This window comes from Neopsephotus bourkii, unplaced genomic scaffold (genome assembly GCF_033783945.1).
Source record: "Neopsephotus bourkii isolate Nb327-2 ecotype Australia unplaced genomic scaffold, CSIRO-AGI_Nbou_v1 NB_673, whole genome shotgun sequence".
Lineage (NCBI taxonomy): Eukaryota > Metazoa > Chordata > Aves > Psittaciformes > Psittacidae > Neopsephotus > Neopsephotus bourkii.
The window spans coordinates 1-113774 of NW_026901172.1; the positions used below are offsets into that span (position 1 = coordinate 1).

General features: G+C 43.8%; 2 long non-coding RNA genes across 3 annotated transcripts; one reads left to right on the plus strand and one right to left on the minus strand.

Annotated features, from left to right (window-relative positions):
- The first annotated feature begins 8606 nt into the window (after positions 1 to 8606).
- Positions 8607 to 64697, plus strand: LOC133212219 (uncharacterized). The gene is made up of 3 exons (XR_009725428.1): positions 8607 to 8674; positions 58635 to 58796; positions 64437 to 64697. It is a non-coding gene; the product is annotated as an uncharacterized LOC133212219 (long non-coding RNA).
- Positions 53111 to 62661, minus strand: LOC133212218 (uncharacterized). 2 transcript variants are annotated; one of them, XR_009725426.1, is made up of 4 exons: positions 62544 to 62661; positions 58009 to 58114; positions 54412 to 54882; positions 53111 to 53225 (listed from the first exon to the last, which is right to left on the minus strand). It is a non-coding gene; the product is annotated as an uncharacterized LOC133212218 (long non-coding RNA). The 2 variants fall into 2 exon arrangements; XR_009725427.1 differs by lacking the exon at positions 58009 to 58114 and having other exon boundaries at positions 62544 to 62639.
- Positions 64698 to 113774: the final 49077 nt, after the last annotated feature.

Below are 113774 nucleotides of genomic sequence, written 5' to 3' on the forward strand. Positions count from 1 at the left end.
TCCATTCTGTGGCATGAGATTCTTGTTACTCTTTGGTTGGAGTTGTTGGAGCTTCTATTGGAAATCTAAGGGCAACGAGGCACAGGCTCAGTGCTGCACAGGCTTTCACAAACATTTCTGTGCCTCCTGCATGGGAGAGCATGTCTCTAGGTATACTCTTACTCTCTTATATTTTACCAGATGGAAGGAAATCATAAGATGATCGTTCCCACTTCTATTCCATCTATATGGTATGCTGGGAGCTTCCCCCACTTTTTCTTGTTTCAAAGTTTATTTGAAGATAAGGATGGGCAAATGGGATATATGGGATGGTGCTGAGCCCACACTGGGATACTGAACTGCCAAAGTTCTTGGGCAGAGAGATAGGTAAGGAAATATGTTAGAACATTAATAAAAGAAAGATATATCTTTCTCTGTTGTTTTTCTTCTCCAAGTAAAATTCTAACAGATACTCATTTTCAGCTTGGATATATGCCGTGAAATGTTGGACATACGGTTAACTTCATGCTGTTAATTATTTGAGGCTTTCTGGAAGTCTTATGTGGGATTTGGTGCAGAGCTGTGTGGCTCAGCAGATCCCATGCAGGAGGGATGGTATCTTTTCCTCTCACTTCTTTGTTGTGATGGTCGCTCACAGGCTGGGTCATATCAGCTGGGACGTCAGTGTCTGCTTGGATAATTCATTCCCATTCATAATTTAGCCATGTGCAGTAGGCACAGGATGTGCATGTTTTGGAAGAGAGATTGCATCAGGGAGAAAGGTCAGCAGAAGGGGCAGTGCTGAGTGGATCCGCAGGTGGTTTAACTCACTGCTTGTGAGAACTAGCGTGCAGCAGCTATTTGCCTTTCCCATGAGCAGGAGATGCTCTTCTCAGCACTCAAGCTTTGCTCCTTCTGATACCCCAATATTGAATCCATCAGCATGGTCCAGTGCTTTTGGAGAGCCTTATTTTACAAACCAGGCTCGGCTTTGGGCAAGCCAGAGCCTTTTTGGCCTGTACACAAAAGCAGGAGCTCAGGCTAAGCAGCCATCTAGGCAGAGCCAGTGGGAGCAGTGAAGCTTAAACCTTCAAGCTCTACTTTGTTCCATGTGAAGCCAGGGAACGTTAGATTCTCCTGCTTGCTGGGGAGGCAGGAAAGGCAGGAATGTCAAAACTTCATTCCTTCAATTCGCTTTTCCCTCAAAAATGCTGCTCTTCCATCAACTTCTTCTCTGGTCTCCAGCCTAAGCCAAGCTTTCATAACTCCTTTCCCCCCCACCCTCTGGTTTGAATTATAGCAGTGTCTATCACTTTTAGCTGACATCGTGAATAAACTCTTATGAGGCAGGGAACATCTTGCTTTCTAAATCACTTAAGTAGTAATCAAATTTAGCAGGAAGATTTAGAGCCCAGCAAGTTCAGAGGGTGTGTTTATTTTACTAGCGTTTCTTGCACTCAGAAGTGACCATCCTGCTGGCTATCGGTATGAAGAAGCCCTCATGGGAAACCCAGTGAGTTTTGCTTCACTACCCAGTTTCCACTGTTACAGTAATCCAGTGCTTTGGAGGGTGCCAGTATCACAGCTTTTGCTGCCGGAGATGGGCTAATGCTGACAACTCCCCAGGGAGAAATGAGTTTTCGTCCAAGTAGAGGCCAGACAGCCAGTTATTTTCCCTTAATAAGAGCAACAACTGCTTGATGCTGCATCATACTTGAGACTAATAATGAGTTAAATAATAACAACAGCAGCTGGTGGAAAGTGAAAGAATACCAGGAAATAGCTCCTCCGGCATCCTATAGTTAGCTTGTGGACTTCATTGCCACAGGAGATCGGTGTGATGATTGCTCTTGTACAAACACCATGGCTCTTACTCAAGAAATAGTGCTGCTTATCTCCATCAGAAATCTCCAAGGCAGGTTTCTGGAACAGCTTGTTGTAGTGGTAAGGTGGGACATGAATAGCTCCATCCTTTGCTGTGCAGGCAAGGTGGCTAGTCATCATGGCTAGGAAACTCTCTCAGGGCTTCCTGGGAAGCCCAGCTAGCCTAAAATAGGTAACCTTGGGAACAGTTGATCTTGGAATCATCATGCTTAATCTGCCATACTTCCTCATTTCTCCTTGTCGTGGTTTAACCCACAGCCAGACAGCTTGTTACCCACTCCCCCCCTTCTTGCCCTCCCCCTACTCCTGGGGGAACGGAGAGGAGAATCAGAAAGAAATGCAACTCCCACGGGTTGAGATAAGAACAGTTTAGTACCTAAGGTATAACACAAATCACTAATGCTAACACCAATAATAGTAATGATAAAGGAAATAACAAGGGAAGAGAATACAACACCCCATCACCAGGCAACCGATAACTTGTTCCCCCCAGCACGACCAAGCACCAACTGATACCTCCTCCAACCCTGCAGTCCACCTAGTCCTTCCGGCTAACTCCCAGTTACATCCTGGGCATGACGTGCTGTGGTATGGAATACCTCTTTGGTCAGTTTGGGTCAGGTGTCCTGTCTCTGCTTCCTGCCGGCTTCCCTCCTCCCTGGCAGAGCATGAGGCCCACAAAGTCCTTGGCCAAACCAAAACATCATTGTTTTTTCAGCTCTGTTCTCAGCTGAAAGTCAAAACACAGCACTGCACCAGCTACCAAGAAAGAGAAAAATGACTGCCACTGCTAAACCCAGGACACTCCTAAGCTCCCTCTAGTCCCCCAGAAGAGTGGTCAAGTGAATAGAGGAGGCTTTCTGTGTGCACCAGCTGTCAGGTTTCCATTGTCAAATCACTCGTCAGCTCTACTTGCTTCCAATCTGATTGTGAAGAATTATTTTCCCACCTTATTTTGCATCTTAATTGGTGCCTGTGAAGTAAATACTGTAGTGCCATGGAAAAGCAGTCCATGAGCTCACAAGCAGTGTGAGGGTCAGCTGCCTGTCTCCTCAAGAGCCTGAGATTTCCGTACCTGCATTAACAGATTCTGCTTCAGGCAGCTCTAGATGTAAGACTGCGTGAAGATCTGAGCAAATTTATTCAGTTATTCTGCATATCTGGACGCCAGCAAGGTTCTCTCCAGGGTCTGCACATTCATTTTGACATTAAATTTCTTTTATAGGCTTATAAGTTTATGCTCCTAACAAACTTGGCTTACACGTTATCCACTGATGCCCATAATATGCTTTATTTTATGACCAACTGGACAAGCTAGGGGTTTCTAGATGTTTTAGTTCCAGAATATGGGCTGGAAATTACACAGGGAGTTTAAACATACATGAACCTCTTATCATCATAATCAGATATCTATCACAGTGTTACAGAGGAATGGCTGTCTGTACAACAACTGGGAAAAGGTGTGAGTCATCATTTCTTACTCCATGCACAGAAGTGGAACATCACACCACAGCTCGTAAGATGTGATTACATGTGAAAGAGAAGATTTGAATGATCAAGGGTTATCGCTGAGATTTTGCAATAGAAATGACCTGTGATTCACTTGTAATTTCTAAGGGTTTTGCAAGGGTTTTTTTGGAGCTAAGAAAAAGCAATGTGGAATGCTTCCTGTAACATCCAGAGCCCTTTGCTGTACAAAGGCATTGACACGCTGGTTTGGACACATAAAGGGCAAAGGGCTTGCCAAACAATTGTGGCCTGACACTTCACTATTGGCTGAAAATTGACATCCACACATTACTTCATATCAGCTCAGCTGTGTCTTGTACTCATTATATTGGCTCAGGAGATGCTTTTTTGCAGCCATGAATACATACGTAACTTGTGTGCCATTCAAGCTGTCTTGCTGGAGATCTGCCATCAGGCAGGGAAGTCATGTGTGACCGATGGCTGGGACAAATGAGTCTGAGAAAGGAATAAGAAGTCTATGGAGCAACCCAGGAATGAAGAGGATCTGCTGGAAACCCTACCTTTTCAAGAATTTGGTGCTATCTATCATAGAAAGCTCAGCTCCAGTGAAAACAATTGGTCTACTAAGTAAATAAAAATATTCTTTTGTATTTTTCCTGTGTTCTGAAAGCAAAATCCATTCAAGACAATATCAGATTCATCAGAAAACCTGTTGCCTCTGTTCTCTGTTTCCTTCTGACTGGACAAACTTCCACCCAAATGAAGTCTCATTTTCAAGATGTGAATAGCCAGGCTACAGCCAGCGTGTGTCATGGGAACATGACCAGGAAGAGGCACTTAGAAGAACCTAGGGCTGCACAGTATCTTAATAACTAACTTGATTAGAACAAATAATACTAACAACCCAGAACAAAATGCAAAGTTTTATAAGCTTTTGGGTGAAAGCAAACATTGCCTTTTCCCATGAACTCCTTTGCTCCCTGACTGAGTTTTGCTCATATCCGAAATGTTCACATCACTTCCTCTTTTCAAGACCTGGATAGTCATGTTGACCAAATATTGGGTTTATAGTTATGATTAATTTTTTGTTCTTCTTGCCCAGGACAAATAAAGAGCAACAACAGAGGGGAAGTCTGGGTAAAGTCATGTAGGCCCTGGGAATCAGGGAGAGATGTTTGTCTAGAGGACACTGACTTGGACATGCACATTGGGATTACCTTTGGAAATACTACAGTCAGGGCTTTTGTGGGAGGGCAGATGAGTAGTTATAAAAGTGTTTTCTGGCTTTCAGATCCAAGACTCTCTGCATCCTCATACGTTTTCCTTGATATGGGGAAGGACTTTCATGTCCTTTCCAACCCTAACCATTATTATGGGCTCAAACTTAAACAGGGGAAGTTTAGGTTGGATATAAGGAGGAAGTTCTTTACTGCAAGGGTGGTGAGGCACTGGAATGGGTTGCCCAAAGAAGTGGTGAATGTTCCATCCCTGTCACTGTTCAAGGCCAGGTTGAACAGAGCCTTGGGTGACATGATTTAGTGTGAGGTGTTCCTGCTCATGGCAGAGGGTTGGAACTGGATGATCTTAAAGTCCTTTCCAATCCAAGCCATTCTATGATTCTATGAGTCTACATATTTTTAGAATTAAACCTAAACTGCTGTTTCCTAGGTGGAGTAACTGCCTTCAGCCATCATGAGCTATGACCTGACATCCTTACAGCTTTAATTCAAAGTCAACTAGGTTATTCAGCTCTTCACTGATTGTTGCTGGTCCTGGGCTGGTGTATTTGTACACAGAAAAAGCTGCCTTGAAGATTTTTTTGAGGCTTGGGTTTTGCTGCCACTTTACATATTGAACATGACTGAGGTTTCAGTAATTGTTCCAATGGTGAAAAGCAGAAGAAATTTAGCTCACCCGAACAATCGCTCTTGTCTGATGATCTGGGTTTGATTATGGCTCTTTGTAGATGTCTGAAAATCGGTTCATATCCTTCGCTTCAGAGGCAAAGCCTATAAAATGCATTTAGTGTCCCACTGAGTATTGCTCACATTTAATTCTGTGTTTATTTTTGGTCACAAACTCAGTGGGAAACTGCGTAAACAAAGCTGCTATAAGCATATACACGCGCACACAAGGAGGTTGCCAAGCAAACGGTGCCAATCTGGGTAAGTCTAATGTAAACACCGAGTCTAGACAAAGTGAGCTAGAGACAGAAGCCAGCTCTGATGTCAAAGGAGATCAAATGTTGATAAAATTGCTAGAATCAAGGAGCCAAAGGGGGTTTGTGTTAAACTTGGATAGTGGTTAACAGTGATGTTTTTACTCAGCTTGAGTTAATGGAGTTTTTTTGCCTAATATATTACTTCAGACTTCCTAACTCTGTGTCCAGCATCTGAGTTAACAGGTCTGAAAAGCCTTTGCTTTCATTAGTCCTTAGATGCCTTTCTGGACTGCAGGATACAATGCCTAAGTTCCAGCTCTGGGTGAAGTCTGAGCATGCTATACCCTAACACGTCCCTTTTGGTGCCTCCACAGTGCTGCCTGGTGTGGTCAGGTGTATGGGCCCAGTGACAGACCAACTCACCCGGTGCCCAAATCCCCTTTCCATGTCTGTTGCCTCCTCTGAACATACTGGGTCCATGCACTGCAGCAGCTCTGCACAGATAGGTGCCATCACCTCCTGTTCTGCAAATACTCTTCATGTGGAGTTGGCCATGGCAACCCAAATGAGGTGTTAGCTGCTAAGAAAGGCTTCAAGGTAGGGAATAGTTGAACCCTAGCAGTTGAGCAGCATTTACCACCTGGAAATATGCTCCCAGCAGAACTGCAGTGGTGAAATAAAGCACAAACTTTGTCTGGTCTGTGCCACACTTAGTTTTGCCATTAAAGCAGTGATACAGCTTGAGCCTTAATTAACATATCATATCATGCAAAGCAGCTGCTGCCCCTGCCCAGAGCATCCAAGAATACTTAACCATCCCCTGTTTGTTCTTATATTTTGCATGCCTTATCTGAGATCTGTATCCATATCCTACTTGCCAGTTGTGTTGATCAATCTGGTTGCAAGAGTGCTTGGTGAGATCCTAATGTGTCTTGCCAACATCTGTGCACACTCTGTTCTAGAAGGGAAACTCTCAGCCTGATTTCTGGAATACAGCAACAAAGTTCCCCCAAACCAAAGTAACTTTTAGAGAAGAAAACAAACTACCAAAAGAGTTATTCGTGGGAAATGATTTCGAGTGCAGAACAATATGTCATTTACTAAACAGGTTGGGGTCAGTGGCATAATAAACAGCATGAAAGAGAAAATCTGCTGTGTGGTTTCTGTGGTAGGAGAGAGCTCCCACAATCTCTGTCATCGGCTTCCTCTGTTCCCAAAGCATTGTCCTGCTCCAGTCAACTTCCAGGACTAGTTGCAAGCCTCTCCCAAAACATGATCTTATTTGCTTCCAATTAGGCAGATGTTTAACCTATTGGATGCTTCCCCTTTGACTTCTTGATCAATCATGTTTTAATGAACTACCTATAGCAGGGAGTTGGAACTAGATGATCATTAAGGTTCCTTCTAACCCAAACCGTTCTGTGATGCTATGAAGCATGGCATGGATGATCCTGGAGACCTACCCTGAGGAACCAACAGGGATGTCACAGTCCTTACATTATCAGTACAAGGGTCACCACCAGCTCTGGCCCCTCTGATGCCAGTGTTCCTCCAGGGTATGAGGTGTGTGAATGTGAGCTGTGCCTGCAGTGGCTGTGTCTGTCCCCCCCCTGCTTTCCCCAGCCCTCAGTAGGGAAAGCTCTAGGGAAGATGCTCTTTCATATTTCCTCCAGCTGCCCCAGAAGGCACAGAAAAGCTCTGAAATGAGGGAAGTCATATAATCTATGTTTGGATTTTGCTTAAAAGCATATTAACCCCCCTCCCTTTTTTCTTTCGGTGGGATTTCCTTTGTTTTACAGAGCAGCTGCAGGCTGCAGGGTCCCAGAATTGTAATTTTGGCCTGCAAAAGCACCATATACTGTCACAGTGTGTATTACATATCCAATAAAGCCTGACTATTGCGTCCTCTGGGCACACTTTAAAATAATTGCTTGTAAAAGCACATACTCATCTCAGCTGCACTCACTGGAGGGCCCAGTGACAGAAAAGGCTCCCCAGAGCACAAATTCTCCTTATCCTCCTTCCTTGCACTCACCCTTCTTCACTCCCAGTCCTCCAAATAAGCTTCTCAAGGGATTTCTTCTACTCCTTCAGCTTCACTCAGGAGTATGAAGGTGGCCCAACACATAGCAGAGGAAGTGCCTCAAAGGCAAGCTGGTGGCAGAGGAGAGGGAGTGGGATTGTCCTCTCTGTCCTGTAGATGATGGAAGGATGTCTTTTCCAGCTCTTTCTCCACAAATAACCCCTTCTCCATACACAGAGGAGAAGTAGGGCCAGACCATAATGGTATCTGTTAACCTGTGTATAAAGATACTCTGCCACTCTGATGGCTGCCATCACTCTCTGCCTTTGTGCATTGGGTACCGTTCAAACATTAAAACTCCTGCATAACACCAAAACCCCACAAGTTCTCCAATTAACATTGCCTACAAATCCCAGACACTTTTCCTTTCCTCCTTTACTTCTTACATCCTCTGTGCAAGCAAGGAGCCCATAGCCCTTTCTTGGCTGCTTCACCCTGTCTCAGAGTGACTGTTAGAAATCAGTGATGAGTGAACATCCAGTGCTTTGCAGTTTGGGGTCACTTCACTTTAAATAAGCATCCAAACGTTCACAGTTGAGCTAGCCAAAGCTCATTTGTCTTGACATTTTCTCACACGATTGCAGGCATAATTTCTTCTGGCCACAGCTGGGAGTATCAAGAGAGCAGTCCTCTTTGCTGTGTTCCGGCATGTTTGGCTCTAGTGCTAGCCAGAACTAGAAGTTAGAATAAGAAGGTCTCTATCTCTCTGTTTGCCTATCTATCTATCTATCTATCTGTCCGTCCGTCCATCCATCCATCCATCCATCTGTCCACCTACCTACCTACCTATCTAATCTACTTACCTACCTATATATCTAATGTACTTTATATAATGCATGTGTGTAAAAACTTTAAGCCCTCAGAACCCTAATGAACCAATTCAGAATTGGTTTCAGTTGGACATAGGTTTTGGAAATGGTCCTTAATTTCTAACCGGATGTGCACATGCCCATTACAAACCAGTGTGTCAGTCCCTTTTGAAGAAAAGAACTTGTGAGATCTGAGTGGGTGATTTTGTGTGTGTTTTTAAGGATATCCATTTACGGAAAGTAACAGGCAGAACTTTATCTGCTGGCAGCTCGTTGCGAGAATTCCAGGTAGGGGCTTGCAATATTTACACAAGGTGTTTCATTGTGAACTTTCTGAATGTGAAAGTATTAAAACTCCAGAAATACACCTAGCGAGCTGCAAAAAGCTAATTCTCTTCCTTTCATTTTTGTACTTGCAAGCAATCTTTGCCAGTCCTCTTTCTATTCCAGAGCACAATAACACCCATAAAAGACCAGAGAGTGTCTGCTCTGTGCAACAGTTCTGCTTGTTTATAACAGGAGGGGGGTAAAAGAAAGGTTGAATTTGTTACAGCTGGTGGGGGAAATCTGGTTTTGTCCATTTTACCTGATTGTTGCTGAAGCCATATGTACAATATAAGTGTAAAGACGCATGCCTATAAAGAATTTCTGCTGTAGAGCTTTCTGCAGGGTTTTCCTGAAGTCTGACCTTCAGCAATCATGGTTTTGCCTTGTTTTACAGAGATCTAATTGTTCCTAATTTCCTGTCGATAAATGGTACAAGGTGTGGAGTTGCGCTTCTAATGTTCAATTTCAATCATTTGTCTGACTTAATAGACATGAATAGCTCTTTCAAATCTAAGTGCTTTCAGTTCGTGTAGGACATATTTATATAGAAAATTTATTTTGAGTGGGTAAAGCCATTATTCAGCATGTAGGAAAATATTTCCTACCTATGGTGGTCAAACTGTAGGGGAGCTGTGGGCACGGGGCTTGGATTTTCTGATCTCAAGAAATAGACTCAATAGGGTGATTTTATTTCTTCTTCCAGTGAAAATCACAATGGGTTTCCGCTTGCCACAAGTAGGTCACATTCAGCTTGCAGATGTGGTACCGTTGGTATAATCCTGGTGCCTTAAGGATGATGCTTTCTCTTGGAAACGTTGGTCCTTTAGCATCTTTCTCCTTTTATGCATGATTTCTAGTAAAGACAAATGTTTTTAATGGCTGGATTTTAGTGTAAATCATAAATGTGTCCTGCACTAATCTACTTTTTGCAATCAGTTGCTCTTGCTGTCACTAATAAGGGTTTCCTTAGGCTGGGGTAGGCTGTAAAGAAATCGGTGCATGCAGTTTAGGGATTAATTCTTCAGTGATTAGTTCTTCTACATTCTTCTCCCCCTTGCCCACAGAGGCAGGTGGGGAAGCTCCCTACATCACTGCCATGCCTGTGGCACGTAGTACCTGCAATGTGGGGTCACCCTGAGTCACAGTGGCAGTAGCCAAGAACACATCTAGCTCCAGGAAAGGAGTGCTGGAACCTCCATCAGAGCCCCCATCTGAATGTCTTCATCTAAAATATATGGCAATATTTCGGCTGGACCTTGGTCTTGCTAGGTGTGATGCAGAGAGTAGTGTTTCTACCAGTTAATACTTCAAAGGGACAAGAAAATTGCTTTTGGCCCATGACGATGCAATTAAGGATTTGCAAAACTGTTTTAACAGGATGCAGGAGAGCATATAAGAGAACTATTAATGGTAGCTGATAAGCCACTTCAGGTAAAGCTATTTGTGTATAGACGGTAATCGCTTGACTACTGTAGACATGAGTAATGTTACAGTAAATTGCAATTTACTGAAATCTTTTAGTCAGCAGTCATTAATCCTGTAAGACTTTCATAGATGAACTCGTGCCTGTGCTGCTAAACACTGTTTAGGAGCAGGTTTAAAAAAACATAATGACTCACCACATAGTTTTCCCAGCCAGTATGGATCCTGAATCAGAGTAATTATTCAAATTACAACGTCCTTGTGTTTGATATATTTCATTCAGTTTACACACTATTTTGAAACCTCCTGACAGGATACTAAATGTTGTGTGAGCCTTTTCTACCTTTCTGAAGCACTCAATTGCACCAGAAAGTTCATTCATTTCTCAATATAAGATGTTATTCCTCTATTTGTTGTGCATACCCCTTTCTGAGCACTGAATCAATGAAAACTGACTGTATTTTCCTTCTAAAAGATGTGTATCAGAACCTTTCCTTAATATAGAGTCTGTTTTACTAGAATTCAACTCATAGTTAATCCCCTCCTGCACAGATAACATTTTATACTCAAATTTTGCTCTTTGAGCTTTTCAGCCTTTCAGTTCCAGCACTGGGTCCGTATCAGGTTTCCTCTTTTAAATAGCTCCCCTGTCTGTTTTGTATAACTTCCAATGGTCTGCAGGATATCTTTGTTTCCAGATCTGTTGGTCTGCTCTGCTGGGGCTACATATGTCTCTGTTGTGTTTAACTATCCCCTGCAACCTGTTAATAAAGCATAATGGGTTTGCAGAGATAAAAACCTTACCAACAAAATAATACTCCTTTCATTACAAAACGGACCCTGAAAAAAAAGAAAAGAAAAGAGGTAGAGGCATGAAATGAAAAATATTTCAAGAGAAGAAATATCTAGGTCACAGCTTTTCTCAATTTTTGTAATTTAAGGCAGCCTGGAATAATTGCTGCATGCATTCTTTTGAAATCAAGTCCTGTAATGTCCTTATTGCTCAATCTCTGTTTGCAAATGCTCCTGGTAATGTACATTGCTGTTTTCCAAATAACTGCATTGTAAAAATGCTAAAGAAGTAAGTTGGATCAGAGTTTATCCAGATATTGAAAAGAAACGTAGCCGTCCCCATCACCCTATTAGCTGTTGGGTTCTTCGTGGGAAATTAACTCCACTTCTGAAGGTCTCACTGCCAAAAATCCCCAAAGCCTGGAGAAAAAGATACTCTAGTGAAGGAGATGAGGGAAGTGAAAGACTTACAGCTCAAACCTCAGGTAATCTTAGGGAAATCTAAGGAAATCAAGTAGTGCATCAAAGATGCATAGGCTTTGTGCACCGTGTATGCAGCTCCCTGTGGAGAAAACAGCGGGATCATGCATGATTTCTTCTTCAGGATTGTCCCCTTTTCCTCTTCCGTGTGCTGCAGTGACATTTTAAGAGCATTCTAAAGCAATTTAAAGGCATCTAATAGAGGTAAAAAGGTTAAAGGCTTTGTGTGCAGTCCCTAGGAATTAACTGGCAGTCCCAGATTTACATTACAAAAAAGACTGGAAAACCAGTTTAGTGAGATTTTCCTTGCTGGTCATTTTAGGAGTGCAAGGGGGAGGCTCTGGACAAGGAATAGCAGAAAAGGAATTGCACCCTCACTTGTCAGCAAATGAAACGTGGGCACATAACGCCTTTGGTTTGACACCAAAGTGTTTTTCTTTCCCTTTAGCGTCACGTTTTTCTGCACACCACTTCATATGCCACCAGGTCAGGGGAAAGATACGGAAGATAAGTACTGAAGAAAAGTATCTACTTATCTGCTAAAAGAGAAAATACTGGCAGGTTTTCAGATTACTCATAAGTGTTTGAAAAGCTCATCTATTAAACTGAAGTATTATTTTCCACTCAGTGGCAAAAAAAAAAAATGAAGCACTTGAAAGATCTCCACATATTTCATGAATCCTTCAGGAAAAATAGCAGGCTGTAAGTATGAAGTGTAGCTCACAAGTTTGAGTTATGCGTTCTTGGTATGTCTTTGCACACATGCCCTTTGAAATTAATAGATTTAACCTCTCTTCAGGTTTGTTGTGTCTGAAGAGAATCAGTTTTTAAATAGGAAAAGGAGGAAAGCTTAAATTGCTTCAGTGAATACTTATCGTCCGTCTCAAACACTGCACTCTATCACCATCTCTTCACATACAATCAAGAAACATGCTATGTTTTAAGTGGAATTTGTTACTTTAGATCTGGACCATTTCTGTTGCTGAGCAAAGAGGAGTTCGATTCGTCTGAAGACAAGTCAGGAACACCCATCCCCCTGTTACTTATTGCTAGATTTCTTGTCCTACCATTGGAGACCAAACAATTTTTGCTATGGATGATTTCCATCTGCCCAGCTAAATTGCAATGACATTCTAAACTGCAGAAAGTCTTAGGCTCCCCCTCACTCCCAATTTCTGTCTTTGATTTAGTGCAGAGATCTGACTGGCCCTGCAAAAGAAAGCTTAAATTAGAAAACCTTTAACTGGGGTGTTTCCTATCAATACAAATAGGTGTCTCTCTTACTTACTACTCTTGCAGGAATAAAGGTTAATCAGTTGAGTTCAATAATTACTGATATTCTCCAACACCCAAGCTGGTTTAAGTGGTGTTTTTGCTAGGCTTTTAATGGTGCTGATTTTAAAATACTTTAACCCTGTTGAAATTTAATTATAGAGCCTGTTTTGGGTTTCTTTTGAGAAGTCATCCCTGTGTTCATATTAACAAAATTGCCTGGATTCCCCTTAAGAATATTTCTAAGGTGTTAAGTCTCCATTTTTATTCCTTATGATGATGATAGTAAGTGGATTGCACTGCTGGCTTTTTTGATTAGTTTAGTGGGATTTTTCCTTATTCATATGATTAGTCATAATCACCACAAATAGCCGTATTTCCAACTGAATAGGTAGAGACACCCTGGCTAATGCAGGAGTGCTTATAGAGCAGAAGCTGAGCTCTCCTTGTGTGTCTGATAGCAGTGTTGGATAACCAGCATTCACGGTGGTTTGAAGCTCCCATCACTTTGTATTTAGCACAGCTACACACTGTTGCCCATGTCTGCTTGCTTTAGCTGTGGTGGTGTCACAGAGGATGCACAATATACACTGCTCTTGCCTTCAGAAGTCTCTTCATCAGGTAGAAATAACACCAATCAGATTACTTAGTTATTGAATTTTACCTATCTTTTTCTTATCTGGAATAATCCAAGAGCATTATGAGGCCTCTTAATTCTTCACAAATAATTGATCATCTGTCATTTTTTCTTGCCAATATTCAAATACCATTTCTTTCTATTTATTAGCCATTAGCTTTACAGGAGAGCATTATACAACTTCATTCCATGATCAAAGGACTCACCATTCCGTGCCAGGTTTCCAACAGGAATAGTTGCATTCTAAATTTTCTTTCCATTAATTTGTTGCTTCTGTAATTGTTCTTGTCAGTAAGTGTGTTCATTACTGGAAAGAGAAGCTTAAAAAGAACGTAAGACCAGTTACAGCGCATTCAATAAGGCATTAAAATGAGTATTCCTGGGAAACCTTTTTGTAGTATTTTCCCAGCAGCACATCTTCCAATGGACAGCTCTACACAGAAAATTCAGGGAGAAAAGGAACCAAGGTCATTTTCCATGGAAATCCTTGTTCATTTAGCCCCGAGCCTGCAAGACTGGACACTGTTTGGCAAGACATAATTCAATAACAGCATCTTCCCTGCCTGGGAATATAACTCAGTTGCTTGGTTTATCTGAGAAACCTTGTCTGAGTTTTGAAGCATGGAAATAAGCAGCTGGTTGAGAGGAGGATTGGAAGCAATTTTGTTTGAAAATGTGGCCCTTTTCAAACAACAAAGCTCAGCTATCTGTGTTCTTTTGGAAATCTGAGATGGTTGCTTATTTGAGAGAGCTTAAGTAGATTTGAGAGAGCTTAGTTTGGTGCTAAGCCCTGTATTTTCATATCCATCCCTCTGATAAAAGAAACTTGAGACAAATTGAAAAGGACTCTTTCCTCTGTTTGCAGAGGAAAATGAAGGCAGGCAAAGAAAGCTCAAACTTTCTATTGGAGGGGTCACATCTTTGCTGCAAGACCCTGGTGTCCCTTCATGTTCCTGAGACATCAGTCCGTTCCCCTTCTCTCATCATCAAATGATGTCTGTGTGGCAGCTTCAGTATCTGTTCTGATGGGATATGCAATTTATCTTTATTTCATGCTAAAACAAGGGCATTAAAATTAAGAAATCATCGCTACTTGGGCCTCCCAAACCCAATTAAATAGAATCTTTAAAGTGTTTTAGGAAGCCCTGATTCCAGCTCAGATTTCCTTGGTTTAGACCTGTTTGGAGTGATAGGTATTGAAGTGCTGCAGTAGAACAAAGTGAAATGACACCTGAAACATCTCAGAGGCTCCATTCTACCTTGATGTCATGAATTTAAGCAGTGTTGCTACAGGTTCAGGCATTGAATCAGTTTAGCGATCTGAGACCAATACATCTTCTGTCACCTGTATAATCACACACACACGGTATAGTTGCACACAAAAAGAGCAAGAGTTAGTGGTTTATTACATTTTATTCCCACCAAAGCTCAGACTTCGTTCTTTTTTTGCCATATTCTGTGTTACTAGCTCAGTCATCATGGAGAGATGCCACTATGTCCTCGTATCATTTTCTGTGGTTTGGAAAAGGTCATAAGCTTTCTTCCAGCAAAATTTGGATTGGTCAGGCAGAAAACTTTCTCCATCACACAATCTGCCCTTTGAACTGAAAACAGCATGTTTCATCTCACCCACCATATGCTGATATCAAAATCTGTGTTGAGCATCCTTAGAGCGAGTAGACACAGGCATCTAAAGGACCTCAACCACTTCCCCTGCCATAGTCATCACACCTTAAATACCTTTCCATCTCCACTGATTTATGAGAGACCCCATGAATCTCTCCATGTGCAAGTCTTCCTCATGTGTGGCTAAAATGCAGGGAGGTGAATCCATTGACAAAGATCTGGCTCACTCTGGCATCACATCTGTCAGTTTTACCTGTGTTTTGTACACATATTCAACCTCCTGGCTACTAATGGGTTAAATGGAAAGCCACACACTGCTAAAGGTGCAGGTCAGTGCTCTGAGATTTGGAAGGATTTTTTCTTTCTTATTGTTTTATTCTGTAGAAATAACATCATTGTTTGCTGGGAAGAGAAAAAAAACCAACCCACACAACAAAATAAACCATCTGTTTTACTCTTCACATCAATAACTGCATTCATCAAACTCTGCTAAAGCTACTGAAGCAGAAGACCATCAAAATATGAGCAACACTGTAATGTCCGTGGGGAATTCACAACTGCCATACCTGGGAAGAACATGAGTCACAGTGTTTCTGGCAAGTGCAGGGACAGTGGGGAATACATCTTGCAAGAGGAAGCAAAGCGATGTCAAAGACAGCAGATGGATTGCATTGTGCTTTGCAGACTGGAAGACGTTCTGTTGTCTCCTGGAGTCAAGCAGTTGCTCTAAAGCGTGTTTCGTAGCACACTTACTGCTGATGTAGTGGTCACTGTGCTGGAAGCAGCTGAGCCCTTCCCAGCACTTCCAGCAGCCAAGCCTGAACATCCTGATGGCATCATCCTTGGAGACAGTGTGTCTGAGGACAGGAAATGACAAGGTTAAGGTGCTTGATAAGTGACCTCAAGTGCACACGAAAGTGTTAGATGAACAGTAACAATGAGGGGGCAATTAGGGGACATAGATCCTATGGAGGTCTAGAAGATACATCCATTTTTCTTAATTAGAGACTTAATTGCAACACATGGGGTAGAGGGGGGGGCAGGATCCTTTGATCCTTTGCAATGCAGATGCCAACTGCTCTGAGTGGAGTAGCAAAGCAGTCTGCATGTGCTTTAGTTAAACCTTGGATGCATTGACCCAGTAACTATTTGCCATTGACCCCAATGAAGGCAGATGGGCTCAGGTCTTCCCCAGCATGGTGCTGCTAGGACCAAAAGGTCATCACTCAGCTGTTTCTCACAAAGGTGTTTAGAAGATGTGCATGACCTGCTAGAAAGATTTCTCCTTGTCTCCTTGCTCAGGAGTGGGATGTCATGCCCTATATCAAGTGGGAAGATTAGAACCAGGCTTTCACTTTGTGTGTTCTGTTTACAGAGACTGAACTATACAACCAAATCACAACTCCTTATTAGAGGGGAAAGGCTGAGACAGTGAAATGCCATGTACTGTGTGGATGAGCTGCAAATGCTCTGCTAGGCCTCACCTAATTGGCACAGGACCCAGTAACATGGTTATCCAACCAGTCCTTTCACACATAAAAGCTTGAAATTGTGTATTTCTACTTACTCATAATTCGGCTGATGAACACGCACAGATGTGAGGGTAAAAGGTTGTGTGAGATTCAGGATGTTGCCAGCAACTTGTAAATAGCCTCCCTGGGCTGCTCAAATGTTATTTTAATAATAATAGTAGCAATATTAATTTATGGTAAATTGAAAAGGTGAATTAAAGCAAAACGAAGCTGTGCCAGGAAGACACAAGAAATCAGAGGAACCTCTTCTTCTTCCCAAAACTGGAAAGCCACCCTTGGGAGAGGTGAGGGCTGTGCACCCTGTCCTCTCCATTTGCACAGCCTGTGGCCAAAGCAGGGGTGGTACCAGCCACCTACAGACAGCCATGGGTACCCAGAGCACCTTACACCACCAGCATCACCCACTAGTCTCTGCTGCAGCCACTGCTGGCTGCTCCAGCCAGCTGGCATGGGAGCTGCTTGTCAGGTGCTCCATTGGACCCCCCTAGAATGGTACTGGGAGAAGTGCCAAGCTTGTCCTCAGGGAGACTTTCCTTGAGCAGCTGAGCTTGCTCTTCTCACACACCACACATTGCATGGGCATTTGAGCAACTACCCAACCATAAAATAAGCATAAATGTTTTCTCAGGGAGAAGACGAGGAATGTGTTTTCAATCTGCTCCAAGATCTCTCTGAAATAAAGACTCTGTGTCCATGGACAATAATTTTATTAGCACACCAGGAAGTTAAAAAAGGAGCTAAAAAGGGACTGTGTTGGTCACTCACTGCTGGGTTTGTCCCTTTCCGGACACACTTGATTAGACTTCTTTACTGGCTTGTAGGCACTCTAAATCTAACAGGGAAGGACTGAAGTACTGACATATGGCTAAGATAGTAAAACACCCAAAACCTTTCCAAGCATTAGCTGAATGTCATCCAAAATTCCATTAAAATGCATACTGAAATGATCTGGAAAAAGGGGAAGGTTTTTAGTTTTGTAGCCATTTATGTGGGTTTTGGTGTCTTAGTGTCATCGTGATGCTTAGCTCAAATTCCTCAAGTTCACACACCTCACGCAAAACACGGTGTTGACTCAGTGCCACAACTGAGATCCATTTGGAGAAGTTTAATCTCATGGACCCTTGAATCTAACACTTCCAAATTAACACCAATTGCGGTTAGTTTCTTCATATGCACTCTCTCTAGATATTCATTTCTGGCTGTGTGCAACTGCTGACAGGAAAAATGTGTTAGAAAGATTTAACTCTAACCTCACGCGAGCGAATGATGTTTCAGAACATCAGTACTTTGACAGGGCTCTGGACCCTGTCATGTGTATGGAGACAATTTGGATAGAAGTTGTTGGTATTTCCATTCCTCGAATGCAATTCCCTGATGACTGGGGTTGCAATGACTGGGCTTCATCAGAAACCTGCCACTCTTACCCAAATCCTATTCTAGCATCTTCAAAATGTCAAAAGGACTCACTCTTTCTCTTAAGTACCATGATGGGAAGGATGCAGAGCAGTCCACTGTGGGCTACGATGTCTCCAGAGAAAAGTAGGAGGCATCCGAGTCGTGACTTGTGTCTGGAACCTCCAAGAAAACCCTCTTTGGCAAGCTGGTAGCAGTTCAGTGCACGTCATTATTTGATTTCAAGAATGCTAGGAGGATTTATATGACTTTCCCTGTATTCCTCCCAAATGCACTGCTTGGACAACAGCTATGAGAGAGGCAGATGGCGGTAGGTGGTCATGCTGAGGCTCAGGTGTTGACCTTTCTTGCAGTCAAGGTGGACTATGAATATATGTTGCAGACCAAAAGGCAAAGAGACATTGCTGCATCTGCATCTGCATCTGATTTGTGTGTGCCCTGAAAAGGAAATTGTGTTGCAGGAGGGGTATGCACTCAGGCCATGATTTGATTTCAAGCTGGTGAGATTTTGATGGAGGTTCACGCCCCAGCCCTGAATGTTGTGTGGTTTCAATATTTTGACATCGCTAGATAAGGCAACACTGAAAACTTGTGTCCCATTATTTGATTAATTCTAAAACAGTGCATTCATTTGAGAAACAATAGCCCATCAATCTCCTCACATTGAGCAACTGGTGGAAATTTGCTTTGAAAAGAAAATTTGCTAAAATAACCTTTTGAAGTGATAAATTAGGCAACTTCTGGAGAGTTTCACCTGCAAAACGGGGAGAAAATGGAAAAACTTTAATATATCTTATTTGTCCTTTTTAAATATGCATTTTCCCCTGTTCAGTTTGGCGATGGGTTTTTTCCTGCTTGGAAAGACAACTCCAAGTCTTTTTTAAAGGCTAAGTAAACAACAATCCAAATGTGAAAATGAAACAGAATCCTTCACTTGTAGTCACACAAAGTAGATTAGTCAATCTGAAATTAACTTTTTTTTTCCTGATTTTTCTGGTTTGGAAGCCAAATTTTAAAAAAGGAAAAAAAAATCCATTATTTGCACAGCTCTAAATAATGTGATTCAAAAATAGTCCAAAGGGATACATTCACACAGAAACAGATTCGTTTTCATTTCTCAAGTCATCCAATTGAGGGGGGTGGGGGGAGGAAAGGACCAGAAGCTCCTCCAAGTTTCCTTCTGCTGCTACTCTTAAAACAGGGAAAACACATTTCTGACCACATTACATGTTTTAGTTGGACACCACTAAATACAAGGCTTCTGCTGAAATGCAGAACGCCACCAGACCGAAGTTCAAAGCTGGGCAACCAGCCATGATTATTTGTAAAATGAAATTAATCCGAAAGCTGTCATAAGCACGAATGCAATGGGAACTTGGAGCATCCTCCTGCTTGTAAACACCCTCCCATGGTGGTCCCTGACTCATTTATCCGAAGATGTGCCCTCCCTTTGTGACACAGCCAGAATTTAGGTGCGTGAGGACTTTGGCTTGGGTTATTGGGTTGTCCTGCCTTTCCTTCCTTCATCTTCCTTGCCGTGTTTTGGTTTGGGCAGCACTTGAAGGCAATGTCATGGTTTTCATGGAGGACTCCTTCTGCTCTGGGTAGAAGGAGGATGAATTAAACATATTGCTATTGGAACGGAACACTGCTTTCCTCTGAAAAGCTCTGTTGTAGTTCCTTCATCTCCTCCTTATTGGGAGGGTCTTGGTCCTTGGTTCCTTTGTTAAAACTTAAACAAGGGAAGTTTAGATTGGATATAAGGAAGAGGTTCTTTACTGTAAGGGTGATGAGGCACTGGAATGGGTTGCCTAGGGAAGTTTTGAATGCTCCATCCCTGAAAGTGTTCAAGGCCAGGTTGGACAGAGCCTTGGGTGACATGGTTTAGTGTGAGGTGTCCCTGCCTGTGGCAGGGGCGGTTAGAACTGGATGATCTCAAGGTCCTTTCCAACCCTAACTATTCTATGATTCTATGATTCTCTTCTGTGATGGCCTTTCCCAATATGGTGTGCGATGATAGCAAACCTGGCCTCCTTCTTCCATGCACCAAGTTAAAAATAAAACCTGGGAGGAAACATGTCCCTGGTATCTCTTAATGCAGGAATCTTTTACTAAATATTTTAATTCTTTAGTTTCTGTTTTTTAGGGTTGTGTGCCATTTCATTTGGATGTATGAATTCAGGATTTTATATATTCCTTACTCTTTACTCATGGGAGCATTTCTGCCAAGCCCACAGTAGATTCCCGTGCTGTGAAATAACTAATTGCATTCACACTCTCTGGTTAAAGCTTGTGGCTGTTAGTTAGCATGCCAGATTCCCATATCTATCAACAGTTTACTAGCAGAACACCTAGGTTTGTAACAAGCAGTGCAGGAGCAGAGATTTTCTGCTCCCCCCACCCCAGATCTCCATCCTCTATGAGACCTGTGGAGTGTGTCTGTGTCACTGAGTTGATCACCCCTGAACCTTTCCCCCAGGCTTGGTTTTGACAACAGAAAGCTTTTTGGGCCACCCAAAACTCCTTAAGTCACGATCTTCAGGCAAACCAACCTCTAAGGAAAGGCTCTAAGAGAGTGATGCTGCATCACACGCAGCTGCCCTGGGTATCTCAGTGCCAGCTGGTATGACTAAAACTGGCCACAGCTCCTGCCCAGGCGCTGGTTCCTGATGAGGTGTGCGAGCTGCTCCACCCCAATCCTTCTCACAACTGGTCCTACAAAAACCTCACGAGGTTTGAACTCGCCACGGTTCAAACAGTGGTTTTCACTGTAACCAGAGAGGCTTTCAACCTTGCTCTGGCTGAAGCAGCTCGCCAAAATTCTGTGCTCGTTTAGCATTTTTTCTTTTTCTTCCCCCCTCTTTTCTTCCCCTGCTTGGCTGGTGGAAAGAGGAATGCCTGGCTGGAGTTTGAGAGCTGGTGGTGATGTGGGCCGTTTCTTCCATGGGAAGCTATGAAGTCCCACTTCCCCCAGCACACCAGGAATCAAAGAGCCGGAAAGGCTCTTCTAGCTCATAGAGCCAAGTGCCATTCCCAAACAGCTCTTGGCCTCAGAAACTTCCCTTTGGAGTTTCTCAGTTCCTGTGCTTATTCTGGCCTCGTCTTCTGTTTCTTGCTGCCGTTCCTGGGATGTGGGCATGCTCCAGGCACATTTCCCACTGCCACATCCACCAGACACTTTACCATCACCTCCATGAAGAGGTGGAGTTGATGGTCCTACCAAAGGAGGTCATCTCAGACCAATCCTTCATCAGGGTGGAGAAAACCCTTGTCCAGAACAAAGAGATTTACCCATTGCCAACACATGTCAACAAGAAAAGACAACTGTGCAGCACTGCTTGTGGTCTGCAGGCTTTCAATGAAAGCGGGACTGCTGTGTCTCACTGCCTGGTGCCAGCCCAAGGGTAGAGCAAGCCATGGCACCATGCATTAGCAGCAAGGATGGGGAATTGGGATTTAAAGGTTGAACACAGCATGTAATACTCTGAATCAATCATAGCACTGGACTTTAAATAAGACCTGTTCTGTCATAATCAGTGAACCAAGTGCATTTCATGGGTGCCATGCTGCACATTTTTAAGTATAATAACAGTTGTACAGCTTGGAGCTTCCTCTCTGAAGAAAATAGACACATAATTCTATATATATATGGCTGCTTTAATAAATGTACTTATGTATGCTGTAAAAATAGAACATTTTCCTGGCCCTAAGGGTATGGATTTGTCTGCAAATGTTGCCATAACACGAAATTTCAGAATTCTATTCTGCCGTGGAAAACAAAAAGGTTTTTAGTAAGCACATGATTTGAAAACAATAATAATCACTGGAGTTGTCTGCAATGCAAAACTTTGCCACTGTTGTTATTCACATCATCAACAAACAGGCTAAAAGAAGTGGTGTGCAGGGGTGTGGGAAAAGAGCTTTGTGGTTTTCGGTTTCAGCTTTGCCTGTGAATCACTTTGCAGTCTTGGGCAAGTGGCTTAACCTCCTGGGGGCTCCATCTATTTAGCTCTGCAGTGGGCTGAACAGTATTTAGTGGACCTCATTTAAGGGGTTGTTTGAAATAGCCATGAGACATGAGAAGATGCAATGTCCCTGAAGAAAGATGGCATGTGTCATATAGTATTATCATGCTTGCTGGAGTATCATGGCTTTATACTTCCAGAAATCCAGATGTCTTACATGAAAAGGGTGTTACTGCTACATACGAATGGATTTTTCTTCCTTAGTGGCAAACAAAGCAATAGCTTCCAGACAGGGACCAAGATACTGACATCCTCATCAGGCAGACTCCCACCCAAGCCAAGGGAGTTTTTGCCTGAGCTAGGATTTGGCTCTTTGTGAATTATCCAACTGAATCCATTGACTTTTTAACCCATAAATTGTCAAACTGCATAATTTCCAGCTAAGCAGATGGCTGGAAAGAACCAACCTGTAAGATAAGGTACTCTGGCCCTAGTTTTAAGTAAAATCCGAGTTTGCTAAACATGAACGTTATAGTTACATAAATAACAAGAGGAAAAATCACCCCCAAAGCCAAAAATCAGGGGCTTTTTGCAAAAACATAGAGGATCAATTTCTCTAGTTTAGTATTACCCAACTTGGCAGTAATTCACATTTGAAGTATAATGATGTCATCTGGTTGGCCTTTTCCCATCGCAAACAGTAAATCTTAAAATCTGGAGAGATCTTTTATTTGGTTATTCATATTGTACTGCATCAAGGGGTTACAACACATGTGCCTGGGCTTATTAAAATCATCTGGAAGAGAAGAGCTTATTATTTAAAGGCGCAGTACTTGAGCTTGTGCTGTTTTTCTTGGAGGCTGCTTTTTTCTGATGTCAGCTGCACTTACAGTCGGACTCACAACACTGCTTGTGTCACATTGAGAGGGCCCTTTGTTTGGAGTGGCTTTTTGTAGTGTCTGGATATAGACACTATAACCCATGGACTTGCATCTGTCGTCCAAGGGATGAGGAGTGTACAATGCCTTTCTTCTTTGGGAAGGACTTGCACCATCATGGTCAATGTCTTCATTGGCTTTCAGATGGAAAGTTACTACTCTCTGGTGATGAAGTCCACACGATACCTCCTGTTTCAGGGAACAGGCATGTTGTTGTGCTCTAGCCAGCCAAATCTCTTGCTCCCAGGGACAGCTTCATCACATTTACTCTGGTGCAATGAACAAATAGCATAAATGGACTTCTTCAAATCCTGTGGTGCCTTCAGCTGGGCTGTCCCTTTCCCTTGCTTTCCCAGATTTCCGAAGGCTTCTTTCTCCTGCTCGTTTTTATTTACGTGCCTGAGGTCTATGTTGGTTGGGGTTTGGTTTGGGCTCCTGGCTGTTTTCCTTGGAAAAAGCCATGGTGTAGTGAGTGCAGGATGTCCTCACGACTCTGTTTCGTGGAAATTTCCTTTGCTGGAGATCGCAATGTGTTTCTCCAAGGCATCGAGCCAGCCCAGCAGTACCAAGCAACCTGGTTGGTGTTTGTAGTCACTGGATTCCTCGTCACAGATTCACGCAGGATCTAATTATATCTCTAAGTAGTTTTTTTTCCCTATTTACTTAATTTCTCTGCATGTGTGTTTGTGCCTGGACATTCTGCCCTGGCTCCCCCTTAAGTCCATCTGTGTTGCCTTCATCCTTCAACCTGTGTGGTTAGAAGTTTCACTGGTTTATTACATCTCCTCATAGCTATGGGAGAAAGGCTCTTTTTGTAACATAGCCAGGTAGGAAAGTTTTCTGTTAGAATACCTGAGTGAAACTTTGCTGAACTCCTCTTCTCCAAGAGCATGACTGAAATGCTTCCAGCCAATTGTGAACACTCAACAGCAACTTATTAGATAGCAAAGCAATGATTGCCAGGTACATAAAAATTGACCACATTTTTTTCTTATATTTGGAGAAGGGAACAGTGTCTAGCACCTGAAAAATGGAGATAAATCTGTTTGAGAACACCCTTTTACTTTTTTCCCCCAAGTATTTGGCAAGATGTGGCAGTAGGAAAAACCCAGCTGTAGCTTTGAACTTAGCAGATGATTCCCTACATTGAATGCCATCATGAAAACCACATTTCTGTGACAGGGATGGGAAACTTTAATGGACATGAACAGCTTGGGGCTGTGATTGTAAGCTTTGCCACCAAAAATCTTATTCTGGTCATTTTCTCACCTTCGTTATACCAACCTGATTTTCAGTGCAGCTGTTACTGCATTCAGTAATGCTTATTGAGTGGTTTTCTGAATCCATTTCCACCCATGGAAAAGATTCCTACATCATCCACATTCATGTATATAATTTCTATCCATTTATCTATACAAATAGAGGAGGGATAAAAGGCAGATCCCTCTGCTATCTGAAAAAAATCTAGATTGTTGATATAAATTTCAAGGCTGAGTGTTCTTTTAGCATCGTGCTGTTGTGGTTTTCTACACTTTGTGTGCCATCTCAAGGGTTATCCTTGTGCGTCACTTTCCTGACCATGAATGTCAATTATTCTTCTGAATAATGACTTTCACCACAGACCTGTTATATGTATTAAGAAATCCTGTCCCAAGAGATATAATAGCCTCCTTGTGTGTCTTTGCACACCACATTGCAATCTGTAGCCTCAACACTGTTCGCATGATTGTGCGGGATAATATAATGCAAATGATAGTGATGAAGAGCGTTGTCAGGCTTTCAGCTACTCTGGCTTTGTAACAGCAGCTGCCATAACCTCATTGCACCGCCATTTCTTCATCACTGTAAGGGATGCAGTACTTCCATTTCACATAGGTCTGGTTGGACCACAGCACAGCGAGTTAATGTAGATGCCACACAGTTGCCAGAGAGCATGGACAGAGCATGTATAAAAACCAGTCATAAATTTCCAGCCAGGCTCCTAACTGAAAACACCTATTTTTGACAAAAAAAAGCTTGCTTTCTGGGGGGGCAGAAATTGACATTTCCTGCAATCGCTAGAAGTTTTCATCTAGCTATGAAAAATTCACTAGCCCCAGTTGAAAGCTTTTCAGGTTTTTTTAATGAAAACATAAGGGTCCTAGAAAAGAAATCTCCTTGGCTGCTCCTGGTTGATTGCTGCTGTGCTCTGGATCATACCTGATCACTGCTGCATTGACTTTTTCTTAGCTTAGAAAAAGCGCTTTGATTAATATCATTGCAGAAGCCTGTTAAATGACAGTGAGGATTTTAGAGTTACCGTACCTGCTTCGTCAAACAGAACGTGCTTCCAATTAGTGTTGCTCTGCAGTGTTTCAGACTAAATGTGTAACTCATTATCAGCTGGTATCACAGGTTTTGAACCAAAATACATCTCAAAGGAAATGTATAACAAATATTTCATATCAGTTGCATAAATCATGAGAAAATGTGCCTTATATTTTCCTGTCTCCTTCTTGGGATGCTGTACCCCTTAAAACACTAACAACCATGTGTGGCTATTGCTGTCTAAATGCAGGGCTCAGTCACCTATACCCTTTTGCCTGGCAACCTGGAGAAAGCAATGGGCAAGTTACAGCTTCATAGTGAATTAGAATCAGATAGTATTAGTTGCAAAAGAAGGGGGGGTAAAAAAGAGCACTGTGCCAGGGGAGATGGCATGAAGGGTCACTCTTTTGGGGCATGGGTCTTCCCTGCATTCCTCTCTGTGCCCAGGAAATGTGTGGAACACTATCCTTTTGTATCAGACCCACTGTCCTCAGCAGAGCAAACCTCTCTTCTGGTCTGTGTTTCAGACTACATGAGGTGAGGAGCATCCTTATATTTGATCTTCTCCCATCAAACCACAAACAATGACAAAGAATTTGGGTTAGACCAGTATTAACCCTCAGTGGAGCAAGCATCCGACCTGCTTACAGATCACCTGAGGCTTGTCCAGGGGTTTCTGGGGTTTGAGTTGCTGTAATTTAGGCAGAACCAGTATCCTTTAAATTGGAAGATATATTCCACCACTGAGCACTTGACATCCTATAAGAGTATTGGTGCCCCTATGACTTACCTGAAGAGCCTGGTTATATGTCTCACTTGCAGAAAAAGTTTTCCCTCTTTGCTAACACATTGTTTATGAGCTTGCCCTGCTATCCACCTCTGCTTGGCTTGCTCCCCTGCCTTGCTCATCAGCTTCACTTCAGCCAAGACCTTCAGAAAAAGGACTCTCATGCACACACACACATACAAAAGAACAAGTTGGCTGTATAGAATAAACCAGACTGGCCTACATAAAAGGCACCATCCAATGTAATTAGTTGTTACTTAGCTACTACATGGTCTTGTTCTGCAGCAGCTTTCCCTCCCTGTTTCACCCATCACCTGGTATGCCTTCCTCAACCCATCCCCAGGGCTTGCCTGAGCCATCCTGAGGACAAGACATGTTTAGGTGTGTCTGCCCCTGGCAAAGCACAACCAGTCCTGGTGCAGGTGTGAAGTGTGCCTGTAGTGTGCACACACCTCTCTGTTTTGGACACGGTCAATCGTTCCTAAGGTCCTTTCTCTAAACACAGAATCATCTCCAGGTTTTTCCTCTCTATTGTGCTTAGGAATCTGATAGAAAGTCAAATCCTTTTTTTTTTCCTGTTTCTTTGGGCAAGGAAAATTCTTGCAGTGTTATTTTTAAATTCAGGAAATGCAAAAATATTTACTGCTGGCAAGATAAATGTGAGTAAATGTGTGAGCAAGTGCAAATGAGGCATTCATCAGGGATACCTTTCAGCTGAGGAAAAAAATCAGTGCAGGCTACAGAGGGCCAGCTTCTCTGCTGGTGTAACCTGACATCGTGCTGCTGGGCCATAACACATTGCATAGAAGACACGTGCTAATCACCATCTGCAGTGGGGACTCTGGGAGGCTGCAGGGCTGGAAGGTGCTGGATCTCCTATGGGAGGAGAGCGGTGGAGGATGTGAGGGATATAAAAAATGAATATGAAAGGAAGGAGAGGCTTTCAAGAAAAGAGCACTGTGTTTACATATTTTACGAGGCTACACAGGAACTGGTTGGAGGGATGCTGCACAGACATGTTGTCCAAACCAGAGGGTGTTAAATGCTTGGATGATATTCAAGTATGCGTATTCACCATGTCGCCTGTTGGCTTCTAGCAGCAGCCCAAATCCCAAGCGATTCCTATTATTAATTTCTCCTTGATTCTTAGATAGGCACAGACTATTTTGATAAAGGGAGGAGAGCTGTTGTGACTTTCCTTCCTTTATTGTTCCACCTAGATAAAGCAGACAGGATATTTTACAACATTGTAGAGTCAATATATCGTCTACCAGAAGGTGCTGGACCTCAGGGACCAGGTTCCCTTCTAGGCTAAGCTGTTTACTTCATATATAAAACCGGAGAAGTTTGATTTTTCAGGACTTTCAGCCCAAACTTTTTTGTTTCAGATTATGTGATAGAAGTGCCTTGTGAAGACACATGCTTGGTCTCTACTTATCTTTAGACATAACTCAAAGGATAAATCCCCTATTTGGATAAGCATTATGACAAATTTTTTTGGTGTTTCTTACTGTGCTGCCTTGAGTCCTGCTATTTTGCAGCAAGAGGCTTCTGGCTGAACCACTGATTCCGAGGCAGTAGTGAAGGAACTCAACACAACAATCTTCGGCTCAAATTCAGTCAAAATACAGCCTTATCCCTTCAAAGACTGCATTCCAGGAACTCTATTTAAGTGTTTTTATGACCCACACCTTTGGTAAGGCAGGCTTTTGGTCACTCTTACTTCTGTCTTATCACCGTTGTGTCTCTGTGCAAACCTTTGAGCTGCCTTTGCAAAACACCCTGTGAGTTGTGCACCACTTTTGCTGCCCACCACACCACCACCCTGCTTGGAAAGGTTGCAGACGGGTAGGAAGGAGAGTGTGCTTCTACCAGGGACGATTGCTGTTGGGAAAAGTCACAGTGTGCTCAGGAATTCTCCTTTATTATACATTTTCTTTCTGCAAGGGCAATTCTTTTGTCATCGTGGGTAGGGCATTTACCAACAAGGAAGGGAGAAAGGTCTCCGTAGACTGGAATTATGCTTAAACTGCCCTAAATGTAGGAAAGGCTTTGACTGATGATGTTATTTCAGGGTTCGGTCATGAAACATCACTCTTTGCACAGATGGGATGTGGGCTCGCAATGGGGCCAGGTCCAGTCGCCATTGCACTGCACAGCGGGGGTGTACATGCCTGGACCCTGGTAACATAAACCTGTCTTTTTCTTTTGGGTGACTTTTCAGTCAAACCCACATCAAAATATTGGGCCTCTTCTGGGAAAGAACCAATGCAGGGACGTGCATGGTGAAAGGGTTCCCGGGACAGTCGCTGTGCCTTTAGGAGCTGAGCCCAGAGACACACCATGGAAGTTGTGTGTTCCATGTCTTTTCCCGTAAGGACCTGATATCAGAGGGATACATGACTGGTACTGTGTTTACCCAGGCACCTTGAATAAATCCGCTTCTCCCGTCAATACAAACCGCTTAGCCGAAGTGGATTATTGCCTTAGAAAGGGGACACCTGCCCTGTTATCCTTTAAATGAAAAACAGCCTTAACAAATAAATGAATAAGCCATGTTGTTTTAATGAGACGTGGAAATTAGGTATCACTGCCAAAACACAGCTCCTTCTCTCAGGCTCCTGTTCTGATTATGAGAACAGTCATTTGCCAGCTCCCCACTTCCTGTTATTAAGCCAGTTGTTCAATTTGCAGAAAGATTTGAGATACTAATCTAAAACCCAGTGGCTGACATTCACCCAGCATGGATGATTACCACCTCTTTCTCCTCTTCCTCTTCTCCTGCAGCAGTGTGGAAAGCCATGATACAAGGGACACCTTAATGTCTTTGAGCCCTGGGGAAAGCCTTCTGCAAGGGACAATGAGGTGATGTCTATGTACAATGGGGAGCCACAGAAGACATGAGGCACCATGTCTTCTGGCACCAAAGGCAATCAGAAGAATGAATCAGACCCAAAATTTCCTAGAGGGTTTGTTGCTGCAGTGCAAGCCTTGTGTTTTTTCCTTAGAACAAAGCAGTCTTCCTCTGAAATAAGTCTTTTAGAGGGAAAGGCCTGTTTTCTTAGCAAAAACAAGATACGAAGCATAATAATATTACTGTATGTTATGAAATCTATTGAATATTTACAGTAAAAAAGGACTTTGCCTGCCTTGCTTCTCTTAGGGCAGGGAGCAAAGTCACCCTTGCCAAGAGAAATGCAGGTTTTCTTCTGGTAACACCATTTGTTCTTTAACACAAGAAGGATGCTAAGCATCTGAAGTTCAGGGCTATGTTTGCTGGTTGCAGTAGTCTCTATATGAATGACACAGCTAAATGTATCACCCGGCACCATGTCAGTGGCTTCTGGAGTATCCTGAAACACAGAGAAAGCTTGCTTGAGGGGTCACCAAACATTAAAGGGACTCCCCTGCAGCCCTGATCACGGGTAAGGTCAGTTTAATCAGTTGTTGGCCCCTGTGTGAACATTTAAGAGCTTTCTCTTCTTCAAATCACAGGATCAGCATTTAGATTGGAAAAGATCTTTAAGATCACCAAGTCCATTTGTTAACCCAGCGCTACCAAGTCCACCACTAAACCATGTCAGATGACAGACTTTGCTATCCTCGGACAGCATTAAATTAAACAGGTTTTACCTTTGCCTGTTTTGGGGTGTTTTTTAAACCCTGTCACCATTCTGTCTAAATATTACAGGAGAGCTTTTCAAAGACACAAATAGCAGCTCAGTTTCCAATTCCCACCAGCTTTCCAAGGGAGATGGCCATGAAATTGCCCTTTGTACAGTGAAAAATCATTCCTGCCTATACTGCGCTATTAGGTTACCCATAAGGGCTTCTTCTGTTGACCTCAAACCCCCCTGGAGCTCGTGTTCCCAGCTGCTGGCAGGGCTGGCACTTGGGTGAGAGATAATATCACCAACACCTTTGCACCCTGCATAGTTCACTGTTTCATTTGGGTGAAACACGTTTTTTTCCAGTGTTCAAAGTCTATATTTCTCTGGAGATGTGTATATATATATATATAAAAATATATATATAAAAATATATATGTGTGTGCAACATTCTTACAATAATGTTACATTGGAAATTTGTGGCAGGCAGGATCTATATTTTAAACTTCCTCTTTTGTGACTGATAGAAAGGTTAAGGTTGTCTAATGTATTTCATTATGTTAACCACATAAATCTCACTGACTCCTCCTTTGGTTCCTCTTCTATTTAATTTCCTACCAAAGTCTATATTCTATCTCTTCATCCCAAGGAAATATGGATTAGGTGAAACGTATTGTAGAAATGAAATCTTCCAACTATTTTCCTCCAAGTGAGGGAATTCCTTGTTGATTTGTTTCTGTGAGTGGGCCATACTCGGATACAGGCAGAGGCTTCTTGGTACACACAGGTCCTTTCACAGCTACAAAACGTGGTTGTTTACAGAGGTATATTTCCCCAGGTCTCTGCTGTATTAATCACTGGTCCTGCACAGAATGTTTATTCTGAAAAACAACCACCACCACATCCCCCTTCTGGGATGCAGTACTCAAGTATGAATGCAATGGAGAAGGCCAGAAATCCATCTCACAGAGCCTCTGCACCCTCCTTATGCTCTTATTGTCTTGTAAGTCACAGCGTAGGAGCTAGCTGTGATTGAAGTCCACGGATCACCTCCTTCACAAAAGCCTCGAGTCAGCTATAACCAACGTGGCAGGGCTGTTTGTTTGTTCTTCCCAACAGATGTTTGAACAGCCTCTCCAACCTCCAATAAAATATTGCAGACAACTGTGAAGTTTACTAACCCCTTGTTAAAGTGATCTCCTTGAAGTCTTTAGCTCACCACAAGATAAACTGCACCAACATGGCATGCTCCCACTCTGAAGTACAGAGAGACATTTCCACCAGCAAACAGAGATTAGGCCTGTAAACTTTTGCACTGGAAATCGTTGCGTCTCTGGTTTAGATCAATGACATTAAAACAAAGACAGACGGAATATCTTACTCTTATCTGAGGCTGTGGTTAATTGCCTTTCTGATTCCTCACTCTCTGTCTCTTCCCTTTCTGTTCTTGGCACTGGGCTCAATTGCACCAGTGGGCTGGCTGTTGCAGTGTGACCATAGAATCAACTAGGTTGGAAAAGACCTTTTAAATCATCAAATCCAACTGTTACACCAGCACTGTCAAGTCCACCACCAAACCGTGTCACTAAGAGTTTCATCTGCATGGTTTTTGAACACTTCCATTGACGGTGATTCCACCACTTCCCTGTGCAGACTGTTCCAGTGCCTGACCACCTTTTTGATGAAGTTTTTCCTAATATCCTGCCTAAACCTTGAGGCCATTTCCTCTTGTCCTATCACTTGCCACTTAGGAGAAAAGACCAGCCCCCTTCTTGCTCCATCCTCCTTTCAGGTAATTGTAGAGGGAAATGTGATGACACATGGTAAGAAGTCTTGCAGCTCTTCTCCTTGTGTCTACAGCCTGGGGTTAGCCCTGTGGATAGCAACACATTTACACTTCATAGCTGGCACTCAGATCACGACTTACAGAAATGGTTTTCCTTGAAACAGCAGCAAACTGATGCAGGAGCAATGATCCCATTCCCACTGTGCCATGTTTGCAAGCATTTCTGGTCCTTGCCCTCCACTTTCTGCCTACTGAAGGATGGTTATGCTCAGCCCATTCAACAGGAGAGGGCAGCGGCATGAAAGACAGATCTGAGACAAATAGTCACAGAGCTGGGACAAGACAGAGGACAACAAGCGGGAAAAAGAATGGTTGACCATCCATGGGGGTCAGCACATGGGACCTTAGGTGAGGATAGGGTGATGATGTTGGACATGCTGCTAACAGTGGCAGATTGGTGCTTTTTTTCACCAAGATACATTGCTTCTCTAAAGCTACATAGTGCAATATACAGCTTACATTTTATTTTTGATGCCATTCCCCCAGGTTTTCATCTCTCAGTCCTTTCTGCCTCCTGCTCCACCCTTCCAGGAATTCACATTGCACACATTTCTGCAAAGGGAATTCATGGCTTCTCTTTAAAGTTATGGGAGAGGAATGTCCTTTCCATTAATCCTTATCATCATGTACTGCTTCAATAAAGATCTCTTGTAAAGCAAAAAGAATGTCCTGAGCAGCAGCTGGGGGGCTGCTGAATTGCCTAAGATGTCCATATCTAGGGCCAGACCCCTGAACAGGCACAATTTTAAGCACAAAGAGAACACTAATTTACAGCTTAATTATTCAGTTGGCTCAGGGCAATGTGTTTTCTGTTCTGCCCATTGTACAGCATCATCTGTGGGTTTGTGATTTCTCTCTGTTTTCTCTCTAAATAAATCCTTACAATGGACTTTCCCTAGTCTGACTCCAATACAACTGTGGAAGCATAGATAACACTAATGATTCAGCATGGTGAAGTCCCTACTCCATGTCTGGAGCTTGTCTGCATCAAAGGATCTCATTAAATGTCCCATGGCCCCCTCTTTTCCTAAGGAAACGAGCATGTGTAGGAGAAAGACCACAGAGACCATGCTCAGGTCACTTCCAAGCAAGGATCCAGGACACAACCAGCTTGTGTATCCAGAGACCAGGAATGTGAACACGCATGTGGTGAGAGCCCTTCTCCTCCATCACAATCTTTTCAGAAAGCCATCACTTTTCCAAAGGTGTCACCAGGTCATCAAGCAGCATCCCAACAGTATATGGCATCAACAGCTTGAGGTCTACTGCTGTACATAACCAGGGTTGTGTCCTTGTTTATAATCAGCCATGGGATCTATATGACCAAAAGGTGCTATCTCTTCTCACTTGAGCTGGGGTAGCAGCTGCTCCATCTGGTATCAGTGATATCTCCATGTGCACGAGGCACTTGAGAGTGATAGAAAGTGGATTAAAAGCACAGTGTGGATGCATAACAGAGTGTCTGGGTTGACTGGTGGAAGGCTTTTCTCAGTTGCAAAGTCAGTCTTTCATGCTTTGGACCTAGTTAATAATATCTGATAATATACAGCATAGGAAAGATGGAGCTTCTCTATCCCAGACAACAGACTCCATAAATGCATTTCTAACATAATTCAGTGAGAGATCATCTGTTACACTTGTGCACGATGAGAGGGAAATAGTCCAAATTTTGTACTCTATGGGGAAAGAATAATCCTTGGAAGCAGAAAGAGGGAATCTGTTGGCTAAGGGACCCCAGAAAGCTTTGAGTGTTTCACAGGCTGTAACTGATACTGAGACTTTTGGGCAAATGGACAAAGGGATTCCTGAAGGCAGACCTCTCTCAAGCCCCAAAATGCACTTTTTTATATCTTTTTTGAAGAGACATCTTTAATGTTTTGCTGGAGAGGGGCTGTTGGCCTGTCAGTGCTTCAGGAGATTATTTAACTTCTTCCATTCACAGGCCTGGACTTTACGGTCTTCTGTCTTTATTTCTAATTAATTTCTGTCTCAGCTTTCAGTGTCTGGTTCCCATTCCAAAGATGTAATTTGACTTCTCCTGTAAGAGGTCTGACTACATCCATGGTTTCTCTGCAGCCAAAATTTCAGCTTCTATTCAAAGCAAATCAGGGGCTCAATAAACATGCTGGGGCTGAACTCTGTCAAAGCAAAGTGCCCTCAAGCTGTCATGATACCAGGTTCCCTGTAACACTGATACTAATAAATATAGAAAACGAAGCATTCTGCCTTTTAAAAAACAAGAGCAAAATGACAGAAAGCCCTTTCTGCTTCAGTACATCCTAAAACTGTGTATAAATGTAAGTGTGCTTGTGCTCTCAGAGGTTGAAACCACTGGGCTTGCTGGGCATAAAGAGTGTTAACGGATGCCCATCATCAGGATGGGTAGTCAGGTCCAGGGTTGGATTGCAACCTCCCCTTCTTAGGTGGCTTGGTGGTGTGCCAGACCTGAGAGGAATTGAAACATGGATATTAATGGTACCCAGGGCTGCCAGTGGTAGGAGAAATGCTGGTGTTTCACAAAGAAATGCTATTTCTATCCCTTCTTCCACTTATGATGCTGACTGGAGTGAGGAGAACCATTTTCTTGGATTCTTTACCCTAGAAAGCTTCTCCCACAGTAATGTTCTCTCCAGCACCCTTATATCCCAGTGTTACTTACGACTATGTCTCACTAATGAAATCATATGATAAATTCCCATCTCTAAATCTCTTTAGCCATAGAGTCACTCTTTCAAACAACCGCATCCCGCTGGATGAACCTCTGAACACTGCAAATCCTTATTTCCCTTGGTAGCCAGGGTTCATTCATGTCAGGAGATCTTGTTCAACGATCAAGCCTTATTAGACCAGAACTGTGTGATTCTTAACAAAAAAGGATAGGAAAACAGGGATAGATTCCTGAACTTAAGCAGCAGAGCTGGGCTGAGAGATAAACAAACTATTAAATCACAGTGCTGTGCTGTTGAAGAATGATATATCTCTCCTTTGAAAATAGTGTCTGCAAGGAAATGACAAATAATTTTCCACATGCAGGACTTACAGACACACTGAAGTGAGTAACTTGGAGGACATTAGTATTTTCAGTATTCCTGTCTTTCTGGAAAGCTGTGTCCAAATCCCCACTGAGCACAATGAGAGCCTCTCACTCCTGGAAACCGTACTGACAACTCAGAGATCACGGTCTAGTAAATGATGAGTAAAGACCCTGAAATGATGTGTAGGATTCCAGAGGTACGTGGGCTCACGTCTGGATCGGAGCCATGGGGAGGTCACAGAGGGAAATAAATCAGTGGCTAGCAAGCTGTGCTGGTGAATTTGGCTGTGATTTCTGCCCCGAGCTCATTGTAGTGACTCCAGGACCTGGGACTTCATTCGTCAGTACGACGGCGGAAATGCAAAATCCAGATCGCTATAATGGAGACCATTGAAAGAAGGCTCTCAGGAGAAAGTCTGCTTAGCAAAGGGAGTCATCAGCCCTTCCCAGCTGCAAATATGTTGTCTAGGACAAGAAAACAGAGGGAAAAATAAATAAATACAACCAAATCCTGCATTAAGGTCTCAGACCAAATGAAGTCACTTCCAGAAAAACATTGTCGAGTGCTTTGCTCATGGAACACATGGGTCTCTGTGTGTGTCTGCTGCAGTTACAGACTGGAGAGGACTCATCAGGAGTCAGGAGAGCCAGGAGAACCCTCCAGTATGGGGCATGTTGGGGTGCAGTGGGGTGGTGGATGTCCTACAAAGCAGTCCTTTCAGATACCCCAAGGCTGATCAGGACTTGTGCTTCTCACTGCTTATGCTGAGGGCAGGATCCTGCTACCTTTCTCTATCTGGGAAGCGTTTCTAACATAACAGGAGGTCTCCAGCTCTTGAAGGAGACTCCATGACGCTCATTACCTGTTGGACCAACTAGATCTTTAGTCAGGTTTTGTTCTCTCTGTGACTTCCCTAATCCCAGTTCTCCCACATTTATTGTACCCTCCTTTCACACCTTGGCTTTTGAAGGTAAATTTCACTTCTGCCATCACCCCAGTGGCTGTCATCTGTGAAGCACTGCATTTCTAAGGGCTCACTGGTGAAACAGTCTTCAAGGCAAATAAAGTTAGTACCAGCAGTGTCATAGAATCATAGAATAGTTGGGGTTGGAAAGGACCTTAAGATCATCCAGTTCCAACCCCCCTGCCATGGGCAGGGACACCTCACACTAAACCATGTCACCCAAGGCTCTGTCCAACCTGGCCTTGAATACTGCCAGGGATGGAGCATTCACAACTTCCCTGGGCAACCCATTCCAGTGCCTCACCACCCTTACAGGAAAGAATTTCCTCCTTATATCCAATCTAAACTTCCCCTGTTTAAATTTTAACCCATTACCCCTTGTCCTATCACTACAGTCCCTAATGAAGAGTTCCTCCCCAGCATCCCTATAGGCCCCCTTCAGATACTGGAAGGCTGCTGTGAGGTCTCCACGCAGCCTTCTCTTCTCCAGGCTGAACAGCCCCAACTTTCTCAGCCTATCTTCATATGGGAGGTGCTCCACTCCCCTGATCATCCTCGTGGCCCTCCTCTGGACTTGTTCCAACAGATCCATGTCTTTTTTATGTTGAGGACACCAGAACTGCACTGTGACATCTTCAAAAACTCCAACAGACATGGCAGTTTGGGAGGTTTTGTTGTCTAATTACTGCCGAACCCTAAACACAAGCTGTACTGCAGGGCTTCATGTTCATCCCAAGCAGTAAACCAGGGCCTGAGCTTGTACCTGTAGACCTAGCTGCCAATTTGGCTTTTAAGCTGCTATAAATAGAAGAACCCATGCTGCTTTCTTATTTATTAATGAGGCAGGAGAGCTAAGAACTGACGGTGCCAGCTCCCTGGTGCCCTGGACCCAAGGAGCCATTGAGAGCTGCCATTGCTCACAATGAGATGCAGCGTGGGAATGTGCTGTGCTCCCTGCACTGGCTCAGGCTGAGGAAAAATAACCCCAAACACTTTTGTGAGGAATATTTTACAGAAAGGAGAGATGTTGGCTCAAAATCGATTAGTCTTTTTTATGAGAACTGCTGTGAATTTCTGCAGAGAGCATCGATGTTGAGAATCCAATTTCCCTGAGATAAACCCATTTTGGCAGGGGGGTTTGTCTCTATTTTTAGTAGCATCAGCATTCATTGTTCAGATTTTTGAAGGCCTCTCTCTGACTGTTTTCATCCCTGCTTAAGCTTCAGTTTTGCAGCTAGATTAGACCTTCCTTTTCCTACACAGTGTAAAATTCCTGGGTGGGCTGAGAAGAGCCATGTAGTGTATCAAGTTATATCTTCTTTAAGCCCTGTTTTCTAAATCTTCAGTGAATCACAAGCAGGTACCAAGCACAGAGCTAAACACTATGTCTGCAGAAAGTAAATGAAAACCAGGGAGGAGAAGGGAGGTTATCTCTGGCTCTACCAGAGCCTTCTCTGGCTTGGCAAGGAGTACATCCTTATTAACACTGTAATAAAGGGAAATAAACCCTTAGAATCATAGAATCATAGAATAGTTAGGGTTGGAAAGGACCTTAAGATCATCCAGTTCCAACCCCCTGCCATGGGCAGGGGCACCTCACACTAAACCATATCACCCAAGGCTCTGTTCAACCTGGCCTTGAACACTGCCAGGGATGGAGCATTCACAACCTCCCTGGGCAACCCATTCCAGTGCCTCACCACCCTAAGAGGAAAGAATTTCCTCCTTATATCCAATCTAAACTTCCCCTGTTTAAGTTTTAACCCATTACCCCCCCTTGTCCTGTCACTACAGCCCCTAATCCTCCCCAGCATCCTTATAGGCCTCTTCAGACACTGGAAGGCTGCTATGTGGTTCAGCTGGTTCATGCCTTGCAGCAGGTGAATTCTGCTGGACAAAGCCTCTTTGCCTTGGAAAGCTTCCTCTGTTCTTTTAATTTGATTCCCATTTTCAGGAAGGATGCAAAGCCTGCCCTCCGTTGCGTGCTCTCCTTCAGTGTTTTTGCTTCCTTCCCATAACTTGCCTTGGGCTCCTGCTAGATAGCAAGATGTTAAGAATCATCATCAACAGAAAAACAGTGTGCTCTTTTATTTTATTTACACAGCTGCCACGAATTCTGTTATGCCTAAGTCCTCTGTCTCTTCCTCTCTCAGTGGGTCAGAGAGAGAAGAATGGGCTTTTTAGCATTTGTGTTTACTTTTATTGCTCTTTAAAATATTTTATGGCTTTTTAACAGAGTGGCACAATAATATTAAAATAACAGTGAAAAAAAAAGAAGGTACAGAAAATATATTAAAGCATCATTGAAATGGATTTAACACTTCAAATACCCCTTCAAAGTGGCACCATGTCCTTGCTTTGAAGTGAAGCAATAAATTCACTTTATAATTCTTTATTAGAGGCTTTATTGGAAATGAGGCTGCATGTTCTAAACAAAATGTCAGTTTATCTCTAAACAAATACTTGTCTGCAACTTGGATGTAAGACAGTGTATTATACATTACAATCGATTTATATTGTAGTAGACAGCAGAGATTCAGTCAGTGTCCACCCCCATGCTTAGCACTCTATTTATCTGTATTAAAAGTCAGCTTTACTCTCAAAAATAAGCAGGCAGATGGTGTCAGATGGAGAAATAATTGAGACTATTTTCTTCAGGTTGTACAGCAATGCCATGGCTGCTGAGCATCCCTTTGGTACATCCAGCACTGCCCCCCCGGTCTTGCATGCCTTTCACAAGAGCACGTAGCATATTTAAGCAAAAGCTGTGATACACTGATAGTCTTATCTTGCCAATGGCTGGAATTAAAACTATGCAGTGTACAGATACAGGAGATTATCACAGAAAGAGCAGACAAAACAAGAGGGAGAGAGGAACAAGGTGCAGGCAAGGGACTGGCACAGGGGAGGGATCCATCTCAGGGCAAGCACGCAGTACAGGAAGGTAGAAGTTGGATGCTTTGTTATAAAAGCAGCCACATATGCACCTTTTTGCTGCTTTTGTGCTAAATCATGTCCTGAGAAGCACTGAGAGCCAACAGCATCCTAAGGGACAAGGCCAGGAGGGTGCTTCCCTAGATACCCAGCAATACGATGGCATGCAGAGACTCTCCCTCTTCCTCAGTGAGGAGGATGAGGATGACCACATCTCAAACAAATCCCTTATTTTGATCAGTGCTGATCATTTCCCTTCCCATTCCCTTTGCCTTGTCAAAGCTCATCAAGAAACTGGTGAATTAGGAAGCGGGGAAAGATGATTATGCCAACATATGTTGTTTATATGACATAAATAACCACCAGCAGGGTTGTCACAAAGGAGACTGCCACTAGGGAGTCACGATGGGAGGAGACCAAATGGTAATTATGGCACTTGAAGCAGTGACAGGCTCCCAGTAGCCTTGAGAGATAAATCTTCTGCTGCCCGCTTCTACTTGAAGTTACGGCATCCTGGATTTCAGGAGCTTTCCACTCTTCTGCATGATCCAACAAACATCCTTTCAGGATCTCCGGTGAATAAATAACTCTTTGAAATATGCCTTCCCTGTTGTGGCACCCGTCCCAAGGAGCCCCTGCTCAACTCTTTGGCATTGCATAAACATGTACAGTGCAATCCGGAGCTACTTTTTTCTTGACCAGCAGCATAATTACTTCTTCAAAGGGCCAGCTCCTCATGCCTGAGTTCATCAAGCTGTCACTCAAGCAAGTCATATCTCTGGACAGGCACTGTAGCCCTCCCATGGGCTCTCCAGTTTCCCCCAGTCTATAGGCTTGAACAGAAGCTGTTTGACTCCGTTGGCCGCTGGGCTGGAGGAGGGCACCGGTTCGTGCTGGTAAACAAACCTCTTTGCAAGGTCAGCTCCTTTACAGCTGCCCCTCGCCCTCCTTTGAAGCCTGGTGTGTCAGAAAGCTCAGCATCGCTGTCACGGTGTGCAAGGGTGAAGGTTTTTATTGTGTTAAAGGACCGAAGCTGGGAGCGTTTCTCCTGGCACTTTTTCCTGTTCACTACAAGCCTCTGATCCCAGATCCTGGCTCCCAGGACAAAACAGGATTGTGTTTAACTGGAACCAGTGTGCACAGGGGTGGGTTTGCTTTGAAGGTGCCTTTTCCAATGCAGATCAGAGCCAGGTTCACCAGTGGTGTAAATCAATGGCACTTCTACAAAGTCATATGTTACCAGTCAAGCGATGTCTGATTTACCACTCCAAGCATCTGTCTCTCTGGCTAGAATCAGAAACACTGGGAATGCGCTGGCTTTGTCCTGCCACACCAATAATACCGTGATTAAGTTATAAATTTGCTACTAAAACCCCATTGTCATGTTCAAGTTATGCAGGGTGAACACAATATCACACTACAAGGTAGCAGGAGGAGATTAAATATTTGAGCCAAATCAGTTACAGATTTATTCCATAAACTTCTCACAATTTCATTGTATTTTTCCCTCCTTTGATGAATGGATTTTCCCGAGTATGACAGATTTATTTTTGTGGCAGGTAGTTTTTGCTGTTGCCACGCTTTATGCCAGTTTTCCATTAAATCCTAAGGAACCAGATGAGGTGAGAAGTAAGTTTGCTTGTAGCTGCAATTTGATTTAGGTACATGCAGTTCATATTTGAAAGCTTTTTTCAAACGACACAAGGACTCTGTTTTGAAAGCCTTTGTACGGCTGTTTGGAAACACTGATGTTTTCAGGAAAAGGAAGAAATCCAAGGGAAATGATAGGCTCTGTAAAATGGCATTTAAAAAATAAAATTTAAAAAAGAGCCTGTTTTAAGCATCACCTTTAAATTGGAGATTTTCTAAAAGATTGTGGAATATTTACATGTAGTTAAAGGGGTTTTCTGGTAAAGACCTGTGGAGTATTTATACATCACCAAAAGGAATTTCACTCAATATACTCAGACTGGCTTTAGGTTTCCTCAGGTTTCTTTGGAGATTTCCAAACCTATAAATGCTGTAAATATGATCAGACATTGCTCTGTCTGAATTCTGTTAAACTGACACTTCTTTTTTTTTCCCTTAAAAAAAATACGATCCATGGTTTATTTTGCTTGACCCATATTTGATATTTAAGGAAATTAAATAAATCTCACATTGAGTCTCCCAAAATAATACAGGGTGTCCATTAACACGTGTTAAAATTAATGAAAGCTTGGTGGGAACATAAAAATAGCACAGCTGCCAGGCTGTTTAGTAATAGTAGAGTTGAGCTCTCCCTGCTGTAAAGTGTGCAGAGCAGATTCACAGAGATAATATTGGTTGCTATTTGTAATCACTCTTTTGTTCTTTCTGCTTTATGGGCTCTTTGGTTGCACACTGGGTACTCAATGTGGTACTGCATCAATATCCTATAGTTCTGCTAAGAGGCTTGCAAGTGGTTCAGTATTTTCATGTTCAGCTCTATCAGGAAACAATGGGTCCTTGTGTCTGCACCCTTGCACAACAGTATCCTGGTATAACTGCACCATGTCGAGTGGGGAGACTTCCCGTGGATAGTCCCCCTTGACAAATGTAGACAGCGAGTGATGTACTGAGTTAAGGAAGGGGGGTGGAATTAATCTAGCACTTTTGAACATCCTAAACCAGGGATTTGGATCCAGTTTGGATCCAGGGAGTCCATCTCCCTTTCCTCTACTATTAGAGTTCCTAATTTATTTTTCCCTAAAATGGCAGCTCTCTTCCATTCCCATTTCCAGTGACTTTTAGGAGACCGACCATAATTACATGGCACAGCATCATGGTTCTTCAGGGGCAAGTTTATCACCCACTGACTTATGCCTGGCTTTACTAGCAAAAATGACATCAGAATCTGGCCCTCTGCTTTGGTTTTGGTGTGATGTTTAATAAAATGCATGGCAGCATTGACATGAGCTTAGCATGATGATTCTCCAAAAACCATCACAGGGTCACCTTACCCCGAATCTCCACTCACACTCTGGCTCCACACAAAGCCACCTTAAAGCAAAGCTGTAGTTAAATAAGTACTGCAATCATGATGTTGAAGAACATCTCAGTGTTCTCTCATCAACCAGTATACTCACACTGCAGCTCCAGGAGCTCCCAGCATGTCCCTTTGTGTCCCTTTGGACTGGTTTCCCCATCCCCCTGAGAAACCTCCCGTGGAGGCAGTGTGCATCTATTACTTAATACATCATGGCATCATCACCCCTCCTGGTGCTCGCAGACAGCCGTCCTTGTGGCAGTAGGGCAGTGTCAGGGGAGCAGAGGCCAATGTTTTAATTGAATAGACAGATAAAATGGAAATGGATCCTCCTTCCCATTAGGAAGCTGCTGAGAAGATTAAAACATTAAATGTGATCTCACATGAGGTCAGAAAGTTAATCCCCCTCCCCTAAAAGATATTACACCTTATAAAGAAATAGTCAAAAGCAGTGTGGGAGTTTTCTACAGAAAGTATCAATAGAACTCAAGCAAGCACATGCATCCCCTGCAAAGGTGGTGTCCATCTGAAAACATTTTCCTTACCACCTCCCCCCAAGTCCCAATTAAGCTTGAAGACATTTTTCCATCAGCCCTTACCAAAAAGCATCAAAAGCTTGTTCCAAAATCCACTGACATCATAGGGAGCCTTTCCAAAGGCTAATGGGCTTTGGGATCAGGCCCCTGGGTTTTATTCCAAGCATTCACAACAGTGATCTTAAATCGGCCTGTGAGCGCCCAGGAAGATTTTCCAACATTACGTCCATTTGGGACAAAGTTCCCCCCATGCGGTGGAACCCACGTAAATCACATCCATCACTTGAAAGGGGATGTGGGAAGGGCCAGGCTAGCTGAGCAGGAGGGGTTTTCATCTTACACCCGCTCTTAACGCACATGGATGAGGGGAAGGACACCCGTGCCAGGCAGCTGCCAAAGAAGGGGTGGTGGTGGCATCATGCTGAGGTGACAGCGGTGGTGAGGCTGCCCATAGAGAATTGAGAAGGTTGCAAGTGGGATGGTGGTTAAAGCCCATGGAAGAAAGCACACAGAGGGTCTCTGCTCTGCACAGCAGTTTTTGCCACTGTTCATGAAAGAAGTTGTGCAGAAAGGATGGATCTGAGTATTTCTGTGCCTTCCTCTTGGTGGTATTCATCCACCCAGTGTTAGACATTAATCTCTGCTTAATTGGCTAGACACACGGTATCTGAATATGATTCTAATTAGCTCACTTCAGGTTACACATTGATTTTCTGTGCACTGCCTTTTGGAGCTGTGAAGCAGCTTGTTTTTTGAGGACATAAAAGAGAGAGGGGCAAGGGGAGTGTTAGTTACAGCTATAAATTTTACAGTTCACTGGAAACCACATTAAATGGCAACATCAGTTTATAGATCAACTCTGCAACTGCTTGGTCGTTAAAGTGGTGGTGGTGGATTATTGTGTTGTAGCCTTGTAAAATATGGGCACCGTATTTGCTGGGAGAGAACTTAAAAAGAACAATAAAAGTCTGCAGTGTCTTTGATTTCTCATTTTCTCTTGCATTACAGTAGGCAATATGATACAATCTGTGTGTGAGTTTTTCTGGGGTGTGAGCATTTGCAAGGCTTTTCTTTTATGCTCCAGAGAGCAAAGCTAATGAATCTTTCAGATTTAAGGTTATACTGGCTTTGCATCACTCTTTGCCTGGACCAGGCATGGAGTATATAGCCGTCAGTGGTACCCGTGTTTGGCTGGCCCTTTAGAGAAGAAAGAGCATCATGTCCCTCTTTCAGCTCAGCATGACCCAAGGACAAAATTCACGTGCAGAAATCAAACTTGGAAGTGATAAAACCTGGAATCTCTTCCCAGACAGTGCCTAATCTCTGCCTGTCCTCTGCAATAGTAGACATTTATTTTGGACTATGAAGAGCGTCTTTTGAATGTTTGGCCCTGGCTAAAGGTGCTGAGCTTGTTGGAAAATTCCAGCCACAATATGCTGCCTGATGACCAATATAGTTTGCATTAATTTTTTCCTTCCTTATCAGGATGAGAGAGCAGTTGGTGCAATGTTCAGTGGAGGGATTAGGGTTAATAATCACGTTTTTGTCTGCACGTGGCACAAAGTCTCTTCCAACCAAGGAACAGTAGGCGCTGCTGATCAGAAAGCTTTCCTCTGAAAAAGGGGATATTTCCAACTTTAAAGTGCAATATTGTCAAGTGAAATTAATTAGCTTTATTGCACAGGAGACAAATGGGAATTCTCTCAGTAATGTACTTTTTCAGACTGAGAACCTAATTGTGTGAAATGAAACATTTTATGAAAAGCTACTGCTACCACTCACCACGCTTTAGGGAATTTCTCTGGATAAAATCCCACTCACTTTGTGGAGGATAATGCAAAGATGAGATGAAGCACATGGCTGTCATGAGCTGTTGTGGTGGGTCCAGGTGCAGATGGGAAACCAAATACATCCCTGCCTTGTTTGCTGTTGATGCAGGCTTTAAGATGGATGGGTGTGAGGCTTATGACTGTCTTTTTGGCCCTGTAAGGGCTGGACCACTGAAGCCACTGGTTAAATCTCTACTGCAGAAAGAACAAGTACTGGTCTGAATCACATCCAGTTTGGTGGTGGTGGTGGCAGTCATCACCACAAGGCTGCCAAACTGCTTGTTGAGTGAGTCAGTGGGATTGACCTTCCCACTCACTTTCTCAGGGACAGAAAAGGATCGATTCTGGGTGTGGTTTTGGCAATGTCAGCAGAACTCACATGGCCACATGTGAGACCTCACTGCACTTTTGGCTCAGAAGCCAGAAGAGCAGCAAACAGCTTTCAAGGATGTGTAAAGTACTTCTTCTGTCCCTTTCCTGTGAATAACAAGAGCTTTTGTTGCCTTCATTTCAAAGGTGATATAGTTTTGTGAATGCTAAAGCCACTTTAAAAATAAACAGAATTTGGTAAAAGTGATTGAGTACATGATGCTCCTGTCAAGTTTGTTTGGTTGCTTCCTAATGGAAAGGATTGTGAAGGGTGTTAGTAACTCAGCCTCTGAGTAATCCAGCAAATTACACAGTTACAATTTCCTTAAGAAAGAAAAAGGGAAAGCTGCTGTTTATCCAACACAAAGGGAAAGGGCAATGCATCTCTGCTTGAGATGTGTACTAACATTACATGACCTGACTGCTCCCAGTGAAGGACCAGGCTATTTTCCTGATTTTGTTGTTGTTTTCTTTAATGAGGGGGAGTTTTGCTTGCTTAAGGGGAGCATAAAGACTGAAGACCCCATCTTCCACCAGGCTGCATCCTATTCATGGCACTTCGGCATACGGAACTGCTCTAACCCAGCCACAGATCATCCGTGTTGATGCAAGAGCAACTGCTGGTTTCTATAAGATGTCATGACCAGATCATGGTCCTGGGGAACCTCATGGTGGGCGAATGAGTGTGGTATGTCATTAGTGCTTTGATATTTCAACAGCGGATCACCAGGGACCTTCTGTCAGTGGGACAGAGATGAAAGATCTGGCAGGAGCTTATCTCAGCCAGGGTAGCAGCATAGGCCAAAGCATGCTATGCTGTCCTGCTGCAAGGAAAGTCGTTCATGAATTGGCCTTTGGAGACAAGCAGCTCAGTGTCTCTTTGATGACAAATGCTTTAAAGTGCCTGTGCAGTTCAATCTTGTCATTATTTGGGTGTTGTTCTGTTTATTGCCCTGTTTTTAAAAATAAAGACCTTGTCAGGAAGAGGTTGCAACACACCCCATGGAAGGCATTATTTTCAGTTTAAAATTTCCTATGTCCCCAGCTAAAAATGTGAATCAGAGATAAAGTCTGACACGTTCTCACCATTTGTCTCTTTGGCAAAAGGAAAAGAGGGGTCAGTCAGTTCTGGGTCTGACGTACAGGATGCCACTTGAGCCGTCATACTTGATAACTTCAAATTGAACTTGTCCACTTATGTAAATGGGATGATTTATAACTGATGTATAACTTTGCAATACAGACAGAGAGCTTTGTGTGAGTTTCTGTGTGGTAATAAACTGCTCTGCTATAATGGCATTAAACACACAAGTTGTTGCTTGCCAGTTGTTTAGCACCAGGGACCAAGGTGTTAAGGTCTAAAAAGGCCCTGAGGGTGCACAGGTCATGATTCAGACATGGCAGCTCTGTGATAGTGGGAGTTTGGTGGGGTTTGGGAGTGATTTGTAGTAAAAGTTCTGATCCCTAGTATGGAAAAAATCCTTCCAAATCCCAAAAGAAAGCTGCAAAGTCAGGGTCTCAAGTTTCCTCTCCCTTTTAAGTCATCATAAAGAATTAGAAGAGAAAAATCAACTTTTGCTAGATACCACACAACTGCTACTAAAGTCTAAGGAAGTTCTGTCTAAACTCCAGTTTCTTGGGATTTTCATGTGGTTCCTCTGACAGATTCAGCTATAGTTAGACTATTTATGTCTCCTTGCAGCTCAGTAAGCCTGCAGCCGCCTCACAGCAACACAATCTCCTGTAATTCAAAGAGCACAAATCAGCATGGATAATCCAAATCACACTACCAAATGGCTGGTTGTGAGCCCATCCTAGATCTGGATTTCAGTTGCAAGGCTGGGCAATCCATTACTAGAACAGTGTTATCCTGGCCACGGACAATTGTACTGCAGTAAATCTCTGCGATCTTTCCCTCCGCACTGACACTGCCATAGCACAGAGGGGTTTACATCATCTGGTAGAGTTCTGAATTAAGGAGAAGTTAAATTTCCCCCAGACCTTCAGCCCACGTCTTACGGCATGGAAGATGATGCCCGAGGTCTGCCAGCTCATGGTCGTTTTAGAAATACATGGCAGCAGGATTTCAAAGGTTGAGGCCGTTTGTAGATGCTGGTTCTGGGAGTGCACTGACTATGCTTTTTGTATAAGTCAGAGAAGAAATGCATTATTCCTGCAAACCATCTCTGATTTTTTTTGTTTGTTTTTACCTTCATTTATTACATATAATTTCACATTACGTGACTGCAAAACAAAGCTCTTTCAACCTTTGTTTTACTAAAGATGTGTTTGGCTGGATTTGAGAGACTTTGGATGGCATGAGAGGAAACAGATGAGGTGACTGGAAAAAAACAGAAATTAGCTCTCATTCTTAAGATGATCTTGCTGTAAAATTCAACCAGCAAAAATAACACTTCCCTCTTCATCAGAGCTGTGCTTCATGTTTAAAGAGTTGGGGTCATTTTATGTCTTACCTTGCCATACAGAGACTATCCCGTAACTCCATTTCTACATGATAATAAGCCCCTCATTTGAGGCAGGCCAAGATTGACTGACAGGAACAGCAACATGAGCTGGACAGTGAACAGAAATCAGTGAGTAATACTGTAGGATGTGTCTTGATGATCTCTTCTGGCTGGGTGTGCCACGCACCGATCCATTATGTTTTCCAAAAACATAATGGAATGCCATGAAACATCCATTGAAATTATGAGCAACGACCAAACTTCCTGCCTTGCATGAGTTTCTTGACCATCTCAGCCTGGTGAGCTCTCCTACAGCTGCTAAGGATGAAAAATGCATGTGTTTATAATTGTTTGGGTTTCTTAAATGCGAGCAAGTGACTGGCTGCACCAGCTCATACACGCAGATGCCTCTGGGCAGCCTGACAGGTTGCACGTCTACTGCTGCAGTGCCAAGAGCTTGACGCTTACTCTTTGGGACCATGCTTGGTGGTTAATAGTAGATGATATTGTCCAGCACCCCATCTTTATGTCCCACTGTTGCACATGTAGCTGAGATACTGTGAGAGGTATACTTGGATATATCCTCCTGTTTGCTTTATAGAGAAAATATGTTCTGAATTGTATGAGTAAGGAGAGGAAAAAAAACCCTAACTCTGTGCTTTCCTGGCTGTATTCTGTGTCTTAGCTCCTTATTTTGACTCCATTGCCCCCATCTTTCACTTGCCCCTTTCAACCAAGAACGCATGCAGGGGTTATTTGGAATTGGGAAGTGCGTCTTATATCGGAATGATTAATTATTCAGAAATGTTCTGTTTATAATAAAACTCCCTCACAGTGCTTGGACTGTATCAAGACAGCTTAGAGCTGGCACAAATGAGAGCTGTTCCCAGTTCTAAGGTCTATTAGTATTGCCAAAGAAATGCAAAGGAGGCTCATAGCACCTATGTACTTATTCATCTTATACGTGCTTATTATATAGGCATGCATGAGATAAATAGATAGATTTGCACAGCACAATGTTTAAGCTGTGCCAAAGAAATAAAATTCTATCCCTGGAGAGCCGAACTGTGAAGGCAAATAGGGGCTAGCAATGAAATCACAGATTATGATCACAGCTAAATGGCTTCTTTGAGCAAGAAGATGAGTTGGCGTATTTTCCCTGGGAGGCTGCTTCTGATACGCATGACATTATAAGTAAAGAGGCGTGAACCAGATGCCAAGGATGTGAGCCAAAGCTGATAAAAGCCAGTGGGAGTCCTTCAGTGTCAATAAGCTTCAGAACAGGTCTGAGAGGAGCTTCTGCAGCCTGGGATCCCAAATCTCCCCTAGACACCACTGTGGCTTCCCCACCACAGGGTTTGGACACTTCATGCACTGCCCTTAGCAACGTTCATCATCCCCATAAGGAAGTATTGTCATTTCTGTGTTACCAACAGGTAGCACAGGTTTAGCAGGATGGCTTCTTACGATGCCTCAGATGAGAAAGCAGTTGGATTAGCAGGAACTGTGAATGCCTGATTTCAGGGTACTCTGGCCTGGGGGCTCTAGAAGGAACCGTTGTGTTAACATAATCTCCGTGCAACGTGGCTGGCAGAAAGTCATGCAGTGATTTCATGATATCCCTATTTGTGTTGTAACCCCTAATTGTACAACATCAATATCTGAGGATCAGGTCTCCTCCTAAGTGTAAACCAGACCACACCTAGTGAAGGCAAAAATAATCTTTAGCGTTCACCAGGTGGCAGTTTCTATTAACCAGATCCAGCTTGAAATCCCATTGCTTCCACATAGTCACTTCCCAGACAGTTGCTGAGGTATTAGATAAAGAGCTCATTTCAGAGCTATATTAATTTTCATTAGGGATTTTCTAATAAATTCCTTCCATGAGAAAGGTAAACGTGCTCTTTTTGTTAAAGACTGTAGCTCAAAAAGCCTCTTCACTTTTGGGAATAGGTGGCGTTCCTTTCCTTACTCATCCATGGAGGTTTCCAGCCAAGAACCAGGATACAAGAAGCCAAGGAAAGGAGTCCACCCAAATAAACTAATGTCATGTCATTGGAAAACAGTGGAAAATGTTCTGGAAGTGCTCTCATTGTGTATTGTCCAGAAGCAGGGCTTTTTCACAGAGGATGTTATCACTACTAAAGAGCCTATGAACAGGTCTTCTTTTCTGGTTCCTCCTTTTCCGTTTCTGCTGTGTTCCCTGGCCACCAAGGTTTGGGGTCCTGGAGTTAGAAAGATGAATAGCAATATATCTTCATTTCTGGAAAGAATATAAATAAAGTCATGGTCACTGCAAGAAGACTTTGCTACTTCCAGCATGTTGGGGTGAACCCATGGACCTTAAAGCCGTGCTGACCATTCTTTAGTCAGTGGAGCTCCTTGTATGTTTATGTGATTGTGGGCAGAAATTACACCCCATCCTTCTTGTGCCACATTTGCTCCTTAGAGCAATGTTCTCTTTCTTTCTGCTGCTCTTGTCCTTTATCTTAGATATTGTGCTCTTAGATTTCATTTTATTTTTCATTTATTCATTTATTCGTTAGATTTTAATTTTAGTAGGCTATCGGTACCATCGGTTTTAAGCTTCATCTTGTAAGAAAAGCTGTATATTCCCTGGTCTCTCTAGCTGCCCTTTTCCTGCTTTTCTTCTGGCTGGGATTTGCCTGGAAGGTGCACAGCAATGTACACCGGATGCCCAACGGGATCTTATCAATGCCTCTTGCAAAAGATTCCCTGCTCCCTTGCGCCTGCTCAGTCCCTCTTGCCAGGATCAGATCTGCTTTCTTTAAGATCACACTGGTGCTATTAAGTCATCCTGTGATTAATTAGCACAGCTGGGTCTTTCCCCCTTTGCCATTTCCCTCTGGTGACCCAACTTCGCCAGGCTGCCTGGCTTTGCTGTAGAAGGGCACAGCTCCAGTTTGGGCTCAATACTTGCCATTCCGGAACTTCTGGCAACCTGGTATCACCCCTTGGCTACTCCACATCCCTGTAAACAGGAAAATCTGGGATCCCTCAGGACTGATAGAAAACCAGGGGCTTCTCCTGCGTTTTCCCAAAGCTCCCTGAAACAGATGCGGTTCTGGAAACCAGTTGAGTCTGACAGATCTCCAGCCTTAGACAAAAAGCCATTTGGTCAGAGTATGATCATCCAGCTGCATTCAGGACACAGCTTGCTGATTTTATGGATACACATATATCTTTTAGGACTAGAAATCAGCATTGTTTTTGTCTTCATGTGTAATGTTTGACATATGATGTAAATTTACTTTTACAACACACAGACATAAAAGCTACTGTGGCTTGGACTTAGAATTTATTGATTGTAGAAAACTGACTACCAGGTTTGTTGGTTAACATTTTTCTATGCAATGGGAAAAAGGAAAGACAAAATCAAAGTACATGAGGGCAAACTCTGCACTAAATAGAAACAATTCAGTCTTTCGAAATCTCACTGCTGTAACTATATACTGAAATTGGTTTAGTGCAGTTCCCTCCTGTAATTTTTAAGGTCTCCTCAGTAACCATTGTAGGTAGGTTCAATTAATAAGATTTCTTAAATAGATTTATATATGCCTAAGTGGTAAGTTATGAATTTAACAATTACAAAGCAAGATTTGCCTCTTCTCTGGTACAAAAATGCCATGAATTTGTTCATAAAAGCCTACACAAACATGCAATGGCAAACTCTGAAGTCTATGGGAGAGCAGCCTGATTAGGAGATACAGCCTGAGGCTTTTAGCTGTGGACAGATGGATTTGTGCTCCTACAAACTGCATGTTTATTGTGTGCTCATCACTTGTGCAGTTAATGGCATTCATTTTGTTCACAGTAAAGACTGGGAGAATGCAAAATCCCTCTGCTTTCTGCTCTTTTGTGGTTTTGATGCTCATCTTTGGCTCAAACTTACTGATCTTTTCTAGCAAAACCTTGTAACTGTTGTTTACACATCAGTGTATAATGGACAGAACCTGGCCCCTTGTTGTTATCACGGCCTGGTTCATATAAAATTTTCTAGCCTGGCTTTATAATTCAAACCATTTTCATCCTGCATCCACACAAATAAGTGAGACAAAGCTACTGAGCAAGCTGTACATGCAGCTGAGAGAATGTGTTTGCCTTGAAAGTATCATTAAAGCAATTTCCCATAATGTCTGGCAGGGAGTAGGTTTCTTTTAATGATTTTATTAAAAAGTGAATTAAAGGGCAAAGGTTGCTTTCCTACAGCCCTTAATTTCCTGTTTCAGTGCCAAATGCTGTGCACAGAAATTGCTGGGAGCAGAAGACGAGGGAGCTCTCCCGCAGGATCAGCCCCCAGCGAGGCTGTTGGGGCTTCAGCTCTGTGACCACATACACATGCGAGCCTGTTCTTGCACCACAGTTTAACATCAGAAAGCACAGTTATCAGTTACAGATACAACCCTATGGAAGTTAGGGTGGTGAGGCACTGGAATGGGTTGCCCAGGGAGGTTGTGAATGCTCCATTCCTGCCAGTGTTCAAGGCCAGGTTGAACAGAGTCTTGGGTGACATGGTTTAGTGTGAGGTGTCCCTGCCCATGGCAGGGGGGTTGGAACTGGATGATCTTACGGTCCTTTCCAACCCTAACTATTCTAGGATTCTATGAAGTAACGTGATATTGACTCCAAATAAGGCCCAAATGTTTGTTTAATATCTGGGATGTGATTTTCCTTTACCTAATGTCAATTCGACATCAGCATAACCCCAGGGAGAGAAACACAGAAGAGAAGTGGGTCCTGAAGGCCTACATGTCCTTTGGCATGGCTGGATTAGTGGCATGAGCTTGCATTTTTGCTGCATCTTTATGCAGGCTGGATGTTGCCAATACTTTGTGATGTTCAGTTAGGCGAGCATGTGGAACATTTCAAGTTGAGGAGCTCCTGGTGGGCCAGCAGCTGTGGAGAAGCAGGGTCATTTACAAAGAAGCAAACAAACTAATGCACCAAGAATAAACAGAAGAACAGTGACAGGCTATGTCCTTCTTCTCCTGGGGTCTAACAACCCCTCAACGCATGCGAGAGAGAAAATACGACACCCCCAACATAGAGAATGGGTGTTAAACATCAGAGGTTTGGAGTCAGCTGGGATGTGCTTTCTGTGATATCCCTTTATTTGGGAAGCCAAACATCAATTCCCTCCTGGTGTGCAGAAGGACTCTGTGAGATGCAACTTGCAGCCTTGCAGCCTTCATGGGCCTGGCCAGCTATTGGCAATGAGTAACATGTCGGCAAAACTCCAGTCTTTAAAATACTTTAATAAAACAACCGTAATTTACCCCACTGCAAGAGCTATAAACTGTAATTTAATAATGTGTTTGTAAGGAGACAGCTTTTTTTTTTTTTAAATCATAAAAAAGAAGTTTTAGTATTATTAAAGAAATGTAGCATATAAAAATATCTAATTGCTGAGGAAACAGCATGATTATGATTTTCAGATATTTAGTATGAACAAATCATTCTAAGGAAGGGAGCTGTGTTTTTATGGTAGACTCTTGCAGTACGGGTCTCATTAAATTCTCTGGGAATACTGCTCCAAATCTTTACCATGCTTGCACATTACGTTAGACACGTAAGCTTTCATTCTGCTCCAATGGTGGGTTCTCAAGCATAGATGACATTTCTTTGTATGGGATATAAGCATCTTTCACGTAAAAGGAGGCTATTTCTCATAGGACAAAGCTTCATCCTTTGGGATCTCAGATTTTTAGGTTCAATTCCCATAAAGTACCCCCAAAACATCAGTTTCAATATTAGTACCTGGAGTGGCTGGAACTCTCCAAAAGCTCTGACTCAGGACAATTTAGCCAGGCAAAAACCATGTAATTTCTGCTGTGTCTTGGTTGCAGTCATCTGCTCTGACACAAAATAGAATCATATAACTGCTTCCAGCTAACAGATTTAGGCTGTGGTTCCAGGCTTATTAATACCAGATCTGTGCACTGCCAGCTCACCCAGGACTATAAATCTAATGTGGATCAGGCATGGACACATGATTGTGTTTTGTCAAATTAGCCAAGGGACATGATATGGAATTTATACCAGCTTTATACTCCCATGCTAGCTGCACCCCTGCTGCGGAAAGGCAGAAGATAGCTGGTCCAACATGAAGTTAAGACAATGTTGATATGCTAAAAAACCTGCTGTTATAAAGGGGGGGCTTTTTGGTTCTTGGTTGGGTTTTTTTTCTCTTTTACAAATGTGAACCATTAGTTGGAGTTTGCTCTAGCAGCATGTTGCTCATCTGGCACACGGCACTGGTGGTATGATACCACGCATCTTACAGTTGGGTGCAAACCACAGCATTAAGAATTAGCACTTGAGCTCCTGTCATGTAGTTGCCCTTGGAAATCACTTTTTAGGGCAGTAACCGTTGTTTCCTTATCACGTGTTATGGGATCAAGAGGTTTTATGCTACTTAGTTGTATGACAGGTCTTTCCTCTTGAAAAGGTAACATTATGGAGGACTCGCATACATGTTTGCTACAGAGAACGCTCAGTTTTCAATAGTTGGCTTTAAAATCTTAGAAGGAGGAGCCCATTCTTCCTCATTCTTCTGGAAATATGTTAAATATTAATTCTTGGTGTTGTTGAGGGGCTGGGATTGGAAACTTAACTTATCAAAAGCAAAAACTGGAGCTCTCCTTAGCTCTAAGGTTCTAGCAGTGTTGTCAAAGCAGCGGGTAGGAGACTGAATGAAACAGCATGGCTGGAACATATGCGTTCTTGGCTGAGAAGAGATAACACATCATGAACAAATAATCCTATGTTTTGCTTTTACATGAGTTTTTTTAGTGGTGGGAGATGAAGCTCTCACGTAACTAGGGTGTGGATAGGGTATCAGTCAAAGTCAGGAGGCTGGGGAGGCAAGGGTTGACCATGCAGCCTGTCTACATTGGACAAGCAGATGTAGGACCATGGCCTGTACAATATCAATGGGCAGTGGGGAAAGGGACAAAGAATCATTACACTTCAATTTCTGGGTAAAACTTTGCTTGTCAAAATGGATCTTGCTGAAGAGAGTAACTTATTCTGGGGGTTGAGTAGAGAAGATGGGAGGTCAGAATTGATGTGTTTGGAAGAGAAGCTGTCACAATAAATGAACATGTTCAGCCTGGGGTTTTCCTAAAGGAGAGAACACTCTACAAAGCAGTTTCTTCAGCACAAGATGCAAAGCAGGTGAAAATCTGCTCCAGGGAAGCCATAGCAATGTACTTGAGCACCTCTGTTCTTCCCAAGATATGCTGATGAGCCTTTCACACTAACTCAAGTCACTGTGATTCACTTGTGTGCACAGGCTCTCCTCCCACCTTCATGAAAGCAGTTGGTCCTGAGGACTTCTACATAGTCACATATGAAACACACCAGCAGCAATTCAAGCACTGATTTGGATATTTGGTCATGTTGGAAACCAGAAAAGGGTGAAATCTGGAGGGTCCTACATGCTGTATAAGGCCTGCAGGTCAGGATTGACACTGGGGTGTAACTGAAGTCAGGCTTTGACCCTTAACTTGGAAATACAAAGCTAAATTTCCCCCTCCTTTTCCCCCTCCTGAATCCTCCCTGGTACCCTACATGGCTGTTCTGTATTATGATCCCTTTAAATAAGCAGCCTGTCATTAGCTTTTATCCCAGTGCTTGCTCAGCCGGACTAAAGTCTACGTCTCTTTGTTTTTAAGACTTGCATGGTGTGTAAGTGCCAGATGTTTCCCATCTCTTGGCTCTTGGTGAAATAAACACAAACTGCCATAACCTTCACCTTTCAACTCTTACATTACCTATTCCTAAAGTACAAAAAATGGATGTGTGTTTATGCAGCAAGGCTTTGAACTACCTTCCAGGTTTATGTCAAAAGTCCTATTCTCTAGGCAAAGATAACATATGAGAGTGGACTTTGGTGTTGCTATAAAATTCACCTTCTGCATTAACGAAGCAGTAGTCTTCATTGACACAAGTAGTCTGAGGGGGATTAGAGGACACATAAAACTGATCCGGCTTTCAGACTGAGTCACTCAGCTCCAGATTCAGCACTCCTAGAAAGCAGAGCTGCTCTGTGGGGGACAGGCCAGTTACTTCACATAAAAGCAGCGTAAACATGAAGATAGTCCATAGGGATTCATCTGACGTGTCACAGCTTTCCACACAATCTGTGGAGTTTGCCCCTTTAATGTATTTCAGTTATCTTTAGAAGTTTCCCCTCCCTGCAGAGCAGGTTTGGAGGGGTTAATAAAGGAATTTTCAGCATTAATAACTGCTCATCTAAAATCATCCTGGAGTTATTTTTCTTCCTCCTTTTCCATTGCTTCTGATTTTGTAAAATCTTCCTTGGAGGAACCTTGGCTTTTGGTGGGGCATAGAAGGCTTCTTCCAGTTAATACTCATGTGTCCTAAGGAAGAACACAGCCTCAGGAGGCTGGGACCAGCTGCCTGATGACACATGCTCCAATCTTCCCTTGAACAGCTACCCAGGCTTAGGTGTCTCATAAGAAAGTCATACAGCAGCTTTTCCTTTTTAACTCAATTCCGTAGTGTTATGCAATTAAATGAGGAACAAATGGTGTCATTAAGATTGCAAAAGCCTTTCAAGTAGAATTCCAAGTGAATTATGCAAATAGAACTTTAATTTGTACTAATTCATGTCTTCCTAGAAAAATTAAGTTTTCCTTACGGAATGGCATTTCTTTTTTGTCATAGTCTCAGCTGAAAGGTGCATTAGCCAGAGCAGAGCAGTGAAATACTTCAGCCACTATTCATTCATGAGTACTGAAAAGAACGTATTTTCCCCACCGTAAACAGACCAGTAACTACATCTTTTCCCATCAAAAAAGTTAAAAACCAGCTTCCCAGCAGACCTGGGGAATTCTTGCAAAGAGCAATCATCACCAAACTGTCCTTTGTGGTTTGAAATAACCAGAATATTCCCCCTGAGTTTTGTTTCAGTCCTCAAGCCAAACATTTGGAGGCCATCTCTTTCAAGGAGTGCCCATTTTGCAGGGTGACTCTGCTATCCCTGGAGGTAAGAAAGAAACTGTAGGAAGCCAGAGCCTGAAGGATGCCTGTCTCCAGGCACTGATGAGTCTCTGCAGAGTTATAGAGGGCCTAGCCTCTTTTATGACCTCTCAGTGCATATTTCCTTAACCAAGTTGACTCAGGATGCTGGGGTCACTGAGATTCAAGATATTTCAAAGGCTGGACCAAAGTTTATGTGTTGTGATCTTTAAATTCATTCTGAACTACAGCCCTCAGTTACTGTTGTGTCTGAGGGGGAGTAAGAATGGCACACAGTGAGACTAATGGATTTTGGGGTGTTTCCATAACTTTTGCAGCACTGTCTAAGCTGAAATTTGTGCACACACTAACTCCCATTGCATATGCTAAGGCCATTCATTCATTCAAGCAGTTATTGAAGATGCACTGAAGTAAACTCAGAAGTTTCAGCTATGGCACACACCCAGATGCCTTCATCATTTCCTTATCCTTCATAAGTGCCTGGTGTCTTCCTATCTGTGTTCCAATCTAGCAACCTATATGTAGGATTAGAAATGCTCATGCACTTCCTGTCACCTTCCTTGTCACACCATTTTGTCCCACTACATCATCATTTAGCTGGAGCCCTTTGCCTGGGAGTCACAAAATCCAGTATGTTAGTGAAACCAACAGTAATTTTGCTCATGTAAAATGATATTTAATTTCCCTCTTGGCATCTTCCTAGCATACTGCAAGAGCAATGTATGTTAAAACACATTCTGGTGTGTTTTTTCTGTTACCTGAAGGAAGTAAATCACCACATTACAAATGTTACCTCAGCCAGAAATAAAGCCATCACCTTTAGCACTGGTTTCAGTAAAAACACAAACACTTCTGCAGTCAAATGACAGAGTTTTACTGCTGGGGCTCTTTGAAACAACTAACAAATATTTGTTTGCCATTTCTCTCTGGGGCAACTGTCCACTTGCTAATTTACACATCACCAAGAGGCCTGTTAACTCTTGCTTGTAGGTATTAAACCCTATCCATTACTGTGTCAAACTGCCTGGAGGCTGAGAGATGTTTGGAAAGGAGTAAGAGCAGCTCAGTGCACGACAGGTCATCCTGAAGCAGAGCTCAGGATCCCTCAAAAGCCTTACAGCTTCTGATGTGACTAAATTGCAGTGTTTCAGCCCTAAAGATTGTGTATCCATCACTGTCCTTTAGGGAGTGTGAAGCTGCCTAATGCTTGGCCTCCACATTTGTAGGTATTCTTCAGCTTTTCTTTCCCCTCCTCTTCTGCTGTCACATCCAGGCCAGCAGCAGTCACTGTCACTGATAGTACCTGTCTTATCCAAGATTTGCACATACCCAAATTACCTCCCCAGCCAGATTTTAACAGTGGGGATCAAGTCATCAGACTCTTCTTCCCGCTCATAACCCTCAGCCTGGGAATCAGGTGCCTGGCTCTTCCCTGGGCTTATTTATAAATGTACATACATCTTAGGGGTTTATGTCTTTGTGTTCTTTGAAAACCTCATCTGTTTCCCTAGAGATTTGTGCTTCATCAGTTCCTGTCTGTGGGGCCCGGGTTGATAACCTGACTTTGAAAAGGCCGTGACTTAGCTGGCTGTAGTTGTTTATTTGTTTTCCTTCCTGTTTGGCTTGAAAAACCTGCTCTCTGCAATGTCTGCTATTAAAAACTTTAAGAGAAATGCTCTGGTGTAATTTGTTTTTGTTGTTGTTAATTACAGCTCTCCCTTTTCTGCCTCTTTATGTTGATTCTCTTTGCCTATGCCCTCACAACCCAGATTTCTCTATCGATTTAGTAGCTAAGCAAGCTAAGCAAGAGAGACCTAAGTCATACAGACTTTCTGCACACGAATGTGCATCCATGAGGGCACAAAAAAGAGGCAGACACATGAGTAGCATCCCCTGCCATCTGCCTTGGGCCAGATCTGCATGATTTTTACAGGTGGTCCTGGATCACTCCAAGCTGGGCAGCCTCTGGCCTGATGCACCAGCATTAGCACAGCACTGCACTGAAGCTAGCAAACATTTCTCCTGCTTTGGATGGGCACAGGAGGTGTGCCACGCTCACCGTAGGAGCTGTGGGCAGCCAGGATCAGGCTGCAAATATCCTGGAGGTATTTTGCTCTTCTTCATACAATGGATTTCCCAAGCCTGTGCCTGTTCTATGCTGCAAGAACAGCAGGTTGGAGAGTGCACACTGGAGCATTAAGCAGCTTAGAGCTGATAATTCAACTGCCATTTGTTATTTCATTCTTCATGTAAAGGCCACAAACCCTGGAGAGCAGGCAGCATTTAGAAGATGCTATCAGTATTTAGGCAGCCCAAATGCCCAGGTTTTAGCATAGCTGATAGAATTCAAAAGCTACTCTGGAAGTGAATAAAAATACAAGGAAACAGCAAATGGAAGCAGCAAGTGTGAAACACCTGCATAACGTGCCCATGAGCTTGTTCTTCCTAATGTCTTAAATGGGAGGGGATGATTCTGTGAGAGGTGCATGGTAGAAAGGTCTCACCAGATCCTGTCGCATGAAGGACACTCTGAAGCCTCCTTCAACTTTGCTAGCAACATCTCCAGTAATACCAATGGCAGTGATCAGCACATGAGGTGGATACCTGTCCCTGGGGATGTTTGGCCATGAGCAGAGCTGGAGATAAGCCTGGTTTAATAACATCCCAGCCTGGCAAATGCTTTTCCCAGCTCTCTCATGGACTACATGACTATGGACTCTTCTTTCTGCTGAGATATTGCAGATCATTTTGTACAAGCACTGCAAAACACCTGAAAGGTGATGTTATTTACAGCTTCTCAGCCTGCCTCCCTTGTGCTTACTGAATTATGAATGCAACTATAAGCTCAACAACATCTATTTTCCCAAAGGTCAAAATCAATTTGCACATGGGGTGGGGGGGGCTGTCTCCCAAGCACCAGCACTTTGCAAGCAAACCATCTCCACTCCACTACTACCCAACAATAACCTATGAGCTGGAGATTCAGCGAACACCAACACCAAGCTGACTGTACAATAAAGAAACATTGGTTATGATATTTTTCTTTTATAGCTCCCAACTCCTGTAAACTGTGGAGAAACAGAGCTGCAAAGCTGGCCATTAAACTGTCTGCTCTTTCCTGTTTGAACAGGACCTCTCCAGGGTTTTAGCTGCCTCAACCACCATGGGTCAACATCCAGGAAGGAAGACGTTTCTAAGGAAACCGCGGAGGCTTTCCACCAAGGTGGTTGCATGAAAGCACTGAAACTGGTGAGAGTGACAAAAAGCAGTTCATTGGATAATGTAGAAAAAGGTACAAACTTATTGCGCGCAGGCAGTTTTTAGAATGAGGCCATTCAGGCATTAAAAAATCACTTTAAATAGGTAGCTTGTTTCCATGTTGCAGAATTATTTTCGTCCTGCTCTTTCAAGGAGGAGTTTATCTAGGCACGGTGGTGTATAAATAATAAATAGCCCTGGGGGCAAGGTGTTTTTACTTCCCCCCCTTTCCCCCAGCTTCGCATCGTATTGCAGTTGGGTTCAGGCTGCAAAATGAATTTTGTTTTCTGAAATATTATTTACTTTGAGTGCAGTCCTCTGCAAGAGGCCGTGAATTCTCCTCTGCCATTGCAATGGCCCAAACCAGACAAGAGCTTTACAGTCCCCTGTTTTCATTACACGGCTTTTCTGTGGGTTGCAGGGTAGTTTGCTGGGAGGACAGGTATAGTCCCATTAGCTCAGGGACCCCCCCGAAAGCTCTGTGTGTGCATCCACTGTTTGGACTAGGGGAACACTGTGGGATTCAAATGATCCAGGGATAACTCAATGAAGACCAGAGATGCAAGGTCACCCTGAGGGTGATAGATTACAGAAGGAGGTGACAGCCACCATGCTGGAGATACACTGATATGAGACTCTCTGGACAGGTAACAGGTTCATTCCTTCTGTCTCCTGTGATGCTGAGCATCTCTGAATATATTTCTAACAGTAATCAAATCTGACTATCACAGCCATCAAGACAAGGAGGTCACACCGGCACCTGCTTCTCCTATCATGGGGGTGTCATCCTGCCCACTGGAAGTCTATGTGCTCTGCCCTCATGAGTACTGGAACGAGCCTGATATCAACACCTGCTTGGAGGAACCAATTTAAGGTCTGACCCCCCCGACCTCCTGATGGATGGAGGTGGTGACCAGAAGGCCCAGAGGGGCCCTACACTTGATTTAGACCTAATGGGAGAGGAGGGAGGCCAATTTGGCACATTATTCATGGCTTTCCACAGTTCAACCACAAGGGCTCTTAGTTTCAATCTCAGTCGCTCTTAGCTAGCAATGCCATTTGTCATTTTCTCATGACGCAAGCTTGTGTGTTGCTACCCCACACTTCAATCCTTGCAGGAAGCCCTTGTTAGTTAGAGCAGAACTGGTCAAACAACAAATATTCAGGAGCCTAAGGGCATGAAAAAAGCATAGATTCCCTTCTGTATTTTGGTTGTAGCCTCAGGCTTTCCCTATAGGCTTCATAAGAGAGAAAGGAAGTGGGGAAGATGCTTCTTCTATCAGCTTGGTTTGATGCCTGTGCATCATCAGGGATGAAGGTGGTGGTGGAAAAGGCAAGAAGACAGGGTTTTGGTATGGGAGACTCAGGATTCAGTGGGGAGAGCTTAGAAGGATGAAGAACACTGCAGGTGGCTCATGGAGGGGGATAATGGGGACCTGCAGTAGGGAAGGGTTTGAAGTGAACAACCTCCATATCCAGGGACTGTATCAGAAGTTTGAGCCGGGGAGGAAATAAACAGAAGAAGTTAGGGAAGGATCAGCCTGAAATGATCCAGACACACGTTAAAGTCCCAGGTTGCTGGAGGGGGGGGGAGCAAAATTCCTGCTCTCCTCTAAGAGCATGAGTGATTAGCTCTAAAAGCCATGTGCCAACGCTCCTGCGCGGCTGCCGCTGCTCAAGATAAAATAACAGGTCATCTGTTGGAGCAGAGGTTCTTCCAGACTGAAGTCTAATTTCTGTGCTCCAGGGGCTTAAGTGTTAGTTCAAAGGTCGCCAGGCAACACCAGTCACCGAACAAGGATGAAGCTCGTTTTCACTATAAACAGAGCCCACAGAGTGGGGCCCTGTGCCTACTCCATCCCATGCAGTTGGAATCTGCACAATCTCAGCAGGGACAGAGATGTCTGGAGATCACTAACCCAGGTAGGTAGTGCCAGGGTAGATATTAGTTGTGTCACTGTGCTGAGATAGCCAAAAAGCTCAAGTGTAGCTATGCAAAATAAACCTCAGCAGTTACAGATGAGCCTGAGGGAAGCCCCAAAACTCTGTATTCCTTTATCCAGGAGTCATTTATTACTACGGAAATAGCACCATGACCTGTGTGATGGATACCTTTGTTCCAGCAAAAGATGCAGAATGATTGCAGATAAATGTATTTTTTACTAAGCTCTTCATTCGCACACACACACACAAAAAAGGCCTTTTTTTAAATGGAAGCATTCATATTTGTGGTTTGAAAGGACCTTTCATTTCCATTGCATGCCTCTGGTTTCTTATTACTGGAACAGCAATAGTTAATAGGGTTAAAAGGGTGAAACACAGCGGGGATAGCAGCACCTGAGGCACAGCAGACACCCAAAGCCTCCCTGGGTACCCCTGTCCTTATTGCAAGGGGAGCACCATCAGCTGAACCTGGAGGTGGGCTGCCAGGGAGCTGAGCAATGGAAAGGTCACGCTTCTCTATCCTAGAAAACAGATTTTCTTCTTTTCCCCCCAGAGAGCATGGAAAAACACAGTGCAAAACGCATGTAAGGTAAAATGAGAACCCCTTTATCAGCCAGGTAAAGCTATAGGGAGAACCTCTCATCAATTCAACATAATGCTTGTATTTGAGGGCCATTAGATAAACGGCACTAGGAACTTTGGGAGAATAAACTAAGTAGGAAGCTTAGGAACCTGAGACCTGGTTTAGATGTTAGTCCACATTTCACCTGGGCCGTGAACTTCCACCCTATCCTCTTCACTTACACACAACTCTTTCTCCTCTAACAAATCACTTACTTGCAACCCATGGTTACCCTTGGAAAAACCACTGCCCTTCCCCAGAAAGAAATAGCCCCCCAAACCCTGCAACACAACTGCAGCACAAAGGCTCTCAGGGCCTTGTTGAGGTGCCCTGCAAAGCACTCGGTTTCTAAATGTTTGCTCATTATAAGCAGGAGCAGCTTTTTTCCATTACAAAGTGATCTATTTCACAGCTTTCAGCCAAAAGTGTCAAGCAATCAAGCAGCGGTTATGCCTTAAGAATTGCTAATATATTTCAGCACCTAATGAATCTATGCAAAAAAGGCAGGTAAAGGATAGAAACAGCCTACGGTTAACTCCTGCCCTCCTCTTGCAACGATTTTTATCCCCTGCCTCCCAGTCGTGTGTTTTTACTGAATGGTAATTAATTAAAAAGATCAAGATAGAAGAAAGATGGAAACCTTATTACTGGTGTTGGATTTCCATACGAGTTTTGCCCAGGGAAAAAGCTTCCCAGGAGATTAGCTAATAGTTAAGCTATTAAAGGTTTCTAAACTGCAAAGGTTATTTGCAAGGTCAGACAACTTTACTAAGCTGGTAGTTTCAAAATTATCCTGCGTTCCTTTACTAATTCATCGATCAAAATGACACATTTTAAATTATAGATGAAAATGGACCAGATTTAAGTTCCCGTCATGTAACCCCTGCATGAAAACTACACATTACAAGCCTCTAACCGTAGTAATTTTCAAGTGAGAATGAAACGTTTGTTCTTCTTATTAAGTGCTGATTTACTACAAATTCACAAAGAGCTGAACCAGCCTTCACACTGAAAACGTGCAATCTAACCAGCTTCTCCCAGGTGTTTTGAGCAGTTAATACATAATGACTCCTGCCATAGCACTAGCTATCTTTCCAGTTTGCAGTCAAAGGTAGGGATGCACTTCAATCAGATGGGAAGCAAACACGTAGGAAGGAGAGAGATAAAGGAAAACTGATCTCCTGTGCTCTGTCTCAATACAATACTAAATCCCACCTGGAGTCAAGCAGACCAGCTCTGTGCCATGTACAGGAGCCGCATCCATTGGTGTTCCATGGGCCAGTGACTAAAGCCAAGGGGGTTCTGTTCTTCTTCAAGTCCTCCATCTAAATCAGTATCAAAATCATCAAGTCTGATAACCTGCAAAAATAAGTGGGGTTTCCAGGCTAGCTCCATCATTCAGGTGCTCATCAGCTTTGCTGTTCTTAATACTAGGGACACTACTGGGGATAATTCTGGATTGGGCACCGCAGAACTTGTATTTGAAATATCTTGTTCTGGAGAGGTTGAGAACTTCTTACATTTGAATTCAAGTGCAGAGAGGAATATTTGCTGCTTTTCACAGGAAGAAAGTGGGGCACGATGTCAGGAGGAGTTAAAAGAATCTGCAAAGCATTATTAGGCAGACAGGTCCAGCCAGGGTTGGATCACGCAGCAGAAATCCATGCTGTGTTTTGAGATGAGGCCATAAACCATCAGTTTTGTTTAAAGCTGAGGTTGTCAACTCTGTACTGAATGAAGTAAGAGGAGCCAGAGCCTTCATGAGCAAGCAGAGCTGCTCATCCTGGTGCTGCTGCTCCAGGTTCTCCTCTACTTGGGCTGCTGCACAAGCTCCCTGTGCCACACAGGTTGTCCCACACCTCTGAAGTGCGGCAGAGGCACACAGCATGTTACTCTGCTGATGGACAGGTCTAAGAATGGCTCCAGAAATAGGGTCCCAGTCTGTGATGCAGTAATAGTTGCTCCAGGGCTCCAGGCAGGGGTTTTGCAGGGAAGCATGTGTTCAACCTTCTCCAGAAAGTAGGCTCTTCTAAGGAGTATCAGAATAGACACCAAAAATACAGATTGCTTTTTTGGGGGAAAAATAATCTTGAGCATCCATATCAGTCGTTTAGCACAGAGCAGGGAGATGCCCCAATTTAAACAGAACACTTGAGCCTTCCAGTAGGGACGCTAGGGAGTCTCAGGCTGGCAGATCTTGAAGCTTTTGCATCCTGTGCACAACACTTGGAGCTCCCAAGAGCTGTGTCAGCCCCGAAACCATGCTCCAAGGGCCCGTTCCGTGCTGTCAGAAGTAATGCGTGCTGTTTCATCACTGCCTGCTTTGAATCGTCCAGTTCTGTGGGCAACAGTGGTGGTGTTGCTTTTCTTTCCATCTGGCCCCTCTCTGTCCTCCAGCAAAGGAGTCAGCGCTTGTGGCTACAGCTGTAGCAAAACCCATATGTCAAAGCTTGGATCGTTTTCTTTCCCAGCCAAGGCATCTGGATCTGTGGCTTGTTCAGCTAATAGCCTTGCTGGCAGGGCTGCAAGAAGCTCCGGAGCTAAATAGTCCTGGGGTGGCTTGGGGAGGAGCTCACCTGTCCTACAGGGCACTTTTCATTCTTTCTTTTGAAAGGATGTGACTCACTGACATAAATGTCATCGACATGCAGTGAAAAACGCTACTGGATAATAACGACCTCCTTTCAAAGTCTCTGCTATGGTATCTCCTGCCACTTCTAGAATTGGCCCTGTCAAGATAATGTGTTTATAAAGGTTTTTTTTCGTCGTGATTCAGTTGCAAAATATTCAGGCAGCAGGACATATGGAAATCATATGAGGCTTTACTGCACTACACTTGAAAGTGATCTCTTAAGAAGGCAGGGGCTCATGAGGCACAGGACACTGTCTAATGCCTGACTGCTGAGGCATCACCCAGAGGTGACGCATGGGAGGACGGAATCTGAAACTCCTTGGTCTTTCATCTTGGAGTGATCACTGAGCTATCTGGGTTGAAAGTGTATTTAGTGCTGGTCAGTAATCTCCCACCGAACTGTTTTCCAGGGAGAGCATGGAGTTTGGTTACGTCAACACCATCTGTGTTCTCACAATGTTTGCTTTTTCCATCAGAAACTGAAACCCCCACTGGTGAGCAGCCCAGTTCACTGGGTCCAGCACCTGAGAAGAGGATTTGGAATGATGATGAGCACAGTGTCACCCATCGTGGTGATGTCTCCTGAGCTAGCACCTCCCTGCTGTCACAGAGCTGAGAATGAGACATGAATGATGATGTGAGCAGGAGATTTCAGGAATGGGACTTTCTGACTGCGGTCATTCCCACCCCTCATTCCTTGCCTGGCACATCCCTAACTGCATAAATTACTCCTTGCCTACCTCAGTTATGTCTACTGCCACTGAACTCCCTTTTTCCTAGATGTATTCCACTCTTAGCATCCTTACTCTTTTGTATGGGTAACAGACCATAATTTCCCTATTTCTGATCAGCTGTGGAGCCTGCTTATGAATCTGATCATTTATTTACATGGTAACTCTGAAGCAGTGTGCAAAGAGGCATTGCACAAGGACAGGTCATGCTTGCAAGTTTAATTTTGCCTTTGCTCTTCTGAAGGTGAATGTAATCTTGCACCCACACAGAATAGAGGGGGTGAGAAAATGCATCAACCAAGCTGATAGAAAAACAGTCCAAATCTATGTGGGCAGAAAACTGATTTGCTTTGCAGAAGGGCTGAAACAGAGAGGGTGGAAGGAAGAAAGAGAGCAAGAAGGACAGACATCTGCCGTACAGCTCCAGAACTTGCAACAGAAAGGATGTGTTTGTTCAGACCAGAGCACACACTCATTTACCCGGACAATTCTGCTGTCACATGCTGCACACCAGACAAAACCATACATCAAAGTTACCAAGCACTTGCTAAACAGCAAGCATAGCCATTTATCATGTAACGTTACATACATGCTGTTTCGCCATGGAATGCAGCATGTTATGCTGGAACACAGTAGCAGCCGCCTCCAAATATGCTGAATGATCAAGTGGTTTTGTGCTGGGTGGAAGCTATTATGGTGTGGCCATCAGGCTCGCTTAGTTTCTCATGTAAGCTGCTCCACTGAAGCTGCATCATCAAATCTTGTTGGTGGGTAAATTGTTTGTTTATATATACATATATATATGTATATGTATATGCATATATGTATATATATATGGCACCTTTCTTGATTTTATCCTGAGATTCACTGGTTTGGCCTCTCGAACAAGAAATGCCTGAGCAAACCTATGTCTTCTAGTTGAACATCATGAAGCCTGTAAGCTGCAAGCTTTCTTTAGGGGACAGCATGTGGGTTATTATTAAACCAGAAAACATATGTGAATAATTGAGGCAAGGGATCCAGTGTTTAGCTCCGAAAATGTGAAGTCAGCTTGCTGTGAATAACATATCTCTGCATTTTGACCTGTTGCTGACAACGAGTATATTTCACTATTACCTGGATACCAATGACTGGGGGGGGTTTCCTCCTGTAAATGAAAGCCAGTTGAGAGAAGCTGGCAACAGACAAATGATGCTCATTCCACCCCTGCTTTTACTTAATGGCTGTTATCAAGGTCCTCGGCATTCATTGGTGACATTGCTATTAAAAACATATTTCTTATCTGGCTCTTTTATTCCTACAAATCGAGCATGGAAATAAATCTGTGCTGATAGAGCAGTGAGCACACAGCCGTGGGAAGGAGAAGAGGTGGCGCTGGGCTTAAATCCACCAAGCTGTGCACCTGCCTGTGCTCAGTTCACTAGGCATCATCTTCACACAGGGAACTGCCAAACCCTCATCCTCAAGGAGACAAAACATGCTGGACTCAATAGAGGGGATGCAAAACCCAAAGGAGGCATGTGATGTCCCACCTAACCCAGCATTGGTGCTGTATCAGGAAGGACAAGGGACACTGCTATCTGTGTGCAGTACTCCATGCGGAAATCCAAGGTGGAGAGACAACGCAGGGGAGCCTGAATGGCAGCAGAGCATACCGCTCCACTATGCTCTGCACTCCTGGCAGGAGTCCATCCTACTGATTCAATATATAAGTATATTAACATGTCAATATGTGGATGCAGTAAGTTGCCAAGTGCAAAATAATCCCTAGCAAGTCTGTGTTTTTCTGAGCAGCATTCTGTGTGTGTGTGATACACGATATATAAACACCATGCTACTCAGATCAGATCTTGAGGATTAAAAATATATGATGAATTAAAATTTCATATGAAATTCTAGCTTTGCTGAGTACTGGAAAACATTACTTTTGCCTTTTTCCCTTCATCCCCAGAAAGGCTTTTATTATGGAGGATGAGTAAATGTTTCAGTCTTTTCCACTGTGGAAGAGTGTATTTTAATCACAGGTGTTGCTGAGAAGAAATAGAATTGCCTTACCAGATTGGTTTAAGGTACTAGAAAACCACCTGAAATGGTTCTTAATGCTGTACAGGCAAGGTGGGGCAACACACTGAACCAGTTGAAATGTAATGACACGTGAAAATGGCATCTCTGTTTAAATCAACCAAACATGAGTTTATGTTTTGCCTCCAGTTTATCTGAATTTCTCTGTTTATTTTATTATCTGTCCTTGGCGCATGGACAAAGTTTTACCTGATTATCTGGAGTCAGCAAAGAAGGACACAACTTCAGCTTCTTAAGATCTACAGATGGGTTACTTCGAAGTGCTGTCAGTGTGTATCATTGACAAGAGAAAACACAACAATTTCAACTGTAATGGCAACACCCAAGGACCAAGTGGAAAAAAAGAGGGTTCAAAATAGAAGAAAAACTGGGTGCCTCCATATTTCATACTGGTTCAGATGTGGCTATTTCTTGTTAGTTTTCTCTTTGCAAAGTCCTTAGGCAGGAACGCGAGGAGATGCTGTGTGTCAGAACAGGAATCCCATTGCTAACCTACATAGTAGCCAAGCCCACCGAGATCTCCTAGGAGGTCTTGGGCTGCATTTGTTATTCTTGGATCAAAAGCTATAAGGAAAACCTTGAGGTTTCAGGAGCTGACTGATGGGTGTCTCTGGGTGTGCAAGAGCCACCCTCACTGCAGGTCTGTCAAAGGCAAACCCTGAGATATTCCATCCTGCAAGCAGCCCAGGATGCTATTGCAGCAGGGAATAATATCCTTTTCCCTTGCAGGACTCCCTCAGGAATAATGTGATATGGTATCAAAACAGTAATCCTCTGCTGCTCCATTTTGCTTGCAGCTCTACAAGAACAACATGGGAGAAATCGATCATACAAGATTGATGAGGCCACCAGGTGAAGTCTGGGTGAAAAGTGCTTCCAGATTTAATACCAGCTTTCCCTTTATACTCCAAATGAAAGGACAACTTTACTCCATGAGCACAAGTAACTGGGGAACCACTTTGGAGCCAGGTTCTTCATGCAGTTTTTGTTTGTGATATTTTTCCAATGTGTCTGAACATAGCTTTAATTTAGTGTCGGAGTGAATCTGATCCTGAGAAAAGACATTAATCTCCTAACTTTGGCTGCACTTCCTACCCTGCAGAAATTATTTATCCAAGCACAGCAGCAAAGTGGGTCAGGGGAGGAATAAAAAAGAAACTGCCCACAAGAACCTTGAATCCCTTGCAAAAGTTGGATTAAGACCCAAGACACTGGGCAAAACCCGCTTACCACGTTCTCCATTTCAAAGGAAAGGTGTCAGCTCAAACAGAGACACGAAAAGGCTGTAAGGTTCAAGCTGCAAAATCCCCCTCCCATGGTTTGTAAGGCTAGCCACAAAGCAGGCAGCAGAGAGAAGGATTCACCTCTCAAAGCTGCTCTGCCTTTACCTCAAAGGCATGTAAATCCCAAAGAGCGAGTTGCTTCCTTGACTACATGAAAATAAAGTCAAGAAAGCACTTGGGAAGATGTGGGTGAGCAGCAGAGCCCACAGGGAGGATGAGGAGAGGAGAATGGGGGAGAAAGCTTTTTTCCTGCAGTTTCTACCACAAACGGCTCTCCTTAGGTTTAATAGGAGAGTCTCATCTTTTCCCAGCTCCCTGAAGTGAGGGGAGCTTTGCCGAGCCCTAGGGGTGAACTGGGATGTGCATGGATAGCATTGGAGAGTGGAGGTCCCACAGGAGGAAAATAAAGAGCTCAAGTTGCACAAAAAGAGTGATCTAGGAGTGAAACATGAGAGAAGTATATAGTCTGCCTGACAGCTCCCTGTAGCTCCGAATGTAACCGTCAAGGCTGCAGCAAAACCTTGGACTAACTTCTTGCTACAGGAAAAGCCACTTCAGTGCAGCTGGGAGGACTGGAAAACATGCTCCTATAAAATGATATTTGCAGAGTATAACCAGAGAAGGAAGAGATCGCACCATTTGTGAAAGCAATCCGTGCGGATGAGCAGGGAAGCACATGCAATGCTGGCGGCTCAGCTAATCAAGCAGGATCTAACATTAATAAACCAGAAGTGGAGGAAAGGAGATAAGCCCTGGCACAGCTGCTGGCAGAAGGGTGTTCTTCTCACTTCACCAACAGGAATCCAGCCACCCACAAAACCCCAACATATTTCTCCTTACATTAGCTAATTAAAACCCCAGTCTTAACTCTGATAAACAGCACATTCACTGTTATTTATTTGTGCCTCCCGGTGCTGATGAGCGATCCTACAGGATCACAAGCAAGCAGTAAGACATTTCCACCTCTGTTGCAGGCAGAGGAAGTGATATCATCCTGGGGGAACCCATGGACAGAGAAGATGAGACCAATGGGATATTCAAAATCACTCTGGGCTGAACAAGGTCTGATCTCACTGATGTTAATTGGAGCTTTATTCCCAGTATCTGCAGGAGCATCATTACTGGGGATCGTCCCAGGCAGGGCAGAGATGGGAGCTGTGCAACGTATGCTGAATGGATGCGGCTGACAACTCTCTCCTAGATCCCAGTCTTCCCAAGGAATCTGGCCTTGATTAAGCCAGCAAAGTGTATTCTTGGCAGTTACATTGCCGGTGACCTGCAATGGATACAGGGGCCATCAGAGACAGACCTGTGAGCGTGGTCCACCTCTTCTCAGCCTCTGGGAGATGTCTCAGAAGACAAAACTCGAGTGGAAAAGCTGAAAAGTGCCTGAGACAGTAGGAGCAGACCTTCAGAGAGCAAAGCTGGTGTCTTCTGGGGTAAGAAGACTGGTATTTGCGCAATCAAACTCCAGAATTACTCTAGATTCCCCTGATTGCGGCCAGGTTTGTTCCTTCACTTCCATGTAAGTCAGCTCTTAAATTGCTTCTTTTCCATAGGTGTTTCCAAGGCTGCTTACCTAAGCCCTCTCACTAACTCCACACTTGAAAAGTAGGAATTCACACTAGTGTGAAGAACCTTTAGTGGGAAAGAAGACAGCGAGTGAATCTAGCTTCTCCTCTGATCATACACCGTGGACATGCCGTTGGTTTCCACAAAGGGGTTAGAACCAGAGGTGAGACCGGTGGGCAAACAGGAAAATATCATTCGGCTCATCCCCCGTGATCTTTCCTCACCATTAGGAAACCAAGTCGTGTGGTATGGAGTGGCCTCAGATTGCTCGCAGATGTCAGGATGAAGAGAAGAAGTTCATTTCCATCTGTGAAGAGAAGGTCACCGAGGAGCACAGCTCATGGCAGCCTCCACCAGTGCATATGTCCCCACCACACATGACAAAAGGCTATTTTGGGCCATTTTTTCCATGCAGACAGCACATTTCACAACTCCAGCATGCATTAGGGTGAGGTTAGGTGTAAGTACATACCCAACCTCAGACACCAGCTGCCTTCCAAAGCGTTTCTAGAGTCTTTTCCCCTTGGTATTTTCAGAGAGCAGCTCCTCAAGGTGGGTGATTTCCAAAGTGGCTGGTTGTGCAAACAAGTCGAGGCAGATGGTTAGAGTGGGAAAACACACAGTTGGAGGAGCGATGGGGCTATATATTTCGCAGTGTTTGGACTGTTTGTGAGCATAGCCTGAGTCAGCAGTCTCCGTTTTCTCCCAGGCAAGAATAGATATTTCATGCAAACTTTGCCATCCTGTTCTTGTTTCCTGTGTATAAGAAATGACCCCAAGGCAGAGAAGGAGACAATGCAGACAATTGCGATGCATGAAGGGTACTAAGAAGCCAGGAGCAGTTGAAAAGGAAGCTTTTCAGCATCTGAATAATTTAGCAGCAGAAGAGTTCAAGAAAAGGAGGGGGTTACTGGGTGGCTGTGGGAGCCAACAGGGAGATGTAGATGTCACTTAGAATGAAGAAGACAATTCTTTCTGCCTTGAGTGTGCATGGCTCTGGGGATGAGTGATGCTCTGAAGCAGGGTGAGTAGCTTTACTTGGGACCACAGGATTATGCATATGAGTAGCTGCTTCTGTACCTGATAAAGGCAAAAGATGTCCCATCACTGCAGCCTGTGTGTATGCTGGGCACCTCTCCCAGGTCCCTTTGCAGTGCCTCTCTGCTCTGCCTGTAGGTTTGAATTGGGCTGGACTCATACCAGGGTTTAGGAGTTTGCTCCTGGAGTCAGCCCTGAAGACAGGAAAGAGTTCAAGAGTTTTGAAGACTATAGATTACTGATGTCTTTGCTATCAGCTAAGAAGTATATCCACAAGACCTTCTTGCTGTGGGTGCCATCTGTCAATGCTACTATTTCTGATAATGATCTTTTTACCCATCTCCTTCCATTGTGTGCATGAATCCTTTAAAATTCCAGTTGTTTTAACCAAATACGAATTCTACTTCTTTTTTTGAACAAAACCACTTTTAAAAGCCTGTGTGCAATATGTAACACTGAATTAATTTCTTTTGCTATAAGTTCCTCTCTGAAAATCAGCTCAGATTGTCAGTGTCTGACTATTCACAAGGGGTAACGCACAGCCTGAATCTGAGCCAGTCAAAGCTCAACACCTCTGAAAAGTCAGCCTTGGCTCCTCTGGGAACCAGAAGCTGAACAGGCCACATGAGAGCTACCAGAGTCTTCCTCTGGAGGAGATGCAGGGCTGCTATCTGGCTCACACATGGCTGGGACCATCCTGATGGAGGCTTGCAAAGCCTTGTAATCCAGACTGAATTTCAGCTAGGGATTCATGCTAACAGGGTCTGGAGCTGACCTGTTCTGCTGGCTCAACTTCTCACCATCAGTGACTCCCTCAGTACTTTTCCCCTTCCTGTTGCATGTGCCTCTTTTGAGACTGCCATAGATTGGGAATTCATCTTCAGATGAATTGTTGCTTGCCCAGAGTTTGTCACAGCACTGGGATCATCAGCAGAAAAATGCCTCAAAACATTCATCATCATTATGATAATTATTACTGTGATTGCTGCTCATTCCCAGGAAAGCAACAGAAATTTCTCACACAGCAATCGCTGATAAACCATATATTTACATATATCCATTATTTCCAACAGGAAGATCATGGCTTCTTGCTCCTTTGACCAGTGGGGGCCTGGAGCTGTGTCTATGTGTAAGCAGCCTATTCATACGAGTACCAGCTCCAGGCTCTGTAGAACCCAAGTGAAAACAACAAAAGGTAACTGGGAAGGAGATGTCAGCAGTGCTTCTAATCATTGCAGCCCTCTTTTGACACATGTTTTTAATTGTTAGGGGAAAAAAAAGGAAAAGAAAGGAACCCATTTATGAATAATCTAATAAGCTTCCCAGCCACCTGTGAAACGTGGCTTCCCAGCTGCACAAAATCAAATGCAAGAATAGAAAACAGAGCATTCTCCGAGGCAACACACATTCACATCAGATGCGTGTCATTCCAAAGCCACAGAAGAAAAATGCATTAATGCCATTTTTGGCTCATGGTGTACATGCCACTCTCTGTAAAAAGTGTCTCGGAGGAGTGTTTGTTTAAGGAATACAGAGGATCTGCTTCAAAGTCAAAAGGTAGAGGGGGAAGATGGAAGAGGGAAACCTGCTCCTTGGCCCAATTTCAAATGAAAGAGACATCATCATCAACAAAACCCCACATAGCATTAATCTGAGGGATTGCAGCCCAGCAGCCAAAATTACTCAGGAATAATTAAGCATGTTTCCCTGATATAAAGATATTCAGGAGTAAGTTTTAAGTGAAGATAAAATGCAGAGCTGCATAGGCACGGCTTTATTCCAGAAGTAATTTGTTTTCCCTCTATGAAAAGAGGGTTATGTTCACTGCCTTTTGGAGCCACCCAGCAAATGTCCTCATGAAGCTGTTTTTCATGAGAAAAAGCTGTTTCACGGAGGGAAAAAGGTAACATCCTGACAAGGGGGGGGAAGAAGTTAACTGTATTTTCAAGGCTGTTTTGACATGTTTTTCTTCTACACAGAACCAGACTTCAAATACAGCCTCTTAACCACGACAGCTTAAATGACCCACCCAGAGAACTCTTTTTCCACAAACAATATAGCGTCGGGAGAAGGAGCCTGAGAGGAAAAGCAAACAGTCCTTAAAGCAACTGCTTTATTTGGATAGTTCTGAACCACTGGCACTGGGGGCAGGTTTTAAGTTGGTGGGCGTGAGGAGAGGAAAGCTCATGGTTTTGATTTGAAGTAGCCACATCAAAACCTGTTTTAGAGAAGGGAATGGCAGTATTTTGAAAAATACATCCTTCTTAAAGGGATGTTAGGGGAAACAATTCCGTGGCCTGTTGAATGATAAAAGCCAACATGTTGGCTGGGAAGAAAAGAAGTTTCCCTGTCAGTGAGGCTATTGAATAAATTCAAGGTATACCTTCCCAAGTCACAGCAATAACACAGCAATAAGAAGCGAAGGCTGCGTGGAGACCCCATAGCAGCCTTCCAGTATCTGAAAGGGGCCTATAGGGATGCTGGGGAGGGACTCTTCATTAGGGACTGTAGTGACAGGACAAGGGATAATGGGTTCAGACTTAAACAGGGGAAGTTTAGATTGGATATAAGGAAGAAATTCTTTCCTGTTAGGGTGATGAGGCACTGGAATGGGTTGCTCAGGGAGGTTGTGAATGCTCCATCCCTGGCAGTGTTCAAGGCCAGGTTGGACGAGGCCTTGGGTGATATGGTTTAGTGTGAGGTGTCCCTGCCCATGGCAGGGGCTTGGAACTTGACGATTTTAAGGTCCTTTCCAACCCTAACTATTCTATGATTCTATGATTCTATGAATAATGCACATACGTTGCTAGTGGGCAGAGAAGGGTCAATGACCAGGACTGGTGTCAAAATGCTGCTCTTTGTTTCCCACCAAATGGATTGGATGCCTGCAATCATACACACAGTGACAAGAAGAAACTAAAACCCATCCCAAAGACACTTGGAGCCCCCATTATGAATCCATCCACCTGCCCTGTCCAGGTATCTCCTATCAGCTGAGAGCCCCCAAGTTGCTGCTGATGCAGCAATGATGGATGAGACATAAATCTTAATGTTGATGAGCATGGCATGATGTTGAGAGTGGCTGATAGGAAATTATAACATCTCTTATAGTCTTTTAGCCATCGACTTTGGCTTTCCCATGCACTCCTGATTCCCCAAAATGGGTTTATTTTTTGTATGTTGTTGCCATTGGAACATCTGTTTTCAGATTGAGAAAATCAGGGTTCTTACTTAGATCCTTCCTTGCTTATAAATTGACCCCAGAAACTCTGAAAACTTTCCCATGGAAATGTTATTAATGGGACTATTTCACTGCAAGATGTTTTGGGTTGGATGAAGCAGTGTTTTCCAACAACAATGGCAACAAATCTCATTAAAATGTTTGAGTGGCTCCAAAAGCACCAAGTGTTTTTTTGAGCATCTTTGGATCCTGCAGCATACAACATGAGACAACAAAGTAACATTATTGTCACCCATCAGATAGGCAATAATACGGTATTCACTTTGCATATCTGTAATGGACCTACATCAATGGATCTTTGTTTGCAACAAATCTCTTACAAAAATGGGAAAAGGAAAATACCATTAAATACCTCCAGACTCTCAATGCCATTCAGCAAGGATGCATTTTGGTCATTAATCACCCACATTTAGGCAAGCAGTTAGAAAAGGCCAGCTGTTCCAAGCCACAATGCTTCCCTTTATTGCATTAACGTCTCCCTGCTAACAAGACAGCTTCAACACACGATCTGCAAGAAGGGCCATAATGCCTTATTCCCAACGTGGTCATTGTTTTAGATTGAAAAGTTCATGGACTAATTATCTTCTGAAGACTTTTGAACAGGCAATATCTGATTTCAAATCAGCACTGTGTTTACCCAGCAGCTCCCAGGACAGCGTGAGGTCTCTGAGGAGTATGAGAGTGAGCTCTTGTTTTCCCCTAAAAACCTTCACAGAAAGCACAAGCTGGGAGCAGTTATGGATACTCCCCCTCCAGAGATGCACTTTTGGGATGGGATCGGGTACAGAACAAGCTCTGAGCTTCAAACAGGTGGGAGCTGTTTGATGCATCTAACCTGCGCTTAGTGCTGCAGCCTGCTAAAGCAGTGACTGAATGACACCTGATTCCTTCCCTTTCCAGTAATGTGTAGTGCAGAGCTGGTGCATTTCCTCTACTCGTCTCTAATTCAGGCTCTTCCCATGAATCAGACATCCTGCTACCGGCCCCTTTTTCCCTGATACTCACACCCACTTCTACAGAAATGTGGTCCTTTCTGCTTCCCACCACTTGTTTTCCTACTCACGAGTGTCCAAGTGCACCCGCAGCTCCCAAGATTGAACTTTCCCAGGGGATTCAGTGCCGGGAGGGATTGAGCTGAGCCACACCAGGCTGCTGAGCACTTCCAGGTAAAGTTCAACACGTATTTTGTTGGATCCAGCCCATGAGCATCCTCCCACACAGGACCACGCTTACCCCATCCTTGCCCCAGGGCATCCTCCCCCTCTTTTGGCAGTACCTCTCCCCATTGATGCCTTCCAGGGACTAAATCCACCACTGTTCTAACCCACAACTTTGGAGTGGGTTTAAAATTTCCCAGGGCACATTCCTGCTGCCTCTAGTTTCCAAACTCTCAGGAATTTGCCACACAAACATGTTCCTTCCCTTTATTTGTTTCTTCAAAGTAGTTAGATGGGGGGGGTTGTTTGCTACCTGTCATACCTTGGTTTAAGCCATTTGGGAGCAAAGTGAGAAAAAGGGAAAAAGAAAAGCCTTGCAGTGGATTAAGGCTGCTGATTGTAGTAACAAGAAGAGGTATTTTAATGACAGGTTTAAGACTTGCTAAGTAACTGCCACTAGGATTATGAATACATTTTGTAACAGGATAAGATTAACAGATAATCCTAAAAAAAAAAACAAAAAATGTCTTTTTAAAAAGAAAAATAAACTATGAAAACTTCGGAAATTGTCCGTAAGAAAAAAATTTCCCTAGAAATTAAACATTCCTCAACAGGACTAAATTGGTGCATCTTAATGCGAGTGGAATGATGTTGATTTATACCTCACTCAACTTGGGCATTATTTAAGTGAACGACCAAGCTTCTTGCCAAGGAGCAGCCTGGCATCATCAGCTGCAGGGAGCACAGTTTGCATGGAGCAAGCTGCCTTTCTTAGAAACTGAGCTCTCGCTCCTGAACAATGCTGTTATTGATACCTAAATGTCATATGGAAATTTGGAGGACACTTGGGGCCTTTCTCTTTCCTGACTCCATGAGACTTGATCTTAACCCTCACCAAACTGAATCTCTGACCAGCCATTAGCTCTTGGGTTTGACCTTTTCATTCTGTATTCATCATGAGTAACACAGAAAAGGCTGTATTTTCATTCATTATCAGCAGTGTGAATGTACTGGCTGTAACACCTTCTTGGCTGTACACACATGGTCTTATATCCAGAAGATCCATTTAGGCAGATCTCTGCTGACAATAAATGAGTTTCTAAAGAGGGTTTCAGGGCCTTCCAAAAACAGCTGAAGACCCAGATGCTTTTGCTTGGTGAGGGATGTAGTTGCTCAGGCACTGACCAGTTTTAACACAAGCCCAGCATCAATGGGAAGGACTATGCCTATTCTATAGCCAGCAGAAATGGGGACTGATTTCTTTACTATCTATCTTGTTAAAATGCTGTTTATTCCAGTACAAAGAAGAGTATGAATTTAGAAATGAGTTAAAAGTGCTTTCTGGAGATGCTATAAGCTCTTTCAGTTAACTTGAAGCTGAGCTTCACCAAACCTTTTTCCAACTGCAAAATCAGGGTATCACTGAATGCAGCAGGTTTTGGAGTTCATAGCAGGTCTAAAGCATTTCTGAACTATGCCTTTGAGAAGCGGGTTTGTTCATCCTTGAGAAAAGAAGGCTCAGGAGAGATCTTAGCACCATGGTCCGGTATTTGAGGGGTGGCTACAAAGAAGATTGAGAGTCCCTTTTTACAAGGAGTCACATGAAAAAGACAGGGGTAATGAGTACAAGTTACTTCTGGGGACATTTCAACTGGACATAAGAGGGAAATTTTTCACAGTGAGAGCAATTAGCCAGTGGAATAATCTCCCAAGGGAAGTGATGGATTCCGCAATGTTGGACACTTTAAGACTCAACTGGACAGGGTGCTGGGACATCTGCTCTAGGTCATGCTTTGTCAAGAAAGGTTGGACCAGATGATTCTTGAGGTCCCTTCCAACTTGGGGTTATGTGATTCTTGGAAAAATTGACTGTTATTTGCAAAGAGGAAAGTACTGACATTACCAAACGTTGTAAGGTGCCCATGACTGACAGCCCTTCTCTTAATGACTGACTGCCCTTCAATTAAAAGCAGCAGAAAAGAAAGCAGTCAGTGAAAATAATAATAAGAATTAATAGATCATTTTTGATAGGAAACATCTGATTAGCCTTTTATGCTTACTCAGCAGAGGGAGGTGAAGATCACTGCCTGTCATGCTCCAGAGTAAATCCCAACTGCCAAAAGCTTCTTGTCCCTGTCTCAGGTAGAGGCAAGACTCAAGCTGTGGTGTTACTGTAGCATCATGTCACATTTGAGGGCTGTAAAAGGGCTTCCTGAGATTACAGAGAAACATATGGAAGGAAACTGATTTAAATGAAGGTAGGAAACTTGGCTCAAAAGGACAAAATAGTCTGGACATAACCTTCCTCAATACCCACTGAAATCTTTGCAAGCCATTCCACTCATCAGGAGAGGTTTTGCAGCAAGCTGATGGTTAAGTGTCAGTTATGGTCTTTGTTTGGTTCATGGCCAGGGAGAAGCAAAAACTGCTTTTTCTCCCAGAGAAGCAGTTTCTTGCCAAGTATCCCCACACAAAGAAAACAAACACACAAGAAGGCACCATCACAGATACCTAGGGAGATAAGCTGCAAAAACATGTGCTCTGGGCAAAAGTGCAAGGTGCAGAATGTGAGTTCATGATCTACATGTGTTCTTCACTCTGCTTTGTTTATTTTCACTGGGTTTTGATGTGTTAAATTAAGGGATAGTTCATGGCCGTAAGTCATCTTCTTGCTGTGGAAGCCAAATGGTGGGAAGCAGGTATCTCGCACATCAGAGGCCAGCAGTTTCACAGGGAGACTTCAAATGACTGGAGTGAGAACATGAGCAATTGTTCTGTGGCTTAGAATGTTGAAGCATCTCCAAAGTTCTAGGAACAAAAATCGCCCTAGGTCTCAATTGCAAATTAGAAAGGGATGAAAATACCTGCTCCTCAAAGTGCTCCAATTATTGAGATCACTAAACTACTGGGGCTGGGCCTGAGTTTCCATCATCCTTTGTGGTGCAGTTCCTGCTCTGAAGGCTTTGCTTGGAGCAGGACCAGCCTGTGCAGTACACATGGTAGTAAGCCTAAAAGGGTGATTAAGGAGAAGGGAGGTGAAAGACGGCATTCTTTTACTTGTCTCTTGCATGTGGGGAGGAGAGACACGCAGTAGGCCACCTGTGTCCCCGCAGATGGATGTGGGGGTCTCCTCTCCTATTGCCATTGAAATGGGAAGGTTTCCTAACCCCATTGCTCTTCTCTACAAATCCTTTTTCCTCCTATGCTCCCATCTGCGATAGCCCATGCTCTGTTTTCATGCTTATCTGCTCATTTATCAGCTTTTTTAGTGTGTGCAGTACACAGAGGTGGAAAGTCTTCTAACAGCACATGTGAAGGAACCCCATAATTTGGAGAAGAGATGGTTGCACTCAACACATACAAATGGACAGGTAAATATTTTTCTTTCCCTTTTCTGAGACATTTTTTTCCCATTCAACAGTTGGCTGAATTATAAAATTAGTGTAAATCTGTAAGTGATCACAAAGACACCTTAAGGAATTTTAGGTGAAGTCTGCTGGTGGTGCCTGAGAATCAGCATGCATTTTTCTGATTCACATTTTAATAATGCTGGGATGATCATAGAATCATAGAATAATTTGGGTTGGAGAGGACCTTTAAAGGTCATATAATCCAACCCCCCTATGCAATAAGCCAGGACATTTTGAACTAAACCAAAACCCTGTCCAGCCTGGTTTTGAACACTTCCAGGGATGGGATCTACCACCATTCTGGACAATCTACTCCCTTGTTCCACCACCCTCATTGTGAAAGAATTCTTCCTTACATCTCCTCGGAATCTACCCTCTTTTAGTTTAAAACCATAACCTCTTGTATTACAACATGCTCTGCTAAAAGGTTTGTCCCCATCTTACTGACAAGGGGAACTTAGGCAGCCACAGCAAGACAAAGAAAAGTCAAACTTTCTACAGAGTTTCCCTTGCCACAATGAGAAACCTCTCTATACATGACACACAGAGATCAACATTTAGAATCCATCGGCCTTAAGTGTAGTGATCCCCTCTGAAGCAGTAAACCTACTGGTTTGTTCAACTTGGCTACTAGTGCATCTGGCAAGTGTGCTGTCAAGCACCAGGCTAAAAGCAGCAGCAATCAAAGCTACAGGGTGATGGAATAATTTCTATTGTGTGCTCAATTTTGGCTATGGTTTTGTAACACAACATTTAAGGAGACAGTGGGGAAACTGCTGGAAGCCAAAATCATGTCATAGTGGTGGGCTGTAGAGACAGTGGCTGGGAACCCAAATATTGTCCAGTGTGTGTGCAACAGGGAGGACTGGATTAAGTAATACCCCCCAAAATTCCTTCCCCCCCCCCCCAACAAATAAACAGTGAAGTTCTCAATTTGTTATTTATGGGCTTTATACCTTCAGCTATGCTCTGGCAGTGTGATGAGGTCAACCAAAACTTACCATGAAAATGACTCTCCTCATAACATTCCAAAAGTGAGATATTCATTCCTGGTTACTTGATATCCAGTTCCCCAAGCAAGAAAGAGTGGGTCTAAATCGTCAGTGGCACACTGGGACTTCAGAGAAGTTAAATTAGGCAGTTTTTTAACACGCCTCAGCTGCCGAAAGAGTTTGCAAATACTGCATACCAATAATGAATGCTTTTAGAGGCTCATCCATCATTGTAAATAGGGATTGGATTCATCTGTTAATTTGTTTCCAATGAATAACCCAATCTGTTTAGAACAAAAAGGTCTCAATGTCCTGTTTTCCCAGCCATTGAGCGCTTCCCTTTAACACCATCACAACTCATTGGTACCTGCAATGCCAACAAAACCACCAACAGCCACATTGCTAATGCGCAGCTCAATATCAAGGTTGTAGCTTTCCTGTATGTTTCCCCAAATCCAATTTAAAGTCGTAACAGACTTTATTAGCTGCAGACAGAATATTTAAATTCAAAATATTTCTTTTTCAAAGTTTCTTCTTTTGAAATGGCAATTGGTGAGATTCAAGCCACATGTGAGCCACTTGTTTTCGGGATAGAGGGTGTACCTTAGTACAAACCTTTCTCTGTTTCTTGAAACAACAACAATAAAACACCCTTTGCCTTTTATCCACATCTGGCTGCAGCAAAAAACAGTGACCCATGGAATTCAAAATTTCATACTTCACTGCTGCAGGCAAAGTCCAGAGGTTATTCTTGCTGTGTTTGTGAAAGTTGTAGCGCTGTCAGAAGGAGAAGTGCTTATTGAAAAAACACATGGGGTTTCTGTTTCCAAAAATTATGGAATTAGTCAGTGATAAGAGACTTTTTAATGCCCTTGAGCCATTTATGGGACTTAATAAGGAATGGCTCAGTTAATTGCAAGACAAGAGTAAACAGTCCATGTCAGCTATTAAGCATGGAGAGTGCCACCACCACAGCTCAGCCAGTCTGTGTTGCAGAAGGCATATCTCTCCAAAGGTCTGCAATCCCAAGGAGCCTTTTAGACATTAATAAAGATAACAGTGACCTCAAATTTAACCTTATGCTAAACATGTTATAATACCATAATGATTCAAGCTTCCTGCAAATTCAAGCAGGTTAGGAGTTACCATAAGGCGGATGATGAATTTGAACCATTTTCCCAGTACCATCATCCATAGATCACCCTTCTGCATTCCTGAGGACCACTGATTAGAACTAAAATTTAGTCTCAATTGAGAAACTGGGAGTCAAATTCATATTAATCAAAGTTTTTACTTTGTCAGGCAAAGCAACCTGCTATAAAGTCCTACTTGTGAAAAGAACAAATCCAAAGACCACTGTTATCATCCCCTTAGCTTCTTGCTGGAGGTGCCCATAAATCATCTTTCGTTTTGGAAGAAGTTCCTCACAGGTAAAGTTTGGCATTTTTGTGGATGAGAAAATACTGTTGGATGAACTCAGCTGTGGCAATTAAGATGTGAAAAGCCTCCATCAGCCTTACCATCCCCAGAGGTATTTTCCTCCATGTAAGATATAGATGGATGATGGAGCAGTAGGCAGCTGTCCTTTGCGGCAGTGGGATTCAGCATCATGTCCTGTGGGAGAGGTTGTGCTCCAGGAGAAGTGGGGAGCAATGCTGGCACAGGGTAATCCTCCCACCTTTAGCAGGTAGGGATCTTTCTCTCCAGAGCACCTAGAGAAAGGGTATTGCAACATGATGGATACCAGCAATTTTGTGTTGTAATGAGCCCTCTGTGCAGGAGGAACAGGTCTAGAATTCCATTTCTACACAGTAAATGTAGATCTTTGGAGACAATTTCAACCAAAGCTCTCTTCTATTAATTTTCCTACTACTTGTGTGAGAAGAGGCAGCATAGCAGAGGCAGTGGCTACAAGCAATGACCTGGCTTTCAGGGCAGCCCTGTTTCTGTGGTGGAGTCCCTGCACAAAGATGCTAAGCTGGTGCTGGGGCACAGCAGCACGATGGCAGAGGACAGGGAGTTAGCAGGTCCAAGGCATGGTTTTCCTCAGTGTATTTGCTGCAAGATCAGCATGCTGCTCCCTGGAAGGGAAATGTCCGATTCCCAGCTCTGGGTTTGGCTGGCATGCAAATCCCATCATCTTTCATGTGTGTGTTGGGTGTAGGAGGGAGGTGGCTTTACAACTTTAATGATTGCAGAAAGAGATTAATCTGCCAGTAGGACCTTTAGGAAGCACATTTCCTTCTGCCTTGCATGTGATTCTGAAAAACATTTGGTTGACATCTTTCTTTAAGCTTCCCAATCATTCTTCATATCTACAAACCCCGAACAGCAAAACATTGGCAGAACCACAGTTTCACAATATTTTGATTAAGGAGCAAATCATCCTCTCAGCTTTGATGCTTCCCTGTCTGTGTTTCCTTGAGGAAGGATTTCAACACTGAGAAGGCCATTGGACCTTGTTCATTTCAAGGCATGATGGTCTCTCTTTGTGGTTTGAGTTGAGGAAAACAACCTGAAAGCAATGAAGCAGCTATTTAAAAGCTTTCCTTTCTTGGTACAGAATTAAAGATGTTTAGGTCCTTTCTTGACTTACCAACATGTAGTCTCATCACGTGCCATAACAACTACATCGAACATGCTTCAAATTGATGCAGAATAAGTACAGCTAGCATGCTTATGCTAGTATGTATGTACTTACAAAACATCATGCACTACAATAACCTTTGTAATTCAAACACTGACAAATGAAACAAAATAGCATACCAAGTAAATAACCACTTCACATATATGTAGTGTCATTGCCTATTCTTATTAGAAGGAAGGTCTGAGTAATAAACTCCTATTATTTCTTTTAAACCTAAGCTAAGTAATACACTCTATCATATTAGTCATATGGGGCTTATATTCCAAGTATGTATTTCCATTTGGCTTGCTTAAGAGTTAACCTAGGAGAAAGGCAGAGCATAGTGATGACACTAAGCCCATGTAGATAAATATCATATGCTTTCCAACTTCATCACATTTGGTTTATATCAGCAGTGCTAAATTCCTCCATAATTCCCAAAATTGCATTCCAAGTAGTTGACATCTACATTAACTGGATGTTAATCCAGTTAAAAATAAATGCAAATTTTGAAAAGAAAATGAACTCAGATATTCTTGGAAAAACCAACCATTCCCACTTTTCTCTTTGGGGAGACATCAGTAGTTTTCCTTATCTATTCCTTTCAAGGCTATTTTAGAGGGTTGAACAAGGCATTTTAAAATACAAGACCAAAAGAAAATGCAAGAGAGGAAATTACTTACCAGCTTCACTGAAGGTCACCTTCATTCTCACCTCCAAACCAGGTCCATGTAGCTTGCACAGCAAACCAAGAATAACCTTACTACCCACCTGGGTCTCTATCACACACACTGTATGAATTCCCAGCTGCCCCACCACAGCTTGTTCCAATTGCAGATAAATGTGATTAATGAGAAGAGCATTCCTGGTGCATTACCACTGCTCCTAAAACAGGACTGTAATAAAATGGTTATTCTTGATTTCGACCCCCCTCCATGATCTGCTTGCCCAAATTCTGCCATGCTCTGTTTCTGGGGTTATCTATACTAGCACCATCTGGTGAGTCCCAGAGATATTACATGCTCCTTAGGAAAGTCTTCGACAGAGGAAGCACCAAAGGTGCAAGGGATATTTGCTCCCACATTGCCTCCAAGGAGAAACTCCTGGTGATGACAGATGAGCCTGGTCCATGCAGCTCTTGCCCCCAACCTTATTTGCTTGCCCAGTTTGCTCCCCAAAGCTCCCAGGCTTCCCATGCAATAACGCACAGCGGCATTTCCATAAGCCTGCAAGGGAGCTGGCCCATGCTGGGTCAGAGTCTGTGTCACTGATTACCAGTGCTTTAATGTCCATTTCCCCACTCCTTTGATCCTGTCCATGGCATGCAGAAGAAAGGAAAATCTGGCTTTTGTCTGAGGCACATTTAACCCCGCTGCCCAGAAATGGGACCTTGTCAGTCAGTGGGTTTCATGGGTGGATGAATGAGATCACAGCAGTCTTCAGTTCATTAAAAATAAAAGGCCTTCCTAACTCTTGTTTTAGATCTATTAGGAAATTAATGCATTTAATGTCAGACCTTAATGGCAACAGACCACAGTATTACTACTTTTATATTACAAATACAAGCAGTAGCTAAATAGCTCATCAGCTCCTGAGCTGGAGTGGATTTCAGAGGAGCTTCTGTTGTCCAGCTGGTACAATATCCCTGGTAATAGACCACAAATGATGTCACTGTAACCAGGGGCTGAGCGGGTGTGCTGCTAAATTGGTCTGCAAACAACAAACTGGACATTGGGATTTCATGTCCTTGTCTCCAGCCAGGATTGTCAGAGGACTTTGATGCTTGGCCATTCCCTTTTTTATTTCACTTTAAGGACTTCCAGAATCCATATACGCAATTTCAAAACTTCTTTGGGTTCTTCTCCTTTAAATAAATGAAGCCTTTGTCAGAGAAATGTAAGTCTCCAGATCTCTGTGTAAAGCTGATGCTGATCAAAGTATGAGCTATGCTGGGTTTCCCAGTAAACCAATGAGGTTGTTGAGCTGGAGGCTGATGCATTCAAATATAGTCCTCCAAAAACCTTCTCTGACACTTGTTATGGTGGGGTCTGCTTCATGGTATCCCCTCCTGAGCAGGAATTGTGCCAGAAGTGGGAGGGAAGGGTTAAAATTGAGCCCTCTGAACTTTAAGTGCTGAGATTCAGGGGAGGAAAGACCAATCACCCAGCATAGTGTTATCAGCTGCTGTTCCAGGACCCACGTGTGCATAGACTGGGGAGATGGATAAAGCAAGCTGCTTTTAATATACATCCTTAACATGGTGTTGGTCTTCTCTCCTAAGTCTATATTGTTGCATATCCACTACCACAGACATGAAGGGTGATGCTGATTTCAAAACAGGGGCAAAACCACAACAGGGACATGTCTGGGTTTTAACCAGTTTTCCATTCAAGTCCCACCAGGGCTGCCACACTGCACCATCAGCTCTCCCCACAGCTGGCAATGCACTTCCAGTTCACTCACATTCAAATGGTCACAAAACCAAACTAAAACCCTTGGCCAGAACCAAAGGTTATTTCCTTGCTCATGCCAGGACCACTGCATGGCAACGATGGAGCTTCCCTGTGCTTAACTCTCTGCCACTGCCAAGGTGTATCACAGTATCACAGTATGTTAGAGATTGGAAGGGACCTCAAAAGATCATCTAGTCCAATCCCCCTGCCAGAGCAGGAACACCTAGATAAGGTTACACATATAAGGTATGACCAAACATGTGCACCCATGGGGAACAAGCAGCTATTTCCTCACCTACTAGCTGATACAGGCATCTATCAGATAAAGAGAACCCCAGGTATATCCAGCAGCTGGAGTTAACACAATTCCAGCCAGAAAACAGACATATTTTGAGCCATGAGTGCAATTATCCACTGGGGTTTTCCCAAGGGATGTGGTTGACTCTTCATCACTTGAAGACTTCCAATCAAGTTTAGGTGTTGGTCCCAGAGCATCATTACACTCCTGCAAGTGGGTTTGACACAGCACTGCAGGAGATGCAGGCAGCAAAGAGCAATCCCTTGTGATCTTAAAATAGACAGCTGAAGGAGGGATCAGATCTCAGAGTTCATGTGTTGATACGTCAGCACTGAATTAAGCTGGCATTCAAATCTCCCCAGTAAACCCAGCAAGTGTTAACATTTATTGATGTTAATTAAGACATTGAATATATGGCTGCAGAAATGCTATGGTTTTACAACTAAAACTCATCCTGGCACCATCTAACAGACTTAAAAGGCATGATACCTAATCCTTCACGTAGTCTTACCTTCTGTGTTTGATTGGGGTGAAACGAAGGTGTCTGTCAGCACTTGCTCTCTAGTGCTTGCACAGGGTTTTTTTGCTGATGCAGAGACAGAATCACATCTCTCCTGTGTGCTCTAATTGCAAATAGCTAAAACATCTGATTCATACTTAGCCTAATTATATTAATCCTAAAACAAATAATCCCAGCTCTTATGTTGTCATAGTGTAATTTTCCTGTTACTTTAAAATCACAGAAAATGAAGCTGGAAGGAAGCTCACAAGGTCACACAGCATGACTAGGTGCCAGAAGATCTCCAAACCATACACTGGAGATGGAGATGCCCTGTGCAGCTGCCTTCGCACCGAGCTGCAGTGGCAAAGCAACAGCTTGCCCTCAAAACCCACACCAGAGCATCCCTACCTTTAACCTAAATGTCTTCTGCTACAGATTTAAGTCTGAGATTTCTATCCTTGTTCCTTAGTGAACACAAAACCAGTTTATGAATTTTCCTCCCTCTTTAAATATTTGTGTTACAATGTAGAATCATAGAACGGTTAGGGTTGGAAAGGACCTTAGGATGATCTATACGCCTCTCACTATACCCAGAGACTTCAGGTTGCTCAAAGAGCCTTCCAGCCTGGTCTTGAACACTGACTATCAGCAATGAAGCATTCACAACTTCTTTGGGCAGCCTGTGCCAATGCCTCACCACCCTCACTATAAGGAATTCCTTCCGTATATCCAACCTAATCTTCCCTTTTAAAGTCTGAAACCATTATCCCTTCTTCTACCACTACATTCCCTCATGAAGAGTCCGTCATCATTGTAGGTCTTTACCCTCCATCCTCCCTGTTCAGCTTGATTCTTGCCATCTTGCAGAAATCACATTTTCTAGACCTCTCATCAGTCTTTGCTGAACAATCTTCAGACCTTCCTTGAAGTGTGGATTGCAAACTCTGGACTGTTCACTGCACCTGAGGCTTTGCCAGCCCTGAGCAGAACAGAAGGGATACACATCTGCAGGTGATGCATAGACACATGTATGACATATGGCACCGCGGTTTACACTCCCCAGAGAGCTTTCAGCATTTTATGCAAGTTGTTTGGCATATTGGACTGTGTGTGGCATTTCTGGGGCAGTCATCCCAGTCTGCGGCCCACTTCAGCCCTTTTCTGCGTTAGATTTCCAGTTCTCTGCCTGTTCTCCCCACGTGTCCTAGGGAATTACCAGGGTTTGCTTTTTGCCACACTAAATTGTATTTCAAATGGAGCCTCACCTTGTCCAGATCATTTGAGGCTCTAATTTTGTCCATGAAAGGGTTTGCAACACCTCTTGCCTTGTCATCACCTGAGCATTGTCCTTTCAAATTATTCTAGTACAAGGGAAATCTATTTTGTTCTGTGTTATTGTGTTGGTTTGGGGTTATTTTTTAATAAACCAACAAAGGCAAAATCCAAGCAAACACCTTTTGTCTCTCCAAACCACCCTTAGTGCTCAATGTCAACATATCAGTGACAAGGGTAGATTCTCTCAAGACTTATCCAGCACCTCCAGGCTTTGGCTTGCTCTGATCCTTCTCTGAATGATTAGGTCTGACAATAGGAAAACGTGCCTTATTTCAAGCCTGGACAAACCCTGAGGACTTCGGGCTGTTGCAGCAGGGCCCCACTCTCCCTTGGTGAGCATCAAGAGGATGGACTTCCCCACTGCTGGGACAAATGGGCCCCATGTGTACCCCAAAAGACAATAGTCCTTGGCTGGCAACAAAAACCACCCAAACCCCTGAGAGTTTCCAAACCTTGATCAAACACCTCATGTGAACCTCCAAAGGGGATCTCAAACCATCTGGGGCTCTGAATCAATTTTATTTAGCTGTCCTGCAACCAGGAGGGCACTAAAATTGGGAAGAGCCTCCCAACAAGGGCAATAATTTCTGAACCTGCTTTTAAAGTAAGATTAGATCTGTTTATGAGAGAGTTCACATGAAGTACCAGCACGCAATAGGCATTTCAGCCTTGTGATCCATCCATCAGGCAGAAGCAATGCTAAAGCAGCATTTGGTAAGAAAAACATAAGGAAAAAGGTAAATAATATGATACTACTCATGTGAATCACTGCCACACTGTGGGCGGAAATACACAGAGGAATAAATACACTTATTTAGACAACATTAAAATCAGATCTTCTGAAACAAAAGGCTCTGTCAGAGCTGGTGGGTTGCAACTGAGCTTCACAGAGCTGTGTCTTCTATATCCACAACGCTGAGTCGCAGCATATATGTCTCAGCATCTATGTGAGTTATTAACTCAAACCAGAGTGGACCCCAGCCAAACTGTCCTGCTTTCCTGGCTGTGTATGAGAACCAGCCAAAGCTTAACAAGCACTTACTATGGTTTTGATGTACAGCCATAACCCAGGTTTGCCTGATTTGCAGATGTGAGTGAACTCCTAGCTGAACTGGGATGAGTCTCATGTTTCCCACCACCCAGCAATAGTACTAATCTGCTTTGACAGCTTCAGTCTGTATCACCTGAAAAAATTCAGCCTTGTTATTTGTTTTTTAATCCTTTTGTGCAATAATAACATATCCCAGAGCTAAAAACAATGTTTCCAGAAAACAACACCACAAAGTTATCTTCATTAATTCCGTGCACATATCTGAAAGGACATTAATCTCAGCAGCTGATTAATGTGCAGCTGGAGTTTCTCCTGTATGCTACCTTTTATAGACCCTATAAAAGAAAGAAGACTCTCAGACCTGGAAATATATACATGGGAGGGAAATCCCTGCTGAGCCACTCAAATGCACGTGTACTGGCTCCTCAGCTGCTTCAGCCCTGTCTGGGCTTCTCTGTGTGGCAGAGCAGGCGGTCAAGGTAAATGCAAATGCTAAGAGTGAAGCTCTGGGATCCATCAAGGTGAGATGCTTTTAGGGTATGAAAAACTGGTATGAGAAAACTGATATGAAAACCTGATCTACACATGGAAGCATGCATAAGAATATACCTGCAGTTATATCAGGCAGGTGAAAAATGTCAAGGCCAAGAGCCAAGATCAAGGAAAAACATACCTCCCTGTGGTATATTATTGTGCAATTAGGTATGTGTGATAGGTAGCAGATGAGGACGTATCTTGCTATTAAACAGTGTAGTAAAGAAACCCTAAAAGCCCACTAAACTGTTCCCATCTGACAGTCCCTAAATTCCAAGACATGACCCATGTTCTACCTTCAAAGATACATCTGTGGACCACAGAATTCTTTTTTCCCCTGTCACCGTGCTTGAAACCCCTCCACTCTTGCTGCTGTATTAAGACAGCCTCGATGTATTTGCCAGGAATGTGTTTCCATGCTGTCTTCTTACATGGGAGACAGGCATTTTTGAGAGGCCAGGAGCACGGCCAAGGACTGAACATGGGATGAGAGCAGTCCAATAACAGAAGGCAAGAACCCACATTGCTCCACCACTAAATGATCTCCTGCACCGCTGGGGATTCGCCTTTCCATTAACCACCCCTTAATTAATGCAGTCAGGCACTGCTCTAATTCCATGCCTGCATCGCAGTCCAAGCCTAAGCCTACTCCTGCAGACATTAATGGCAAACCTGCTATTTATTTCAATAGCAGCAGGATTGGACCACAAACATCTGCCTTCACCTGACCTTCCACATGCAAGGGACTTAAAGCTTCTCTCTCTCTGGTATTGCTCGTCATCCTTCCCTGCCAGCTGTAGGAGTCCAAAACCATTGCACCTGAAATGCCACCCAGAGCTGTGCATATGCCATGCATAACCCCCCAGTATGAAAAATGCTTAAAGGGCATTTTAAGAAAAGTATCATTTAATGAAAGCGTAATAAGGGGTTTCCAAAATTAATAACATGGGAAAGGTTTTGTGTAGACCCAGAAGCATGCCACATTTTCCAGTGATGTGCCTTCCGTACTCTACAGAAAACCAGCCTGAGCCCAAACTTTGCCACCTCTGCTTTGATGTGGGTGATCAGTGTGCCCACAGTTTCTCCCTCTTGCCCCAAGTGCTGCTGCACATTTACCGCAGCAACACAGCACTACAGAGCAGTAACAGTCACCCATCTCCCCTTCCCTTATCCCTGTTATGTATTCTGAGGAATCTTGCTGGCTTCAGGAGGAAGCAAGGGAAGATGATCAAAGCCCTGATTGTGGTCTTCAGGCACTCGTGTCTCAGTCTCAATCCAAACCACTTTGCTGTGACCTGATGCCCTGGCACATAAGGGCACATAAGATCATCTGCAACCTTCTCTAAGCTTTTTTTTCCCCAAAACTATTAATTTTTGTAGGATTGAGTTTAATGAGCAAAACCATTCTTATAATCCCGGTCGGCCACTGCAGGCAGTGGGGGGAACTGGACAGCTGCAGCAAGAGCCAAATTATTCTTCCATTCGAAACACCCTTATGAAATAATACAATGGGTTTGTTGAAAGAATAGAGCCCAACAGTTTCCACAAAGCCAGCTGGTTAGGGGTGATGTGCTTTTCTCAGTGGAGCACAGAGGAACTTAAGCGAAGTCAGATTGTGGTAAATTGGTGTGAATTCTGTGAGACTCTCAAACAAATTGACTTTTGAAATGGGTGGTTTTCTTCCTCTTGCAAACGGCATTTTTCCTTCTCTAAAATCACTTTCGTTAAAACTTCCCATTGTAATGTGCTTGGTGTTTAATAATAGATGTATTGCATGCTTAAAAGCAGCTGATTTAGTTAAATTGCTTCTGTTGAGATTCAGTAGATAGCAAATATCTCAGTACTTTCTTGTTGAACGTAAATGGAACCAAGAGCATCAGAGTCTTCGCAGATGCCATTTATTCCCAGTCTGGCAAATGACCCTGGAATATATGGTAAAAAGTGTGAATTAAACGGCACAGACCTCCTCACCAGAGCCTAGTGAGTCTGTTTGTTTATTCAGCTTATACAGTCCTTGTTTTATACTTGGATGCATATGAATAACAACTAAATGTTAAGCCTGTGCCAGCTGGTTTGTTTAAGACTCTTGACTACTTTTACACCCAGCACTTGTTGAAAGGAGTGGAAATGCCTTCCCACGATGAAACCAACCCACCCACCAGTCTACATCTGAGAGCCTTGTCCCCTCTTACCCTAACCTTGTTTCTTAATGAAATCTCCTCTCTTCTAAGTGCTCTACAGATGATGTTAAGGTATTGAAAGGATTTTACACAAATGACCAAATTATTTTCTTTTAAAATGCTTCCAACAGATCTACCATGATATGAACTGAACTGGGTTTTTCCCAGGGTTTTTCTCCTTCCTTGCATATTCCTTTCCACTGCACCAACCATTCCGCTGGACTCATCTCCTCCTCTTCCTCCTGTGCTCTGCATCTCTCCCAGTACAGCATGATCCCATCATTTGCCCTCTCCAGATCTTTCTTTTCCAATGCCAAGTCCTGTATCCTAGCAATGCTGTTATGATGGAAAATATAATGGCTTTTAATATTTGGCCTTTAAGAAGACTTATGTCTTATGAGACAGGCTTTAAGCAAGCAAGAAGAAGGTGCAATTATGAGTAACTTTTATTGACCCCTTATGCGTCTACACTTGACTGCTTTGTGTTCTTTCTACCTGTGGAAGGACACATCCTTTTTTCTTCTCAGTCTTCCATGCCTCTAAATGAGAGAAGAGTCTTGATGCCATCATAGAATCGTTAGGGTTGGAAAGGACCTTAAGGTCATCAAGTTCCAGCACCCCTGCCATGGGCAGGGACACCTCGCTCTAAACCATCTCACCCAAGGCTCTGTCCAACCTGGCCTTGAACACTGCCAGGGATGAAGCATTCACAACCTCCCTGGGCAACCCATTCCGGTGCCTCACCACCCTCCTTATATCCAATCCAAACTTCCCCTGTTTAAGTTTTAACCCATTACCCCTTGTCCTGTCACTACAGTCCCTAATGAATTGTCCCTCCCCAGCATCCCTATAGGCCCCCTTCAGATATTGGAAGGCTGCTATGGGGTCTCCACGCAGCCTTCTCTTCTCCAGGCTGAACAGTCCAAACTTTCTGAGCCTATCTTCATACAGGAGGTGCTCCAGTCCCCTGATCATTCTCTTTTCCAATCTGCTATACAGACTATATTGCCTTTACAACTTGCAGCAGTTGTAATATCTGGGGATTTGTCCTGGAAGAACTATTTTTAGCAGCCTGAAGCCCCAGGCCTGACTGTGGACACTCCCTGTCCACTTGATCCCCACAGAACATCCCATTGTGGCCTGTCTGCTTCACATGATGGGACCAAGTGGACAAAGGAAGAGATAAAAACAGCTGGGTATGACCTACCTTGGTGTCTCCCATCCACACCATGGGGGAGTGTCCTTGGAAAACTCAGTTTGCTGAACTTACAAGTAAAATAATTGGATTGGGATTGTTCAGTGGAGTAACACGAACAAAAATGCCCATAAACTCCTTTTCAGGAGGTGGCACACAGCACAGACAGTGTCAGGGTGAAGCACCTCAGTTAAGTATTAGAATAATTTGTATTCACCAGCATTTATGGCCAGAAGAGAGACTGGATCTGGGCTTCTTTGTTTCCACTTATCTCTCACTTACTAATCCAGAGTTTCTGACATTTGTAATGTTCTGCTTTATTACTATGCATTAGCTTAAGCTTATAATGAACATGGTATGAGACATACATGGTGCAGCATATTATGAACGCCTCTGATTGACGGTGCCGTGCAGTGATGACAGCACTGTGTTTTGCTTTCATTTTTGGAGACTAAGTGGCTTACATGTGGTCCCATTTAAAGGATGTCTGGGTGGCAGCTGCATTCTCCTATGTGCTTATGAGAGGGAAATGAACTTTTCAGTCCCAAAATACTGTAAAAAGGGGTTATGTAAAAAGGCTGCATGCAGCTATTGAAGGGGGAAAATATCCTCTGCAGACAATGTGACTTCCTGTTTACAAAATGCAAATGTTTTGGACATCACCCTGAAATGTCACGCAAGATTTTTGATGCTTTCCAGAGCAATGTCCAGCTTGGGATCAGAATGACTTTTTTTGAGAGCATTGCCCTCAGGGAATGAGACTTTGCAAGCCTATACATCTGAAATTGCCAGTCTGCTTCCCAAATTTCAACCTCCCTCTTGAAATACAGAGACCTCATGTTTGGGGATGCTGAGTCTGTGCCCAAAGCAGCACCCTTCTAGTGATGGAGAGCCTGTTGCCCTTGTCTGGGAAGCAGCTGTATACCTGTGACTTCTTTCTTTTCCATTTGCAGACACTTTTTCACTTTAAAAACAATGCAGCACTGAAAAAGATCAACCCCATATACCTAATGTAGTGTTAGGATGGGAAAAAGCAGCTCTACTTCTGAATGCAGAAGGGATCAGCTCATTCAGTTTCTGAACACAAAAAGTGTCACTAGTCTGCCCTGTCCCATGAGAGGCTTCTCTTCATTAGGGCCAACAGATATTTATCTCTATTACTGTGTAAAAGTATCTTAAAGCCCATGTGGAAGCCAATGGTGGGAGCTATAAATACCCCTTGAAGTTCTTCCTATGGGCCATGGTTGAATAGGACTTGACAGAGTATATCATCTCCTCTCTTTTCTTGGGTGCTGGCAAGCAGCATTTTGTCCCTTTCCTTTTCTAGGGCATGGACTGCCCCACAGTCAGTGCTCATTTGCAGGGAGGAAGCCAAGGGCAATTGAGGAGCTCTTGTTGTGCACTGGCACCAAACACCAGAGCTGAGGAGTGAGTGAATAAGCAAACAAGCCCTGCCAAGACAAAATAGTCACTTTGAGTGGAGTTGTGGCCTCCAGTGACAAAGTACAAGGAGGTTGCCAACAGAGGGCTGAGCCAGCAAAACGTTGGTTTATTTATACATTTCAGCATACACCAAATGCATACACTGTGCTGTGCTCTTTGAGGGGAGAGGAGGGTGGATGAAGTGAGGGGCAACTGTGTGATAATAACTATACTTTCTAAAACACACATACTAGGGTTGCATGTCTGAGATCAGGACACTGATTTCCAGGGAAAACATCTCCCAAAGGATACCCAGAGGTCCCTACTTCTTGCTTAGGAATCAGAGGCTGACAGTACTGAGGGTTGGTGTAGATAGTGTATATTAAATCTGGTACCCTGGGGAAAATGGGCAGTAGACACTCCCCACATGTCTTCCTATCCACAGTGCTGGATGTGGACCTGAATCACCAAGCTTTCTCCTGCACCCATCAGCATTCAGGGCACCCACCTACGGACTGCACAAGACTCTCCCCTGCAACCCCAAAGCTGTGTCTCTGCCATCAAAAAGACACTCATATGTGGGATAAATTTCCTCCTCCTTTCTGCCACCTCTGCCATACAAAGGGGAGAAGATAGGGACAGAAATTTGGTGTCTATGGTACAAAACCTGCACCACTTTGGATCCTGCTTCTTGTGCATCTCTAAGGATAAACCAGACAAATCTTTTCTTTTTTGTTGTTCCTTTGGGGGTCTTGTTTGCATTGTTTTCCTTGTTGTTGGAATGCTTACTCTGATAAGCTGTGTCCATGAAGCAGCTACCATGAGCGCTTGTCTTCAGCATGCACAAATCACTGTTTGGGTCATTCCTGTTGTGGACGCGGTGTACCTCAAGTGCTCCTCAGACAGTCAGAAATCACACAACGTCCACACAAGCTAAACTTGCCCTTTTTCTCCTTTTGTTTTGCAGCCCTAGAAAGCAGGCACAGAGAGGAGGAGACCTCTCTCAGGCTCCTTGCTCCTGTCTGCTCCCTAAATAACACATTAATCACCCAGACAATGTAACTGAACTCCAGGCTGCTGGCTTCTGCCTTGAAAAACGCACGCAGCATCCTTTCTGCAGTATTAGTATCTTGGAAGCAAGGTTGTTGTGCTTTTCTGAAATCTGATTTAGTCTGGAGAATCTCTCCTCTTGGCAGCACTGACTGGGTCCAAGGCCTCGTGTGAGGAATGCATAAAATCGTCTTGATAAGTTGAGGAAGAGCGTGGTGCTCCATCCTCTACCACACCTAACCTGGATGAACCTTGTGTTATGGTACAGACAAGTTCTGTTTTGGTTCAAAGCAGTTGTTTTTATTGTTTAAATTGACTTTTGACATTTTTCACCCTGACCCCATTGCACTTCTGCCCATACCACCATTAAAGGGTTATCTAATTCCACTAGAGGCCATCTGGGTTTCTCAAAGTGCATGAAATGTCAGGCTGAGATGAACCACGAACGGTCCAAGTAGAGTATTAAGCTGTGTATGAAGAAAATGGCCTTCTCCTGACAAATCCCAGAACTAGCCTGGCAAGGTTATTGACAGAAAAGTCAAACCAAAGCATGGGCCATATTACATGGGGGTGTCTCAGGCACAGTAAAACACCACAGGGCTCAGTGAGAGGAGGAGAGGAATGGCCACGGGCTGACTGAAGACTGTCTTATTGAAGGATAATCAGGTAACTTGTCCTCACAGAAAGAACAAGAGGAAAACTTAAAGTCAGCTTAAAAAATCAAGTTTGCATCCAGGTCTTAGGGAAAATAAATGGGGGGAAAACTGCCTGCAAAAGCATTGCCTCGCTGAAGATCTGCTGGGGTCAAGGAAAGCACGTGTCTGTGGTGTTAGGGTGTAATATCCAGTGAGAAAGTGTGCTAAGGGTGAAAAGAAAGAAGGAAGAGGCACAGAGGAAATCTGGAGGCAGACATCGGCCTCTCGGATGTCCTGTTTGCTCCCTTGGGCTCTGTGTTCCGAGTGATGGAGAAAGCCATTCAGTCCTCCTCCTCCATTTACCAGGGCTGCAAGTCTTAATTTAAGATGGCAACTAAAATTGCTTCCTCTGGGCTGTGACAAACCCACTCAGCTCCAGGGCAAGGACTGAGACGGGTTGCAGTGAGTGTCACTTACTTTGAGTGAAAGGCTGCTGGAGAAATAAACAGCTGATTTAGCCTCTTGCCCTTTTGCAGAAGCAAAGAGGTTGCCAAGAAAGAAAAAAATGTTAATAACAACATGGTAATCAAGGGAGGCAAAGGGAAATGTTAAGTGGAAGCTATTGAGCAGGCTTTGTCATCTTTGGAGTATGCTTCCCCTACGGATGCTATTGGCAAAGCATCTTGCCACAGTGCTGGGCAAGAGTTGGGTAAGCCGAGTCCTTATGTGCTTTAGAAGTGGCACAGGGTGCAACACACTGATTCCTTAAGGTACATGACACCCTGAGTGACTCTAACACCTTCCTTGGGGTACAGAGAAGACAGCAAGGCAGCGTGCAAAGAGGAGCATACCATTCAGATACAGAAACATACGCTCATCTGTCGTGACAAATCTACTTCATGACCCCATCATCCCTTCCACAATCAATCTTCATTTGGCTTTGAACATTGATAGATGCCTCAGCAGGTTTTGATTATGGCAATGCAATCAGCACTAGTGATGAGCTGTGGAAAATTCCCTCTCCACCCTTATCTCTTTATACTCAAATAGCTGGCTGGGCATTGCTGATCTTCATGCTGCTGGCCAAAGCATCCGGTGGGGAAGATTGACCAGAGGCTGGCACACTCAGAGGGAGTGGGAAACAGACTTTTCCTCACCATTTCTTGCTTTTCACACTAACAACCTGATAATGCCTCACAGCTCACTGCTTCCTGCAGCCAGGCCTGTGTTTGTGGTTAGTGATGAAGTTTGCCCTACTGAGCAATTCCACTTTGTTATTTTAAAACTGTAATACACACACACACAGAAGCATTAGGCATGGTATTTTAGAGCGGGGAAGAAGCCAGTAGAAGAAGTAAATCTTTTCCACATTTGATGAAAAGGAGACGCTTGCTCTACCAGCAGTTATGGAATGATGCTGATGCTGCTGAGTGAGGCTGGATGGTCCGTGTAAGGCAGGTGGCTGCACTGGAGGGTCCTTCTGGCACTAAAATGGATTAATAACCCTTTAAAGAAATGATTTCCTTTTTCCCGCTGCATATTAGAACGAAAATGAACTTGGGGAGCACCCAGGGAGTATTCACATCCTTATGGCTTTATGCAGTCAGTTCATCTCACTGCCAGTATTAAACTGGCAGCATTTATTGGTTTACAACAACGTCTGCAGACCTCCTGGTGCTGACATGCTATAGACCACTTGCTGGCCAGTGCTTCCCTGCTGTTTTCCCATCTGGTGCACACGGCAGTGAGACAAGCAGAAACTGCTTGCTCTCAGCTCACTTGGCAACAAGGACCGATGGCTGTGCGCTATTCCCATGCTGTGGAAAGGCTGTGGAGCCTCTCAAAACCACCTCTGCTGTATTTTAGCAAGGGGAGCCTCCATTTATGCAACACTAGCAGTGCAGGAAGGGCCTGAGTGCTTCCCTGTCAGGGCAGCTCTTGCTTAGGGTATGATGAGGCTGTCAAAACCACTAACATGCTGTGTCACCTAACACTGGGCTGTGATGTACTCATTCAGAGTACTACTGACATTAGACCTCTCCAAATTCCTGGGAAGCATGATGCCAGCATGTTCATTCAGCTGTGCTACTGTACTGCAGCATGTGTTGGGCTCTCCTGCAGCAGAAGAAGGGGAAGGATGCCATTTGCTGCTCCTCACATCATCTTGTGTGTAGCATCTTTTGGTCCTTGGTCCAAGTTTCAGCAAAGAGAAATACCTCAAATACTGGTTATTATCATCATTATAATTTTCTTTTACAGAGTAAGAAGAAACACCAGAGCTTCCCTCAGCAGAGTCACAAGATGCTGGAATGCAGCTTTTCTAATAGGCAAATATGCAAAACCCAACACTCTTGTCTTTTCTTAGTTATTCTGATCTTTTACAAGACTGGTGTGGCTCAAGTCAAATATGCTGGAGAAAAAATGTACAGCTTCCACAGTCTGGAATGGCAATGTTTTCCTGAGCCCTGAATCAGAGGCCTTGATAACAGGGAACCAACAATATGTTTGGAGCTGTGCAATCCAGAGGCTAAAGAGCAGCTGCAGAGCAAAGGCCAGTTCAGTGCTTCTAGGCAGACCACAAGCTCATTGCGGAGCAAATCTCATCATCTTGCTCAGGGCCAACTCAAATAGAAGCAAAAGGCTTCCAAGGAGACACTCTAGAAAGGATGGATGTTGGGAGGAAGATGCCTTTTTTATGGCTTCATCATCTCCAGGACATCTTAGCTGCACCCATGCTAATATATGAAACAGGACCAGAGCTGAACATCCTACAGATGCCTCCACTAGTCTGTACTTTTCAGTTGCTTACATGCTGCTGTTCTGCATTCCACAGCTCCTCCAGGGATTTCAGCACGAGCAGAAGAAAACACAAATCATGGAAGCTGTGGATGTTGTCTACCTAGATTTTAGGAAAGCCTTTGACACCATTTCCCTGCAGCATTCTCCTGGAGACCCTGGCTGCTCGTGGCTTGAATGGGCATAGTCTTTGCTAGGTAAAACAGTGTCTGGGTGACTGAGCCCAAAGAGTGGTGGTGAATGGAGCTGGTGGCCAGTCACAAGTGACGTTCCTCAAGGCCCAGGACCACTTCCCTTTAATAATCAATGACCTGGACAAAGGGATCAATGCACCCTCAGTAAGTTTGCAGATGATACCAGGGTGGGTGGGAGTATTGATGTGCTTGAGGGATGAAAGGCTGTACAGAGGGACCTGGACAGGCTGGATCAATGGGCCAGGTTCAACAAGGCTCAGTGCTGGGTCCTGCACTTGGGTCACAACAATTCCATGTGATGTTACAGGCTGGGGGAAGAACGGCTGGAAAGCTGCTCACAGAAAAGGACCTGAGGGTGTTGGACAACAGATGCTGAATGTGAGCCAGCTTGTGCCCAGGTGGCCAAGATCATTCTGACCTTTATCATAATAGTGTGGCCAGCAGGGCCAGGGATGTGATTATTCCATTCCAAAGAAGGGCAGCCAAACTGGTGAAGTGCCTGGAGCATGGGTCTGATTGAGGAATGGCTGAGGGACCTGGGGAGAGGGTTAGCCTGGAGAAAAGGAGGCTCAGGGTGGGAACTTATCTTTCTCTACAACTACCTGAAAGGAGGATGGATTGAGGAGGGGATTGGTCTCTTCTCCCAAGTAACAAGGGATAGGACAAGAGGAAATTGCCTCAGATTGCTCCAGGGAAGATTTAGATTGGAGATTAGGAAACATTTCTTCACCAAAAGGATTGTCAAGCATTGGAACAGGCTGCCCAGGGTGGAGTCACCATACCTGGAGGTATTTAAAAGACACGTAGATGTGGCACTTAGGGACATGGTTTAATGGTAGGCTCAGAAGTGCTGGGTTTACGGCTGATGATCTTAAAGGTCTTCAACCTAAATTCTTCTTGTTTCCATGGACAGGGTAGGTCCCTGTCTGCCTGCAGGCTGGTCCCCAGTTTAAGTCCTGGCAGCTGTGCCCTTCCTGATTAACACTGGGATAATGATCACAATAGCAAGTGGCATTTTCACACTTTCCACTTATTTACACTATATAATGACACCTTATTACACCCACTTTGCACTGATAAGCAGGGGAATCTGTTAAATAAAGCCCAAACCCAATAAGATACCACTTAATGTACTGCTAAAGCAGCTTAGGCAGTCTCCTGGAGGTGTCAGCTGGATCTGCTCTTTCTACCTTCTCTGGGGTGAATTTAATACTTCCCTCCAAATATAAACAGCCTAGATCAGGCAGAGCACAGCAAAGTTCATTTCTTTGAGGCCACTTGGCTAGAGGCTTTGACAAATGCCTGTGATGGTAGGAAATGTAAAACAGTCCCAGGTGGAACCATGGCTTTGCCAAGTCTCTCTGTTCCCCTCCATGAATTTTGCCACTTTGGTGCTTATAGCCAAGCCAGGAGCAGATCAAAAGGGCACCCTCAGCTGGCTGCTGGCCATCGTAACTAAGCACCTTCTCCTTCAAACCACAGATGGCAAGGGTGCAATGGAGTTTTCCTACCCTTTTATTTCCCTTTTTCTCCTGGTTCAGTGTGGATGACAAATAACATTTTAAGCTCATCGAGGAAATGACTTCAGATTTTAAGTTCTTTCCTGGGGCAGCTTTGAATATTTAAATATACGTGTGTGCTTTTCTGCTTCATTCTTCTCCCCTCCATATCCGATAAACAGCTTCCGCTCCAGAAACGTATACAGGATGATATCATTGCTCAGTGAAATGCACTTGTTGCTTTAGTCCTTCTTGTGTTTCTAAGGGCTCACTCAGATTTCACTGAAGTTGGCTTTATTTCAAAGACTCGGATGATGGATCACTGGGCTAGATTTCTCCTCTTGCTTTTACCATTCCAGAGGTATATAAGGCAGAAAAATTAATAACTCTGTGATTTTACTAGGGAATGTTATACATTACCAACGATGCACTCTTGAATGTAGGTATTTACCATGACTGCTTTGCTGGCTCATTTAAGCACTTCCCTCTCTGTAAGGTCTGGGCCCTTAGAGCAGCTCTGTCAGGTGGATATAGATTAATTTCTATTTTATGGAAAGAAGGAAGAAAGCAGAATTTGTTAGAGGGATAGGAGTCACCTCACCTACTCATAGCTACCCATGTGAACTGCCTCCGATTTCAGTCAATGAAGAAGCACTGGCACCTCCATGGTACAGATTGTGGATGTCCACAGGCACCTCTAGAGACTTCATCCTCTCTTCCTGGACTACAGATATAGTTTGGGCATAGTGAGGTGAAATCTGCCCTCACTGCCTTAGCTGAGGGCCCACATTTAAAATTTATGGGGTAAAAAGGAATTAAGTCTTCCTCTCCCACATGTCTAAGCTTCATGGGCACTTCTTCAGAGTCCTAGCACTTGCCTGTGAGCTCAGCCCTAACCAAACTCAGTAAGACCAGATCTCTGAGTCACCTAGAGAGGAACATTTGCAGAACAGAGACTGAGGTGTTACACGTTGTGGGAATAATTGTGTCAATAATGAAAAGATTTGACTGGAGAGAAATAAACAGTTATCCAAGAAAAGAAATATAATTTCAACCTGAACATATATTAGTGATGATGATTATTAAGGATATTGTTATACTTAAGACTTTCCTGTTGCAGAGAGTAAGAAGTATTACGCAGCTTTGTGATCTTTCATTAACAATAGCCCTCTCAGGCCAGCAAGCCAGTGCCCTATGAAAAGACACATGTCACTTTTTAAAGACTACTCATCACAAACCACTTGATTTCTTCTGATCTTATCCAAAGTCCTTCTATCAAACTCAAGATAATTAAAACCCTCACTTAAAAAAGCCTGAAACTTGCAGTTTATCTTTGGGTGGGGGGAGGCGGAGGGAGATTTACAGTCCATTAGATCTTCCTTAATGTGATCTGCAAATCCATCACGCAATCTCCGAAGTAAAATGAGGGAGACCCATGGTGCATGGTGTGCTTTGTTTCAGGGATGTTGACTCAATCTGCACCTTTGAAAATGAACTTAATTTCTGTAAAGTCTCTGAGCAGTTCACACAAAAAGAGTCAGAATGACCTTGTTTAAGAGTGATTCTGAAGAAAACAGACCCAAGGGAGTGTGAAGGAGGGCTAGATATTGAGTTTACATCCAAACCTCAGTCAGTGGCAAAAGTATGGCATTTCCATGGTTACACTGCTCCAGCCATTTTATTAATCCCTTTGCCACATGGATGTAAAGCACTACTTCCTCCTTCCTCCAGAGAATTCAGTCATATGGTTTGTGCACCAACAGTGATAAAAAATGTTCCATTCAAGTTAGATTCAGGATGAAGGTATTTAATGACAGAAAAGTTAAGGCAAAGGCAGTTGGTTATGGGAGACTGCTAAAGGCCCCCAGATGACACAGGCTCATGGCCTTGAGACATGGTGTGAATAATGGTTCAGGGTTTATTTGTTGGAGTTGATTTTTTGAACAGCTCAAATGCGTATTCTATACAGACAGGCACTGTTGTGCTCCATTCCACTGGTGCACACACTGCACCCATGAGGCAGCATTTGAGGCTACTGAGGCAGAGGAACTCATTTCTTATCCAAGCCATAACCGAAGAAACTTCACCGCCAAATCGCTGCAGCCGACTCCATTTGACAGTTTAGACCAGGATGAACATCAGTCCAGGGTGCTGGGAATGGGAAATGGAGACACTAATAAACCAAGAAGAGTTATGCTTAAAATGACACTGTTCTGTGCCAAGTCTCCCCGAGCACAAATTCATGGAGAAAAGGAAATGGTATACCTGAAAACTGAAATAATGTGAAGAGTTTCTAGCTTGCAGATGGAGATGCTGGTTATATATGTGCCATCTGGGAATGCTGAGTACGGGAGATGTCCTACGTCTGAAGTCACACACCTAAGAATCTCTTTTAGTACCATTTTAATGAACTGCTTATATCATCAAGGAATTAAAAAACAAAGCAGAAAGGCCAGCAAATGAACTCTCAGCCCAGGGCAAAGCAGCCAAGTCATAACTGTAAAAGAAGAGCAGTAGACATCAAAGTAAGGATGATGTGATTTTTAACACACCTGGATGTCACATCTTCCCCCTGCTCATCGTCAGTGTTCCATGTCAGCAGAAATACCTCGGACCCCTCAAGAGCAATAGCAAAGACTTGGGAGCAGATCCAGCGTGCAGTGAGAGCTTTCAATAACCACAGTGATCATGAGCTCAGGCCTGGTGCGATAGAGTATTGGTTTGCTCATTTGGGTTTTGTTTCTCAGGTAAAACTTTTCACCTCCTCATTCGGTGAGAACAAGTCATTAGACTTTTTTAGGATCCTGACTTGCTTGCGTGAGTTGACAGCCCAAGAGTATTTGCCAAAAGTTGGGAAAAGGCCAAGTTTTCATTAAACCTCTTGTAAACCCCAAACTGCCGTCCTGCGAGGCTACATCTGGCAAGGAAGCCATCTGCGATTCGTATAGTCTTGCTCCAACAAAACGACAACAGTGTGAAAAACTCTTTTCTCTGGTCGGCAGTGAACTGTAAAAGTAACATTAGTAATAGCTTCTGCAGGCTCAGTAATGACATAATTGACATTGGCTGAAAGCACAAGCCCCAACTGCGAGGTCTTGCCAAGGCTCTGGATTGATTCATATCATCCTTCAAAACTACAGGTCATAGTCAATAGCCCTCTTGGACGCTGCTTCTCATGTCGATGTTGAGACTGCTCTCCTTCTGAGCAGTGTCTGCAATGAAATCTCGCAGAGAGGAGCCTCCTGACCCCAGCCCTAGCTAAGAAAAAAGCACAAAAAGGGGCTGTTCTGCTTGACTGAAGCCATTTGCTTGATCCATAAACAGGGTCTGTATTTCCAATTGTTTAAAAACCTGCAGTTTCGCAGAGGAGCGCACATTGCACCTAGTAATCTCTTATATCTATAGCAACACGACCCGGTGCATTTTATTTAATGCAGAGCCCTAGTAAGGAGACTGGGCTTTAAGCCATCTGCACATATGTTTCTTGGATCCCTGATATTTTCATTTTGCTTCAGATGAGCTGCACTGTTAGGGGGCTCCCATTTATAGCATCCGGGATTTTTTCCAGTATAAGTTGTGCTCACCCCGTCTGCAAACCCCTCTTTCCCCCTCAACCCCCTTCACCCCCATGACTCAAAAAATACATACCCCAGCAGATGTCCATAAAAAAAGAAAGAGTGAGACAAAAAGCACTGATTTGCTCAAATCTCTCGCTAAAGAAACCATTCCCCAGCTCCCTTTGTGTTTAAAAGCTTGAGGCCCCTGTTTTAGAGAAATCCTAGAAATAAGATTTAAAGACCTCGGTGGGACCGTGCGGTGCTGAGAGGCTGCGTGGTTACTGATGGGGAATGTTTAGAAAAACAACACCTAATGCCACCAAGGTTTCCATTCGCACCTCTCCTGTTCTACACGTTCCATGGAGAGCCTGGCTTGCAATGCAGGAGCTTTTCCTGTGTTGTTTAGACAAGTGAGTGACAAAAGAACACTGCACTGGGGCCTGAACCCTTTACTAAAGCTTTCTGATTCAGGCAACAAGCAACTGGGGGTTTACTCAGCTGAGGGAAGCCTGAAAGAAGATGAAAAAGGAAAAAAGATAGCAAGGGACTATCGGGTAGCACAAACCCGAGCGCCTGATCCTGACCCTCCCCTGCGGCGCGAGTGAATCCACATCTGTGAAGATCAGAGGTGGCTCTTTGCTGAATGATGGGCTCCAGGATGCAGGAGGGAAACAAAAGAACACTGGTAATGTGATTTTTGTTTGAAAACAAGTCAGGGCCAAGTGGCCAAATCCGGACTGGTGTCAAGGGGTATAGCTCTCACATTCCCTGCTGCCCAGACTGCCTAGGAGTTTGATATAGGAAAAGATATAAAAATCAAAGCCCATGCCTGAGCTGAGATGTGATGGGACAAGATACTGTTCTTGTTGGAGATATTCATGAGGGCTGGGTTGGCCAGTGAGACACCTCACTGTGCTGCTTGATGTTCTCGTGATGTCACCTCTGCTGCCATCTCATTGCAGCTTGGGTCTTTGTCCCTGTGATTGCGAGATTCCCAGGGCCAGATTAGCAAAGGGATTTCTCTGAGATTCATCTTTCCTGCAGTTCCCTCCTCCTGCCAGCCCCGATGCCAGAGGCAGAGCCCACACAAGCTGCCAGACTGACTCCATTTCTAAAGCCAGTGCTTGAAACCAAGGTTGGGGTGCTGGGAACTGCCTCTGAATATTTCCTTCTATGGCTTTAGTGTCCATTGGCTCTTGCCTTTGGCGTGGTTTGAAGCTCCCATGGGCCGCAATCTGTGGTCTCTTTTTTGTTTCACACTGTCTCTTCAACACGAGCCTTCAGGGTATGTTCATGGCCAGCTTGTTGGGTGGGAGCTCATAAGCTTGCTGGGGCTTGTCTGCTAGCTCCCAGCTGGCAATGCAACACTGCTCCACAAAGGGAAGGTTATGGTCCCCTTTCAACACCGATGCTGTGGAGGGTTACACAAGTCCATCATGAGGCAGGGATGGGTTCCCAACATGGTTTTGTAACATGGACACGCCGAGACAATAGAAGTCAACTGGTGCTTTCCAAAAATAAAGCCACCCTGTTCTCAGCACAGCTTGGAAGTCTTGCAAGACTTGAAAGGCTCCAGTGCCTCCTGCACAGCTGCTGGCTCTGTGGAACAACATGCCTCTGCTGCTGAGGAAGGACCAGGAATGCCAGACACTGTCCATGTCATCAGAACAGCCCAAGGACAGCATTTCTCAGTGTGCCCAGGAAAACCCAGTGCTTTGGGACACCACAAGCCAGATTTCCTCAGGTAACGTGGACTTGAGACTGGCCTTCCTGGTATTGGACACCTTTTTACACTGAGGAATTCAGCTTGTTGATACCCTGCAAACCACTCTCCAGGGAGTTCCCTGGCCCCTCCAGACTGCCGTTCTCACAGGCTGGCTGAGTATTAATTCATAAGCCCAGCTAAAGCAGGGTCGGAGCTGATTGCAGAAGGGAAAAGTGTGTAATGCAGGCAGGGAAACAGGCAGCATGAGCAGAAATCTGGTCAAGGGTGGTCACTTCCTTCATTTGTATGAGGATTCAGGAAGTCCTTTACAAAGTACTCCATCACTGTCACTTAATTCCAGCTAGATTACGAAAGATTAATAGCTCGGCTCCTTCTACCCCCTGCCAGCGTGTTGCAGAGGGTGGTGTTATCAGCTTCTTGGTGTGTGCCACATAGAGTTTCCCAGGACTTTAAGGGACTTTCTTTTACTCTCTAATACCTTGATAATCTCAGCTAAATCATTATGGGAGCTGTCAGTGTCCTTCTAGGCATATCAGTGGGGAAACACATGGTGAAACAGCAGATGAACAGCATCATGTCTTTGGGAGGCAGGAATGAGGCCATGATGCCTACAAGTGACCTGGTTGCACTGCCTGGAGCAGGGATCTTCTTTTTATTAGGTAGTTTCTCAAGCTGGTGTTACTGTCACTGCACACCAGAGGCCATTAATAACTCTGGGTACAGCACTGGGGTGATAAGCAAGGCCATTACACGCTTCGTTCCTGTCTTTGGCCCCAACCTTGTGGTCCTAAGGTATTCAACCTGATCTCCAGATGATTTACAGCCTTTTCTTTTTCTTTTATTTAAACCTTTCCCAGATAACCTGACTTTGATGTGAACTCGCTTTGAATAAGCAAGCCAAATGAGCAACCACAAGCAAAAGTGGGTATTTGCCAAAGTGTTCACACTTCCACAACTTATTTACACAGCTTGGATTCAAGCAGCAGGTAACCTGGTGTTATTATCAGGACACCTTGTTACTATTCATATGACCTCTGCAATTTCAGCAGCTCCTCCACTTTCCCCCAGGACTATGATGTACTTCACATGGCTACCCACCAAGTAAAATGTAGGGGGGTCTGGATGAGGTGTTGCTTCATGGAGGGTTAGTAGGGCAGACTTAAGTGGCTCAGCCACATCTTTTCCCCATCTGGGGTAGTTATAACTGCAGAGGTTGGTGGGGGGGATTTCTACCATAAGTTCATCCCTCAAAATGAGGCTTTGGGAAAAGAAGGATTGCAAATGAATTCAAATGTGGTGAATAGTTTCTGTGAAAAGAGGGAATGCTGGCCCTGGAAAATATCCCTACATTTTTATCAGTGATTCTTAAATGCAAAGCTTGGCCATGGGGAAAGGCAGCAATGTTCCATTTTGTTGTTTTCTGAATATCCACATGTTTCAGATCTGCTTTTCATAGTGCTTCAGTTTCAAAAATTAACTTGAACCAAAGGAAAAGGTTATCCAAAAAGATTATATAGCCCCCAAATGAAGCAAAAGTACTTATCTCATATTTAGCCAAAAGTTTCAGATTGTTCCACTAATGAAATTTTCTACCATTGTTTCTCCAATCTAATGCTAAAGCAAGTAAGATGTGATCACTGAGCTAGACACAAACCAGTATTCTCTCTCCAGTGAACAGTGGACTGTAAGAACTAAATGAGAAGAAATATTAACCTGAGATGTATTTTTATATCTAATGTAAGTGTAGGATAACTATTAATATTGTTGCTGTAGTAACTACTGGTCCTTGAGTTTATGGGCAAATCTTGGTGGCAAAGGCAATGGTACCTCCCTGGCCTGGGATGCAGTGGCATGGCCCTATTTCTATCTTATCCGTCAGAGTAGGTCTGACTGAGGATGCCAAAGTACCTGGTGGCCCCTTCTGCTCTGTCTGCTTGGCTCCTGCACACGGTGGTGAGCAGACAGATAATGAAAAAAAGGGTCAGGTAGCTGGGAGAATAGAATGTCAGACCTAAGATCTTGGCCAGAAACGTGCAGGTTGTTTTGATCAACCCCTTTGAGGAATTGTCTGCTGAAAGACTTGGGCGCTTCTGTACTTTATAGCTCACACATAATAATTTATGTATGTTGTCCAGCATTTTTTATTGTCATAATCACATAAAGGGGCTTAGATCACTGATGAATCTGGATTTTGTGGTCATAGCAAATGCAAGGATAAGCCCTGCACTTTAACAGAAGAAAAGCATGGCCTTAGAGCCATTTTGTTCCCATCTGGTCCTTCAGGGCTGGCTCTTAGTCCACCGCTGACCAAAAAAACCCCACAAAGGGTTTTTTTTTTTCTCTTTCTTCTTCCATAGTTTCTTATTCCACTAAGGGTGTATTATTATTTTAAACTTGATGGGAATTTAATCAGAAAGGAGTGACGCAGCGACTAGTCACCAGCTGAGCTCTGCAGAGCTCTGACGGATGGGGGCCAAGCCCCAGTCCAGCCTGCCAGAGCTCTCTTTTTGGTTTGGAAATCATTACTGCTGCCTCCCGTGGATGGCTCCGTGGTCATGGCAGCTGATTACAGTAACAGGGGGATTAAAACCCTTCACCTGCTGTGGCTTTCGCTCAGCTTCCCTCCCCTCCAAGTGCTATCTTTGCTGGAAACTGCCTGTGAAAGCCCAAAGCGTCTTAAAACTGCAGCAGATGTTTTGCTTTAATGGGGGAGAGGAATAGGGGAGGAATTGATGACAGGCCATGAAGAAGAAAGGTAGGAGGGAAAAAACAGCAAAATGGAACCATCCCATCTGCTTTTATCCTTCCATTAGATGACATAGTAAATAGGGGTGGTGCAGACTAGTTTATCTACGAGGGATGCTATGCTGCTGAGTGGAGAACAAGCTGAAGGTGGTCACTGAGTACTTCTCACTGAGTTAGAGCACTAAAAAAAAAACCAAATACAGAAAACCCAGGAAGGTTCCAAAATGACCCTGAACTAAACTCAGACCCATTTGGTGCCTCATTAATATCAGCCTAATTTTATATCCTGTTCTCAAGCCTCTCAGCTCAGCCTGAGATTTTGTTTTAAATGAGTCTGAAATTTGCAGTTGTTCAGGTCAAGGGTTTTGCTTTGGCTTAACTATTCCTGGCTGTTGCTGTGCCACGGGAGGTCCAAGAGTATTTCCAGGTTTATCAGCATCATTTCTTCTGAAAGCTGCTCCTCTAACCCTGCATTTTTGCGTGCGTTGCTGATAACCCGTGTCTGAAAGAATGGTGAGACTGCGTGCTTGGCTGGGATCCGCCTGCGTGTAAAAATAGGACTTGCATGAGTGGTCCAAATTTGACAGCTATATTCCTACTAAAGGGGCTTCTGAGCTAATGAAGACATTCAGAAGTAATGAAGCAAATCCTCAGCGAAATACCAGGGAGATCCAGGCTCCACGTTCTGCAGTGGGGATTGTTTTATTGAGTGTTTTCCCCCTCCTCTTCTATTTTGCATTCCTCAGGTGTCTTTTAATTGAACAACAAACTCCACTTTTTCTCCTCCATCCCCATCTGAAGATGTCCTCTGTTTTCTTCTTCAGCTTTGCCACTGTGAAGCCAACAGCAACATCAAAGAAATCTGCTGAACTTCCCAAGTTAGCAGCAATGGAAAGGGAAGGTGGGATGCCAAGGCTGCTGTGGTACACTATGAAAGTAGGAAAATTTTGTCAGTCTGGTTAGAAGAAACTGTAGACACATACGGCTAACACAGGCACCAAAACCACTTCCAACAGATCTCCAGCTCACAGGACTCTCAGAAGACACACTGATTATTGCTTTTTCAAATGGAAAACAGGGATATTGCCTATTTCTTCTTGTGCAGAAGAAGCAACTTGGTGTGCAGAAAACCCACCTGCTTTTCATTTTTAGCACATTTTTCCATTATTGAGGCGAACTGTGGACAATTGTGTAACTATATAAAAGCTGGTTTATTTTGCCTCAATTAGAAAAAAAAATGATATGCCTGATTTGCAACTGTTCTGAGGATAAATGTGTGACAAGAATAAATGGCTCTTTTTCATTAATATGTCTTTTAGCTATGCTTTTAGTGGAAAAAGTGCTCTAAAGAAGCCTAAATGTGACTTGAAGTCTGATCCTCTGCTAACTTGGCAAATACCTGAGGATGAAGTATGGAGAAGAGCTAACCTATAAAGTATCCTGTATTTTAACAGCCTGTTTCTCCATTAAGCATTTTTAGACATCAGTAGAACAAATTGTCCTGTATTGTATGTTACATGTCTGTGATGTTAAAACGTTAAGGCGTTTGTCAGCTTGCTACTTTAACCCTTAAAGATGGTGGCTGGTGCTCCAGCGAAGTTATTGTCCTCTGCCTTTTGTTGGAAAGCTGATGTTGATTTTATGGCTGTGCAACCACATCATCATTTGTTTTCACCCTCAGGAAGATCCAGGCTGCTGGTGGTGATTTTATTACAGTTGCTGACACTATTTGCTTGTGAGCTCCTCCGTGGACCAGGATGCTCTCAGATGAAGAAATACATAAACATTAAGCAAAAAATACACCGTGGGCCTTTGGAATTCCAGCCTCAGCAGGGCAGGTTCTACAGGGCAGGGACAATTCTGCAAAATGCTGGCAAAAAAACACCCGTGGACCATTAGTTGTATACCTGTCCTTGGGCTCTTTCACATGGAACAGTAAGTTCTAACCTAGGCAGCTGAAGGTACAGGAGTGTAGGGGTAGGTGGGGTGAGCCTGTGTTAAGGTGAAGCAAGCTGCAGAAAGGCATTGCTGCAGCTTGGGTCTCCTGTTGACAATGGTTGGTTGCTCTGGCCAGACTTTGAACCTTGTCACCAGGAATTTTGGAGCCATCTTAATTTCTTCCTGCTTCATTCTGGGACTGGGTGACTCCCTGTATGTCCTGCCTGACCTGGGAAGCACCGATAGCCTTGCCAGCAGCTCCCACTCACACAGTATTCATGCTGCTCTCGTTGCTTCCTGCAAGCGTAACCTTGAGATAACCACCATCCACTCTGTCTATGGGTATGGCCTCTCAAGCAGGTTCCCACCAGGCAGAGGCAGTGGTCTGCTTGAGTGGTGGCTGCTCAGCAGAATTGTCCATGTCTTTATCTCAATCCATAAGAAATGCAAGATAATTCATTCCAGTCTGAGTGATGAGGACCCCCCCTTAATCTCCAGATTGAGACATGAGGACCCCCAGGTCTCATCACTGTTATCCCAGAACCATCACTGGGGTACGGCTCCCACACTGGAGACCCTCTCAAGCTCAATCCTATGACTATGTTAGCCTCACAACAAGCCTTTGAAATACCTGGTTTTGAGTATGGTTTCATGGTGGCCCTGCTTGCAAACAGAAACAAAATAAGAAACTCCTTCCTGCCCTTTCCCAATGCCTAGGACTTGCCTATTCTTCACACCTGCGTGTTAGGCCATGGCAAAATTGCCCTCATTCAAATGAACTCTCTCTATCTCCCCCTAAAAACGTAGATTATAGCTCAGATCATTTCTAAGCTCTGGCTCACACCTTGGCTGTACAATTTGGGCAAGGGGGATGGTGGAGGCAACACCATTGTGAAGATGCAGGTGTTTAAGCTGATCTTGTATTACAACAAATTATTCACTTTAATGATTCAATCATTCACAACAACCTGCAGGGGTGACAGCAGAAGGCAAAATCCCTTGTCTGGTTGTGCTAACCACCAACCCAGGGGTCCTCAGGCTTCAGCTGTGGACCACCAGGGCCGTAAGACGTGTAGAAAAGGGCTGTGAAGTGATTGCTGACTTTCCTCCCTGTGCTGGACAACCAAACACAAACGTGTTCTCAAGAGTGAAAGCAAAAAGGAAAGCCAAATAGTGTTTTGGGAAAACTGTGCAACAAATGAATATGCATTGTAGCTGCATTTTATTGCTGGTCTTCTAAAAATAAGGGAAACGTGATGGAACATGCATAAGGTGGACTCTGGGCCTTCCTCAAATGGGCTCCAAGAACCTTTAGCTGAAAAAGCTGTGGAGGCAAACTGAATGACTCTGATATTTATGCCAAGCTTTTAATAAGTGAGGGGTAGCAGCTGCAGGACTAACCAGGAAATAACTGAGTAGCCGGTGCTTGACCAGCTTGTGGAAGGTGTTCGTGAGGAGCTGGTGACTGAGCCCTGTGATGTAGGTGGTCCCTTGCAGCCCTACGTGCCTGGGAATGGCCGTGGCTCCCTCCCAAGCGCCGTCGGCACTAATGTATTTACGTTCCTTTCTATGGTATGTGAAGCAGCTTCGCTGGAGCCAACAGGTTTTATACCTGGAAGTCCCATAAGTGACTCCCACGTGAATCTGAGGAATTCACCTAAGCACCAAGATGGTGATAACACCAGCAAGGTCTGCAATCACTGGCACCGTCTTGCTCCATGGAGAGAAACTCAGCACCATAGCACAGCAACAGGTTACATCCCCCTATCCCTTATTCCTATTTTAAAGTGTTTTACTCCTGAACACAAGGAAATCTCCCTGTCTGCTGGGGAGCATTTAGCAGAGGAGTAAACAGGTCCTCCTCTCCTTCTCTTTGTGTTCAAACATGGGAGTTCACATCCTCTGCCTCTTCCTCTCTGCTGCTGGCCCCCTGGAACAGCAGAAGCACACCCCAGGGACGGCACAACAAACAACACCGAGGGGCGGCAGGGGCGAGAACAAAGAACCCTTCAGCCCTGTGAAAAGGTTGTCCTGGAAAAGGGAGTCAATCCCAAGGCAGTACCAGTGTGGGGGACTAAAAAAGCACCAGGAAAGCAGAACAAAAGGGAAGATAGCGAGGCTTCAGTGGTCTTCTCATGCATTTCTTAGACGTCGTGCGTATGTGGATTCCCATATGTATATTTCCAGTAGGGAAATATGAGCCTTGTTTATAAAAATTACAGGCTTGCTTCCGAGTTTAACCTCTACCCTTAAAACAGCAGTCTAGGAACTGCTTTGTGCAGGGCAAACCGTTCCTCTGGCCCAGCTTGGGTTTCAAAGGAGTAAGCAATTCTAGATTTTCTCACCTATCTGCTACCTGCTTTTGTCTCCCAGGATCCCAGTGAATGGCAAAAGCTTTGCAAAGAGCTTCAGGCCTTGCTGTGATTGTATCACTCCCATCTTGGCATCCACACACGGGCTCCTCTTCCTGTATCCTTCACACTTCCAGTGCCAAGAGCCTTGTACCTACCTCTGGCACTTACCCTTGTAGCTACCCCTTCTAGTTGTCCTTTTAACTACCTCTTGTAGCTGTTTCTTGTAACTACCTCTTGTACTTACCCTTGTAACTACTGCCTGTAGTTATTTTTAATTACATTGGTTGCCTTTGTACCAGCAGCTCTTGCTGGCTGTAGGCACAGCTCCCAAGAACTATGTGATGCCTATGATAAATATATGTGTCTAAATGCCTAAACCATGCAGTGTAAATCAGTGGAAGGGTAGGTATTTGTTAAATACATATATTAGAAATGCATGTGTGTATATATGAATTTCAATGGTGCTGTCCCTCCTTAAGGCTGGAAGAGGCTTTTATATGTATATGTGTATGTATATCTAACCCTTCCGCTCATTTACACTGCATGGTTTAGGCATGTAGGCATACACAGTGGTAGACAGGAATTCAACCCCAAAAGAATTGCATTTGCAAGACTGTTAAGTTTCTTCATAGGAAAGGTATGAATTGGAAGGTGTGTGCAGAAGGACTGTAATTAGGAATGTGCTGTTGGCCTCTTGTCCTGAGAAAAAACAATGCCAAATTGGGTTATATTTCAATAGCTGAGATGGTAAGCACATCAAGGTATGAGGATTTACATTTCCCATTTGCATTTATTCGTTGGATATCACAGGGCAATGAAAATTAATACCCTATTATGCCTGGGATGGGAACCCTCATTCAATGGCTCTGCTTTGGTACCCATAACAGTCCACCGCAGGCTTAAAGAAGGACAACAGCATCAAAATCATTAAAACTCTTAACTGAAATACATTCAGTTTTATAATGTTTTCCCCTCTCTCAGGCAAAACTGCTGGGAACACACAGAGGTTTGCCCAAGCTTGTACTGCTGCATCAGAGCACCTGATAACAGAAGAATCACATCAGACAGTTGCATAAGTATGAATTTTCTTGCCTTGAATCCCTTGTTTCAGTTCATATGATTCATTGAACAATTCCACTGGAGCCTGTAAATAACCTCCCCCCTCCCCCCCCCAATACCCTAATAATTCTCCTGAGATTGAAAATGTGTTTATTTTGACTCAGAGATTGTAAAACCACAGGAATAAAACAAGTTTAGGCTGCCAGCGCTTTATTTAATATCTTGTTCTTTTGCTGAAGCTCTGAGAATAACTTCAGTTTCCTGCCGAAGAAGGAAACAGTGTTTTCCTTGACTTAAGTAAATACGACTTCCCCACTCATACATTTTCCCACTGCTGGAAATAGGCGGGAATTTTCCCAGTGCATGAAGTTTGCAGCCCATGCACAGGAGTTTGCTCTCCACCCAGTTCACATTGGGCTGGCTTGGAGGGGTTGGAGATTCCCAGATGGAGGCTAAGTCCTTATGGGCACACAGAGGCTTGGCAAAGCAAAAAGAAGTGCCCACCAGCTCTCAACAAGGACATGCCCCTGACCAGAGAGCTCTGACTTCATTTTGACCTCAAAGCAATGCTCCGTGTTCATTTGTTTTTTTCTATGATTTAAGTCATTTGGCTGTAACGTATAATCAAGACTTCCCTTACTGAGAGGAGCTACAGCAAGAACTGAGGGAGTAAAATACAGGCTAGCCATGTAATGGGAGCGTGTGAATGTGGGATGGGAAGCACAGAGGGAAGGACAGAGGTGCAGTATAAAAGCAGCACTGACATCGGGAGCTATTTCTCTGGCGTGTATATAATCATACCGTAATATCCAGTTGGGAGAACGTGGTAGAACATTTCAAACAAAGGAAACAGCCGGTGCCTGGAGCTCCTCTGCATATTTATTACATCAACATAATGATACAGAGGACTAGAAGAGAGGCAGAGGCTGGTGTTACGAGCAGGCGAGGGTTGCTACTGTGTGTAGCACTGCCGGGAACGTGCCTGGCTCAGGCTTGGTGTGGAGGCCGGACTTTGGAGAGGATACTGGTGAATTATTGAGGGTTTAGGGAAGCATGCGTGAAAAATGATGCTTGAAAACCTGGCTGGGGTGAGCATCTCAGAAGTTCAACCAAGGAGAAGAGCAAGAGGTGGCTCCATCACAGCTGGGTGGTCCCCACA